At 27.9% G+C, this 144,179-nt stretch overlaps 7 protein-coding genes across 10 annotated transcripts in view; 6 read left to right on the forward strand and 1 right to left on the reverse strand.

Moving 5' to 3' along the window:
- Nucleotides 1-2,088: 2,088 nt before the first annotated feature.
- On the reverse strand, nucleotides 2,089-40,623 carry LOC129980558 (sodium-coupled neutral amino acid transporter 7-like). Of its 3 annotated transcripts, none has more exons than XM_056090910.1 (11): nucleotides 40,441-40,623; nucleotides 29,611-29,860; nucleotides 22,176-22,352; nucleotides 20,461-20,582; nucleotides 18,955-19,153; nucleotides 12,747-12,882; nucleotides 11,352-11,444; nucleotides 11,164-11,221; nucleotides 9,060-9,322; nucleotides 5,014-5,213; nucleotides 2,089-2,765 (listed from the first exon to the last, which is right to left on the reverse strand). In XM_056090910.1, exons 2-11 carry the CDS (start codon nucleotides 29,822-29,824, stop codon nucleotides 2,584-2,586), a joined length of 1,644 nt encoding a protein of 547 aa, XP_055946885.1. In that variant the 5' UTR covers nucleotides 29,825-29,860; nucleotides 40,441-40,623; the 3' UTR covers nucleotides 2,089-2,583. The 3 variants fall into 3 exon arrangements, with proteins under 3 accessions (XP_055946885.1, XP_055946884.1, XP_055946886.1); XM_056090909.1 differs by lacking the exon at nucleotides 40,441-40,623 and adding an exon at nucleotides 36,464-36,722; XM_056090911.1 differs by lacking the exon at nucleotides 40,441-40,623 and adding an exon at nucleotides 36,339-36,359.
- Nucleotides 40,624-40,851: 228 nt separating this feature from the next.
- Nucleotides 40,852-62,178, forward strand: LOC129980559 (procathepsin L-like). The gene is made up of 11 exons (XM_056090912.1): nucleotides 40,852-40,998; nucleotides 48,576-48,755; nucleotides 52,795-52,901; nucleotides 53,945-54,048; nucleotides 54,996-55,145; nucleotides 56,419-56,571; nucleotides 58,138-58,261; nucleotides 58,955-59,055; nucleotides 60,586-60,746; nucleotides 61,355-61,465; nucleotides 61,938-62,178. Exons 4-11 carry the CDS (start codon nucleotides 53,953-53,955, stop codon nucleotides 62,035-62,037), a joined length of 996 nt encoding a protein of 331 aa, XP_055946887.1. The 5' UTR covers nucleotides 40,852-40,998; nucleotides 48,576-48,755; nucleotides 52,795-52,901; nucleotides 53,945-53,952; the 3' UTR covers nucleotides 62,038-62,178.
- Nucleotides 62,179-69,236: 7,058 nt separating this feature from the next.
- Nucleotides 69,237-77,941, forward strand: LOC129980560 (procathepsin L-like). The gene is made up of 9 exons (XM_056090913.1): nucleotides 69,237-69,384; nucleotides 70,797-70,893; nucleotides 72,493-72,642; nucleotides 73,455-73,607; nucleotides 74,030-74,153; nucleotides 75,371-75,471; nucleotides 76,400-76,560; nucleotides 77,043-77,153; nucleotides 77,699-77,941. Exons 2-9 carry the CDS (start codon nucleotides 70,804-70,806, stop codon nucleotides 77,796-77,798), a joined length of 990 nt encoding a protein of 329 aa, XP_055946888.1. The 5' UTR covers nucleotides 69,237-69,384; nucleotides 70,797-70,803; the 3' UTR covers nucleotides 77,799-77,941.
- A 7,650-nt stretch (nucleotides 77,942-85,591) lies between these two features.
- On the forward strand, nucleotides 85,592-95,405 carry LOC129980568 (procathepsin L-like). The gene is made up of 9 exons (XM_056090923.1): nucleotides 85,592-85,745; nucleotides 87,170-87,272; nucleotides 88,819-88,968; nucleotides 89,831-89,983; nucleotides 90,373-90,496; nucleotides 91,841-91,941; nucleotides 93,356-93,516; nucleotides 94,000-94,110; nucleotides 95,170-95,405. The coding sequence occupies exons 2-9, from the start codon at nucleotides 87,177-87,179 to the stop codon at nucleotides 95,267-95,269; spliced, it is 996 nt and encodes a 331-aa protein (XP_055946898.1). The 5' UTR covers nucleotides 85,592-85,745; nucleotides 87,170-87,176; the 3' UTR covers nucleotides 95,270-95,405.
- Nucleotides 95,406-104,280: 8,875 nt separating this feature from the next.
- LOC129980564 (procathepsin L-like) lies at nucleotides 104,281-115,952 on the forward strand. The gene is made up of 9 exons (XM_056090919.1): nucleotides 104,281-104,433; nucleotides 106,088-106,190; nucleotides 107,956-108,105; nucleotides 108,999-109,151; nucleotides 111,306-111,429; nucleotides 112,580-112,680; nucleotides 114,300-114,460; nucleotides 114,997-115,107; nucleotides 115,712-115,952. Exons 2-9 carry the CDS (start codon nucleotides 106,095-106,097, stop codon nucleotides 115,809-115,811), a joined length of 996 nt encoding a protein of 331 aa, XP_055946894.1. The 5' UTR covers nucleotides 104,281-104,433; nucleotides 106,088-106,094; the 3' UTR covers nucleotides 115,812-115,952.
- Nucleotides 115,953-124,222: 8,270 nt separating this feature from the next.
- On the forward strand, nucleotides 124,223-133,569 carry LOC129980565 (procathepsin L-like). Its single transcript, XM_056090920.1, has 9 exons — nucleotides 124,223-124,355; nucleotides 125,870-125,971; nucleotides 126,651-126,800; nucleotides 127,762-127,914; nucleotides 128,789-128,912; nucleotides 130,290-130,390; nucleotides 131,065-131,225; nucleotides 132,409-132,519; nucleotides 133,301-133,569. Exons 2-9 carry the CDS (start codon nucleotides 125,876-125,878, stop codon nucleotides 133,398-133,400), a joined length of 996 nt encoding a protein of 331 aa, XP_055946895.1. The 5' UTR covers nucleotides 124,223-124,355; nucleotides 125,870-125,875; the 3' UTR covers nucleotides 133,401-133,569.
- Nucleotides 133,570-142,321: 8,752 nt separating this feature from the next.
- The window catches only part of LOC129980562 (procathepsin L-like), an 8,574-nt gene continuing 6,716 nt past the window's right edge, over nucleotides 142,322-144,179 (forward strand). Inside the window, exon 1 of one of the 2 annotated variants that reach the window (XM_056090915.1) lies at nucleotides 142,322-142,469. The gene's annotated coding sequence lies outside the window, so the exon portion shown is untranslated. The remainder of the gene's footprint in view (nucleotides 142,470-144,179) is intronic. The other variant, XM_056090917.1, reaches the window with a different exon arrangement.

Genomic DNA, 144,179 nt, shown 5'->3' on the forward strand with positions numbered 1-144,179 from the left:
TGCTTATTTTCCCCTGCAAAAGATTCCAAAATTAAATTGGAGTGGTGCACTTTAAATATATCACAAGGACATGAATTGAAGTTATTATTTAAGGTGCATATTCATATTTTTTAAAAATATAGAATTTGTATTGAAAAGAATAGACATATTGAATATTTGCTAGTAATATACAACATCAAACACAATTACAAAAATAAATTTATTGACATAGAATAAACATGTAAAATTAATTTATGTGAATACAAGCCATAGAAAGCTCTCGTTTTGGAACAATTGAATTCGGAAGATAATATCAAGATAGTGAAAACAAATATATTTCTATTTATATAAACACAGATCAACTGATGCTCAAATGAGATATAAAAAAAAAATCTCATTTGAAATTGGAATGATGATACACAACATTGATAATAAAAACTTTAAAAGTGAATGAAAAATAGTACATCTGATAAAACAGTGAATGAAATCGTGTCAAATGATTTCTTATTACTTTAAATGGATTGCATTTATCGATTGATACTTCAGTTAAATGCATCACAGAAGACAATACATAAAATAAGATTAAAAAAATCAAATTAATTATTTATTTGTCCTTGACATGGCAGTAATATCTTTGAATACTACAGAAAATTCTAGAAATGCAGTAAGAATAATATAGTGATAAAACCTGTTGGTTGTAAACAAATCCTTGAGAAGTTTTATGTAATATAACACGTTCCTTTCAACTGCTATTCCATCTGTTGTGCGTTTTCCTTTGATATGTCACATGATCCATTACATCATTGAAACACCAAAAAGGAATAATCTAAGATATTTGTTTCCTTTTCTCATATTTTAACACATCGAATGCAGTCAGACACCAAGAAAGCCGTCACTTTCTTGAACTAATTGCGAACTTGATTTCTTGTATTGCGATGTCACACTTCTTTATCTAGACGCTTGTGAACTGTAACTTTATAAAACGAGATTACCATTTATTTTTATTTATAATTAAAGATTTCTTTCAATTTTATAATAAAGCCTTAGAACGAATATATTTAGTATGGTGCATAACAAAAAGTACAATAGAAAAACATTTCGTTTATTTTTGAAGACAATAACAATTATCAAACTTATCTTGTGTTAGTGAAATGTCCTATTTGATTACAGAGACTGGAATATCAAATAAGCAATGTAGTAATTGCCAAGGGGTCTCCAATTTCCTGGGTCGAGTCTTCAGCTTATTTGATCTTATTTATTCAATTTAATTATTTTTATTATTTGATCATCTTGAAACCAGAACAGCATTCCAAAGATAAACACAAGGAAATATAGAATGTTAAATTAATTTTATTAGCTAATGTCTAATTTTTGTGTTTCATTTTAATATGATCAGCATTGAATTTTAGTTTTATATGATGAAAACGAAAATAGTGAGCATAACAATAAGTTATTATAGTCAAAATGCAAAAAGTATCTGAGAATATTATTAAGAAATTAGATAGTTGCTATTTCAAAAGATTATTCTTAATTTGTATTTTCTGGATATTAATATCAGCGAATCTCCCCCCCCCCCTCCAATCAATCTATTTAATGGTGTACTGAACAGAATGCCAAATTTAATACATCAATCGTAACTTATTAATGTGCTATTTTCATCAGAGAAAAGTGAAAAAGAGCCATTTATCTTGGCATTAATCAGAAACGGCATTCTACTAAATTTAAAGCGATTTATTAAGGTTTACCCCCTCCCCTTAGAAATACATGTCAGAAAATAGCTGTTGACGTCTTATAATTTTAGATGAGTGTCCGCATATAGCTAGGCTGCCCGTGAGTATTTACTGGTTTTAAGCGATAAGACTTGTAAGCTCGTATTATATTAAGTACGTCCAGAATCGGTATCAGATTGTTGAAAGACGAGTCAGTGGAGTCTGGATGCCTATTTCTTATCCTTTTTTTATAAATAAAGTAGTGTTTTATATAAATACATGATAACGTGCGTCGTTTTTATCATTAGTGTATTAATGTACACAACGTTTAACTCGCCTAAGCATTTTATTCGTCGCTTATATAGTTTTTCTATCGTATGTATACGATGACCAAAAGATATAAAGATGACGCCAATGAAACGAATTTTATTTTTGGTCTGATGTAATACATGATATTGAAAAAAATTCAGTAAGCAATATATGCGTTTTTATGAAAAGTTCAACTTTTGCCTCTAAAGGTATTTTTAGTCTTTCAATTATGTCATTTAGTACGTTCATAAATTAGCAGTTAAATCTATTAGCAGACGATATTGTATAATATCTCCAGGATATTGTTCGTTTTTCTGAATGTCACACAGTATAATGATGATATTCTAAAGCATCTTATATTAATAGGGAAAACACATAAAAATGTCATGGAGTCTGATTTATTAATTCGAACACTTTTTATATCTCTCATGTTAAATTATTTGAATTATCATTTAAAAAAAAATCCTGTTTTCTCTCTCGTTCTATCTCGAAAAAGAAATTTGATCACACATTTGAAGTTCGTAAAATTCAGTCATTCAGGTCACAGAAAATGGAACTGAAACAACACCAGTTCCGCTGACAGCATTCAGGAACAAAGACTTTCGACTGCTTTAGTAGTTCCCCCATTGAAGAATGAATCGACAATGATAAGTCCAAAGAAGAAAGCTCCGAGAGCAGCCAAACAAACGGCTGCCACGATCAAAAAATAGCTCTTTCTTTCTTTCATACCCGGATCCGTCTGAAGCGTGACTTGCATTAAACAAATACCTGAAAAAGGAAGAAGATAATTGGTGTTATAGTGCGAGCACACTGCAGATGCTTATTCAAAAAACATTTTGATGCTATATACAATGAGAAATACACCAAAATACATATAATGAGATACAACTAGTTATGCAAAATCTAGAGAAAATATACTTTTTCTCCATTGTTCAGATATGAATTATGGCATTATAAATAATATATCGCCCAACGAATTGATTTGATCTTATGACGCAAAGGATAGGTTTAAGAACAGATTAAAGATAGACCGTAGATTAAGGAGCCAACGATAAAAAATAAGTTAATTAAATTCATCATATTCAAAATTTATATCAAGTTGCTTGAATAAATATCCTTTAAAAGTAAAATTTTGATTTCTTGAAATTTGTTTGCTAAATTGTTTTTAAACCACTCTATTGTGGGTTTATCGTAGAGTATTAAATTTTTAACATTTATTAAGAATATGTTTTGTAATTAAAATACAATCATAATTATTGCATCTATGTCAGGTTAGAACAGAAAAGATACAAAATATTTTTTTAAAAATTGACCTTTTCAAGTTATTGGATTTAATTTTTGATTCATATATGTAAATATATTTTAACAGTTGCGTGGCCGAATAGAAACTTTTGAATTTTAAAACTTCGATTTATTTTACAAATGGACGCATAATTTACGTGGAAAGAATAAGTGGTAAGAAATACGCCAGTCATCATCGCGACACAAGAGGAGAAGAGATAGAAATTTTTCCCTTCAGTGATTTTACTATGAGATTTTGATTAGGATTTCTTTGACACGTGTCGATTTAGGAAGGGAATCTTAGGTATCTTTAAAAGAATGTAGTAAGCATTAGAGATTTTTATCCCTTCACTTTGAGCGTGAGAAAATGGTAGTCATCAGTTTTCTAGAGCGCACGTTAAAAGTAATTAAATAAAAAGTGGGAATTGGATCACGGAATAAGATAACATTTTAGAGGGAAGTTAATATGGGCTAAATTAAAAGATAATATCCTAAATTATCCTAAAATAAAAGTTAGAAAATTAATTTGGAATTTAAATTCGATTGAGAAATATCATTACATAGATATTTTTTTTTTCGCGCTTCACAACAGTAAATCTGAAGTCCATAAATTGCTGGCAGATTTCTGATTATAAAGCTGACTTCAAATACTTAACATAAAATGAATATATAGTGCATATTACAAATTCAATGAAATTTTTAAAAACTACAGTATTAAAGTAATGTTTACTTGCAATTCAATTATTCATCAAGTATAAATTATTTTAAAATTTCTTCCAAAGTGGAATTACATTCGTTAAAATGATAAATTGCTAAATAAAGCGATTCTGATGCGATTTTTTTTGGATTATTTATGAAATATACGACGCTAGAAAACAAAGAATGATCATTTCTTTCTTTCATGATTTTGTCCTTAAATTTCGAATGAATGACACAATGAAATCAGTTTATAAATGCAACAGTCACAAGACAAACGTTATCGTTCATAATATCTAACTACAAGTTGGGTTATGACAATGTGCCACAAGCAATAGATCCGAGATGCACAATGGATTCCTGACCAGGGCTGGAGAGAGACTAACATTTGGGAAGGGGGTATGCTCATTGTTTGGGGACAATAAGAGCACTAGATCGACCGAGAATGAGGCATTTGGGATAAATTGTGTCATTATACGACGTATGACTTTTTAAAATTCCGAAATTAGAATTGGTATTTTCAAACTTTAGCTAATTATTTCGTGAAAAAAAAAAGTCTTAGTAAATCTGTAATCAAATGCTTAAAGTTTCCATGATCACAACATTAAATTGACTCCAAACTTCGACCATGTAATAATTTTCAAAAGTAATTTTTCAAGCATTTGCCTGACTTGTTCTGAGTAAACAATATACTTATTTTTGTAAATAAACATTTTTTTGTTATGAGGAAAAAATTGTTTATTGAAATCAAGAATAAAGGATGAAATAGAAGTACATTGGATAACATTCATTTTCTATTAAACAGATTCTCCTATTTTGGCTCTACAAGATTAACCAGTGTTTTAAATAATTTGATTCCACATAATACCATATTGAAAAAATTAATATTATAGTTATATGACATTAAAAAATTAATTCAAGAGAAAACACGAATTTTCGCCAGTAACTTCCTTTCGTATCATATTATTAATAAATGAACGGGCGTCCAGAATGAAACATGAAATTGATTTAAATAATATTCAATTAAAAAGAATATTACCAGGATAAATGAATACGTTGGCTGCAGAAATCGAGCCAAGTGCGTGTATCACAGTACCGATGCTGCTGGTATTTAGGGCTATGAGAAGTGAGGAGCTGAACCACAGGGTCGCGATGATGATTCTTCTCCTTCTTTCACCTTTCACGAAATCCGCAGCTGAGAGTCGGAATATTTCGGAATATAATCCATCGACAGCTCCTCTAATAGAAAATGAACAAGAAATGAAAACTAATTAACTTTTCTCATATAAATACACGTACACAGATAATTTTTATTCATAAACCTAGTAAATATAACCGGCGTTTCTCGGATTAATATTTATAATATGAAAATATTTTATAATGCATAATACTATTTTCAACTTAAAAATTGCTTTTATATAAAATATTACAATATACAATATTTACCATTATAAAATCTTTATCGTTAGGTTTTTATTAAAATTAGAGTATCAATTGAACCAAACGATTTTTAAAAAATACCTCTAACTAAATTTCTACATAAGATATTAAACCAGCCATATTAGTATTGATAATCTTATTCAGAAATGTTGAAATGTAAGAAAGTTTGAGCTTCGTTTGAGCGATTGACTGACACTTAGTTTTAAGCATGGTTAAATTGCCACTTAAAGATCAGTAAAAGCAATATCAGAAGACGTATTGTAAAATTAAAAAAAAATAATAGTGATAAATACAAAGAGTAAAACAGACAGATCTTTTATTAATTTCTAATTAATCGAATATTTTGTTCACTTTTGTATTTTGAAAAGTTAATAATATCCTTACTCGTGTTTTATATAATAAATGCACAAGTTGCTCAGTTGTTTAGCAGAACAGTGGAACATGCATGCATACGTAGCTATATTGATTTTTATTTATATTGAGATAAATATACGCAAATCCAATTTTGAAGATAAAATCACAATTGTGCAACTTGATTTTAGTTACCCCCCACCTTATTAAGATAATGATTTGCATTTTCCCCTATACAAATTAAAATAAAAAAATATATGTACCACTATAAATGCATTTTTTTGATTAAAAATCAATATATTCTATAAGCAGAGTTTATAATAAAAGATATTAAAATCATATGATGCAATTATATTCTTAAATGAAGCTTTTACATTACTATACTATATATAGTAATAAATAATCGTAATAATAATAATAAATAGCGGATACTTAGATTTATTAGTTACGAGGTTAGTTTATTATACGACGAATGAGTTTGCTTCGTTATAACTAATTTCAACATATCGAGTTTCTTCTTTATTTATTTCAAACTTAGGTTCAAGACACACTTGCACTCTATATTTATTTTTAATAGAAAGAATGGCTGAAAATCCAATTTCGCAAAGGTATGATATGATGAAAGGCATTAAAACTTAAATCGCTTTTTGGAATTATGGTTATGTTGATTTCCTTTTTTGAAACAAAATCTACATATCATTTTTGAACTCATTGATGAGACTTTATATGAAATATCTAAAAATTGATATCTTTTTAGAACTTCAATATTATCTATGAGAGTGTCCAAAATAGAAAATGCATCTGTCATTTAACTAGAATTTTCTATATTTCAGAAAGGAAGTTACCCCTGAACTATAAGTAATATAAGGCAAATGTGACTGTCGATATAAGCGCTGATTTAAGGATGAATGGGAGGATATATATTGTTACGAATTTTCCCAGGGTTCGTTTGGATAGTGGAAGTTATATGGTGTGAATAACGCTCAATCAGCAGGTGGCAGTAGAAAATAAAACAACGACGTTTATTTACACAAAGACACACAGGACAGCACAAAGACGACAACTATATACAGCACAGAAGACGATTATCTTCAGCCGAGACGTGCAGCAGCAACAGCATACACAGCAGCATATAACAAGACTCTACTGCAGACAGTAGCGCACAGCTTAGTTCAGCACTGGCTTCACTCCGTCGCTGCTCCGCTTACATCTGGAAGGCCAGTTCTTTAACGCCGATTCAGACTACTCTCCTCAATTCACGACCACCCTTCTCTGTCGCTTCCGACTACTCTTCGACTACTCAATTCACCACCACTCCCCGGCAGCTGCAGCTCCTTTTATAGGTCTTAGGAGGCGGGGCTAGGAGCCTCTCAACCAATCAGTAACGTTCGAGGCGTATCTCCGTTCCTACTGGACGGACCGGGAAAATTCTCGATGTTTTGGGTATAATCTATTTTGGCGCCAAAGTCGCCAAATTCGTCGTCAAGTCGCCAAATGGTCGCCAAGCTCTGGGACCTCCTATGGAACCAACTATGCTGGGAAGCCGCATCACAGATTCGTAACAATATATATATAAAAAAATGTTATGTGATGATAATATACACACATCAATTGGGCACAAAAATTCCTATTGATACTGCTCGTTGAGTTGTGGCGGGATGGTCGGCTGTACACAAGAAGTGTGCGTCAAATAACTTCAAACTTTTTTAAAAAGTAAATTATCGTCATTTGAGGGAAAAGACAAAATTGTTCCAAATAAGAGTTTTGTTGAATTCTATATTCGGCTTACTTCATTTATGCACTCTTTGCAAGCCAGACATAACCGGGTCGGATTATACGTAACAGGAGTGTTATTCAGAGCACATATCCAATTACTTGCCACAAAGAGGCAAAATTGGATTTTTTTTATCATTAAAGAGATTGCAAAACTTTTTAATTTTAAATACACCGGTTTAGAAAGTGTGAGGTATCATAGCAGAATTCCGGGAACTATGACGCGGGAAACTATCATTATCCTGTTATAATTATTTTTAGAGGTATAATTTGTACACAAAGATTCAAATGAATATAAATTGGCGCTTTCTAAGATTTTATTGTAATCTTCATTATTCAGACCTTTTATTTTTCTTTTCTTTTTTCATTTATGCTTTCTGTTTACTCTTAAATATTTGCTCATGTCGATGACCATCCTCTAACCATATACTAATTACGGTTCTAAAGTAACAAATTTTTTGAAAATTTAGAAAATGATCTGATTTTTATTTTAAACACTCTATTAGATAATATTTCAGTGCAAGAAAGGCATCAACTTTTAGATATTTCTCGCGAAATCTTACAAATGAATTTTTAAAAAAATTATAAGTTATGCAAATTTCAGTTTAAAAGAAGAAATAATTATAAGATAAATGTGTGGTGGTAACATCAAAAGCCAGATAACAACTTCCGGAAAAGAGTGTACACTTTTGTCTAGTGGCTTTGTTACTCGGCTATAAACCCTAACGTTGCGAGTTCGAACCACAAGCTGCACATTGGTGACCCTGGTTCTGAACAACCGCATCCTTCATTCAGCTGTCGGGGCTCCATCTACCGGCAGCAACCACTCACACACGCTCGCCGTCGCCCGCCATAACACTTGGCGCGATAACAACGTTCGTCGCTCGCCATAACGCTTGGCGCGATAATCACGTTCGTCTCTCGCCATAACTGGCGCGATAAACTCTACCGACTCACTGGTGGGGGACTATTGTGGTGGTAACATCAAAAGCCAGATAACAACTTCCGGAGCAGAGTGTACACTTTTGTCTAGTGGCTTTGTTACTCGGCTATGAACCCTAACGTTGCGAGTTCGAACCTCATCTTGCACAAATGGTTAAAGTTTTAATGCCATCATATATTTGCTAAACTGGAATTTCAGCCATGTTGTTATTTAAAATTAAACATAAAACACAGTCACAATTTGAATTTGATTTATCCTTGAAATAAATGATGATAAAACACAACATATCGACATTTGTTATAACGAAATAGGCTCATTCATTTCATTAATCCTCATCAATAAGAAATCTTCATTTATTTGAATATATTTTTAATTTTAAAAAACTTATTTTTATTTAAAATTTTTCTATTTTCTACGATGAAAATCTGCATTTTGTTAAGATATATCAACTTTAGTATCTGACTACATTCGTGCTTACTCTGTTTGCACTACCCTACTCCTCCTGACAAAGCTGGATCAGATAATACATGAGGTAATGTTATGCAATATACACACCCAATCGAAAAAGTAATATTTACCTGCCACAAAGTGCCAGAACTGGATATGTTACAACCATTTTGAGGATGAGGGCCCCGATTCCAATCATAACGACAGGATCCTCAGCGTTGTACATCTTCATGACATTGGGGGAAACCATGGCCCCGAATGTCAAGTACCCGAAGCATCCAATGATGGAATAAATCATGAACAAGAAGCACATGGTCGCGCAGCAAGACTTCGCGAAATTTCCCAGGGACCTCTTCCTCATGCAGGCGTATACAGGAACTACAACTTCTTGGCACTGAAAAATTATTAAAATTGATAGGTAAATTAACTTCTGTTTAGAAACCAAATAGGGATATTTCAATTGATAATTAAATTTTGCAGGTAAATTAACTTCTGTTAAGAAACCAAATAGGGGCAATTTCAATTAATAGTTAAAATTTACAGGTAAATGAACTTCTATTTAGAAGTTCATTTACCTGTATATCTAAATCTGCTACTGTGTGCATACTGAGCGCATACTGTGAGACTCCTCCTTCGGTTAATTGATCAAATAAATAAATAAATGATTTTCATAAATTATTATATTTAACATCTTGTTAATGATTTGTTAATTTTTTTTAAATTTTATAAACTTAATGAAAATGTAATTATTTTTATTCTTTTAAACAGTTGATGACTACCGACCATTCATGTTTGCAACATTATTATTTCAATTAGACGTTGGATCTTTATAAATATTGAAAGACTCAATGAAACGAGGAACTGATGAATCTTAGTTAAAAAAGTACTAATATTATTCTAATATTTTCTAATTTACAAACTTAATTATTTTGCATATAATTAATGACATCGTTTTAATGAACTTGCCAGCGGCTTTAAGCGTCTATTCCTCCGGTTGGAAATTCATCAATACTACAGACTTTGATGTCAAACGTTTGGAACCACAGTGACTAGGTTTTTGATAAAATTAAAAAGCTGAATTTTTTTAATGTAACTTTCGTTAAAATTTTTCATTATTAAATTATTAATTAAGATGATGATGTTGATAATAACGATAATGATACCTCTAATGTTGGTTTATAAATGAGCCCATATTCTTTTTAAAATTAGACTAAAGATGAAATATGCAAGGTGAAAAGTATGTTAAAGTAGTGTAAAATATTTTTATTGTCCCTTATACAAAATATTGTAAGCGTCAAAAAAAAAAAAAAAAAATCAAAATCGAGATTTTGACGAATTTCTACGTTTTAGACATTCCTGAGTTCAAACAATACATCTTTTGTATCATGTCTCAATAAATACAATAATCCACAAACTAGACGAATGAAAGTTAATATGTAGTCTTTAGATCAAATTTGTTAATTTCTATCAAATTTTGAGCGAAATTCCTTCTGAAGATTTCTTTTGTCCCATTATAAGTTACAAAACGAAGAGAGCTAAATGGATAAGATTTGGTACACAGATTTAACAACTAAAATGTAGGTACTTATGAAATTTGGAACCAAATCCATTTGGAGGTTGATCGTTTATTGGTCTACATTTTCACAAGCATGTAAACGTGACAACTCAAAAATGGAGTAATTAAAATATATGAAACTTGACATGTGATATTTTTTGACAATAGTTACAATTCTGTGTTACATTTTGGTTTTAATCGATTGATTTTTGAGTACTATTAACCGCGTTATGAGAGTTATTGAAAAATCGCCACGGATCATCGATTGATTTAGAAAAAAAAAAAATTAAATTCATGCGAAGATCAATATTGTGTAACTATTATCATTTTCTTATCTATTTCGTAACAAAGCATTCGTGGCCTTGTCCAAGATCAATTATGAGGAGGAAGGGGGATAACCATTTTATTTGAAGAGAAAGTTTTCAGAAGATAACTCACGCTGATAATTGTAATCTTTTGACATTGGAATATTTTAAATCAATGTTTGGACAAAATACTTACGAAAAAAAATCCATATACTTTTGTATTGAAACAAACTATTAATTATATGTAATATTATAATAAAATAATATAATACATTTAATAATTAAAACATTATAAAACATTAAACAATAATACATCCAACACATTCGCATAAAATTTTTCAGATGTCAAAAATAGCATCAGCGCAAATAAATTACCTGGTAAGCCAGACAAAAGACCGGAACAACGACGAGCAATTTAGAAATACTTTCAGGTCTTAAAAGAAAGAAAAAAAATAATAATTTAATCAGTGTTATATAACAGTCGAGATTATAATAAAATAATCTACGAAAAAATTTGAATGTAAACATCAAAATTTATTTTGGAGAAAATATTTCATACGTACTCATGCTTGATTTCTACATCTTTTATGTCGAGCTTAAAATATCCATAAACGGTTAGGAACACTGGATACAACATGGCAAAAATACCCAAAGACCTAGAAATTGTATTTCAGATTTTATTTTTTTTATTGGTGGAAATTTATTATTTTTTGCGTACTGAAGAAAATAAAAATAGCATCTTATCATTATTTCCAAATAATAATAAACAAAAAAATAACAAAAAAAAACCCCTTGAAATTTTTCTTTTAATTAAATTTAATAGCGACAATTGTTATGTTCTTTGAAAATAACGGAAAGACATCAACAATAACAAAGAGAATTAAATTTCATCTTAAATTTAATAAGATATTAAAGAAAAAATATTATTATTATCTGTATTATAATTACGTTATATAAAGTGCGCTTGTTATAATGGTGTGCAGATTAGAAAGGCTTTTAATCTGATATGCATTTAGACAATTTTTAAAACACTTACTCTAAGGATTTCAGATAAGATATTATATCATTTCATTAATTCGATTTTTTCTAATTCGATTTTTTTTATAAAATAATTGTCATCACATTTCTAACTGAATGTCTGGTTATATTTATAACCGACCATAAAATTTCAAACTGCATTTTTTTCTTTCTTGCGCGGTACCAGAACATTATTTTTTATTCTTCAAGTTGCACAGAAAATAAATAAAAATTTTTGACGAATTTTATTTTCTAATGAAAATGGTAATAATAATTTCTAATATTTTTTCTTTCAACTATGAAATTATTGAAATGTATGATTTTCTTTCATCATCGAAAGAAAATCACGAATTTAAGCAACTGTAGAAATCATGGAAATGCTTTAATTTTCATTTCAGTAACGGTAATTACTCTAAAAAATGTGCAAGAAATATTTTTGTAAAATGTATATAATTTTAAGAAAATGGACATAAAGTAATTTTGATATCATTGCAAAGATAAGTTTTTGAAATTGAAGATGGTGAAAAATCATTGACCGAGCAATAATCTTCACGGAAGTTATCAATAAGAAAAGCAAAAATTTTGCTTATACTTTTTAACTAAAATTCGTATTAAAAATATTTTTTTTAAAAAGTCTTTCCATGATTCACATTTCTTTGTTCCAAATAATATCTATTCCAAATTTTATAACTCTAAGACCAACACCCCTATAGTATCATGTAAAGTACCATCTAACACATGTTTGCCTTTATTATTTGTAAAATTGAGCTATTTTTTTTTTTTTCGCAAACAGTGTGTAAGCAAATAATACATCAATCCATTTAGTTTTTCTTAAGCAGACGGTAACGGTACATGATAGTTCTAAAACTTTTCAGAGCATTTTATATTAATTCTAATGCTTATTTTTAATTATCTAAACATTTAATATAGAAAGTATTTACCCTGCATATCTAAGGAAATCTACTCTTCTGCAATAGCAGATGGGTAAAACTAGCAGAAGAGAAGCTGCTGTTATAGTGAAATGTCGTTCCAGATACCAATGATGGCAGAACGTCGAACCAAAGGCAGCCAAGAAAACTAAAAAAACATAAATAATAGAAATAAAAAGTTTTTAAAAATATGCTTTTATTAATGCACTGAAAAGTAGAATGTAATTTTTTATATTTATAAATATGGAGACCAGAACAAAACTGTAAAAGCGTTAACGAAGATACAAAGAATTTAGAAAATTGGAGCTTTAATTACATTTATAATGCAACTTAGATTTTTAATTTATACTAGGATTTTGTTTCGTATCATTATGGAATAATTTTTTTACAGTATTGCTTTCAATAATTTACACTTTTATTATTTTGCTTTGAGTTCTATATTCTTTTTAAAAGAGATTTTCTTTTTACATTTTAATCTTTTAATATACTTTATAATTTTACATTTTAGTCTTTTAATTTACTTCTCAATTTTACATTTTAAACTTTTAATATACTTCACAATTTTACATTTTAGTCTTTTAATATACTTCACAATTAATTATTTTAAATATTATAGAATTTCAAATAATTTTTACAAGTTAAAAATAAATCAATTAATTAAATAATTACTTTTTTAATTAATTATTTTAATTAGTAAAGAATCTTGTAGTAATTTTTTTATAATTATCAGAATGCACTTTTCATATGGAATTAAAATATTCAATCACTTTTAATCAATGTTGGATCAGAAAAATCTGAAATATTATAATCATCTGGCGCATATAGCCATATAAGACGTCAGTTAACTTGTATATCAACGACAGAAGAGCAAATGAAGTAAAATTAAATTATATCAAGTAAAAGCAAAATCACATTGTTAAATTCATAATGCATGTATTCCATTTCAAAGTCATTAAAAGAGAAAGCAATAAGATTACCGCGTCGAAATTAAACCCAGAAAGCTATACGTGACTGGATTTCAAACGATAAGAATTAAAATAATTCATCAGTGGGAAAAAAAGACCGTGCTGAAACTAATTAATAAGCAACAAGGTCAAGATAAGGTTTTATTACTATTTAATCTTTCCGTTTATCTTTATTATATGCTGAAATATAAACCAGTTAATTTTCTCGCAGAATAACAAAATTGAAATTTGATTTTTGAGGTGAGTTAAGTAAATTATTGATAACATGTACTCTTTGATATGGATATAATAATGAATTCATTTATTATCCAAAATCGGTCATGTAGAGTCTCGGAACAGAAATTTTTATTAAAGTCTCAGAAATTGATTGTGAAAAGAATATACCTTTTTTTATAAGATGCTTTTAGAAGAAAATGAAAATAAAGGCATGATATTAATTTAAATAATAAAAGCAATAATTTTATATTCGTCTTTTTTCAGTTTTCCAAACGTTACCCTTTTCGTCTTCCGTAACACGTCTAGCTTGTTCACTTGAAACTTTTACAGGGTGGCCGTAAAGCGCTTTTGGCGCTCTTCTATATTTTAAAACTTTTAAACGTTTAAAACGGTTTGTAAATGTTTACTTGCTTGAGTTTTTATTTTTGTTTGTTCTAATGCGGTGAAAAGCAGAAATTTGGGAGACAGGACAGGACGGCGAAAGGGTTAAAGATATTACGAGAAAATGATAAAGCAGTTATGCAGTGATAAAGCGTAGACAAAAACTATGTAGCAGTAAAATGATAAAACAATAATGGCAGTATTAATTTTGAATAGCGTTAAGTCAGTCTTGTTGACTGTTCTGCAAGACAATTGATTTTTTTTATCCACTTGATATTAGAATATGATGGAAGCAATAATAAAAAGATGAATCTTAAAATACAATAGATTGCAAAAAGAAAAAAATATCAACTTCCATGCGAATCCAATTTTTTGGTATCTTATTCGAAACAATTGATTTTTCAAAAACGACTTCGTTTTAATTTTTCGGATACTATAAGAATTAGTACAATAGGCGTTTCTATTTATTCTATATGATTTTACTCAAATGATTTCATTTATTTTTTAAGATTAGATAGATGTGGTTAATTCTTTTAGGAGCAAAAAAAAAAAAAAAAAAAAAAAAAAAAAAAAATGTTCAATTTACTAAATTGGTCTGACGGATAACAAGCTTTAAAATCAAGCAAAAGCAATCACCAATAGAATTTCCTACTAATGAATGTGTATCAGTTTTAGAAAGTGCGTGGCGTTGCGAATGATCTTTTGCCATAATATCTTCACTAAAAAAGTATAATTAAAATATATAATAGAAGTTAAAATAAGACAACAAAAATTATTTCATATAAAAGCTATAATCACCCTCGAAAAAATTGATACAAATTATTGTTTTTAGGAAAATTTAATTGTTTTTTTACTTTTGAACTGTAAAATGTTTTTTTGCAACTTTTATCAAGTTATTACATGGATATTAATTCATTTTGAATAATCTATATAGAAAATAAAATTTTTTTGATGCCGCTATTGGGAAGACTGATTTTCTTTTTATTAAAGTTCCCCAATTTAAATATCATTCGTATGTTTCAAACCCAGAATAAACAAAAATACCAATAACAACATTTAAAAATTACAGAAACAAGAAGATTTCAAAAACCCATTTCAAATAACACTTTCTATTTAGCAAATAAAATTCTTTTTTAATTTTGAAGATCCCAAAAAACTATACTGACTGATAAATGAATTTGCAAAAAAGTAACGAAATCTTATTTTCGGTATCAGATATGATATCTCTCCACTTAATTCATAAAAGGCAAAAAAGAAGAAAACAAATTGCACCTTTCTATGAAATTCTTTGAATAACATATATCAGTTATAAACCGATAGGATGTATCAGGATCACTTCAAATGTGTTTTTGAAGAAAAATTAGATTTGCGAAGATAAAATTAAAATTTAAGTATTTTTTCCCCGAACTTTGCACTTTCTAATCTTTGCACTTTCTGTATATGATAAAGAGATATTTTCTCTCAGAAATGAAGCCAAAGTCAGCGATATGAAAATTAACTTTTGATATTTAAGGTAAGATATCTTACCTCTTCACACTTCTAGCTTATTAAAAATAAGAACTGATTGCACCTCTTTTTTGAAATTCTCAAATGATAGCTACTAGATGGTTATCAATAAGAAAGAATAGCTCTTCCGAAGCATTCTTGAATCGAAATCAAACATAGACAAATGATAAGTTGAAATGATAAGAAAGTAATCTTTGCAGAAAGAAATAAGAATAGTACTTCATAAAATCAAAGAAAGCATATCTGTCACTAATCAGATACATCAGAATGAAGTGTAAAGAATATCAACATTTTTATTACATAGAAACATATCAAATATAGATTACTTTGCAAAATATAGCATTTTTTTTTTCATTTGTCAAATAGTTATCAGAAGATTAAATAGATGAGATCAGATATTAGATCAAATATTTCTCTTAAAAATTAAATAAGTGGATTTCATAATTTCATCAACACATGAAATTAATTGAATTCCTCTTATTAAAGAGCAAAATATTTAAAATATGGATTTGATTTGAAAGTGATATGTTCTCCTATTCTACATTCTTCTATTCTTTCATAAATTTGTTTTTGGCATGTCGTATTCTTCTATTCTTTCATAAATGTGTTTTTGGCATGTCGTATTCTTCTATTTTTTCATAAATTTGTTTTTTGGCATGTCGTATTCTTCTATTCTTTCATAAATGTGTTTTTGGCATGTCGTATTCTTCTATTCTTTCATAAATGTGTTTTTGGCATGTCGTATTATTCTATTCTCTATTCTTCTATTCTGGCACAAATTTGTTTTTGGCGTGTCGTACAGTGAAATATATTGACTACGCATTCGAAAACTGTATTTTCATTTGACATTGATTTATGATTTTTGTGTAAATTCAAACACAAATAAAGCATTTCGCATTTTATTCATAATATATCCTTAAGCCTCCTCAAATACCTAACTTTTGTAATTACTTTTTTTTTTCACTCATACTGTACATTGTCAAGTTCATTCTCCAGTTTTATTGCACTCCATATATTTTTCATTCTAATTTTCATCATTTGTTGTTATGTTATATGCATTGTGTATTTTGCCATTTGTATGTTTCTTTTCAACTGATTGCAGTGTAATTTTTCTTTTTCTTTTCTTTTTTTTTTTAAATTAAGTCCACCAACATCTACACCAAAAAGGAAAAGGGCCACATGAGCTCAGGAAACTGAAGTATGGTGTTATATATGAGATGTGGTATATGAAAGTCATGACAGCTAGCAAATATAAGATAAAAAATGATAAATGAGGTGTTAAGGAAACATGAATATAGCTTGTTGGTTAAAAACACTTTTTTAGAGTTACCTTATTTTAAACAAACGAAGCAAAGACACATATACTGTAATTCAATTCGATTAGGGAATAGGTTTAACCTTTGAAGTATATCTACCATTCCGATAATTAAACTACATGCCAAATTTCATCCATTCAGTTTACGAATAATCATCTTCATATTTGCATATGAAGGCAGACTTCTCACAGGCGGGTTTTGCACATTATAAGATAAAAATTAGATTTTTTAAGGGGGGGGGGGGCTCATATGAAATTTCATCTGTCTGGCGTTTTTTGATTTGCCGTGTTCGGTATGAGACAGACAATTATCATCATGTTTGGAAAAACATAATTTTAAAATGATTTTTTAAGACTGAAGGAGGTCTATCGAAGGAGATTAATCAAAATGTCGAGTTCCAATTTTTTGATGATTACAATACTATCTCTTTATATATTCTTTTAGGAGAAAAGTAAAAATATAAGTAATGAGAGAAAGTTCTGGATTTTTGATTAGGAAACAAAATGTCGGAACAAGAAGTTCCATTTACCAACGAAAATAACTTTTATTTTATACTCTACCTTGTTATTATTCGTTAATATTTATTTCAATTAGTTAATTTATGGAATAACTAATTTATTATACGCGTTATATATATATATATATATATATATATATATATATATATAATCATATCTCTTAATCTAATTTAAATCCCAATTAATTTCCTAACTTTTATCTTTTTATATTAATTTCATTCTAAAATGGCCTCCTATTTCCTGATCCAATTCCACTTTTATTTGTTAAATAATTCCACACGCGCTTTATAAAACTGCTGAAATTAGCAGGTTCTCATGATCTGTGTGAACAAATCCTTAATGCTCGCAACATTGTTTTAAAGATATTTAAATTTCCCAATCAAAAATCGACAAGCATCAAAGAAATCCCTATCAAAATCTCAGTGTAAAAATTATTTAAGTGACAATTTCTTTCTGTTTTGCTCTTCTACTTTGATGTCGCGATGTAGACTGGCGTATCTCGTCGCTTCTTCCTTGAACATATGTCTCCCATAGTAAAATAAATAGGTTTGAAAATTTCTAAAGTTTCCTCTATTCGACCACGCAACTGCTAAAAGATGTTACACACACACACACACACGCAACGCATACACATGCACGCACGCACGCACGCACACACACACACACACACATGATTTTTATTAAATTATTCATTTCAAAATATTGAGAGGAGGATTGACTTTTTTTTTTCTCTTTAAGTCCTTATAAACCAAACTACCATAATTACAACTATCTTAAACTGCTGATTTAACAATTCTTCGGTTTTATTTACTATTAAAGAAGATCTTTTTAAAAAAGTTAGATAGCTTTGACTGCGTTGCCAATTGCACTTTTCTGCTTGAATATTGACTTTTGTAACACGTGCCTATGTTTTCCTTAAAGATAATCATGGATTTGAAAACTTAAATTATCATCTAAGAGAAATAAATCAAAGAATATATAAAGAGATAGTTTTCAAAATAAATGAATCCTGTATTTATTTCAAAACCATCTAGTATTCCAATAAATGAAATTTCTTTTGCAACTACAAAAAAAAAAAAAAAAAAAAATTGCAACTACATTTTCTTAAAAAAAATTCTATACTTTCAACACTACTCGTGTAGTGGCTATATACATATTTATATAAATTATTATTTAAATTTATTTATAAATGACATTGAAATTACTTTACAAGCGTCACTTTTATCAATATAATACTCAAAACACCGTAAAGAAACAAGCAAGAAATGTCATTTTTACTGCACTAGAAAAGGATAAAAAAAAGGTTTTGAGTGCTTACGTCTATCAAGTTGATCACCAATGATAATAAATATAGCAACGCATACTCCATAGCAAGTGCAAGTAATGGACACTGCAGCCAGTTTCTGCGCACTTCGGCCACACATGGACAAGAGGACGTCATGGTAGGTGACATCAAGATTAACATCAGAACAGTGGGCAAGGATGAGCATGGTTAAGATGATCAAAACTAGCATAAGCTGAAAATAAAATAGGAAAGTTAGAATATGTAAGAGTAAATTTTAATTTCAGAGATACAATTTTAAAAAAATTAATAATGTTAAAAGGCGTATATATTTTTCAAAAATAAAATACTAATTCGGTTGATTAACGTATTATGAAATTCTTTTTGATTCAATTTAAAAATATTCATATCCCATTTAGACGCAAAAGATGAGTTTTCTTGGGGTGCAACACTTAATTTTGAACTGTGATCAGATGAAGAGGCCACCTGGACCATAACCCTTTCTCAAAACATCTATGCCAAGCCAAGGGACAATTGATGTGCACTAGACCGGCGTACCAGCCGATTTTCAGGTGGAATCGTGTTTCGACCTCGGAACTCTGGTTCTGAAGCCGAGGCTTTACCATCAGGTTATCATGGCTCGATCGTTCTTTGATTATATTTGAATGGCAATGCATTGATGCGAAAGCGATTCTTTTGATACAAATAAATGAATAATACATGATTAAATAAATAATACTTTTAATACATGATTAAATTAATCTTATTAACAAGACCAATTAATTAACAAGGAATCAATTAATCTTATTAACCATAATAATATTAATTAATCTTATTATCCTCATTATGGCCATCATATTGATGATAGTGATATAATTAAGTCGACGAATTGAATGAAATACACCTTTTAAAATTAAAAGAAAGTACTATTTTAAAATACGACTGCATAGTGATGATAAAGCATTCTGATTGGTTAGATACACTAGCAAAATAGCGAAATCCATTAGTTATGAAAATTAAAGAAATCCGTCCAGTTATTACGTTTGGAGGCTCTATCTAAGCTTTATTTTGCAATATCTCTCAAAAATAGATATGAAAGGGGGAAATGACCCTTACTGATATATCAAGGATTCACGAGATTCTGTACGAAATTGAAATTAGCAAGATCGGTTGATTATATATTTGATTTAGTGATTGTGACTAGTAAATTCGATCAAGGATTTTTCAAACACACAATGAGCGGTGAAGTAAAGCTTTGCTTTTGAAATTTCTCTTAGAAATGAATGGTGGTTGAGAAAAAGATCTCCCTGATCTGATATGAAAATCATGAGACCATTGGTAGTATTAATTAAATATGAAATAAAAATTATCGAAATCAATATAGTGTTTGTGACTGGGGGGATGGTCCTTTGATTTTAACAATTATTTTTTTAAAAAATACTGATAGTGGGCGAATAATAAGTCGCGTAAAGCGGCTAATACTTATTTCAATATAATAATAAAACATTTTTTTTTATAAATAGAGGGTTAAATGGAACTTACTAACTGTACGCCAGTAGCCCATACGATTCCTCCAGCTAAATCATAAGCAGCTGGAAAGTTAAGTATTCCGATTCCAAGGGCTGCATTGCTGAGTAAGAAAGATGCAGTAATCCAACTGACACCTGAAATAAAAATATTTTTACAACTTCTGTCTTTTAAAAAGTGGTAAAATGTCTTGTTCAGTAAATGGGTCTATGCACTTGGAAAATATAGTGCAATTTCGTCATTATAAAACGAATTTTGTCAATTTGAGTAATATCCTACGTAATAATAATTTCAACTCTAGATAGAATGTGACTCTTTTTATTTATTTTTTACATAAAAATATTTGTTTTGATTAGCTGAACTTAATTTAGGAAAATTATAAAAAAAGTTTGTAATTTATTTTTTTCTTGAAATTTAAAAAAGAAATTAAAATATGCCAAATGGGTACATTATGAATTAAACAATCTAGGATATCTCAAAGACAATTCTAGGATATTACCAGAAAGGATTCTTATCCCTTATAATAATTCTGCAATAAAAATTAGTCGCTTTTCACTAATATATATTTTACAATTTAAAATAATAATTTGGTAGCATTTTTAATGATATAACTATTTATACAACAGCCATCTTGGTATATATTTCCGTTTTCAGTTTAAATCTAATTCTACTACCGCTATTACCATTCAATGATGTTTTTTACAGATTTTTATCAAAAAACATTCAAAAAAGATTTCCAGACTTATTGTTGGCATATGGGATAATCATGTGAAGATTTTAAATGGAAATAAAAACGTTTAGTCAAATGGTTACTCGATGCATGATAGGATTAAAGCTGAGAAAGAAGCAAGAAACGTATACGCAAGTAATATTTTGAAAAAAAAAGTTGTTAGAAAATGATGCATTCTATGGAGAAACTTATTTAAATTTCAAATATATATCAAATGACATTTTACATATGGGCTAAGATTGCAATGCAAAAATAAATCAAATGTTACATTATTTATTATCATAAAGTAGTCATTGGCTATATATTTTTGAATAGACGCATTAAAATTGTTAAGATATCGGTGATGAAATCTCAGATATGCTATCTGTTTTAATGTTTGAATATGGAGGATGTTGGTAATTGAAACCAAAGTTTCGGCTTTAGCTCAGGAGGGCCGTATGCTCAAGACTTGATAACAACAGTTCACCTTAGACATGAGCTTGATGAAGGCTAAATTTATTTTGAATTCAATTTGATATTTGCATGGAAGTTAAGAAAAGGTGTATTGATTCGGATGCGTGGTCTTTGCCACCAGATGGAATAGGAACACAAGGTTCTTTCCAGAGCAGCCGTTATGCTGCTTTAAAACAAAACATTAATGCACCAAAACTAGATATAATTTAATTTCTTATAGCTAAAGAAATTAAATAATTAAATAACATTTTTTTTTCTGAGAACAAAATGGTATTTTATGTTATCTCTCCTCATCATATTATTCAGAAAAAAAAATTACAACAATAAACGTAACAGTGCAAATACTGACATCATTAGCAGACCAAAACCATCTGAGAAAATAACAGTTAATTCTACTGAATTAGAAATCTTTTACAATGAATTATTTTCAATCAGCTTTCGTTTTCGTCTTCCGTAAATAACCTATCATTAATAACTTAACTTTCTAGCTATATTTCCAAAAGAACCATCTTGTATTAAACATAGGGTGAATATAAGAATATCTTACCCTCTTCATGTTCAGGTACCGGTGGAATGAGGGGTGTCGCAGATCTGCAGACATCTGATATAGTCACTGTATCGAGTGGGTTGAGATTCGATGGGAGGTTGTTATTTCGAGACGGCCACAGAGCTCTTCTAGCATTGACTTGATAACCTGGAAATACTGGAGTCTCTCTACCTTTCCCTAAAAATAAACAGAATAAAAATTAAAAATCAGCTGGTTAGAAATAAATTAGTCAGTTTTTATCTATTATATATGAACTTTTAGAATTCATAAATGAATTATGACTGAAAAGTCAAAGTTTATTATCATAAATTAATTATAAGACTGAAAGACCTTAAGGATTTTTTTATAATTAAAAATTTTGTTATTATGATAACGCTATATTATCTTATGATCGATCAATAAGTGTTATTTATTCATAAAATTGCATTTTAAACAGCTTTATGTTCCTGTTTAACATGTTGCTGCATGCGTTGCTCACAATTCATCATAAATATGATCAATATTTAACTATTAAATACTGCAAACGATTAAAAAAATGCTGATAATTGTTATTAAAATTAAATTACAAATGAGCGAATTTGCTTAGATAATTTTATAAAACTAGAAGATAAGCATTTTTTTTAACTTTATGTCATTTAAAAATAGGGCTGCACTTCTTTTCGATGATAGTCGTATTTCCGACTGTTGTTATTGACAGTCATCTTGGCCATGCAGATTTTCTGAGGACGATAAACCAGTATATATCTATTTCCCCAGCGAAATATTTTTCGAATTATGAAATGTAAGGAAAATTGTTTACTGCACTCCCATGCCAGTAGATAAATAAAAAAATATATATATAGCTGACTTTATTAAAAAATTCTCAGATATTATCAAAACAAATTTCAACATGAAAAATATTCCTACAATAAATGATGCTGAACCCACTGATTTTAATTATTTTTAATAAAATTTCTTGCTGGCGCAGAATGATTTAAAAAAAAGTTTAATGTAATAAACTATTTAAGATCTGCAAAAGCAAAAGAAAGATGATCAAACATAACGTTATATTCCATGATAAATAAATTGTTAAGAATTAAATTTAAATGAGATATTAGAATAAATTTTCTGCTGTTAAAGCAAGAAGAAAAAAGCCATTAAATTTATCTTTTTATGTTATAAGTTCAATATTAAGACTTAGATAAAACGAATGCTGTACAAGTATATTTCTTTTTTTAAAGATTCATTATTTTATTTAATTTTACCATTTCCTTTTTTAAAGGAAAATCTCACTCCATATTTTTTGCAGGAAACTTGAAATTCAACGAGAGGGGGATACTATACGGTAGAGAAATCAAATGATATATAGGTTGATTAGAGTTTCCGATTGATTAGTTCAACACGAGAAGAAAATCTTAATTCGTAATATATCATTTGTTCCAAACAAAACTGGATGCATGCCAACAGTTTATGAAAAATTATTGTTGTAGCATCTATGCCGTTTATAAAGAAAAATGATAAGTTTCATATATCATGCAAAAAAAAAAAAAAAGAATTATAAGATTCTTTTGGAAATAATTGTTTCAATAACGAATTAGGATCAATATCTAGCGAGAATCGCTAAATCCCTGACTTGCTAATCTCAGTAAATATAGATACTAGTATTCAGTTTTCGAAACCAGTTAAGTGGAATTCAGGAGATGTAGTTCAACATCAAAACAGGCCGCGGTGGCCTGGTGGTAAGGTCTCGGCTTCGGAACCGGAGGGTTTCAGGTTCGAGACCGATTCCACCGAAGAACCGTCGTGTAAGGGGGTCTGTTGCACGTTAAATCCGTCATGACCAAACGCCCTTCCGCTGGTGTGGTGCGGTGTGGAGAGGGGGGTGCCAGCTCAGGTGTCGTCCTCGTCATCTGACCGTGGTTCAAAATTACGAGGTCCGTCCCAAAATAGCCCTAGTGTTGCTTCAAAACGGGACGTTAATATAACTAAACCTAACCAAACCAATCAACATCAAAACGAGCGCTGAGATGGAAATATTTAAACTACATCATGGAAAAAATCAAATATATCTTGCTTATAAATATTCTTCATATATACTATATGAATAATATTTATAAGTAAGAATATATGGAATACGTTAAGTGGTTTTTACATTAAAACGAGGTTTTAAATAAATAATCGTGAACAAAATATTTAAGAATTTCAGTTATTTAGTACAAAAAAATTATAATTAGTTTTTTTTACTCTATTTTTATAAGAATGTATTTCAAAAATTCAAATTTCTTCAATATATCCGAGTTTCTCAAAATGATTCGATTCTAGATTGCAAAAAGTCTCAGAATCGAGATTATTTTGACACTTAAATATAATATTTAATACAGCATAATGTAGTGGACAAGATTAATTCTATTTAAAATTATTTTATCCCTGCAATATATTATATTATCCATGTAAATTCTATCAAAATTTATCTTACAAATGTCGTTTTGTCATTTTCTTAACATTCCAACTGAGATTTTTTGACAATTAAATATAATATTTAAACCAGCATTATGTGGTAAACAAGCTTTATGTAAAATTACTTTTATCTTTGTACATAAAGAAATGTATGAGAAATGAAAAGCATTTTCACGTAAATTCTATGAAAATTTATCTTCCAAATGTCATTTTGTCATTTTCTCAGTGTATGACCTAGTATATGGAAACGATAGCATCAAAGTTTAGTACTTCATAAAGGCAAAAAAAAAAAAAAAAATTAGCATTTTGATTAATTTATCAGACAAAAGGTGAAGGCCATTATGAAAAAGAATGATAAAAATTGTATGTTTTTCGAGACATAGTTATTTACTGTCGAACTTTAAATCTTGTCAATGTTCCTTTCCTTGAATAGTAATTTCTTTTTATTTTACATTCCTATACATTATATAAGAAATTTATGAATAAACATTTATTTTGTATTTCTTTTCTTGCATCATCTAAAAAAAAATAATAATTCCGAGAAATGTTTTTAAAATTCCTGTCCTCAGACAAAAATAAATAACGAAATGGTTCCAGACAACTTTGTTATTGCGTATCAGTGCAAGAAAAATCAAAAAAATTATGTTATTCCCAATTTTTAATGAAGAATATAAAAGCGAGTCTAGAAACTTGTTTCAAAAGTCAACAACAGGCAAGAGTAACAATTAAGTAAAAGAAATTTGTAGAAATATCAATCAAGAGGGAGGAAATAGTGACAAGCGAAGGGCAATTGTTCTTCCGAGATTTTATTTCTGGTTGTAACCGGATGGAAGCGGTTTTGCAATGTCAAAAGTCGAGTGAAAGTTTGTCAACAAACCCAAACATGGAGGCCTTGTACCAGATAAACCAGTAGAGATACTAAGTTCCGAAATCTGAATCATCCAAAAATGTTACACATTCTTCCTCGTTCATCGAAATCAACCAAGTCATTAATGACTATTGCAGACCTTTAGGTAAAGAACTAGTTTTTAAAGCAATTACAGTTTGTAAAGATAAGATTCCATTCATATTATTCGAAGTAATTAATTAATACAAAATACTTCCTTCGACATTTATATAGTAAGGAAGTAACTGAACAAAATGTTTTTCAATGAAATTTTTCAGGAAGTTGTATTTTTTATCTTTGAAATAACTATGCCGGTTTTTTTTATTCATTTTTTGCCGAAATATCTGGTTTTTAGAATTACATTATCTCTATCCACAACTCTAAGGAAAATATTATATAATCTAAAACTGTACAAAATTTCCTCGAAGAGAAATTTTGTTTATAAATGTAATAACTAAGTGAATGCGCTGAAATCTATCGGAGCTTAACCAATTATATATGATGGTCAAGCTATACTAATTAACTTAATATTAGTCTAATATTATACAATTTAATTTGTATATTTTATACACTAATCTATTTGTACTATCCAAAACTGTACAAAATTTCCTCGAAGAGAAATGTTGTTTATAAATGTTGTAATAACTAAGTGAATGCACTGAAATCTATCGGAGCTTAACCAATTATATATGATGGTCAAGCTAAACTAATTAACTTAATATTAGTCTAATATTATACAATTTAATTTGTATATTTTATACACTAATCTATTTGTACTATCCAAAACTGTACAAAATTTCCTCGAAGAGAAATGTTGTTTATAAATGTTGTAATATCTAAGTGAATGCACTGAAATCTATCGGAGCTTAACCAATTATATATGATGGTCAAGCTATACTAATTAACTTAATATTAGTCTAATATTATACAATTTAATTTGTATATTTTATACACTAATCTATTTGTACTATCCAAAACTGTACAAAATTTCCTCGAAGAGAAATGTTGTTTATAAATGTTGTAATAACTAAGTGAATGCACTGAAATCTATCGGAGCTTAACCAGTTATATATGATGGTCAAGCTACACTAATTAACTTAATATTAGTCTAATATTATACAATTTAATTTGTATATTTTATACACTAATATATTTGACAGCAGGTAAAATAAGTTTTTTATATGCCTTGCTTATGCCTCTTCTTAGCCTAGAAGCAGTTACTTTGTTTGCTTAATCGGAAATCCATTACTGTTCTCTTTTGTTACATTTGCATTTCTCTTTTGTTATATTTTGTTACATTTGCATACATGTAAAAGATTCCTAGATACTCCTAATAATATTAAAACACTAATAAATTGATTCACATTTTTACAAATCAAAGAAAAAAATGCATCAAAGTGAGCTTTCCTCAAAATAAATATAATTGATAATATATAATTGATTGGAACCCATTTCATGATATTTTAATTGAAGTCGCAAATATTTATATCAAAATCTTATTAATGCGAATTAGGAAAGGTAAGTAAAAGATATTTAAGGTAAAAATAACCCAAATGTTTTATAAGTGGTCATTATTTACACAAATGTGTTTTTTTCCTTTTTTAACTTCTAAGCATACAAAGAGAAATTATAGTAATTGTCATAAAATTCGAATTCGAAATTTATATAGAATCTCCACGTCTCAGATTTCCTTGAATCCGAAGAAACACGTTTTAAGAATGATGTTTGTCTGTCAACCCAATAACTTAAAAATTGTAGTTTGTGTACGATCTCGATTCCGAATTTGCTGAGTTCTTTCAAATTTTAAATGAAATCCATTCAAAGGGTGTTTGTCTGATTGGCTGTTCGAGTACAAAGTAACACGATACCTACAAAACAAAAAGGACTAGATGTATAAAATTTTGAAAAATTGGATACAAAGTAGCATGATAATTACAAAACGAAAATATCTAGATGGATTAAGTTTGGAATACAAAATGCTTATCAAATTTGAAATCAAATCCTTCAAGAGATTTACCATCTGTGCATCTGCCTTTTTACGAGCATGCAAACATGATAATTCAAAAACGAAATGTCTTAGTATGATATTTAGGGCGTTATTTTGTGATTTCAATTGTAGCTGTATGTCAGATATGGTATCAATCAGTGGCAAAAAAGATATCCAAAATACGCATTCGGTTTTATGGTTATTGTTTGCTAACCGCATCCAATCGGTTAATCGCCAAAAAGATAGCCACCAAACGCATACTAATAGGCTTTTTTTAGGTAACTATTAGGTCCGTCAATGGCATGTAATTAATAATGCATAGGTAAATTTATTAAAATATACGAGAAAATTTCGAGGAGACCATTCACATTGGTTACTTTCTAATCTTTTCAGCATTTGTGTGTTTTGAAATGAAATATATTCGGCACCTTAAGTTCTAATAATCACTTCAGTTTTTCTACAATGAACAAGAATTCTTTAATTCAAACTATTCTCAATTTAATTCAAAGTTTGTCAAGAGTTTCAGTTAATTCATATTATTCAAGTCATTAATTTGATGCCTTATACATCGTCCATTCTTAATTTGTTTAACATTTGAAAGAAACTCCTCGTGCCTATTTAATTCCGTTTCCTTTATTATTGAAGCATTATTGAATTTTATCACTTTCCCGTGAATTTTGGAATTTTAAATAAGTAATGTCAAAATATTTTCTATATTGGTTGTTTTTAATTTTAAATCAACTAATTCGATTTTTCTCGTTTTTGTTTCATTTAACTCGATTTAAATGGTTTTCATTGGTTTTCACTATGCTTCAGAGGACTGAAGACACTGTAACTGGAGACAAAGATATGTTTTTTTTAAAATTCAGCTTAATAAGAACAACCCTTTTTTGAGCTTACTAACTGTTATATAAATATTTTTCAGATATCGATAATAAATGCAAAATCAGCACACTTAAAGATTTGAGATTGTAAATTCTAATTTACTTAGGCTTTCCTGCAAATATCGTGCCGATATTAATGACAAAGGAGTTCACGAAAGCTTTATAAACCGCCATAGCCGATTTTTCACAATATTTAATCTTTCTGCCATTATAATTGCGGCATACTAAGAAAGGAGAAACTTGACAAATTGAAAGTCATTGCTTCAATTTTATTTGTAGAAAATAGAGGTTTTTTTTAAAGTAACAGTCGTAGAAAAATGCACTCAGAATGCAGAAATTAGAGAAAAAAAATATTGTTTTCGAAAATATAATACAAGATATTTTATTCGGGATATGCATTTCTCAGAAGAAATATAACTAGAATCAAATCAAATATTTTATCTTTACCGTTATCAAATATTTAATCACATGACTCTCTTCCAACTATTGAAAACTGATGAGAGATAATACTGTTTAATATATGTGTGTGTGTATTTTACAAAATAAAAATGCAAGATTACAATACCACAAAATTTAGAAGAAGGATGAACATTCACTTTTTTAGCAACACTATGATGTTGCGTGTTGTTTTCAAATATAATTTTTAATTTCCCATAAGTAACGTAACAAAAAGAATTTAATTTTTATTAAAAGGGCATCACCTGATAAAAAAAAGTTTTGCTAAAGGAATAAAAATGAATTAAAATTATTAAGCAAAGCTATGATGAAACATTGAAAGTATAAATATTAAACCTTACCAAGAGGTTTTAATGATTTAACTTATTTAACTATCTTTTAAATATTAAGCTTTAGAATACAAATAGACTCTAATGAACGAAACCGTTTATATAGTAACGACGAACTTTGCATGTATTTGCACTTTACTGCGTAAGAATGAAAGTCGGCAGTTTTTAAAAGCCTGACGATCAAAGCCATAGATATGAATTGATGATGCCTTACGTGTTAGTCCAATAGAGAGCAAATGTTTTCGAACAAAATTATTTGCATCAGAGAGCATGCCAGAAATTATATAAGATGATTTACTGATAGGGGTGAGGCTATTATAATAGTCTCTCCCCAACAGGCACAATTTCATTCCATACTACATTATTAAAAAACGCACGTTTTGATTTTTAAATCTTTAAAATCGAAGCAAAATAAGGGCGCATTTAAATGCTTTATAATGTAGGAAATAGAACGTACCTTGATAAATTTCGTTACAGGAATAATTCCTATTTATTGTGTGCACCAGTGGTTGATGCTCCCCGAACTGCCCATTCTGCACTTGGACTGATTTTGATAGCCAAGTTGCGCCAGATAATACTTTTTGGAATACATCTTTTGACAGCGTCCACGTCAAATGTCCTGGAAGACTCTCACTGCTTTCATTCAATTTGCTTCCAATTTTGAGAGGCATGGTTTACAGAGATTTCAAGCTCAGCAACTCTTTCACCTGGTAAAAAAAGAGATACATTTTAACATCATGGTTTTCAAATAAAGACAGTATGATAAAATTCCGTTAAATAAATAAATTGATTACACATTTTATATCAAGTTTTCCTTTTTCTCATTTTTTTCAAAAGTTAAAGTTTATTTAAGTTGCATAGCTTAAATTCAATTATCTTTTTATTTTCACCTGAATTTGGAGACACTAAAAAATTGCATTTTAAATTATTGACACATATTTCATCAGTGTACTTAATTTAAATGTTACTATCTTTAATATATAAATTCTTTTATGTAAAAAGTTAGGAATTTTGTATCCCTTTTTCTGGCCCCATCAAGCCAGACTTTATGGCAACATTATTCGTTAAGATTAACAATTTAAGTCTGTATCATCATCTAGAACAAGCTAATCAGTAGCGAATTTTATTATTTTCCGACCTTTGGTTCTACACAACATGAGAATTTTTTTTAATAAGATAACTGTAGTCTTAACGTGAGCTTTTACCTTTGAGTATTTTCTTTTTATAGTCACATTTATTCGTTCAATAAACTTATCCTTTTCAAATGAAAGATTATATGAAAGAAAAAACTTATCTCCATATCCTTTTTAATTAACAATGGAGAATGAGTGTGTTGCGAGTGTTGGCGCATTGGCACTCTACAGGTTTGTCTGCTTGACCTAAAGACAGCAAATTTGGCACACATACGATTTGAAGGGTAGAAATGCGCAACTAGTAGAGATTTTTTTTTTGAAAATTTAATAAGAATTTTAACTAATTCAAGATTAAGCAACATTTCATCCGCGATAACTCATGAAAATATTCTTTTACATGACTTCAAAATTCAAAAAGTATTATTTTTCATGATACCAATTTAATTGTAGTGTAAATTCTTTCTGAAATTTGAGAATTATTATTTTCTTTTATACATATTGTAGAGAAAGAAAAATTCGTAATCGTAAAAGAAAAATAATTAGAATTCGAAATTTTGATGAATCTTCCACGTTTACGAAACCTCCCTGTGTTCGAAAAACATATTTTTGAAAAATGTCCGTCTATCTGTTTGTGACAAAGATAACTCAAAATTGATTTGAGTTAGACTATTGAAATTTGATATACTGTCTTTGCACCAAATCTGCAGATTTCAAATAAATTTTGATCAAAATTTGTTCAAAGCAAGTTCGTCTGCCTGACTGTTGGAATATTAATTAACACGATAATTACAAAACGAAAAGAGCTAGATTGAAAAAAATCGGTACACAGATTTAAAATCTATAGTGTAGATATTTCACAAATTTTGAGCCAAATTCAACAAAGGGTTGACTATATGTCGGTCTGTACTTTCAGAAAACATTAAACGCGATACTCAAAAACACAGGGACTTAAATATATCAAATTTGGTATGTGATTTTATGAATACATGTACAGGTTTTGTATCAATTTTTTGTTTCAATCGATTGATAAAAACGTGTCTAAAACACAAATTCGATTTCTGGATACTATTAACCTTATTCCAGAGATTAATCGCCAAAACACGCGCCAATAATTCCACGCCAGTTTCAGTAAAAATGCTAAATTCACGCCAAAAATTAACATTTCGTAACTATTGTAAGCCAATGCCATGTAAGCCGTCCTATGGCATGGCAAGTTTATTACAGAGTAGGCGAGAAAGTTTTAGGAAGACCACTCCCTCTGGTTACAAACATTATTTTACTATTGAACTGAATATTATTATTGAACTGAAGCTCAAACCTAGTTTCCTAAAATTTAATTCTTCAAATATTTAATCTCACGATTTTATTCCATTTTCAAAAACTAAAGGAAAAGAATTTTGATTAATATCTGTGTAGTTTACAAGATGAGTAGGAAAATGAAGTTCAGAAAAGAGTTTACAGAAGTCTGAAAAGAGATTTCCCTGGCACTTCTGTTTTTAATAGCACTATCATGGGACTTTATTCTATTAAGATGATTCATATACACAGTTAGAATTCATGCGCAAACAGAATCGACATGAGGCTGTAAGTTTAATACGATTTCGATACCTATCACAATGTGATGTTTACAAATCTTTTCTTGGAGGAATCATAAACTTTATGCATAGAAAATTAAAAGTAACCATGATTCTCGACGAATCAGCTGGTCGCAAGGGAAATTAATCTAATATAAAGCTCAATGTGTGTGTGTGTGTGTGTTGGCGCTCTACAGGCCAGATCGTTTGACCTACAACTACCAAATTTGGCACATTCATACCTTGGAGGTCGGTAATGTGCACCTGGGGTCCCTTTTTTGAATTTTTATTTAGAATTTTAATTATTAATTAAATTCTAAATAAAAACAACTTCGACAAAAACTCTTTTCATTTCCCCTCCGCCAAATGAGTAAGGCTTCAGTTTTTTCCCCCACGCTAATGAGGATAGGCTTAACATATTTTCAGCCGATTATTTCAAACTATTCTGTTTATTTTCTTAGTGTTTGAGGCATTTAAAACTAAACATTGTAAATTAATCGATCTTTCAGATTCATTCTGAAGTAGTTTTGAATTAAAATAAAACAAAATAAAGGAAATTAAAAATTTCTAATCTGCGTAGCGTTACCCCAACTGGCGTAGAAAATCCACGCATTTGCGTTACCATAATTGGCGTTGAAAATTCATGCATGCGCATTGTGTTCTGATTGTTGACAACTCTATTTCCAACGAATACGGACTTGGTTTTGAAGGCTTAATATGTTTCCGAACGATTATTTCAAACGATTCTATTTATTTTCTTAGAGTCTCATGCATTTAAACATTGTTAATTAATTGATCTGTTCATGATGAATCTGAGAAAATTTTGTAGAAAACTTCTTGAGATATTACATAAATTAAGAAAGATATTCTTTAGTGCCCATAAGGTTTAAATACTCATCGACTCTGTTTTCAGTACTCATATTAAAAAAAAATGCTTCGTTTCAGTAAAAAAATGTTCTTATATTAAGTGCAATTTAATCCTTTCCACTTTAATTTAAAGCATAAATTCTACGGGAGCTAATGAGAGATTCTTGAGAAATACATATTACGTTATGGCTGAAGGCCTTTATATTATTATGAATGAATTATATGACTATCAAAATTTGAAGCAGTAAAATATTGTGATGAAGAATCTATTAAAATAGGAGTTACATAAAATATTTAATTATTAATTACAGTTACATAAAATTTTAATAAAATTTTAACGAGCATTAAGATTGGCGAACTGGCTGGTCGCCAAAGGCGGCTAGTATTAAATAATTCTAATATTGAAATAGCCACAGAACCAAACAATATCAAGTACAAAGTAAAAAAAAAAACTTTTTAAGAGATATAATCTCGAAAGTTTAATATAGAAACAAAACGAGTCATAGAATTTATGTACCAATTCAAGTTTTCGTTGGCTATGAGCATTTCTAAAGCCAAGTTTATGTTATTTTCTTCACTTATATGAATATTTCTCATCAGAACGTAAAAACAGTATCGATGCAATTTTTTAAAAATATATTCATGTGTTTTCTGCAATCAGAGAATCAATTATAGCAAATATGAAACAAATTATCTAGAAAATTGAATAATACTTCCAAAATAAATAAAAATTGAAATATATCTTCCAGGAACAGAAAACACTAATGAAATCATGCAAGGATAGAAACTGTTTCACCAATATTTTTTCTGCCACGGGAATTCTTAGAAATCCGCATTTCATTTTTAAAAATTAAAAAGTCCTAAATCCTCAATCGTGAGTAAGCACAATTGTTTAAATATTGAAAAATTCAGTCTTTCCACTACGATAATTCTTTTTTATTAATGATGATTTTATAGAAGAAAGACAAGGACGATAGTGAGGTGAGATCGTATAGATACGTCCACATGTATATATGCACAGTGCCCTCGTTTCATCAGGGCAAATAAATGACGACACTGAATTCGAACAATTTTTACAAGAAAATGAAAATTTTACTACGGCGAATTATCTCTTCACCGATCAGAATATAAAGGTCGACTGCTTTGATAAAAATGAATCCAAAGTGGGTGATGACAACAACGATGAATTAATCGAAAGCAAATAATGGAAACATTCTATACTGTTTAACACGGCTTATGGTTTTGTATTAACATTCCTAGAGGAGTTGTTTACTTCCCGGAATAAAATTGAATATTATTTTTAAGTTTCGAATAAGTTTTCGATTAAGAGTTTCGAATAAAGATTGTGCCCCCAAAAGATTTTACAAATTAGTTGGTCAAAAATAAATTAGAATTTAATTTTGATTTTTTTAAATGAACATACAATTTTTAGTACATTCTAAGCGCACTTGTAAATTCAAAAATATTTTAGTTTTAGGACGAATTTCATTAATTTCATTCTTCTCACACAGTAAATAAGATATAATTTTAAAACATGAAAACAATAATAATAATAATAAATTGAAATATATGCTTCGGATACGAAAATTCTAAATATCAATTTCTTTAATTATGAATCTTCAAATTCTACCGCAATTTTTATCTAATCTTTGAAACTTCTTTTGCTTATAATGTTTTATTCGAACTCAAAATAAACGAAAACAATTAAGTAATTCCAATTAATAATAAAGTTAGAAACTATAAACAAGTCACTTATATATTGTTGTTGTTGTTATTTATGGCACTTTACAAGCCCGCTGACAGATCTGGCAGCAATATAAGCCGAGTGGGCGCCTCTTTTTTTTTTCAGCAGCGCCAACTAGAGCCGAAAGTTCGACTTAGCTACGTCATGCGTCACATTCGCTTGCACAACCCCTTTTTACAGGGTGACACAATCACACACCTCGCAGATAGAACATAGAAGAACAATCATGCCCAAATCAGGACTCGAACACGGTAAGCCCAGATCACGGAAAAGACGTACTACCCCTATGCCAGGACGCCGTCAAGTACTTATATGATAACTGGATTGAAATATAACATTTAATTGCTTCTAGATATAACATTATAAAGTAAAAAGATTGATATTAGATAATAATATGAAAAATTGTTACTGTTAATATAAATAATAATATAAAATATTATTTATCTATTTATAAAATATATGATAAATCATCATATTTTAACTGATAATTTTTTTAAATTCTGCAAATGTTTTTTTATGAAAATTATTATTCCATACAAAATTCAAAAAATCGAAATACATACAAAATTCAATAAATTGAATATATACTTCGTGTTATGAGAATTATCAATTTAATTTTATTTCTATTTAATACTTTTTATTTTTTTAATGAATACAAATTAAAAATCATTAATTTTTGATGCAAAAATATCTAGGAAAAAACATAATATAAATAATTCAAACTGTGATGTTTTTCTGAAAAAAAAATATTAACAATTGAACTGAAACAATTTTGATAATAAGATTTCCTTTTGGAGAAATGCCCTGAACTGGAAATTCTTTATCTTAACAAATACGTTGAGAATTTAAAGACTGCCTTTTACGGCAAACGAAAACATCTCCACTAAAATCATGGAATCATTCACTGAATATTATATGCATTGAATACAATAATAATGATGAATCAAATTCAAAGAAAAACGCTGTTATAAAACTATTCATAGTATGAATAAATCGAATTATAGAAAAGGTCTCCTAAAATATATCCTTATTTACCTGAAATTTACTACTGCAAGACTTCTTTTTTTCAATTCAAAATTTTAAAATTTAATTCGCCCTGATAAAAAAAATTACACATTGTTTGCTCTGCATTCTATAGATAACATAAAGACATGTCTTTGATTTTACTCCTTTTTTAAATAACGATACTCTCCCGTGCGTTAATGAGAAATTGTAAATTATAAATATAAACATATCTTTAAATTGCAAAATTTGCTCAATGAGTTGTAAAAATGATAGAAAAATTATAAACAATTAAATTAGTATCGTTATTAAACCGTTTTTATTTTCTGGATAATATTGAATAACGGGAACTGAATTCTGCCGATTCCATACGAAACGATGTTATAAATTAAATGTTTACTTAAACACGCAAATCGTTAAAAGAAATCCCATGTTCTTTGTTGTTATTCTAATGTCTCAGTTTTTAGTGCGGAAATGTTAAACAGGTTTCATTAAAATTAATCAATCAAATAAAGAAAATATTTATATTGAACGTACTAGTCATAATATCTGAAAACTATAAAATATTATTAAATAATTAAATATTAAAAAATCAGAAAAAGAGAGCAATGATGGACAGTTTATTTCGGTGAGACCTTTGAAAAAAATTAATTTATAGTGTTTTATTCACTGCAATTTTACCACCACATCAACTCGAGGCATAAATTTTTTTTAAAAATTAGTAGCATTCTATTTAAGAACAATTAAATTCAGTGAAATAAATTAATAATAAACATAAAAATGTCTGAAAATTACTGGATACTAAATGAATCAAAATGCAATAAATAAATAAATAAATAATAAAATATATATATATAAATCTTACAATAAATACAGAACGCATTTACAATTAAATTTATATAAAACTGCATTATAATATTTAATTTTTCAGACGTTGTTTGGAACTAAATTTTTTTTCTAAAAAAACAAATGAATCATAGAAAATCTTGCCTGCTCTTTCACTGGAATCCAACCATCTCCACTAAGAGTTGGCACCGGCACGTGTTTACCCGAGGTTCTAGAAAACGATTTCACATCAGTATGTCATACCAGTTTTCGTAAACTCTGAAGAAAGAATACACCTTCTTGATGTTTCGCACATGGATTTAAGGGCCCAATACCCTATTTCGCATCCATCTGACGTTCGATTCTTTCCGAATCAGGGCGGATGAAACTGGTTGCAGGTCCACTTTTTCGGCCCAGCTGTTATAATAGGAACTTCAATGAAGTACCCTTCAACCTTGATCACGTGACGGTTTTTCAGTGACGTCACAGCGTCTCCGGTCATTTCCAGGGTGAGAAGCAAATAAGCAATTCCAGTGTTGGCGGACTGATGCACTCGGGTGTGCTTTGCCAGTGAAATTTGATTCTATTCTCTTGTTCCAAATTTTGTTCTTTTCTAAAAGGATTTGGTTCACCAATATCTTTGTATCGAAATGGGTCGCAGAAATCAGAACAGATTTAAATAGAATGCTGTACTCTCATATAACATTTCTCGAATAGCTCAGCACGTTCTTTTGATTTTATTTATTAAAAAATACCTGTAGATTTCCAGTTTTGGTAAATGCCATTTGGTTGTTAAAATAAGTTTATCATGTATTGCAATTTATGAAAACTTAACCTTCTAATTATACACTATTCAACAATTTCAGCTAAACAAGACAGACTAAATGCCTGAAACATTCCACTTGTTTGGTATTTGCTCTTTTTTATCACAGTCCGCAAACACTCTCTGGGAAATCAGTGACAAAATAGACATTTTGTGATCCTAGTTAGTGTACAATATAGAGTCCTTCCTTTATTAAATTGGTCAATTTAGTTTCATGTTCCAATACATTTTTAATTAAGCTGTTAATAAATTACTTTTGGGTCGTTTCATGTTCCAATACATTTTTAATTAAGCTGTTAATAAATTACTTTTGGGTCGTTTCTTGTTCCAATACATTTTTAATTAAGCTGTTAATAAATTACTTTTGGGTCGTTTCATGTTCCAATACATTTTTAAGTAAGCTGTTAATAAATTATTTTTGGGTTGTTTCATGTTCCAATACATTTTTAATTAAGCTGTTAATAAATTACTTTGGGGTCATTATTTTATTTTATTTTAGTAGTTTTGTGAAAAAATATATATTCTTATTTATTTTATTATGACTACATGACTACATTCATGTTTATATACAATTATATTTAACTAGATTCTTAGTATTTTATAAAATAAATGCTCTAATAAAATAGTGGATATAATGAAACATGAAGGAAGATGTTCATTTACTCTTGATAATATTAATATTATCCTAATATTTTATAATTCAAAGAATTGACCTTTTTTTTCACAAATTAATATATTTAGCAACAAAGCCAATACTATTTTTAATCGATCTGCCTACCCCCCCCCCGCCAAATCCTAGCGGCCTATTCTGAAATTCTTATCGATTAAAATGCCACACAAATTCGAAATTTTTCTTATTAGGTAAATTTATTTTCATGTAAATGAATTTCAGTGTGCTTTTTATATTTCAGAATATCACTCTCTTTTAAAAATTTGATTAATGAAAGTGATGTAAAAAAATGATGAATGGACTAATGATTTTTTTGAAATATTTGACGACAAATTTCTTTAAAACAATTATAAGAAACTTTTATTAAAATAGATAATGTAATATGTTTGGAAAATGAGTTGGATAAAGAAACTCTAATGTTCAATATCTTTACCTGGGAAAAATAAATAAATAAATGTAGATAATTTGATTTTATTCTCTGTCATTTTTTCTCTTGTTTCTGGAAATAATTGTAATCACAATTTATTTAATTTAACTCGTAATATTTAAATCTTCAGTAATTTGTCAGTTTCATACTTAAGTGTTAACACAAGGGAACAAACATCCTATGTTTATATTCGCAAAAGTAGAAAATTTTTAAAAGCACCGATATTTGCTTCTACGCGTAAGAATTTAAAATTTGAAAATAAGCAAAAGAGTAAGAATAATTAAACATAATTAAAAATGAATTAAAAATATTGTTCAATAATTTTTTTTTCCTGCATAATTTTTTTAAAAAAATATAGAAAGGATTGTAGACTATATAATTAAGCAAAGTGATTTTGAACTTCATTTTTTACTACAAACTAATTAAAAATGAGGAATTGTTGTCAAAATTGATCGATAACGAGTAAAAGATATCAATATTGTTTTTATAAGCTAATAAATATTTTTTTATAATTTAGACTGCAGAGTTTAAATTATGGCAACAGGTTTCATTGCACAATGCAATATAAATTACAATACTTCCATTTCCATAATGCATGAAGAGCCATAGCTCGAGGCATTCCTGGTTGTGATTTTTTAGTCCCACTCTAAAGCATTACCTCTCGCATCCAGTATTAGAAGCGTCTCAGGTTGATGTTTATAACATCTGATGGCTTTAATAGTAACCCATACAAATTCGCTTATTTTCCATTGCATTCAAGTACCCTTCATTCAAAAAGGAAGATGGCCACAAAAAATTAGAAAATAGTTTTCATTTTTATATTCATTCAGACCACACAAATCGCATTCAATTATAAACAATTCAGAGACTAAAAGTAAAGTTGTTAGTTGAATTATACATTATTATTATTATTAAAAGGGGAAAAGTATTCAACTTTATAAACCTTTATAATTTCAAAATAAATCCATCTCTTCCTCCCATTGAAAAAAGAAAGAATCTATTGAAAAATTTAATCATTTTCGGGTATTTAACTTTTGTTCTTGATATATTTTATCGCTCTTATATTGATTAGTTTTGCAGTTCAAAGTGTTTCAATCAAGTAATGATATAAACCAGGAAAAGGCGAATGACCTTTTTTTCTTTTTCAAGAGTAAGCTCAATGTAATTTGAACTTTGAGCTGTTAAGCCTCTTTCATATGATTAATATCTCTAAGTATGCGCTGTTATTATTACAAGGCCATTTTTAGCACTTGGAAAGCTTTTAAATTAAGACAGGTAATAAAATAAAAGCAGCTAAAACGTCAATTTAAAAGCAAGTTGGGTGTTACTTGATGAAAAATGATTTATTTATTAAAGGAATTGAGCGGTAAAATGAATATATTTAACTAAAGTCAATTTATTCAAAATTATTATTATTAAAGTCACACACTTTTTTAATTTTTCTTTTCTTTTACATTTTAACAGGTTGCATCGTTTTCTTGCTCTTATTTTAATTTACTGTAAGTGGTTCAGAGATGTTTATTTAAATGGACTTCTTCATCTACATTTCCCAGAATTCATTCCGGTTTTAGTATCATGTACAGTAAAAAAGGGGGAAAAAACTTGCAGAATAATTAGACTCTTAGTAAAATTATTTGTGGTGGATTTCTGACAAGGTACCTATTTACAGCTGCTAGGCAGAGGTATTAGGGTAAACAGACCAATAAAAGATGTTATTAGCTTACTTGCCAAATCAATAAATTTATAAAAAATACAAATTTCAAGAATTACAAAATATTAGGATAATATAAACATTTTTCCATGTATAATTAGTCAGGTTTTAATCTGTTTTATTACTTTCACTAGATTACTACTCTACCGTAGGGACCAGGTAAAAAAAAACTCACTATTATTATAGCAGAGGGCTTAAATTTGAATTATGTCCCAATAGCTAATTCTTTAACCGTTTGGGAGAGCATATATTTCCAGATGCAAAAAAAATCTCTAAATGATATTTAAAAAAAAAAAAATTATCGTTTGAGTTAATAAACCCACTTTCAAAAAAAAATTCCGATGTTTTTTTGTTTTTTTTTCAGTTCTTAAACCCTAACTATATAATCCTATCCTATAACTCGACAATAAGCGTTTTTTGGCTGTGAAATTCTTCTAACTATATGTATTTCTGGATTTATAGAGCAACATGAGAAGAATAATGTAGTTTATATATTTGATAAAAAACTTACTTCTTAATGAATATAATTTGGCGGAATTCCCCTCCTAAAATAGATAACAATCATATGCGGTTATATTGCTCATTAATCACAGGATGGTGTTATAAGAACTTTAGACATAGAACGTATTTCTGTAAAGCACTTTCCCTTCAGCAAATATTTGAAGGTAAACAACAACGATTAGTTATATGAATATAAATTTTAACGTTGAGAAAAAGTAAAATGGATAGAGCTACTTTATATATTTTCTTCTGTTCAACTATTTCGAAATAATATACGTAGAAAAGCAACATTTTTGATTAGATAGTATGTTAAGAAATATTATGGTTAGGAAATGATTTGAAATAGAAAGAAGTTGGGCAACAGAAAGGAAAACATGCACGATTTTCAAAACAGACTATTATTTTTCTGGTAAAGGAGAGTATTGTTCCTTTGACCGATTGTGCTTTTGACCACTCCAATTTTTTAATTGATGACTAAATTTGGAGTCTCGTGTTTTAAGTACAAAGATTATTCACCAATTACTTAGTTGCTGTTTAAAAGAAATTTACCTGATTTCACAATTAAGGAGTAAGTATTGAAAAAATTACTTTTTTACTAGGAAACATTTATTGATTTAATCAAGAAACTAGATTAGTTCTTACATGTTGCAGAAGACTGTAGTAGAAGACTGTCCGTAGTCATAAATTAGCAGAATAATGAATATATTTTGAAAGAAAAAATCCTTTAAAAACTATCGAACCTTGAAAATAACTTGTTTTTATGTATGAAAATATGTTTAATCAAAAATAATAATTTTATTAGTTCATGTGATTAAAATTCGTTTTCACTTTTATGTTTATTTTCATAATAAGTCCAAGTCAAAGACCCAACACTGCATCGTGATCGGTACAACAATAAGTTTTACCATTGATCACATTGTTAGAATTAAAAAAAGTAATTAAAATATTAAAACTGAAAATTTTGGTCTTTTAAAATACGTAATGCTAAAATCAGTATTTACAATAGAATTGTGAAATTATAAACCACGCCAATAAAAAAATTAATATCGAAAATCGGATAAAGGTACAACAGCTTCTCCTATTTATTTTTCATTAAATCATAGAATCAAGCAGTATAAAAAAAATTTTCTAATCTGCAAGAAAATATTTTTAAAATAATTCTGACACATAATTAAGAAGAATTAGAAATAAAGTAAATAAAAATCTTTACAAGAATATTTATAAAAATCAGAGAGCATTTATATATTTTAGAACGATTTTGGAGATCTTAATTATGTTTAAAATGTAAAGGTCATTTTTATATGTTTGATCTGGACAATATATTTGAACTTTTTTCCTGACAATAAATCTGCACCGTGATTTTTATTATAAAATTCCTTTTTGTAAAATTTTCAGGCGTTGATTTTCCATTCTGTTCTTTTACTTTCATGAGTTTATCAATCATGGTAGGTTTTGAAAAAGTTCTTTTTAACAGATTAAATTCATGATAGTCCGTTTTTGAATTGTCACAGAAATATACAAAAAAAATATATATGTAATAAATATATATATTATTAAGTATATAAAATTTGGATATCTACCATCCGGCTTTCCATTAGTCGAGGTTGTTTCTGTTCAACCAGTTAGTACCAAGAAAGGAAACTGCGTTATTCAGTTGTTTTCTTTCCTTTTTTTTTTTTTTTTTTTTTTTTTTTTATTGGAATCAATGAATTTTTCAAAAAATAATGGTGATAAAAAAATGGCGTAAGCTTGCAAGAGGCTGAATTTGTGAGGGGATCTTTCATAATCTAAAAAGAAAATGAACAATAAGAAAAAACACCGTTTTGTTTGTAAATGCTTCAGTAACCATAGGAACCATGCGGGCAAATTTCTTGTATTTTCATGAAAAAAAAAAATGTCACTGTAAATGTTTAAAAAAAGGTTTCGCATCACTCTTCAGATCACTTCTCAAATTTCTCCAGCAGGAATGAATGAGGAAATACAAATGAGAGAGAAAATCAGTTAAATCAATCACGAATCCTCTTATCAGTGATTGATCTCTTGACGTTTCTTATCAAGAATGATTCTTTTAATTGTTTTTCTAATGGATAATAAGTATTTTGTTTTTTGTTCTTTTCCTAATTCCAAGAAACAATTACAAGAAAAATGCATCGGCTAATAGGACGTAGTATTTGCGGATTGACTATAACTTCATAAACAGTTCCGAAAAACCTTTCCGTAAAAATAAATTAAAAAGAAATTAGGAATATCCTTGAAGAATTATTTTTTGAGAATATCTTTAAAAAATATTTTTGGTAAAAGAAAATGAAGTAATGAAAATCGATAATATTCGAGAATTTTATTAGAAGCTTTTGATTTTTTTTTAAATATTTTTAGGGATGAATCTTTTAATGGTAATTCTAATGTGCCTTGATTGCTTTTGTTTTCGTTTCCAAGAAACTCCAAGAAAGAATTGCCCGGACAATATGTCAGCTAAAATGAATTAGTATTTTTATAAGTTCTTATAAACAGTTTTGAAAACCACTTCAAATGAAAAGAAGTTATAATTTAAAGTTTACTTGCAATTAAGCGAGTTTTGGATTGTTGGAATTAATTATGATCCAAATCAGTTTGATAATCGAGATTTTATTGTACTGTTATATATCAAATACGAAATGCATTAGTATTTTACAGTTTCTGTATTGCAAACTACTTTTAATCACTTCAGAACAATTCTGTATAAGTAAAAGCATTCTGATTTATTGCGGAGGTTTAAAATATTTTAAAGCCATTAAAATTCATGAACTTAAATTAATATAAAATTAAATTAATATAACATAGCTATAAATACGTATCTATACTTATAAATATATATCTTTGATGCAGAAATTATCGTCTATCGACCGTCGGGATTAGAACATTAAATTTTGATTATATCCATTGTAATAAGCTTTTACATATATTTAATATAATTTTTAAATCACACTTTTATAATATTAATGTATTAAAAAATTAATTTTCTATTTAAAACTTTTCATATATTTTTCATTTCCTTTCATTTGCATTTCAATTCATTATAAGTATTGTGGAATTCAAAAATTAATTTTTTTTCTCTAAATTTGATAGAAAAGAATCTTTACCTGATAAATTTTCATTTCAGTAAACAATGTTTCGGCGATCACATAATTATACAAATATTCTGACCTAAATCCATTAGGAAGCGGATCAGATATTGACTATGAAATTCCATCTTTACAAAAATAAAACGAAGAAATGAATACGCTGAGTACAATTTAAGAAATATTATATAATGCTCTGTTTTAGAATATAAAACCTTGATAATTTTATGTAATAAAAGTTAAAAATTTATACATTCATCAGCTTTTCAATTCATAAAACCAAATTCTTAACGATATTTTGAATCAAAAGATAATTCAGGTTTAAGACATTGTTATTTATCAGAAATTTTAAGAAAGAAATTTTGTAAAACAATTTCGAAATTTCTTTTATACTTTGAAGGAAAATATAATAGTATGAAATTTCTCTTCTAATCAAATTAATTGCAACCAACTTTCGGAAATACGTAAAGAACCGTTGAGAAAACTAATGAAAACCCTGTTCAGTTGACTTCCTCAAATACGTACTTACCATAATGATTTTTATATTTAGCACCGTGCTAAAATAAAAGCAATCGAATATGCAATTTTTTGATCAATTGGATTCAAAATTTGATAAATATCCACAATTTGGATACATATGTACTAAAATTTGCCTTCTAGATTGTTGCATTTTTGTATTATAACATTCAGTCTATTCGTCTGCATTCGTGCAGACGAACAGACTTTCGATCCATTGACAGATTTGACTCGATACTTGATACAAATGTACATTTTAAATACTATAAACCTTATGCCAAATTTTACAAATAATTTTCACCTGCAGCAAATGGAAAAGTAAGCAAACTTCATGTAATCATACTTCGTTCATAGTTTAATAGACAGACTTCCTGAACAATTTGATAATATTTTTTTTTTTCGTTCACCATTTCGCAGAAATTATAATTTTGGTGTAAATATCATTTACAAAAATTCAACAGTTTAAATCGTTGCGTCTTTGATTATTTCTGTTTTCAGACATATTAATATAAGGAAATAAGGATATGCAAGCGATATTCCGACATAGCCGGAGGCCATGCGGGAAACTTGATGGGGCCACCGAAGAGCAACCCCACCAAACTAGAAGGAACAAACGACACTTGATGGTATCAGACACCTTCAATCGACAAAGAACGTTCTAGAGAGAATGCATATTGGTCCAGGGAAAAACATTACATTTTAACATTACATATTAAATTGTGAAACATTAAAAATGCGTTAAATGCATTAAATATATATTAACTTTTTGCGTATTAGAAGAAAACAAACATGAGGATGTAATAAAAAAAAAAAAGATTTTTCAAATTCATTGAGGTTTGGAACAATGAGATTATCAAAATCCAACGATCACATTTTTCGACGATTATTATTATATTAGAAAATTAAAATAAAAAAATATAGATGATAAAAATCTCCCTGTATGTATCGTATTACGCCGAATTCTGTGGGAAGAAATGGTAATCTCTATCTGTCATGACAGATTCAAAGTCACTTCAACTCAATCACGAATTCTCTTTTTTATCGAGAATAAAATAATTCTTGTTATCTGCTTTGTTATGTAGTTTATTTTTCTTCCTTGGAAATACGGCTGCTGATTTAAGTAATGATGATAATAAAGAAATTAAATGTTACATTTTTTTGGACAATGATTCCAAGAAAATAATTTATCTTTCACGTCAATTCCACAGAATTTAAATTCTTTTCTGGAAATATATTTTGACTTTTTCAGAAATGTAAATAGTTTGTTTTAAATAATAACGCCCAAATGAAGAACTCGGTGAATTCTTAGACCACAGTTTTAGGCATATTTTTAAGAATATCGGTATTGCAATTTAAATTGGCAATATGTAAAAATTTTGCTGAATGTAGTCCTAAAAATGATTACAATTATAAAATATTAAAAAAACTATAAATATGTTATAATGAAAAATATACAGAATATGCAGATCATATTTATAAATCATTTTTAATTTCATAATTGTTTAAGAATATTTTTATGAAATTTATTATGGCTTAACTAATTTATAGCATTCCTTTATGATTTGATGACGATCTTTATTTTCTTGATTAATACTTATTTTCTGCTTTATGGTCTCAATTATAATAAGATGAATATTTGTGCTTTTGTTGATACTGAACAGATCAGATGGTTTCATCTACAGCGTTTGAACTTCATATATTTATATTTTGGAGCAATTTATTGAAATTTTATTTTGAATTTCAATGAATCAGAAAGTGAAGCGATTTTTTACCCCACGACAACATTTGAAAATATTACAGCACAAAAATGATTTTTATATCATTCTTAGAATTAAAAAAAAAGTCTTATCAATGTTAACAACTGTTACTGGATAATTATTTTTATATTTTTAATTAGGTTTTTTTAAAAATATTTCAAGCGCATTTTACAAAATTTATTTCATTGCTGAAATGGATCTCAAGTCGTTTTCATTGTTGCTACTTATATTTCATCTTGGCGTTTTTCTCAAAATTATTAAGACATAAAATTTGGCTATTTTTCCTTGTGGCGTAGATTTGAATATAAGGGGCTTTTTTAATAAAAAATAAGAAATTTTCTTGTACATAATGTTAAGAAATTTCCGGGGTTCGTTTGGATAGTGGGAGTTATATGGTGTGGAAAACACTCAATCACCAGGCGGCAGTAGAAAATAAAACAACGACGTTTATTTACACGAAAACACACAGGACAGCACAAAGACGACAACTATATACAGCACAGAAGACGATTATCTTCAATCGAGACGTGCAGCAACAACAGCATACACAGTAGCATACAAAACAGCAGCATACAACAGTCTCTACTGCAGACAGTAGCACACAGCTGAGTTCAGCACTAGCTTCACTCCGTCGCTGCTCCGCTTATCACTGGAAGGCCAGTTCTTTACCGTCGGTTCCGACTACAACGACGACTCCACTGGTCCCTGACTACGACTCCGATCTGGTTCACCACGACGACTACTCTTTCGCTTCCGACTACTCTTCGACTCCAGTGGTTCGCAACTCAATTCACCACACCCCGGCAGCTGCAGGTGCTTCCTTTTATAGGTCTCAGGAGGCGGGGCTAGAAGCCTCTCAACCAATCAGGAACTTTCGAGGCGTATCTCCGTTCCTACTGGACGGATCGGGAAAATTCTCGATGTTTCGGGTATAATCTATTTATCGCCAAAGTCACCAAATTCGTCGCCAAGTCGCCAAATGGTCGCCAAGTTTGTCGCCAAGCTCGGGGACCTCCCATGGAACCAACTATGCTGGAAAGCCACAACACAGATTCGTAACAATAAATTACGATTTAACATAGGAATCAAGTAATGGTGTAAGTGTTTAAAGTGCCTCATTTATTAAATATTGTTACTTTTTCCTGCGATGTAATTGGACGCATAGAGACAGAATTAGGAAAATGCAAACTGCAATGAACTGAATGGTGTAAGATATATTTCCATAATACGGGATATATGTCTATCAAAATTTGAAATTTAAAAATGTTTCGTTCAGAAAGCTATATGTTACAAGAAATATTTAGTCGAAAGTTTTAGCAAATATAAATCCCGGAGAACCAATTGATTAATAAATAAAATATTAGAAAATGAGTTCGTTTAAGATTTCATAAACTTCAAGAAAAATATAATGTGTTTCTCTACATTAATTTCCAACAGATAACAATTAATCCTTTAAAGATAATTGATCTTGAAATCGGAGGATTGATTGCTGATTGATTTTTGAATTGAAAGATGAGACGCTCTTGAGATGGCCGGATTGCGAAAACTTTAAAGCAAAATAAGTGTATTCATCTTTTGTTTGAAACCTTCCCTAATTGAATTTAACAGAGTCATATAATTGTATTTCACCCATTTTTTAAGGTAAATTAAACTAATATGGAAGGTCTATTTTTAATGTTAATAATGAATACGTTTTTGTTGAATATTCTAAATTTTTGAACTGTTTTCTTTATCATTTGAAATTTGTGTAAAAGTCCATTCTATGAAGATTTATCTTCATTTTGTTTTACAATTTTAAAAATGGCATTTTAATAATATCCTACTTTTTAAAACGATTTTTTCCAATATTCTAAAGTTTGCTAAATCTTCTGACATAAAACTTCGCAAATAAAAATATAATGTTTTTTTTTTCAGATTTTCTCACAATTTTTCAATATGTTCGGCCAATCCTAAACATTAAAATAGGCAATCTATCCATTAAAGAAGATTTTGTGATTATTTTAATTTTTCACAATGATGAAAAAAAATCATGCAATTTATCAGACGAATCTTAGTATTTAAAGACTAGAATAAAATACAGATTATTTTTAGTTCAAAACCCATATAAATATATTTCTTAAATTATCACCCAAAATTTTAAATCGGAAGACTACTTTTTATACTTCTTGTTTGTTTTCTTATGGCACTTGCCACTGACAAGCACGCTGTTACGAAGACAGCGATTTAAGCTTGAGGGGGACGTCTCTTATTTTTTATAGCAGCGCCAACTAGGGCCAAGAGTACGACTTTGCCACTCACGCATCACTCATTCGCTTGCACCACCCCTTTTCACAGGAGGGCACATTCACACATCTCACAGATAGAACAACAGAAGAACAACCATGCCCAAACCGGGACTCGAACCCGGGACTCCCAGATCACGGGGAAGACGCGCTACCCCTATGCCAGGACGCCGGCTTTATACTTCTTAAAACCATAATAAACAAATTCCATATTTTTATGAATTTTCAAATTATTTACAGCTTTTAATTGGTATATTTTTGTTTTACATGTTCATTTCCAATATAATTTAATACAACAACTCAAAAATTTAAGTTTCTTTTTATGTTTTTTTTTCAAATAAATTCTTTCCGAAATAAAGTTTAAACATAAATTAATACTAAATTTTATGCTAAAATTTATGAAGCAGAATTTTTGATTCAAAATAGTGTGAAACTTTTCTACTGAGAAACAAATACAGCAACATAAGTGTCATTAATTGTATTTGTCTTTAGGTGAACCATGAAGTTTTTCGCCTTGTTTGCTCTTTTTGCTGTTGTTGCTGCAGGAGACTCTAGCTGTGTAACCTACAGCTGGATGAACACTGGGAAGCATTCAAGGTAATCTTCTCCACGTGTTCCTTGATGCAATAAAAAATAAAACAAATCCTAAGGTAGACTTGCAGGAAACTTCAGGTATTTTATTTACATATCTCTCCTTGAGTATTGTAATGTCTGAGAAATCATTTCCAAACTAAAAAAAAGTAGTTTCCAGTCTAGCTCCAGGAAATATATTATATTTATTCTATTATACTATAATCAAATTGCTACTCAGAGCCTTTATAAATTATTGATAAATGCATGTTTAATATTTATAAGAGTTGTAAAGGATATCTTAAGTTCGAGGTATTGAAGCAATACTGCGTTAAATGTTTGTGTTCGACGGAAATTAAGATCAACAAATAAAAAAAATGGGTTTAGATTCCTTATATAATATACGTACAAGGACACAACATTCAACTAGCAATGCTGTTATTTTGGAAATGATGGATAAAAAAAAAATCGATTTATATAAATCGATCTTATGACGTATATTTGCTACTAATGTAATGCAGAATAATTCTAACTACGTCAGATGCATTTAATTATATCTTGATAGGAGGGGGGAGGGCTTTGATTTCCTGTTTCAGGAAAGGTAATTTTTAATATTTGGGCGTTAAAGAATTAAGAATTTTATTTGAATTATATAAAATAGACTTTTTTTCTAGAAATTGTTGTTTCTAAAGTTACTTTATAAAACACTTTCATTTCAAAATATAAAAAAAGAACTCAACTATAATATCTGAATATTTTTACAGAAATTCAACTATATTTGTAAGGTAAATTCAGTCCAGAAAGTTGGTTAATAGAAAACGACGCTTTATTTCATGAATACAAAAAAGAAAGGGGTAAAAATGCAAGAAACGCAGATTATAAAAACATTTAAAATAATGACTACAAAGTTATCCCTTGTTAAAAACTATCAACATAAGTAAACACTAATTTACTACAAAATATCAGTAAAAGTACTAAGTGTCAACATAAGTAGACACTAATTTACTACAAAATATCAGTAAAAGTACTAAGTGTCAACATAAGTAGACACTAATTTACTACAAAATATCAGTAAAAGTACTAAGTGTCAACATAAGTAGACACTAATTTACTACAAAATATCAGTAAAAGTACTAAGCGTCAACATAAGTAGACACTAATTTACTACAAAATATCAGTAAAAGTACTAAGTGTCAACATAAGTAGACACTAATTTACTACAAAATATCAGTAAAAGTACTAAGTGTCAACATAAGTAGACACTAATTTACTACAAAATATCAGTAAAAGTACTAAGTGTCAACATAAGTAGACACTAATTTACTACAAAATATCAGTAAAAGTACTAAGTGTCAACATAAGTAGACACTAATTTACTACAAAATATCAGTAAAAGTACTAAGTGTCAACATAAGTAGACACTAATTTACTACAAAATATCAGTAAAAGTACTAAGTGTCAACATAAGTAGACACTAATTTACTACAAAATATCAGTAAAAGTACTAACAAATGAGCATGGCACCTATGGCACTTTGAATGGAGTTCCAGACAGAGAATGATGAACTTATAAAAGAAAGTATTTAAATTGTCAAAAAAATTCGAACTCGAGATATTGAAAAATATTCACATTTCAAACCTCATTGTGTCCTCAAAAAAATTTTTTTTATTTAATTTTTCTATCTATCAATAATTTCAAAACGCGTTGAGCTAGGCGGGTGAAACTCTGTATATGGTTTTTACACTCAATTTATAAATTTTTATCAAATTTTGAACGAAATCTATTGAGAAAAATTCTACCTCTTCACCTATTTAAATGCAAGTGACTACAATAACTTTAAAACATAAAGAACTATATTGAAATTTGGTATTTAGATTTAACATCTAAATGCAAAAATTTAGTGCCAAGGAGTAGACCATCTGTTAATTTGTATGTTCACATAATTATAACGCGATAATGCAAAAATATAGTGATTAAACATATAAAATTTGGTTCGTGATCTTGCGACAATGATTGTGATTTAAAGTCAATTTTACCATGACCGAAGTTCTATATCAAATTTTGATTTTAATCAGTTGGAAAAAATGCATTAAAAAAGCGCATTCGGTTTTCTGACAACTTCGTATGGGAAATATAGCTTCAAATAGTTCGTTAAATCTAGGCATTTTTTTTGTTTGTTCTGTTTTGTTGAAAATTCAATAAGTGAAACTTTTTTTGTCAAAGATGTTTGAGTTTCTCAAGATCATTATATTTTTAAAATATTCAGATATATAATTAATTAAGGTAATTTCAATTTTAACTCCTGAATTTATCACGAATAGATATTTTAAACTAAATTCGTGGTTAATGAAACAAAGTAAAATTCATCAAAATTGCATGTAAAAATTATGCATGTAAAGTTATAATGTTTTATTAATATTGGAAATAGAATCAAAAATATATATAAAACCTTTTAGACATCAAACTAAATTTAAAAGAAGATTATATATTTTATTCCTCTGGAATTCTAGCTTTCTTTAGCTTCTTGATAAACATTAATACATAATCACATAGCAAAATAAATAATATAAATGCAATAAGATTTCAGTATATTAAGACAGATTAATCGAAATTTGGAGGACTGAATAATTAACAACCATTTTTATAAATATCCAAAAATATCCCATATATAAAAAAACACCTTTTTCTTTTCGATTTGAACAATTATTCGTCGATATATATGGGATTATGTTTTCTGAATCGCTTATGTTTAATTTGGATCAGTTTTTCAAGCACAGTTGTCAACAGTATTATTCCCGAAAAAGAAAAACAGAGGGAAAATTTAGAATCTCTTTGTATTATGCACTTTTATTTAACTCGATTTATTTCATACTTGTAAAGATGATATTTTGTGATAAATTTTTGGCTTTTTCCAAATGTGAGGGAATTTTGAAATTTTGCACATATGAGTGTTTTTATGAATGTAAAACAATAATGCTAACACTATTTCAACCTATTCTACGTTTAATTATTAGTTAATTGATTTATTTGACAAAATTTTAAGTTTATGTGAGTGACGCTATCTGGTATTAAATTTGAGTATTTTAAATTACCATAATATTTACAATAATTACAAAATGCTATAGTGTTATTTTTTCGTTTTCGCGGGCCTTAATTAGACTTTGCTGCCCAAGTCTTAATGAGACTGCATATATCTTCCTATTTTGTTACAACAATGCCTCGGAATTATTTCAAACAAATACTTCAAATCATATCAAATTTTGCGGTATTAAATTTGACGAAAATTATTCTACACCAGCAGCGCATTTTTATATAAATAATATATTTTTAATGTATATAATTTATTTAAATCGAATGTTTTCAAAATTTATATATAACAACCATAGACAATATCTAAAATTTTGTGCTCTTCATAAAAATTATATAAAATTATATTATCTAAATAAAACATATAAAATGCTGCATATTTGTATACCTTCTTCTAATTTTTAAAAATAATTAAATATTATAAATTAAAGTTTAAAAAAGTTCCATTATTGTCACAATTATGTGAAGCTTTTTAGTATATTTTCAATATCTCAATTGTTAAATAGAAAAATGATTATTATTAATATTTTGAAATAATTGAGAATAATTTGAATAATTAATAATAAGAATAATTAATAATTGAGAATAATTTGAAATAATTAATAATTGAGAATAATTTGAAATAATTAATAATTGAGAATAATTTGAAATAATTAATAATTGCGAATAATTTGAAATAATTAATAATTGAAATAATTAATAATTGAGAATAATTTGAAATAATTAATAATTGAGAAAAATTAAATTCATTTTTATTTGAGATATTTGTATAGGCCATAACAGATATTATATCTACTATCTTTATCAGACCACCGACATACATAGTTATATATTTAAAAAGGATAAATAACTCAGAAAAACGTGATATTGTTCCTATTTTGAAATGACTGATGTCGCCTGACTTAGATAACCTGAAGTCACACAAGTAAAATGATTATGAATAAAACGAAAGTGACTTTTCAACCCTAGGACTCTGATTGTCTCATTTTATTACAAAAATGAATTGAATTATCGGTTTGTTGATAAATCATCGAATATCAAATGACTCTTTTAGATGGATTATCAGTGGAAGACAACATTTATATACCCGGCATTTTATGAAGGATTCATCATCTTTTACAGGTTTTGCTCTTGAAGAATACATTGTATTTTCCCGATACTGGGTAAGATTGTTTTTTGTGAAATGCAAGATTTTTCTCTTTTGTCGTGTCTATAATTTTTATTATTTTGCATGTTAAATAAGGGTATGTAGATTAAAAACTTTTGTACTGATATAAAAATTTAGAATGTCGAATTCTTGCTTATTTATCATTGCTTTTCTGTGATCAAGAATTAAGAAACCAAACGATATTCATCTCATATATTTTCAAACGAAGGTTTGTATAAAAGCCGAACTTTATATCCCTCCAATTTTATTTGGTATGAAATAAAAATAAAAAAAATTCAGAAAATTTAAGAAATTTCCATTAAGCCAAATTGTAATGTAATTAAATTTTTAAAAAAGATAAAATTAAAGTAGCATAATTAATAAATAGCAATAAGTATAATTTTACTTCCGAGAAAACAGCGTTAAAAACCGTATCAAAACTCTTCTCTTAAGTTAAATTGTCAGTAAAAGTCAATTTAATTTTTATATATAATTAATATATATAATTTGTATATAATTAATATATATAATATGTAATTTTTATATATAATATTTTCATTACTATAGTAAGGCACTACAAAAGAAGACTTTTACATAATTTAAGAAGCTTTTTCCTTTGAATAAAAATTAATTCATTTTATAAAGAAATAAATGGAGTATAATTTTCTAGCCTTGCAGAATTTTATTTTATTTCAATTTTTTATGCATGTTTTATTACTTAATTTTTATGCCCATATTTTTATGGTGAATTTGTTTTTTACTATCCATAGATGATCATATTGTTTTAAGATGTCGATTGCTTTTTTTCCACTTTTCACAAAATTATTTTTTAAATAAATTTACATTTGAATTTCAAGTTCCATCATCTTTCCAAAATCAGATGAGATTAGGAATTTTGTCACAGAATTAAGCATTCTGCTTAAATAGAATTTACTCCATTAAGAATAATGAATTGCTGAATTGTTTTGCATTTTGATAAAAAAAAATGAAAAATCATAATTGCCGATATTAACTATGGATAATAAATTCGAATAGAAATCTTACTTTACGTTTTGTAGTTGAACCATGAAGTTCCTTGCCTTGTTTGCTCTTTTTGCTGTTTCGGCATCCAGACACGTGTTTTTCGATCCAGAACTCAACGAACATTGGGAAAATTTCAAGGTAAGTCCTACTACAATTTCAGTATTCATGCAAATTATACAAGATCCCTATAAAGTACATGTGTTCAGTTTTAAGTAGTAGAAGCATAGGAATAATAATAAATTTTCACTGAAACAAAGTATCAATAAAAATGATTATAAAGAAATGCTTATACTTTTATCTTTTATTTTAAAATTGATATTCTGTTTGAATCAATTAAATTTTATTCTTTAACATGTAATTTTAAAGATTAAGCATAAAATCCAGTCACAATAATCCCTGCTTATACGGCTTAGTTCTGTAGTCACTGGATGATTGGCTATAATTTAAAAAAGATTCTAACAGACGATCAAATAATCCTTAACAGAATTTGTTCCTTCAAAATTTTCAACCACCTAGTTATTATCAAAATCAATTTATCGCGAATTTCTAATGATAAATTCTGATCTTTCTATAACAACAACTGTTATTAATTTTTGACCAATTAATCAAAGAAAATAATTTATTTTCTGTGTAAGTAAATAATTGAAAATTTATTAAGTTAAGTAAGTAAATCATTGAAAAATCATTAAAGTGAAATCATTGAAAATTTATTTTTTAAAGTCGAAAAAGAAAACTTTTAAAATTGCTTTCTCTCATAAGTTCCAACTATTTTACAATGCATAAGACTTTATGCTTATTCTCTTATTACTTCAACACTGCATTATGTGTATAAAAAAACAAAATAAATAAATTTTTAATGCATTTCTGATTAAAATGGATGTATTTTATATAAAATTTTTAATTTAAGCAAAACATATGAAAATATAAGAATTTCATTAAAGCAAGGAAATTATTTTAAATTTTTAAATACTATAATTAAAAAGCAAAACCTTATTCAGTTCTTAACAACTATAATTAAAAGACAAAATCTAATTAAAGTTTTGATAAACAAATAGCAGCGAATGATATTCTGTATTTATTTCTAGAGAGTATTTGGAAAGAGTTACAATGGCAAAGAGGAAGTAGCAAGACGCATGATCTGGGAACGTCGTGTAGCTGACGTCATGCGACACAACCTTCGTTATGATCTTGGATTTCACTCCTTCAGAAAAGGCATCAATGAATTTTCAGATATGGTGAGCAGTTAGCTGCTATTTTTCTCCCTTCAAATAATTTTATATTTCTGTGTCATGAAAGTTTTTTTTCTTTTTCTAATTTAGAATTTAAAAATGGATCAGGTTATCCGATTTTGCTGCCTAAAGAAACATTTCATCATTAGACTTGCAGGAACATATTAATAAAATAAATAAAAAAATATTACTAAGAGCAATTTGTAATTGTTTTGTTTTGAGATTCTGCGAAATCACTAAACTTACATAAAATATAATTTGGCAAATGCAAGGAAAAAAGAATTATTCATAGGACATTTTAGGCATTGAATATTGGAAACATAGAGCTTCGGCAGGAACTAAATGATGAATATAGTAATCATATCCTCAATGTTTATTCTAAAAATAGAAAAAAAAAAACATTATTTAAAATTTTAGCTTTGATTTTTCTTCCGAAATGCGCAGCCAACAGTGAGTCATTTGGTAACGAAGTCAAGACTTCATTTCTAGGAAACACCAGTTGTACTTGTATAGGGGTAGGGTACACGCTAGAATCGTCAGAATGGAGCTTTGCCCCACCTGGCGTGATTTATTTGGAGAGATCTCAGCCAACTGCCATTTTTGTCCTTTGATCGTGGTTTAAATTTATTCGCCCCCACAATAACCTTTAAAACAGTATATTAATTTATTGAACAAATTTTAAGTTTGAAGATGCGTTGTATTAGCTTTATAATTTGACATTATATATTTTTTTTTCAGCTACGAATCATTTTAATTGGGAAATTTACATGCAAGGCAGAACTAAGGAAAATAAATTATAAAATGAAAAATGAATCAAGGAAATGAACCATCAAATTTTTAATACAATTCAAAAATATTAAAAGAGTAATAATGTGAAGAGAAGGCATCAATGGAATAAAATTAAAGATATGCGGCATTCGGATTTCTTTTACTAAACATGCAGAAATCTCTAAATTTTGCTTTTTATTCGGTAAATTTTTTCTGTAGTCCGAGTATATCTCTATTATATCACTTGCTCAATTAAAAAAAGTAATGATCTCAGAAAAAACATATTTCTTATTATTAACATGTCAATAAAATAATCAAGCCTTCAATGTATTGAATATAGTCTTTATAAAACATATTAGTCTTTGTAAAGCTGTTTTTGTAATATTAAGCTTCAAAAAAATGACACAATTTTGCTACGCATCTATTAAAATTTTTTGTAAAAACAAAACCAACAAATATTATTTTACATAATAGAAATTAGGCTATACTTATAGTTTACTTTTTTTTTCAGGAACATGAGGAATTTGTCAGAACTTTCAATGGTTTCCGTCGTCAAGTCGACAAGCAGAACAACGCTAGTTCATGGATTTCTCCTTTTAATGTAGCAATTCCCGATACAGTTGATTGGAGGGACCAGGGACTCGTAACACCCGTTAAAAATCAGGTAAAGATGAAGAATACATATTTTTATATTTTTAAAATGTAATTTGTACCAATGCGATTAAAAAAAGTGTGTAATTGGCGAACAAGATGTTATATAAAAAGAACTTTTCCCCATATCGTCTCACACTTCAGTGCTAATCTTACAATCAATCAGTCAAGCGAAATTATATGTCACCATTTTATCACACCAGAAATGTGTGACTTTTAGATGTTAATATGTCGGATAGTTTTAAAATGACGGTTCAATTTGTTTAAATATAAAATGTCGCTTACGTATTTTAATTTTAAGTAATGCACTTGATTTAATATATATTTAGTTTCAATTGATATATTAAAATATTTTATTGATGCAATTAATTTGTTGTTATTACAATAAATGGTATTAAAAGTTCAGCATATTAATTATAAAGACATTTATTCAATTTTTAGGAAAATCTTATTTTCTTTCATCGACATGGTATACCATAGCTTGAAATAAAAAGAGATTCTACTGTATTAAGAAATATTTAGGAGGCTACTTTTTACAATGATTCAAGAACAAATGCTTACTTTAACCCTTAACTGGAGATGTGAAATTTTAGGACTTAACCAGTTAGTGCCGAAACCGGTTTGAAAAAGTGCATGAGTTCTGCAGGTACGAAACAGGAAGCTACATCGTCAATCCATTCAATTGAGCTAAAAATAGAATAGGGGTGACTGAAAATCCATCATTAGTGGTCTGACAGACATACCTCCCCAGTTAAGGATTAAATTATTAATTATGGCACTGATAGTTAAAGGAATGAAGAGCTTCCAATTCATTATAGTTGGGTTTTGCTTATTGGTTTGCATAGTTCGATCGAGCTACCTCCATTCCAATGAAGGAATATAGCGGCAATGGAAAGGATAGTACAGTGATAATACAATCATTAGGACTCAATCTGCTATGATGGTCATTAGGAATCAATCTACGATAACAGTCATTAGAATTCGACCATACTTCTTTCCTCCATCGTGTCGGGACGTCACGCATTCAATTATCTCGGATCCTTAAACAGGTCGGGAATAATTCCGATATGATTTTTTCCCGTACGCGTCTGTTCAAAAATGAAACGAATGAATTTTCTTCTTGGACAGAAACTTTTTCTCTTTGACATTTTGAGAGTAAAAATTATATCCGAATAGTATGTCTGAGTAAAATATTTTCTCCTTGTCTCATATGTCGAAATAAACAAGGGAAACGCTTAATACACTGATTTATTATTAACTAAAAGAAACTCAAATAAATATGTCTCTTTGTAGATTTTAATGAAATGTTTTGTATGGAGTTGGCTTTAGAAATAAAATTTACTTTGATGAAGGAATTGGCGAAGGCCTTTATTTATATTTTTATATTTTTCGCAGCCACATTTGATTTTCGAATTCATAATTTAGGAAGTCATATCTTAAACCTTCAAGAAATTGACATTTTAGCGAGTATTCAGACATTATTTGGCGACTCTTTGAAATTGTCGTTTCACTTTGAATTTCCATATTAAATTTACCAGACATATCAGGAAATATCAAATATTTTCTATTTCATTTTCAGCAACAATGCGGTTCTTGCTGGGCTTTCTCAACCACTGGCTCTCTGGAAGGTCAGCATAAGAAGAAGACCGGCCAATTAGTTTCACTCAGCGAGCAGAACCTTGTCGATTGCTCTGGACCGGAAGGTGAACTATTTGATTATTTTACTGTCAATAAAAGAATTGTTTGAAAAATAATGATTATAGAAAAGTGAAAAATAAAATTATTTCAGATATTATTGGAAATTATTCTATAACATTATTCAGAAGCTTTAAAATAGGATTAATCTGATTTATTCAAATCGTTATTCTAAAAACATAAAAAAAGCTTGTATTGTTACAAAAAACGCATGTGCATTACAAACAAAAAGCTGGATATATTTAATATTCTTTTTATAAATTAACACCAAGTCTGAAAAAAAGCAATGAGTTTGTAGAATACATTTTGCTGAGAATGTTTGAGTTCGCAGCACAATAAAAATTGTAAGCAATAACAAAAGTATGAGCACAAAATAAATTCGAAATGAAACATTCTTTCTAATAATTGATTATTTTGATTTTTATTATCTTGTTACTCTTTCAATTTCCTTCTTCTAAGAATAACAAGAAATGCTTTATCACATTTGCACTTTCTATAAGTTTTTCATAAGAGTAAAATAATCAGTTTTATAAGCTTGGCATATTTTGATTTCTTATATATTTTATCGAAAAAAAGGAGTGTTTTTTACTCAAGTTTAAAAATGCATCGCAATAACTTTAATTATTAGATACTGCTGCAAATCAATTTGTGTTATGAAATTTTAACTATGCAAATTTATTTTACTTATCAAAACATTCCAGGCAACCAAGGATGTGAAGGAGGTTTGATGGACCAGGCTTTCCAATACATCAAGGACAACAAGGGCATTGACACTGAAGACTCCTACCCATACACCGCTGAAGTAACTGCAGTTTTTTTTTCCCTTAAATTTTTTCCTATGTCTAAGTAAAATGTAATTTAAAAAAATTTGCTTAAAATAAAAAAAATTGCCTTTGTTTTTATACAATTTTTATAACATATATAAGCAGAAAAAATAATGTATTAATGAATTGCTGCTTTCAAATCAACGAGGAAATAAACTTTTAATTAATTAGAATTAAGAAGCTTAATATTTATTTTCGATAAGTCATATGAGATGTTTAAATATTCATATGATTCTTGTAATTGCTCTTTCTCCGAGAAATATTGTTTTCTGAAACCTAAGCGTAAGAAATTGAAATGATTTCTTAATAGATACTCAGAATTTAACTGAATTCGTTCTCTCTTCATATATTCAGATTGTATGAAAATAATATCCATGAGAAGAACAGGATATTTTAAATATAAAGTTTTTTTAAATTTAGTTTTATTGGCCAAGAATCATTTGTTGGCTATGCTATAAAGACTACAGAGTATGTTCTTTTTTTAATATATAGAAACAAGAGCTGTAAATAGAAATTCATTGATATTTAAATAGAATTATTCATGTGACTTTCTTTAAACGGAAATAATTGGAGAATCAAGATTTATTGGAAACATTAAAATTTTTTAATGCTGGTCTCTTTACTATTATCAGCACAGCGCTGGTCTCTCTACTATTGCTATTATCGGCACAGCGCTGATCTCTCTACTATTGCTATTATCGGCACAGTGCTGGTCTCTCTACTATTGCTATTATCGGCACAGTGCTGATCTCTACTATTGATATTATCGGCACAGCGCTAATCTCTCTACTATTGCTATTATTGGCACAGTGTTGGTCTCTCTACTATTGCTATTATCGGCACAGCGCTGGTCTCACTACTATTGCTATTATCGGCACAATGCTGGTCTCTCTACTATTGCTATTATCGGCACAGTGCTGGTCTCTACTATTGATATTATCGGCACAGCGCTAATCTCTCTACTATTGCTATTATCGGCACAGTGTTGGTCTCTCTACTATTGCTATTATCGGCACAGCGCTGGTCTCACTACTATTGCTATTATCGGCACAATGCTGGTCTCTCTACTATTGCTATTATCAGTCCTTTTTTATTTAGTACTCTAATAATTGGAACTTTATGATCAAAGTAATTTAAATTTAATGGCTAAATTATTAACGTGGTTTATTTAAGCATCTTTTTTCGTAAACAATTGGCATAAAATCCATTTTTTAATATGATATATCAAATGAAGAAAATAAGAATAATGATAAGAATGAAAAAACTTAATGCCAAAATCTCACGATAAACAAACAATAATATGGGAACATCAATTTTTAAATCTATTGTTAATTGTCACATTTTATATTGATAAGTATTTAGCAAACTCCATAAAATATTTAGATTTGATTTTAAAAATATATATATTCACCAAAAATATTCAATTAAGAATCAAAGAACATTTTACAAATAGAATAAATACCACTGAAGCTAATTTTTAAAGTTAATTAGAAAACTGTAAATTTTAGGACGGGACTTGTCGCTTCAAAAAATCTGCCGTCGGTGCAACCGTCACTGGATACGTTGACATTCCAACTGGAGATGAGGAAGCTTTGAAGAAAGCTGTTGCCACAGTTGGACCCATCTCAGTAGCCATTGATGCTAGCCACGACAGTTTTCAAACCTACCAGTAAGCAATTATTATTAGTAGTATCAGTAATGCTTAAATTGTTTTAGTTATGATTATTAAAATGATAGAAAAGAACAATAGGAAGAATTTCCTATTAATAAATTTTCTACAGCAACAAAAACTAGCCGATTATTTAGAGTAATAAGTGATTTCAAAGTATTTTATTTTATTGAAGATAATATAAAATTTCCATGAATTGTTTCTTTATATTTTGAAAATTTTAAGTGAAAGTATTTTGCATATGCACTTATTGTTGTGAAAATAACTTAATTTAATTAATGACTAATAAATAAATAATAATAATTACTTAATTTAATAAATGATTTTATATTGAGAGATTTGAAAAAAATATTTTGTTCAAATAATATGAAACTTTTAGATGGTTTATGAACTGTTGTAATGGTTTTCGTTATCTAAAAACTTGGGTTGATATGCGTTAATCATGGGTGATATAATATTTTTTTTATCTTTCGTTAATAAAAATAAATTACAGATTATTTAAAATAGTGATAAATCCAATGGCATCAACTCGGAATTTATTGTACGTATGTACATTTATAAAACATTGGAAAGTAACTGATCATATTTTTTTCTTATTATTATTGTAGGGATGGTATCTATGACGAGCCTGAATGCAGCTCTGACGCCCTCGATCACGGCGTACTAGTTGTCGGTTACGGTACTGAAGATGGATCTGATTACTGGTTGGTTAAAAACAGGTAAGAATACGCACAATTAATTAATCTGAGTATAATACAGAATGAATCATTTGATTATTAACATAACAGTGATTGCCCATCTAGTCATGATTAAGCGAATTTTAGTTCTCGGTTAAACATTTTGCTTGACACTTATTTCTATCATCATGATCTCTGTTTACGTCTTCCTTCCATTGGCTGAACGGAGATATATTTTTATACACGTGCCCTGAACCCAAAAGGTTTATTAATATTTTTCTTCTTTAATTAATAAGTGAAACATTGAATTAAAGTACAGGCAATAAAAGCTGTATGAAGCAATTTGTAATATTCGTATGGCTTTTTGTTCACATTTGGCTGTTGTCATTCGAAAATAATTTTTAACAATTTCCTTGTCATGTGCATTAGGGTCATATATACATAGATTAATTAAAGATTTTTGATAAAAGGTTTTATTATCAATTAATTAATTATGTTAATATTTTTTTTTCAGCTGGGGAACAACCTGGGGTATCAAGGGATACATCAAGATGTCCCGAAACAAGAACAACCAATGTGGCATTGCCACCCAAGCCAGCTATCCACTCGTTTAATGCATTAATGACACCTGGGATTTTAAAGTTATATATTTTGGACATTTACTGTTGTGTGTACAATTAAAAAGAAAATTGTGCTTGTTTTTGTACATAATATTTATTTCGATAAATGCTTTTAATAAAATATTTTTAAATGAACATCATTTTCATTTTAGTTTATTTTCACTTACCATCACTTAAAAAAGTGTTAATTCTCTTCATATCAAATAATGTTTTATATTCTATTAAAATTTTTTATCATTATACATATAATGGAACATCTTCTATGCATTTTTTTGTCAATAGCATTTGTTGTAAGGAATGTTTTTGAGAAATATTAAACTAGCAACTTTTGTTCTACTTTTTAATAGAAAAATGAATTTTTATGATGATTTTGTATAATTATTACGATGAAAAATTTAGAAAATTATTAGGACAGAAATTCAATAAACAGGATAAGCAGGATTTTAATTTATATTTGCAAAAATGTTATCACAATTTCAATTACTAATATCACAAGGAATTAAAATTTTCAAATTAATTGAGAAATTACTGGAATTTTGTGATACTTTTTTATTTAAATATTTATCTAAATGATATTTAGCGAGACTTATATTTTTTTTTTATCAAACTGTATGTATAAGCTTAGCGTAACTCTCTTTGCACTAAATGCTGCGAAATGCACTTTAAAATTATTAGAAATTTTTTTAATCAGAATAATTTCTTTTTATTAAACAATAAAACACTGTTGTGCCTTTTAGGCTTTTGCTTCAAAGAATACTTCAGTTTGACAAGAGCAATGTCGTGTTTTATTATTTATTTCATCTTTATGATGGAGTAGCAGAATCGTAAATTCGATGGCTGACATACACCTTTTAAAAATACAATTCAGTTTCAACTAAATGATTTTTTGATTGTAGGACGAACTTTTATATTGCAATATTCTTAGATTAAAGAAATTAATTTCGAAGAAAATTACAAATATTACGAAAGAAAATTAAACATTTCAAAAGATTATGTATTGTTAAAAGGTTTCAGAACAAATTTAAAAAAATATTCCAATTTTACTATAATACATAGTAAAATTGTTATATAATGAAAGTAACTCTACAGTAGAGATCACACAGAAAATTGAATTAAAAAGAAAGGAATTAAATTTTGTTAATAACCAGGAATGCATTGTTTGACTGAAACAAGCTCCCATTGTTTTTCATGTTTAAAAAACAAAATCTTTTATCTAGCATTTGTCACCTTATATATGACTAAAACTTTTTTTAATATAATTTTCTTTCTATCGTGCACATGATTTTTATTCTACATGCATATATTAACAAATTTATTAGCACATTTTAGGGATTTTTCCTGTTGTAGTATGTAAATATACAAAAGAAATTGTTTTCATGCTGCCTTAAAGATAGCTATAACATAGCACGGAAATTTCAGCAATCGGCAGAATTGCGCTCAAATTTTTATAATATATGACAAAAGCTTATTGGATGATATAGAATAAAAGGAAACAACAGTTTATCAAATAAAAATATATAGCCTTTTTAATCATCAAGCCATTTTTAATCATTCAAATATACTTATTCATGTTGAGAATAACTATGATGTTTAAGATTCAAATAAATAATTCTTAATTTAAGGACCAAATTAGAAATTATATTTAAGAATCAATAAAAATTCCTTAAGTCAGAATTAAAACAATAATTCTTAAATTAAAAAATTCCTACCAAAATGTAAATAGAGAATTAGCAGTTAAAATAAAATTCTCAAGAGGCAGATAAGAAATTTCAACCCCAGGTCCCTTCTCAAATTTTTATTATTAAATTTTATGTATCTTGTATTTCAAAATTCTGTGATCTGACAAAAAATTGGTTAAAACATTGATAAAAGAATCCGCTAATCTTTGCTAAAACTCAGTTGTCCATCCAAGAAATTCAAACCCTTTCTTAATCAACAAAATTTACATTCTAAAACGTTTTAATATGCAAATTGCTTCCAAGCAATTCGTAACAATTTTTTTAACTAAGCTTTCTAGAAAACAAAATAGCTCAGATAGGCCACAAGATGCCTTTGTATCAAACAAATATTCCCTTTTTTACTATTTATCCGAAACATTCTATAAAGTTTTTATATCATACTAGTTAGTACCCAGCGCGTTGCTGCCGCAGAAGAAATAATTTTAAATATATCGTTTGAAATTTCAAATAACTATCTTGTTCAATTAAGAATGATAGAAAGAATGATATTTATTTTCATATTGACAATAAATATATTCAATGAAATTGAATAATATATAAAGAAGAAATATAAATGATATTTATTCTATTTTTTGACTTCATTATTCAAGTATACTTTAAGGTAGACAATACTTTTCATTTTTCCATATTCAGCAAAAACAAATAAATTTCATGGCTATCGTCCAACATACAACCGGTCATGTGAAAAACATGGATTTTCTGGGTTCAAAGCAATATGATGGCAAAGTTTCACAGCAATCGGATGAGCGGTACGGAGGAGCATAAAATACGAACAAACAAAAACTTATTTCTATATATTAGATATTAAACCTTTCCTTCTTCAAAATTCAAGCAGAAATCATGTTTTATTTAAAAGAAATATTCAATGCAATCTTAAAAATTAGGCAGTTAAAACTGACATTAACATCAATACACGTTTTACAGACTTTCTTTCCAACAATTAAAATAATATAAGCACATAGAAACTTACAGTTTTTATAGGTTTTTCAAAGCTTTTAAATCATCTTCATGAATTCCTGAATTACGGCACTATCATTATAAAATGATAAATTGAATGCTTCTTTCGGGTTCTGAGATACATATTAAAATGGCTTATTGTTTTATTTTGAGAAATTTCAATATAAAATTTTCTTCTAATAAAATTTTTGAATATTGTCGTACTTACAATTAAATTTTAAATTTCAAAATCATTATATGTTAAAAAAATTACCCTAGTTTTTAACAATGTTACTCTTTCCTGTGAAATAATAGAATGTTTTAAGATATAGACAGAGAATAAAGGAAATACATAGCAGTATTAATAAAATGATGTAAGGTTTCAAAAATAATATGAGCTATGCGCATCTAATTTTAAAATGTAAAAGTATTTTGCTAAAGAGGCAATTAAGATATAATTACACTAAATACTTAAGTGAAAATTTCAGGAACCATCAATCTAGGAGGATTAATTGATCATCAAATGTGGTTAGTAAATAAAGAAAATAATGACATAATTTTTTTAATAATGTAGTGTAAACTTCCAAAGTATCATAAGTAAAAGAAATTTACATGGGAAAGGAAAATAAATGTATCTTATTCTCGAAACTTCTACTGCGATACTTCATTCATTCAAAAATGAAATAATATACATCTTGCTTAGCAGATAAAGTTTTAAAATTATTAGTGAATATACAATTCATAATAACTTATTTATGATTTTTATTCTGAAAAAATACGAGCAGTTTTTTAAAGTTTCTTAATTATCTCATCGTTCCTATTATTAGAATGAAATACTTATGAGTTCGGAAAACTTGATTGAAAGTATATATATTTATATAATGTAAACATAATTTTTTAAGCAGAGTCGTGGCTGAAGAGAGAGAAAGGACTTTGAATTTTCAAGTTCGTTTTATTCCCTCCTGGGAGGCATGACAAGGCACGTCTGCTCAATGCGTGGCACAAGAGCAGAAGAAACACAAAAAAGGGAAAAATTAATTATTCCTGGTCTTAAATACCATGAGTTTCGGATAGGGATTTTCCCACACGCACGGAAATCAAAACTTAGTTTAGTTTAGTTATATTAACGTCCCGTTGTAAAGCAACTCTAAGGTTATTTTGGGACAGACCTCGTAATTTTGATTCTTAGTCAGATGACGAGGATGACACGAGAGCTGGCACTCCCCTTTACACACCACACCAGCTGGAGGACGTTGGACGCTGACGGACTTAACGTGCAACAGACCCTCTTACATAACGGCTCTTCGATTGAATCCGGTCGGCTGAATCCGGTCGATTGAATCCGGTCCTACGGCTCACGAGCTGACACTTTACCACCAGGCCACCGCGACCGCTAGGCAAACATAAGGATCTTTTAAAAAAATTTGTTTTGGTCAGCAACTTTGTATCCCTCCACTCGGAGCATGGGAACCCCCGAAGAAAGCATTTTTACAAAGCTTCAATTGAATTAATTAAGTAGAAAAAGTGGAATGAGATCAGGAAATAAGAGAATATTTTAGAATGAAGTTGATATCGGCTAAATTGTTATAAAAATTAGGAAATTAATTAAGTTTAAATTAGATTTTTAAAATATCATCACACACACACACACACTAGGCTAGAATATTTCATTATAAAATGGCAGTCAGTTATTGATCTGAATAATAAAACACTGGAAATTGCTCTTGATAGAACATTTACAATAGATTGGGCGAAGCTAACTTAAAGATCCCTGTTACAGATTTAGTGGACACATCACATAAAGTGCACACAAAATTTTGCAATACAAAAACTCATTAAAATATAAAATTTCATTTTTTTATTGAGCCAAAAAATTCTGCTTACCGCTTAATTAATCAATTCTTGTATTCAAATGTGTAGGTTATAATTTCTCGCAGATCTTTCAAGAAAACAGAAATTTAGATGTCATATTTTCATACCTATCACAAAATGACGTGTCTTGATTTGTTATTTAGTTATTAACTATCAAATTAGTAAATAAATTGAATTCAAATGATCTAATATGCTAAATGAATCCCTTTTGTTAGGTCAATCTCATTCCTAGAAACATTTTCATATACCATTACTGGCAAAAAAATGGCTTATAAAGCATTAAACTACACATAATTGCTTATTGACAGAACTGAAACTTTGGGTTTAGAGTAAAGCGTGGCCAAGGACAATGTTAGGAAATTCCCTACAATTTAAGGATATTAATACGATATATGCATTAAGGACATTTATGCTGCGAAGTTTAAATTTGCCTTCCAAAAGGAAAAAATGACTTCTTCTTTCTGAATGATTATATTCAAAAGCATAAAAATCATGATTTCCCCCTTCTTAATTTTTTTTATATAGAACGCAACAGAAGACTTTTTTAAAGTTCTATATCGTTTTTTATTCAAATTCAGCTGTCTCAGCTTTTTTTACTCTCTCGCATACGAGATATAACGGAGGGATATTGTTATAATATTAAAAAAAAGTCGAACTCGAGATTTTGATGAACATCCACGCTTCAGGTTGTGTCTACCTATCTGTCTATGAGACAAAAGCTCGAAAACACGTTAAACTAAAAAGACCGAAATTTGGAACGTGGAATTTATACCAAATTCGTAGAGTGGTAATTTTTTTCTTCAATCTTTTTTAGAAAATAAACTTGCAATAAGCCTTTTTCTCAGACTGTCGTAGTAAAATTAAATACAAATGTTTAGCATTAAAATTGTAAATCCAGATCACATTTTGAACTATCAAACTAAACTAAATCCGTCAAATTTGGAAGAAAAAAAAATGAAACAAACTAAATCCATCAAACAATGAACCGCCTGTCTGTGTGTACTTCTGCAAGCATTTAAACGCGATAACACGGACAAAAGAAAAATCCGGAATGAATTAAATAAATGGAATTTATTATGTGATCTTGTAACTAAAATTATAGTTTGGTTGACATTTTTGCTTCAATCAATTGAAAAAAAAAAGTGACCAAAATTTATATTCGACTTTTTTTTTCTGTACTACAAAGCTCAGAAATGTCATATGGGAGATTTCTAAAATATAAGTATTGTTTGCTTACTCAGTAAATATTCATACAGAGTTCTCATACCATTCACGGTTTTGTCCGTGGTCCACAGTTTCATGCAGAGGGGGAGAATAATAACACTTTCATTAGAGAGTGGGTGACAAAGTTTCAAGGGGACCACTACCGATGATTTTTATAATATGTTTTAAGCATTTCTCGATTGTACTCCCTAATTTGAATGCTGATGTACTATAGTGAGATTGATTACATTAACAAGTTCCACAAGCAATAAGAAGGTAGTCAGAACTGGAGAAAATTGAAGACTGCATTCGAGATAAAACATCCGATTATAACCTTCACAATTCGAATAGTCGTGAAAAGAGAATAACTTTAAAATAGATTTAAATCATTTGGTGCGAGGATTTGAAATTTATTAGTGGCAACCATATAATTACAACCGACAAGATTGTAATACGTTTAGTCTTTAGATGCAATCACCTGCTTTGTGCTGTTTCTAGCAATGCAGAAGTTACAGAATTCTTAAAGCAATTCAGGTTGTATTAACGACTCGGACGGAACTATTATCGCTTTACGAATCACTTAGTAAGGAAGGCAATGAATGAATTTTCCCCTTTTAAGAATACTTGGCAATTGTGTTTGGAATCAAGTCATGATCACAGTGGCTTAAATCAGATGACTATGGAAAATAATAGAGAAACTCCTAGATTCTAAGCATAAAAAATTCAAACATAATTTGCGGCAAAACTGTTCCAGAGGTGCCATAAGGTGCTTTGAACCATTGGCGGAATTTGTTCAACTTCAAACTTCCTAAGGCCTTCTCATCGTTGAAAATGAGTTACAGAGAACACTTAGGATGAAGTATGGATATTTTAAACTAATAATATTGTTTTATCTATCACAATAACTTGGTTAATATTAATAATTTCTTGTCATTTTAAATTAAAATATGATGATAGTAGCAAAAAGTTTAAGCATAATTAAATTTTAAGATAATTAGTGGGAATGATAATTTTCTTGGCAGATAATGATCAATGAGATTAATAGATTGATATATATTATGTCATATGCATGCGATGCCTAATTGACTGGTACGAAAATTATTTGTTATTTCAGTTTAAAGTGGTAGGCTACTTTAAAATTTTTTCTAATATTTCATGTAACATTTTTTTTTGAATTAAAATTATTTTTAATTGTTATCTAGCATACTAAATAAATCTACTGTTTCAAAGCAGATAAGCAAATAAGTAAGAAAAATGTGACATTAGTTTAGATATTTGAAAAAATAAGTGTCGGTTGATTCTGATTATCTGAAATCAAGAGGATTCTTTTGTTCTCTTTTATCTCTTTTTTTAGTAACTTATGCAAGATTAACAACCATGAAAGTGAGTGTGTGAAACCATGTGACTCATTCATAAAAATTTGTTTTCGTGACAAACTGGTGATTTATTGATATACGTTAATATCAGATGACTTTTCAGACTTGATAATCGGAAATCTAAACCCTTTATAAACCGAATTCCATGTACATACATCACCATCCAGTTTTGGAAAGATTTTCTGTTTGCAGTTTGATCTAGTATTCCTTGATTGGTAAGAATTTTTGATGTGCATTGTTCTTTTTTTTTCATTTTTTAACGATTTTCATATTAATTCTTCCCATTGTGCTTATAAAATTTATTTTGATGAGAGGTTTATTTTAGATGTAAGTAATACAATGCAGTTTTTAATTTTTTCTTCAAAGCATGAAATTAATTTTGAGAGTTTAATTTTGAACCAAAGAAATATTGATGAATGACATATTAACCCTTCACGTAATTTATAGCCTTTGATGTGTCTATTAAAATACAGTAATTTTTATTTAATTATTATCCCTTTTAACATGATATTTACAGACTGAAGCAAAATAGGCTACCAATTGGGAGATATAAATATCGCTCAAAATATTCTACAGAGCAGTCACTTAGATATAGAGCTCTCGAATTGACATAGTTCTTTTGCTTTAAGCTCATTAAGAAGGATTTTTTCAAAATTTTAATTTGACTTTTAATAAAAAATCATTTTAAATTTTAATGCTTTACCTTAATTAATTCGGTGAATAGAAAATCATAAAAACTATTCTTACGGCATTTTAAAATTAAAAAAATTAGGTTTTAAATTATATATAATTTATTTAAAATACAATTTTTTCTTTAGTTTTAGTAAATTTTAAAAATTATTTTTAATGACGGTTTATAAAAATATTTTTTAATTTGATTTTGCATATTTTAACGATATATAGAAGAAATTTTATGCTCTCTCTATCATTGCTGCTATTAAGATTAAATTTTTAAATAACAATAATTGATCGAATGTACATATTAGCATGCTACGATTTTTAAACTAGAGATTAGATTTTGCTTTAATTTTTTATAATTAGCTCAATACAAAATTATCTGCTTGTCCTGCTTGTTCTGATGTTGCAATTCCTATCAATAGAATATAAAATAAAAATCATCAAAATATGTTTAAACTCTTTACTTCCATATAGAGATTAAAAAATAAGAGTTGTATATTTTATAAAAAAACATTCAAACTAAGTTATAGATTTACATTCTTCGTATGTTTGTGTTATTATGTTTTTAAGAATTTACTGTTTGTGATTTAACAATAAATTCATTAAATGTAACCAGTATTAAAACTGTTTTATTTATAGTAGTAATTTTATTTTAGATGTTAATATTTCGAAGCAAGACAAGATAAAGCACGACTAAATATATCACTGAGCTAACTGTTTGTTTATAAAAATAGACATTTTTTTATAACATTTGAACACTTAATAATCTTAATTGCTAACTGAATTTATCTCGAGTTAAATGTACTTATTTAAAATATATGTTAGAACATTTTTTTTTAAAAAAAATCTAATGATCTACAAAAGAAAAACAGATAAGATAAATAATGCTTCAACATTTTTTTTTTCAAAACATATAAATTCACCTTTGTTAATATGATTTACTTACCAGGTGAATCATGAAGTACCTGTTCGCTCTTTTTGCTGTTGCTGCAGCCAGGCATTCACTGTTTGACCCAGAACTGAATGAACACTGGGAAAACTTCAAGGTAAGCCTTTTCATGATGTTTCTTTAATATTTGAAAAGCAAATTTAATAAAAATATTTTTAAGTAAAGCTTATAAGTGTATTTAATAATATATTAAAAATTAGTTTTTTTTTTGCTCTTTAGTCTTTAATTTATAGATTATTATTATGATTATTAAGAATCTAGAATTCATTTCTTTATCAAAATCAAAAGATCAGTTAACTAATACTTAAGTCGGAGAAAAGTAAGTACTACCATCAATATGATACAAATATATAAAATTTCAAAACTATGGTACCTTTTGAAATAAGGGAAAAATCGATCTCAAAATTTATTACTATAACTTTGGAAAAATTCTGATTAAAAAAATGTACAAAGATTTTGTAAGGTTGACAAATATAAAACAAATGCTATATTTATTTTAATAAAACTCATCCTAAGGCTTGCTATAGCTATATTTCCTAGCTCAAGAATTTGCCATCAAGTCCACCAGCAATAAGATTTAAATTCTGTGATCATCTTAGAATTCTTTCATAAACATGTATAGATAATATATTGTTAATATTCATAAAAATGTTTAGAAAAATCGGAACTTTCTAGATGAAATAATACATTATTAAAAACTCGGATTTATTCAATTAAAAAATATGATTTGTATATAAATATGAGATAATTTAAATCATTAACTACAAACTATAAATGTGGATGTTATTGATCTATAGATTACTTATAAGTTATTAAATATTTTTATTTATAAGTTGTTTATTGTTCTCCCTTTAAAAATGGAAGATAGTAAACATATTTTGTGCCAAAGGAATGCCGTGCCATTTTCTTTTAACCCTAAACGTTTTTTTTAAAAATTATTTTTGTATATTTTGTTATTGAACTGAAGACAGCATTTCAAATTTAAATCGGAAATCTCGATAAATAAAAATTATCAATTAGATAAAATATCAATTATTCTTGATTCAAACTTTTGACTGTATATATAACAAATATGTAACATAATAATAAATGTAACAAAAATATTCTTATAAAAATGTCCGTTAGAATTTGAATTACATTCCTTTTTTAAAATAAATTGTTAAATTCGTGGAATTAATTTCAAATTGTAAAACAGACCTTTTGGTGATTTTAAGAATAATAAATAAATAAAATCTATTAAAATTGGTAAAAAAGTTAATTACTATATAGTAAATAATATGAAAAATACTTTTCATATTCATTGCTCATGTAGCAGACATTCTATTTAATAAAATAAATTTGTTTACGAATTATAACAATTCCGTCCAAAGAAACGTATAGATAAGCCAAGGTTTCTAGTTTATTCTTTTTCTCAAACAATATTCATTGTTTCTTATTTTCGGTGTATACATCATTATGAAATCCAGTTTACTCATTTCTACATTGTGGCCTTTTATGCTTTATTTATTTTTCAAAAATGACTCATTCGGTGATATTATATATTATTTACCTGAAATAGATTTTAATGTATATAGCATACCTTCAATTGCAAATAACAATAAAATGTTTTAGATTTGGACTATTCTTAAACTAATATTAAATGCCAGATAATTGTTAATTTAAATTTTCTAATAACAAATTTTTATTATCGTTGCAGAAAGTGTTTGGAAAAAACTACAATGAGAGAGAGGAAGTGACCAGGAGACAAATCTGGGAACGAAGGCTGGCCGACATTGTCCGCCACAACCTCCGCTACGATCTCGGACTTCACTCCTTCAGAAAAGGCATCAACGAATATTCTGATCTGGTAAGATTTTTGATAAATATAATTATTTTACATAGAAAGGAACTTTGATATAAGAAATTCTGAATATATCAGATACATTTTTCTGACCACAAATTGGTTTGTGCGTATCATCTTAGGGTTATAGAAACACACGTATTACATCTTTAACAAGAATTCTTCAATAATTGAGAATATGCTTGCAAATCATCTAAATGTAGAAGCAATTCCAAAATTTATAGACTATTGTTTTTAACTTTGTAATCACCAGTTTTCATCTTTTTTAAAGAGTTGGGAGATCATGAATTAAATAAAAAGTTAACTGTTATTTTAGGTGCAATAAATATAAATTATGCATTTTATATTTAAACAGTCTCTACGGGTGACAAAATAAATTTAGATAAGATTTCTATATTATTTTTGATTCTCTGTTATTATTTATGAAAATTATTTTTCTACCACAAATTTGACTTTAAGTAATCTAACTTCATTTTGTTTTGATCAGAATTTTTATACTTCTGAATTTGCATAATGGCTTCACTGCAATATAATTTCAATGAGGAATATTTTTATATTTAAGCATAAAAAGATGTTTTTTTGATTTAGTATTAAATTATATATATAAAATTTGAATTAACGGGAAACAGCCTTCTTTAAGGGAAGTAACAGCATCTACGTAATCGAGACAATTTTTGCTTTGGCATATAAAAAAAAACCTATTCATATTTTCAGGATATAATTCTGAACTTTCAAAATATTATTAAGTAGACAAAATATACTCTTTTTTTGTCTCTTAATATGATTCATAATAAGAAATTAATTCTTCACACTTTCAGGATCACGATGAATTTGTGAAAACCTTCAATGGCTACCGTCGTGAACCTGGTCACAAATCCAATGGAACCACCTGGGTGCCTATTTTCAATGCCTACATTCCTGATAAGGTGGACTGGAGGGACAAGGGATTGGTAACACCTGTTAAAAACCAAGTAAGTGAAACAAAGTTTTTTTTTTTTTTTTTGGCATGTAAAATTTACAAGCATTTTTTTTTTTTTTTTTGCTTTTGCCCGAGAAATATTTAACATATTTCTCAGAAGAATATGACTTATAAGTTTATCATTTCTTTAAATGATGAAGTACTGAATATTTTCATTTAATTGTCAAGAATTATTTAATGTAAAACATAAAACAAAAAATTACTCAAAATTTGCTGTTTACAAGAGAATATCTCATTACAGTATAGTGTGCAATTACATGTTACATGACATGTGCAACTGCCACGTAAATACGAATTCATGAGAATTCATTCCATTGATAACTTTCTTATCTTTCTATTTTCAGACTTAAGATATATTAAATGATGTAGAGATGATAAGACCTGAAATATAATGGTTTCTATTTCTATTCACAGCAACAATGCGGTTCCTGCTGGGCCTTCTCTACCACTGGTTCTCTGGAAGGTCAACACAAGAAGAAAACCGGCCAATTGGTTTCACTCAGTGAACAAAACCTGGTAGACTGTTCCGGACCAGAAGGTAAATAATATTTACCTAAATTTTTCAATAAACAAAAATTTACCTATATGTATTTCCTTTATTTTACACATTTTTACATATATATAATATTCAATAAAACAGAAAACTATGGTGGACAGCAATTTCCCTAAACAGGATGTAGCATATGTAATAAATTTTGGCGCTAGGTGATACTTATGCCCCCCGCCACTCACAGTAAGTGATTTTCAGATCACGTCAAGATCGTTTTGCATAAGGTGCCAACATTTCGCCAAGATGGTTGCATTATGGTTTCATTTGATGATGATTTATCTCTGCCAACTTTGATTGACCTTTTAAATTTTTTGATAATTTATCCTGGGAATCGTAAATATCAATAAGTGCCCAAATTTAGTATGATAAAGATTGAAATTATATCGCGTAAGGTAGGTTACAGAATGCCAGCTTGAGAATGAAAAGGTCATGGAGATAATCTGTATTCCTCCGATGACCACGTGCTTATATGGGTCTGGTTATCGTTGATTACACCATTGCGATCCAAGCATTCTGGCGATTATGTAGGTCGGCATTTGGAAAATGTTTTGCAGTACATATGATTATGATTCAAAATTACACTGGTAATTTCAAACAACGCTTATGTAATATCGATTTAACAAATCAACAAGCTCGAGGAATAAATTTTACAATTTTTGAAAAAGGATCCATTATTTCTTTTGCATTAATTTTAGAAATACGTTGCATAAGTAAATGAACAGAACCTGTATATAAATATATAATTAAAATTATGAAATAAATATTTAACATAAAAATAAATTTTTCTACCTGCAGCATAAATCTCAATTAAGTATAGTTTTTTTCGAACTAACGCTTTTCAGTATAATAATAAAATATCAATTTCTGCAAATTAAAACAATTTTGACTAATAAGCATTCAAACATAAAATAATAATATGAAATTAATAATTCATAATTTTGAATATTTTACACGTATAAATTTCTTAATTTAGAAAATACTAAATACTAAATTTATCTTAATTTAGAAAATACTAAAGAATTTATAAATTTTAAAATCTGTTCTTTCAAATAAAAAAAAGACTATGTATAATGAAAAAATATATTTTAACAAATTAAATGAAACAATACATATTATGAATTGTATTTTTTAAAAACTTAATTACGTTTAAGATTGTTGATAGAATGGAAGGTCATTAACACACAGCTGCGGCAATATTCTTCCAGGAAACCAGGGATGTGAAGGAGGTTTGATGGACCAGGCTTTCCAATACATCAAGGACAACAAGGGCATTGACACTGAAGACTCATATCCATACACAGCTGAAGTAAATATTATTTTTCTTCCAGATTTAGGTCCCCTATTTACAGTTTTTGTATAGTGATTTGGATATCAAAGATAAACTGAAAAAAAATCAGCTGAATTTAGATAGTTATCATAAATGTCTCAATTAATGATAAAATAAGATTTGATTTTTAATTTAAAATGTAATTATTTTAAAATATATGATAACTGTTGATTTCAATGATTTTGAGTGTCCAATAACAAAGAGTGTCTTATAAAGAATAGCCATTAGCTAAAGGGCATTTTGGGACATATAGGGAATAAGGCCTTTAGAAAGAAAGGAAATTTCATTGGGATTAACACAAAACTTAGCAGAAATCACATGGTCGCAAAATTGCTATTTTTTGAGGAAAAAATTAACCGAACTATTAGTTTATTTACATAACAACGATTAGTATCATGATAAATGATCATGTTACTTACAATATCATGTAACTACAGATTGTTAGTAAAATGATCTATCACAGTATTCTTGATTCCACTACATGTGACATATTCTAAATTATCATGGTTATCATTAAACATTAAATTAATTCTAATGTGTTCAAATTTTTCTTATTTAATTAATATGCAAGCAATTAACTTAATGGATTGTACAAATGAAATTTTGTGATTCGTTTCAGATTACATTGTGTTAATTGCTTAAAGGCGCGTTACAATATATAGCACTCAACGACCCCGATAATTATTTACATAACATATAAATTAATTTTAATATAATTTAATATATAAGATGCTAAATTATTAGAACGGCCACACAGAAATCTGAATGACCGCTATCTCAATAGCATGGATGTGGGAAAGTGACATTAAATATTAATACCGTAATCGGCATCATTAAACTCTTCTGTGGTTTCAAGTAAGTAAAATTTGTTAGTTTGAAATTGCGGTTAATAAACCGTTAATTGCAGGACGGAACTTGTCACTTCAAAAAATCTGCCGTCGGTGCAACTGTCACTGGCTATGTTGATATTCCAACCGGAGATGAAGAAGCTTTAAAGAAAGCAGTTGCCACTGTTGGACCCATTTCCGTTGCCATTGATGCCAGTCACGACAGTTTCCAAACCTACCAGTAAGTGATTATTCTTGCTACATTATTAAAAAATTATACAGTATCATTTATGACAGCTTTCCTGTGTAAAATTATGACACTGATTATTGAATAGTTAGAAATGTTTTCTTAAAAACTGGCAGTTATTAAAATTCTAACAAAGGGATCAAATACCTCTAACTTACCAGTAAACAATCATAACTACATTTATATAAATGTTTGTCTTTTATTTTTTTGGCATCAGTTTTCCCAATAAGCAATCCTTATAGTAAAATGAAATTTCAGTTTAAATTTCCTATAATATGACACAACTTGAATAAAATAGTAGAAAGTTTTCTGAAATCTTTCGCTTATTGAAATAGTACAAAATTTTCATCTCTTTTTTTATTATAAGTGATGGCTTAATAAGTATAAAATATTTTTTACATGGTTAATCACACGTGAGTTCTAAATGGTTTGCACAATTTGCTTTCAAAGAGTACACATATTTTCTTATTTTACAGGGATGGTGTCTATGACGAATCCGAATGCAGTTCTGACCAACTCGACCATGGTGTTCTGGTTGTAGGATATGGCACTGAAGACGGGTCTGATTATTGGTTGGTTAAGAACAGGTGAGATTATTCTAAATGGAAGCATCTAATGTAGTTAAATTAAAATTGATCAACATAAATTGGGTCTTTTGTATGAATTTTTATTTTTGCCTAGATCTATTCGAGCTACTTAAATACATTGTTAAAGAATTTTAAAAGAATTATGGCTAAGTAATGGGACTTTTTCGGAGCATATGGATTCCGAATGTCAAAATAAGGCATTTTAAATTACAATAAACTCGTAAAAAACTCACAAGAAACAGACTTATTTTAAAATAGTCATATTTTGTATCATTAGTAGCGAAACTTAACTCCTTTCAAGTAGTTTAAACGGATTTTCAAACATTATCAGTAAAAATTTTATTTGAAGAATTCTTTCGAATATGAATATTAAGATATTATTAGTTTTTTAAAAACAATCTAAGAAAATCTTTGTTTAAATTATTATATCTTCATTATGTAGTTAATTCCTGATTTATGCTATAAAAATTGATAAAACTTTTTGCATCAATTATTATTTGAACGCAAATTAATTTTTTTACTAAATGTATTAAATATTTTTTCAGCTGGGGAACCACCTGGGGCATCAAGGGATACATTAAGATGGCAAGGAACAAGAACAATCAGTGTGGTATTGCAACCCAAGCCAGCTATCCACTCGTTTAATGCATTAAAGAGAAGACCTGTGATTTTACGTTATATATTCAGGACATTTTCTTGTTATGTGTACAATTGAAATGAAAATTGTGCATACTTTTGTACATAATATTATTTTTGATAAAAGATTTTAATAAAAATTTTATTCATGATTTTTGGTTTTCTATTTGTTAAAAAACTGATTCGTATCATCAAAGGTTAACATTTGACGAAAGCTTATAAATCCATAATACATCTTTATTTCAGTTTGAGTAAATAGATATTTATTATGTGAGACATACAGAAAATTTATTTTGGCAGCTAAAAAATTTTACATTTACATGTAAATTACAGTAGTTTTGAAAGTGTTTTATAATCTGTATTCACAGCGTATGTGCTTGAATTATTTAGACAATAATACAAGCACAAACAATACAGTATAATTAATGCATCCTTAATTTATTTATAATTCGATTAAAACAAGTGTCTATATATTCTAGTTACTGTCCTATTAAAAATATCTAGAATATGATTGGCACAAATTAACTAATGAAAGTTATAGTAGAATATTTCATACGCATTAGTAAAGTGATTAAAAAATTTTAAAAAAATCTGTGATGCACTTAAGATTTAAATATATAAGAATTGTCAAAGAATGAAATTTCATTTCCTTGCAGTGATGTTCGTGAACACTAAAAAAAAAACTATTTACAAAATACGATTCGAAAGGAAAAATAATCCACTAACAGGAAAAAAAATGCGATTCCAAATATGAAATAACAATAATAATAATATTTAAAGAAACATTAGCAATAATCTCCAAATGAAGTGAGAATATTTTGCCACAACAGTATTTTTCAGTATCCTAATGGTAACATAGGCAGTATTTTTCAGTATCAGAAGGGTAACATAGGCAGTATTTTTCAGTATCCTAACGGTAACATAGGCATAGGATTTTAGCGAAGGATAAAATCAATTTATATTTCAATACAAGTAGAAAGAGTATTAATGCAATTAATTATTTAAAAAAAAATATTAACGTTAAAAATTATTAACGTAGGCAGTATTTTTCAGTATCAGTGTGGAAACATAGGCAGTATTTTTCAGTATCCTAATGGTAACAAGGACAGTATTTTTCAGTATACTAAAGTAACATAGGCATAGGATTTTAGCGAAGGATAAAATAATTTTATATTTCAATACAAGTAGAAAGATTATTAATGCAATTACTTATTTTTAAAAAAACTATTAACGTTAAAAAATGTGTGTAATTAAAAGTTAATTTTAAAATTTTTGAATTGGTGTCAAAATGTTTTTAATGCAATCGTATACTAGGTTAGTGAGGAATAAGATTAAAATTTGTATTAAATTTTAATTATAAATCTAGTACAAATTTTGGAAAACCCATTTTTAGGAACTATTTACCAGTAAAAAGTAATAACAAGCCAAATATAGTAGATCTAGGTCAATCGTTCTTTATGTAGTATTGCAAGATGGAATTAACAAAAAATATGTTAGCCTACATTTAATATCATGTTAACTTTTCTGAAATATTTCCCCAATATCCTTTCGAATCTGAAAGATTTCACATGTTATTCATATATATATTTTAAGATATTTCAATTTATAAAACTCTTTTTTTTATTTAATCAATTTGCTTCATTTTCTATTAAGGGTGAAATCACAAACATGTAATTAGGAAGTGGCAATGCACAGATTTCTAAAAGGTAAATTAATTACAATTTATTAATTAAAAATAATAATGGATAAATCATGCGCACTTTGCAAATAATAAGAGATTTAATTGATACTAAGCTCAACATCTTTTATTATTGAGTAAGCTGGTTAGGTTACAAAACGTGGCTAGCGTATAAAGGAATAAAAGTATGATATCATTTTAAATATGGTATTTGAAATTGTCACTTAAAGTCACGAATATGCTGGGTTTTTTAATATTAATATATCCCAATGTGAAGAATTGCAGAAAATATCTATTTACAATAATAGTTTCAAAACTCAATGTGCCGGCTCAATGTCCTGGCATAGGGGTAGCGCGTCTTCCCCATGATCTGGGCGTTCTGGGTTCGAGTCCCGGTTTGGGCATGGTTGTTCTTCCGTTGTTCTATCTGTGAGATGTGTGAATGTTTCCTCCTGTAAAAAGGGGTTATGCAAGCGAATGAGTGATGCGTGAGTAGCAAAGTCGTACTCTTGGCTCTAGTTGGCGCCACTAAAAGCACAAGAGAAGCTCCCCCTCCGGCTTAAAATCGCTGTCTTCGTAACAGCGGGCTTGTCCGTGGCAAGTGCCATAAGAAACAACAAAACTCAATGTTTTTATCGCAATCTCAAAACAAATTGAGATATATGAACAAAATTATACTTTTATATATTAAAAAAAACATTTAGTTCTGAAGTAAACAAGATAAAGAAAAACCTCTGAAGAAAGGTTTTTGGAACCTTTGAAAAAAAAGCTGCTTTTCCGCTTATTTCAATTTTTGACAACTTCTCCAATATTGTAATGCAATGCAATACAATTTTTTCTATGTTTTTTAAGTATACGTCTCTTCTAAAACATATTATTAATAAATGACAAAGGTGAAAATAATTTTCGTGTTTGAAATGTTTTTGAATTAAAAACAAAAAAGAATTAGATTCTGACAATTCAATGAGAATGTGCTGAACATTTAAGAATTGCAGAATTCTGAAGAATTTTCTCTCCATCCCTTTTATTTTCATCATCTGGTTTTGATTGTTACTTCCTACTGAAAAAGGATTAAACTTTAAGCTTTGGAAAGCTTTAAAGATATAATACCAGATGCATCGATACAAGCAGGATATTGATGTTACATTGAATAAAACTGCTGCTGCTATGATATTTAGGAAATTAACCTTCTCACGATTTCAACTACAAGAGTTAAAGTATTATTCAACAATTACGATTAGTATGAGTATTATAGTAATAATAGTAATAATTAAGTATATAGTAATAAGTAAATTACTAGTATTACTGAAATTGAAATTTCCAAATTGCTTGAAAAATTTTTAGGATTTTGTAATATTTTTAAAAAAAATATTTATCTAAAAAGTTATGAAGCCATTAGTTTTATAATATTTAGAATGGTTAATTAATTTTACCAAAATATATGTATGAATTTATTATAACTCTCGTTGCACTTAATGTTATGAAATGCATCTTTAATTTATTGTAATGTAATAATTGTAATACGAATAATTTCTTTTTATTCAACAATAAAATACTTTTGTACCTTGGCCTCTATTTCAAAAAAAAAAAAATCAATTTGACAATAGCAATGACATTTTTTTTATTTATTTCATCTTGAGTGTCATGAGCCTGTAAATCCTGTGACTAACATAAATTTTGTAAAAATGCTATTCTTTTTCAACTAAATGATTTTCTTGACTACAGGATGACTCTTTAATTTCATTGCAATAATTTGAGATTAAAGAAATAAATTTCCAAGAAGATTGCAAATATTGAGATTGAAAATTGAACATTTCCCCAAAATTATGCATTGTTCAAATATTTCACATCAAATACTCAGCATTGTTCAAATATTTCACATCAAATACTCAAAAAAAAATAAAAAATCTAAATACTTTGATTATAATACGGAGAAAAATTATTAGAATGAAAAAAAAATCTAAAATAGAGAGTATGTATAAAATTGAAAGAAAGGAATAAAAATTTGTTAATCGTGAGGAATCTATTGCTTGACCGAAACAACCTCACATTGTTTATTTCATGTTTTCAAAATAAAATCTTTCACATAGTATTTCAGATCTTATAACTGAACTTAATCTTTTTTATATAATTTTTATTGACTATCGTGACGTAATTTTGATTCAACATGTATATTAACAATAAATTTATTAACATGTTAGGGATTTTTTTCTGTTGTAGAGTGTAGATATGCAAAAGTAATTGTTTTCATGCTTGCATAAACATAGCTATAATTCACCTCAGTTAATTCACATTCAATGGCACCTCGTGTTTTTGCAATCAGCTACATTGCGAGCGAATTTTTATAACGCATAACAAAAATCTATGAAAATTAGATGTAAAAGAAAACATCAAAATATCCAATAAAATATATATGCTTTCCTAATTGATCTAAAAACATTCAAATGGTCATATGAATGGATGTCTGTGGAATATGAACTAAAAATTACGTTTAAGATTCAAGTAAGAACAAAGGATCAAATTAAGAATCAGGATTAAGAATCAAATAAAACAATCCTAAACTCAAGAATTCAATCAATAATTCTTTAAAAAATTTAATCTTAGAATTCAAATCAAAAATTCAATCCTTTAATTGTCTAAAAGTATTTAAATATATATACTCATGTTGGAAATCGACTATAAATGATTAAAATTGAAATAAAATATTTCTAACCCAAGGGTCGAATTAAGAATTATGTTTAAAACTCAAATAAAAAATCAAGTTAGGAATTAAATCAATAAATCTTAAATTAAAAAAATCATCTCAAAATTCAAATCGAGAATTCACCGTTAAAATAAAATTCTTTAGAAGAGCCAGATAAGAAATTTTTAATCCGAAGTTTTTTCTAAACTTTTAATTATAAAGTCATATATATCTTGTATTTCAAAATCCATATCTGTGATATGAAAATACAATGGTTAAAACACTGATAGCAGAATGAACTAATGTTTGCTGAAATTCAATTGCCCATCCAAAAGATAAAGAAATTCAAATCTTTCCCCAATTAACACAAAATTTACATCCTAAAATGTTTTAATATGCAAATAGTTTACACAAAATTTGCTATAATATATTTTTTTATTTCAACTAAGCTTTCTAGATAACGAAACGGTTCAGATGAGTGGTACGGTTCCTTTTTATCAAAGAAATATTCCCTCTTTTATTATTTATCAGAAAAATTCTGTAAAATCGTTATATTGAACTTTTTGTTTCATTATCAACCAAAAATCATGCTTAATTTAAAAGAAATATTAAATGATATCTTAAAAATAAGACAACTAAAACTGACATTAACAGCAAGACACGTTTTGCAGACTTTCTTCTCAACAATTTAAACAGTATAAACACAAAACAATATATTATGTTTTTAAAGGTCTTTCAAAGCTTTTAAATCGTCTTAGTGAAGTCCTAAAAATGAACTATGGTTATAAAATGATAAATTGAATGTTCCTTCTGTGAAAAATATTAAAAATCATAATTTAATGCTTGATTAGACATTATTAAAATTCTGACACAGGTTTGATTAAGCATGTAGAAAAACCATCCATCACAAAAGATAAAAGCCATTGAAATTTCTATCTTAACATAGATGGGTTTTGCATTTATCGGTGAATATTTTGAATATATATTATTGCAATCATTATCATGTAATAAATAACCAAGAGAATTATTTTATTTTTCTTCTCTGTAGTATCCTACAATTGCGTAACTTTCTAACCTAAATTAATAGCTATATTTTTCTTGTAAGCACCCGGCTTCATTTAAATTCGGTTTTTGACATAGATATAACGATGCTCATTGAATTTAATTTTTCCAGACCTTTAATGAAAATATTTAATTTTATTGAATGTAAATAGTCATTTAATACTTAATTAATGAAAATATATACTTCTCATCTAAGCATTTTAGAGATAAATCCTGTCTCTCTCGTGATTCGAAGGTTTGAAGAAGACAGACCAGCTCAGGTGTCCTTCCTGCTATCTGATCGCAGCTCAAAGTTATGAATTCTGCCCTAAAATAGCTTTTATGTTATTTCAAAACGACATACTAATGTAAATAAATCGAATCATATGGAGTTAAAATCCTTCAATTCCACAGCTTGTCATTAAATGCATTGTGATCATATAATTTCAGCTGACAGAAAATGTTTGGAACTAATTTCACTGCATTAGAATGCAACTTTATTTTAAGTATTTTTAAGTAATCTAAGTTTGCCAAAAGATTAATTACTTTTTGAGAGTGCCCATTAGATCTTTAGTAATAATAAACATGAAGGTGTATGAATATATCGATATTTTTTGCCTTCTACAGGACAAACCATCAGAATTAGAGCTGTCAAATTTGGCACAGACATACTTTGGAGACAGAAACTGTGCACCTGGGAGCAATTATTATGAAATTTTGAATTGAATTTTAATTGATTTAGGTGAAATTTTGACGTTTTTTACAATAACTTTTGAAAATATCACAGAAAAATAACGATTTTTGAATCAATTTCAAGAAATTGTCTTTTTAGCGATACCGCTTTTCCTTCCTGTAACTTTTCCTATTCTTAATTAGTTCTTAAATATGTTTTAAGAACTAATAAGCACTGCATAATTGAAACATATTAAAGCAATTTATTTAAATCTTGAAATGAAACCTAAATCTTTAATTTTTATTGTTATAGAAGATTTTTATTGTTAATGAATAAGATATGAATAATTGGGTTATTGCTCTATTTTAGAAATTTTGATATAAAATTTGTCTTCTACTGAAATTTTTGAAATTTTTTATACTGGCAATTAAAGTTTAAATTTTCATCCCCTTTTTTAACAATGTTACTCTTTTCTGTGGTATAATTAAATATTTTAAGGTATATTCAGATAATTTGGGAAATGCATAGCAGAATTAACAAAATGGTGTAAGTCTTCCAAAATAAAATAAGTTATGTGATTTTCAAAATTTTGAAACTTAAAAATATTTTGCAGAGGAGGCCATTAAGAGACACTTATACAAAATACTTAAATGAAATTTTTTGCAACCATTAATTCCAGGGACCAATTGATCTCCAAATGCAACTAGTAAATAAAAGAATAATGGCATAATTTCATTAATAATGTTGGTTAAACTTCCAAGAAATCATTACTAAAATAAATTTACTAATAAAAAGAAAATGAAAGAATCTTATTTTCGAAAATTCTGCTATCATAGCTTTATTCATTTTAAAATGAAATAATGTACACCTTGCTTAGTAGATAATATTTGAAAATTCTTCGTGAACATAAAATTAATAATGACTTATTGATCGATTTTCTGCTTTAAAAATGTGAGCAATTTTACAATTTCTTAATTACCTCTAGATTAAACTTTCATTTATATTACTGGACTCAATCTGGAAAGCTTGATTGCAAATATTTGGAATTAAAATGGGATAAATAATATTTTTTTTAAATACTCGTCTGTATACATTATATATATATATATGAAAAGAAAGCAATATACTCTTGCCATGTAGATTTTGAAGCATTATCCCGTGTTACTCTAGAATATTTTATGACAAGCGTTCTCTGGCATGACAAGTTTGTTAGAGAGCACGTGAGAAAGTATTCAGGAGAACACTCATGCTGGTTAGTCTTTCGATGCATACTTTTGATATGGTTGGAATATTAAGAATCGTCAAGAGTAATATTATATTAGACAAACATAAAAGTTTGCGAAAGGCAATGAAAATGAACATTGAAAACATTTCAAGCGATTTGAATGAAATATAAAGTTTTTTTCAGAAATTTAAAAATATTAGGATTACTTTAAGACTTATTCTGATATAACATAAAATGCCTTTTTGAGTTAAAGTCATTTTCACTTGTTATTTACCATATTAAAATCTACTATTCAATACAGATAAACAAATAAATAAGAGCAGTGGGGTATTCGTTAAGATATTTGTAAAAAAGTGTCAGCTGATTCGGATAATCTAAAATCAAGAAGATTCTTTTGTTCTCTTTTATCTCTCTTTTGCAATTTTCGCAAGATTAAATAAGCATGAAAGTGAATTTGTGAGATCATGTGACTCATTCATAAAATTTGTTTTAGTAACAAATGGGTGATTTTTTGATATACGGTAATATCAGATGACTTTCCAAACTTGATAATCCGAAATCTGAACCCTTTATAAACCGAGATTCATCCACAGACACCATCATTCAGATATTTTGGAGATACTCGCTTTACAATTGGATCTGACATTCCTTTATTGGTAAGAATTTTACATTTGTATTGTTTCTTTTTATATTTTAACTATATTCTTATTAATTCTTTCCATTGTGCTTATAATCTTCCATTTGGTAAAATTTTTATTTTGGATTTATGCAATATAATAGAGTCTTTAAAATTTTGTTGAAAAACATGAAATTAATTTTAATAATTTTACCTTAAAACAAGGAAATATTGGCGAATAACATGCTACTCTTTCATGTAATTTATAACTTACGAAGTGCATGTTAACATAATTTTTATTCCTTTAACATGCATTTTAGCATGATGTTTATAGATAGTAACAAAATAGGCTACGAATTATGAGACACAAAATTCATGCAAAGCACTGTACAGAGTAGCCTCTTAGATCTAGAGCTCCCGAATTGACATATAACTATTTAATTGGTAAATGGGCTTATTAAAAAATAATTTTTCAGAATTTTAATTAAAAATTATTTTTAATTTCGGTGTTTTACTTAATTATTTTGGCGAATATGATAACACAAAAACTATCCTTACACCATTTTAAAATTTAAAAAATAAGGTTTTAAATTATATCTAATTTATATGCATAAAATGTTTTTCTCTGGCTTTAATAAACTTCATAAAATATTTTTAATGACAGTTTGAAATAATATTTTTGTTTTTTCTTCTTCTGGATTTTATAAGCAGGCATATTGTAACAATATAAAATAAGAAAAATTTTGAATAATTTTTTTAGAATAATTTTTTAATTTAAAAAATTGGTCGAATCAAATTATTAGCAAGTCACGATGGTCGAATCAAATTATTAGCAACTAGAATTTAGATTTTGTTTTAATTTTTTTAAATTAATTCAATGTAAAATAATCAGTTTCTTCTTGTCCTTAAATTGCGATTCTTATATTTAGAACACAAAACCAAAATATCCAAAACTCTTTTCAAACTATTTTATTCCATGTAAAGAGATTAAAAAATAAAAGACGATTATTTAAAAAAACATTTGAACTAAATTATAGGTTTGCATTCTTCGTTTGTATATGTATCTTGTGTTTATAAGAATTTTCCATTTGGGATTCAATAATAAACTTATTTAAAGTAACCAGTATTACATCTGTTTTATTTGAAGTATTATTTTTATTTAAAGTGTTAATATTTCAAAGCAAAAAAAGATAAAACATGACAAAATATATCACTGAACTAATTGCGTCATTATACAAATAGACATTAATTTTTTAATATTTGAATTTATAAGAATTTTTATCTTAATTGCTAACTGATTTTATCCCGCGTAAAATGTACTTATTTAAAATACAAGCTCAAAAAATTTTAAATTAAAAATTTTTCTAATGATTTACGAAGGGGAAGCAGATCAAATAAATAATGCTTCAGCATTTTTCTTCTAAACATATAAATTCAATGTTATTAATATGATGTATTTACCAGGTGAATCATGAAGTGCCTCGCCCTGTTTGCTCTTTTTGCTGTTGCCGCAGCTAGGCATTCGCTATTCGATCCAGAACTGAATGAACACTGGGAAAACTTCAAGGTAAGACTTTTCATAAAGTTCTTTAATAAAACCAGCTTTGAAATGCATTTTATAAGTGTACTTAATAGTGGAATTTAAAAAAAATGTTTTTTTCTTTTTAGTTTTTAATTTATAGATCATTATAATGATTATTAAGGAATCCTAAATTCATTTCTTTCTCAAAATCAAAAGATCAGTTAACTAATACTTAAATCCGGAAAAATCGGTATAACCATCAATACAACACAAGTTTTAAAAACTATAGTACCTTCTAAAATAAGAAAAACATCGATTTCGATTTTTTCTTTACACATTCGAAAACTTTTTGTTTAAATTAAAATGTATAAAAATCTTAAAGCAACTCCTATATTATTTTATTATTATTTATTAAGTTCAGCCTAAGGCTTGCTGTAGCTACTTGTATATTCCTTGTCTAAAGAATTTGTCATTCAATCCAACAGCAACAAGTTTTAAATTCTGTGATAATTATAGAATTCTTTCATAAAGGATGAGTTGATACTATTTTGTTAATAATCATAAAATAATTTATTAAAAGTCGGAAATTTCTATTTGAAATAATACATCATTAAAAATTCCGATGTACTCGATTTAAAAATCAAATATTATTTGTATATAAATATGATACAATTTAAAATCAATAACTATAAACTATAATTGCATATGTCGTTGGCGTATAAATTATTTGTATATCATTAAATATTTTTATTTAGAAGTTGTTTTTATTATTTCTTCTATAAAAATGAAAGATAGTAAGCATATTTTTTGCACAAGAAATGTAGTGCCGTTTGCTTTTAATTATTACCATTTTCATTAACATTTTTGCATATTTTGTTATAAAACTGAACAGCAGCATTTTAAATTTCAATCGGCAATCTCAATAAATTAAAAATATAAATGGGTGAAACTTCAATTATTTTTGGTTTCAACTCATGGCTGTACTTAAATCATCGTCGGCGAAACAAAAATATGAAGTGTCTATCAAAATTTTAATGAAATTCAATTTTTTTTATAAAATCTTTGCTAAATTCCTTGAATTCTTGGAATTTAAAATTAGAAAATGTACTTTTTGGTGGATTAAGGAATAAAAAATAGATAAAATCTCTTAAAATTAGTTAACAAAGAAACTACTATAAATTAGATAATATTAAAAATAATTTCAATATTTATTGCTCATGAAGCAGATATTCTATCTAATTAAAAAATTATAAATTATAACAACAATTCCGAATGCTTAAATAAGCAAAGATTTCCATTTGTTTTTTATCAAACTATAATCATTGTTTCCTATTTTCTGTGTATACATTATTATGAAATCTAATTTTCTCATTTCCACAATGTGGCATTTTATCCTTTATTTATTTTTGAAATCTAACTTATCCGGTGATATTACATTATTTACCTGAAATACATTTCAGTGTATCTTATACTTTCAATTACAATCACAATGAAAAATTTTAGATTTGCCCTTTTTCTTAAACTAACGTTAAAATACCAGAATATTGTTAATTTAAATTTTAAAATAATAAATTTTTGATTATATTTTTAGAAAGTATTTGGAAAGAACTACAATGAGAGAGAAGAAGTGACCAGGAGACAAATCTGGGAACGAAGGCTGGCCGACATTGTCCGACACAACCTTCGCTACGATCTCGGACTTCACTCCTTCAGAAAGGGCCTCAATGAATACTCTGATCTGGTACGATTCATAATGGATGCCATTATTTTATTTAGAGATATTCATAACAACGAATACTCAAATAAGAAATTCTGAATATGTCAGATACAGGTTTTTTTTTTTAATTTTGACCTCAAATTTGGTTATGTACCTCACTTTGGGGTTATAGAATTGAATTGGGGTCATAGAATCACATATTTTTTTTCGTGAATTTATCAAAAATAGAGAGTATGCATTAAGAATCGTCTCTATACAGAAAAATAATTCTAAAATTTCGTGACGATTTTATTTAATTTTGTGTTTACCAATTTTCATCATTTTTTTAAGTTGGAAAGAGGTTATAAATTTAATTAAAAATTGTGCTGTTTTAGATTTAATAAGTATAAATTATATGTTTTTTATACTGAAGTAAACTAAATTTTTTATACCTTAGTTATGGGCGACAAAATCAATTTAGATTACGATTTCTGTATTATTTCTGATTATTTATGTAAATTACAGTTGTGCCACAAATTTGGTTTTAAAAGTAATACAAGTTTCTTTTGTTTTGATCAGAATTTTCATTCTTCTCGTTTAGAATAATGGCTTCACTGCAATATAATTTCAATGATAAATATTTTTATATTTAGGCATGAAAAGATTTTTTTTGATATAGTATTAAATTATATATATAAAATTTGAATTAAAGGGAAACAGCCTTTTTTAAGGGAAGTAACATCATCTACGTAATCGAGACAATTTTTGCTTTGGCATATAAAAAAAAACATATTCATATTTTCAGGATATAATTCTGAACTTTCAAAATATTATTAAGTAGACAAAATATACTTTTTTGTTTCTTAATATCATTCATAATAAGAAATTAATCCTTTCACACTTTTAGGAACACGATGAGTTCGTGAAAACCTTCAATGGCTACCGTCGTCAACCTGGTCATAAATCCAACGGAACCACATGGGTGCCGGCTTTCAATGCCAACATTCCTGATCAGGTAGACTGGAGGGACAAGGGATTGGTAACACCTGTTAAGAACCAGGTACGTGAAACAAAGTTATTTTATTGGCGCATAAAATTGACAAGCAATTTCATTAGTAAGCAATCTTGCCGGAGAAATATTTTAACATATTTCTAAGAGGAATGTGTTGAATATTGAATATTTTCATTAAATGGAATGAATTATTCACTGAAGCACATAAAACAAATTTATAATATGAAGCAGAAAATTTTACAGTTTAAAAGAGAATATCTAATTACAGTATAATGTGCAGTTAGATGTTAAATGACATGTGCAAACTGTCACGTGACTGTTGCACATGAGAATTTCCACTGATAGATTTCTTATCTTTTGTGTTTAGTCGTAAGACATATCAAATAACACAGAGATGATAACACCTGAAATATAATGGTTTCTGTTTCTATTCACAGCAACAATGCGGTTCCTGCTGGGCCTTCTCTACCACTGGTTCTCTGGAAGGTCAACACAAAAAGAAGACAGGCCAATTGGTTTCACTCAGTGAACAGAACCTGGTAGATTGTTCTGAACCAGAAGGTAAATAATATTTACTTTAATTTTTTTTTATAAATAAGCATTTACTTATATGTACTTCCTTCCCTTTACACAAAATATTTTTTTATAAATAATATTAAATGAAACAGAAAACTATGGTGGATAGTAATTTCTCAAATTATGCGGCAGCATATCTGAAACCAATTTCTATGCTTAGTAATATTTACATTCCCCAATTTACTTGGCGAATTTTAGATTACGCCAAGCACCGTTTTGCACAAGATGTCAAGATTACGCCACGATGGTTGAATTGTGGTTTCATTTATCGATGATTTATTGCGGGCGATTTCAAATAGCGATGTTGTTAATTTTTTTGATGATTTATTCGCGGGAGTCATAAATACTAGCCAGTACCCAAATTTCATATGATGGAGAAGTATAGTATATTGTATATTGTAAGATGGGTTGCAGAACGCCGGCTTGAGAATGAAAAGGCCATGGGGATAGTCTGTAATCTACCGCAAACCATTTTTTATAGGATCTGGCTATCGTTGATTCCATCATGGTGATCCAAACCTTCCTGCGGTTATGTAGTGAGAAAATTTGGAAAATATTTTGCAATAGATGCCATCTGATTATGATTCAAAATTACACTGGCCATTTCAAACATGTAATATTAGATATGTAATATTGATTTTACAAATCAACAAGCCGGAGAAATAAATTTTGAAATTTTTGAAAAATGATCCATTATTTCCTTTTGCATTTATTTTAGAAATACGTTATAAAAACAAGTGAACTGTATTTGTGTTTAAATATATTATTAGAACAATGAAAAAAATTTTTAACATAAAAATAAATTTTTCTGCCTGCTGCCGAAATTTGAATTAAGTACAGTCCTTTTTGGACTAGGGCTTTTCAATGTAATAATTAAATAGCAACTTCAGCAAAATAATGTACTTTATAATATTAAACATTCAAACGCTAAAAATAATACGACCTTAATTTATTCATATTTTCAAAATAGAAATTTATCCAAAATCAAGAAATCTGATATTTTGTAACAGATGATTTTGTTCCTAACCCGTGCTTCCCATAATTTTGGGTATTTTATATGGAAAATTTTTTGAAGCGAGTGATGAATAATTTTTTGGAAAATAAAAATGGGCTATGAAATTAATTTTAATTATAAAAAATTTAAGTAATATGTCGATTTTGAATGCTGCACTTGTAAATAAAGTAATAAAGACTTGAATAATAATTAAATTTTTACAAAACAAATAAAACATTAGATGCTGTGCATTATATTTTTTTAAAAAATTAATTTCAATTAAGAATATTTTTAACGTGGAAGGTTCTCATATAATAGCGGCATTATTTTTCTAGGCAACCAAGGATGTGAAGGAGGTTTGATGGACCAGGCTTTCCAATACATCAAGGACAACAAGGGCATTGACACAGAAGACTCGTACCCATACACTGCTGAAGTAAGTATTCTTTTTCTCCCAGATATACGTCACTTTTTTAGAATTTTTGTATAATTGTTTATAATGGTTTCGATAACAAAGATAAACTTCAAAAAAAGAGAAGAAAAATTCAACTGAATTTGAATAATTATTACTAAAGTCTCAATTAATAAAACAATTAGATTTAACTTTTTATTAAAAATATTATTATTATTAATATATGTTAATTGTTGATTTCAATAAATTTACATGTCCATGTGAAGAGAAAATTTTAAAGAATAGCTATTAACTAAAGGACAGTTGGATTATATAGGAAGAAATGTCTTTGCATTTAACATAAAGCTTGCCAGAAATTTCTTAATAGCAGAGTTGCTATTTTTTGAGGAAGCAACTAACTAAACTACTAATTTATTCGAATGACAATTATTAGTAGCACGACAAAATTTCAGTAACAATATTCTTACTCTCAATATGCATGACACATTCTAAACTATCAAGGTTATCATTTGACTTTAAATTAGTTTTAATATATTCAAATTTATCTCATTTCATTAATATACAATTAACTTAATGGATCACTCAACTGAAGTTTTGGTGAATTCGTTCCAGTTTACATTCAGTTAGGTACTTAAAAGAGGTATTATGTAGCATGGATCGGCCCCGATAACATATAATTATTTTTAATATCATTTAATATATAAGATGTTAAATTATCTGTATCAGTTTAGGTCTTGCAAGAAACTGAGGTTCAAAAGTTTCAAATGAATTCGGTTTTGATCTATTACTTTGAGTATATCAACGATTTGTTATGAACATTCTATTGAGTTAAAATATAGTTAATTTTATAAAAGCAGCTTATTGTAAAAATGAGGAATATAGCTCCAGTAATATGTGTTTTGTACCAAAAAACTTTCGGCTCTGTAGAAAATTAACAAACAGATTTCATATGGCAAGATATTTTGCCACATTTAATTGCAGTCGTTGTTGGATAGTCGTTGGTTCTAAATAGATATCAGCAATATCAAACAGTTCTTATGGTAAAAATCTTCAATTCTCAATGTGCATATGTCCATCAAGTTTATTTTTCTTATTGACAAAAGTATTGCAATAAAGTTGTTTCCCAATCGAATCACTATTAAATAATGTGAAATGTTTTGCTACAGAAGTTAGTTCTTGAACCACTTTTCTGTCGAAATGAAATTTGTTCATGAGTAGCTATCAACCTGGTTATCTTGAAGTGTTGTACTTCCTTAAATTTAGCATACTATTTTTTGACACATCAAATATAATATCTATCAAACCCTATGGAATAATGAGTATGAGAAAGTGAGATTAATCTTGAGGTTATTGAAGACCTCGATATAAACACTCCTGCAGCTCACAGTAAGTAAAACGTATTAGTGTGAAATTGTAATGAGTAAACTGTTAATTGCAGGACGGAACTTGCCACTTCAAACGATCTGCCGTCGGTGCAACTGTCACTGGCTATGTTGACATTCCAACCGGAGATGAGGAAGCTTTAAAGAAAGAAGTTGCCACTGTTGGACCCATTTCAGTTGCCATTGATGCCAGTCACGACAGTTTCCAAACCTATCAGTAAGCGATTTTTTTTACTATATTATTAAGACATTGTGTAGTATCATCTATAATAGTTTTCTGGCATAAAATTATAACACTGATAATGGATAGTTAGAGCTGTTTTTTTTAAACTAGCACTTAGAATAAGTGCTTAAATAAGTATTTAATCTCTTTGTTAGAATACTTCCAACTTATCAATAAGCAATTGTTATTACATTTATATACAAATTTTCTTTTATTTTTTTAGTATCAATATTCCAATGACTAATCCTTAGTAAAAAGAATTTTCAGATTAGATTTCCTATAATATGATACAGCTTGAATTAAATAGGTTGAAAGTTTGTTGAAATTACTCACATACTGAAAATTTTATCTCTTCTTTTAAGTATAATCGGTTGCTTAATAAGTATAAAATATTTTTTACATGGTTAATCACATGCGAGTTCTAAATGATTTACACAATTTTCTTTCAAAGAGTGCACATGTTTTGTTCTTTTACAGGGATGGTGTCTATGACGAATCCGAATGCAGTTCTGAACAACTCGACCATGGTGTTCTGGTTGTAGGCTATGGCACTGAAGACGGATCTGATTATTGGTTGGTTAAGAACAGGTAAGAATATTCTATATGGAAACATCTAATGTAGTTAAAATTATTATTATATCAACATAAATTTGTATAAATTATATTTTTGACAATATCTATCCGAAATACTTAAATGAGTTTTTAAAGAATGTAAAAAAGAATTATGGCTAAGTAATTGGACTTTTTCGGAGCGTATGGATGATGAATGTCAAAACAATGCATTTTAAATTACAGTAAATCCAAAAAATATATCATCATTAATATTCATAAGAAACGTATTTTAAAATAATATTTGTTATCGTTAGTTGAAAGTTTAATTCAGTCAAAGAATTAGCTTAATTCATTAGCTGTCTCGATCCCCATTTTGGAATTTTACATATACCATGGTTCCAAACATGTATTTGATACTCCTGACAGTGTCGCTTCATTCCATATATCTCAGCCAACGTTTTGTGTAGCAGAAAGTGTGCATTCGGTTCTTCGCTATTTTTTACAATCGAACGAATATCAAATTCGTCAGTAAGTTGAATGGAACTGAATTGCCAAATTTGAAACATTATATTTTTGATTTGGTTTTTATATCATATTGAAATACCATATATAAATATATAATTTAGAAGTTATAGTAACGATCTACGTATTCAGTCTTTTGTTTTTTATTGAAATGTTTGTTTTTTTACCACTTTACGATACCCTTTTTTCAAAAATATCAAATATTTTCAAAACAAAATCTGATTTGATCATAATTATAACGTTATACAGCTTTTTGTACATATACGTAAGATATCAGGCTTGTATTAGTTATAAAAATTGACATTTAATGGTTTATTAGGATTTTCAAATGTTATCACTACTGATTTTACTTAGAAAATTTCTTTCGAATATGAAGATTTAGATACTATTAGTTATTTTTTATATTTTGCATTTTTTTAAACAGTTTTAAAGGCAATTTATTTTTTTAAATATTGTATCCTCATTTTACAGTCGCTTTCCAATTTTATTCTAAAAAATTAATAAAGCTTTTTTTATCAACTACTATTTGGATGTAAAATAATTCCTTTACTGATTGCATCAAATCTTTTTCAGCTGGGGAACCACCTGGGGCATCAAGGGATACATTAAGATGGCAAGGAACAAGGATAACCAGTGTGGTATTGCCACCCAAGCCAGTTACCCATTAGTTTAATGCATTCAAGACAAGGACTGTGGTTTTTTATGTCATAGATTTAGGACATTTTCTTGTTATATGTACGATTGAAATGAAAATTGTGCATACTTTGTTACATAATATTATTTTTGATAAAAGATTTTAATAAAAATTATATTAATAATCTTTGCTTTTCTATTTAAAAAAAACATTTTTATTCTTATCATTAAAAATTAACAGTTGAGGAAAACTTATAAATACATAATGTAGCTTTATTATTATTGGAGTAGATTTATATTTATGTTGTCTAACATGCAGAAAATTCATTTTGTAATTGACAAATTTATATTTGTTTGTAAATTACAATAGTTTATATAGGGTTCTTTAACCCGTATTCAATGCTTATGTACTTGAATAATTTCGACAATATTTGAAGATCTCAGGCTCATTATCAAAGTGATTAAGAAATTGTAACGCACTTACGATTTAAATATAGAGGGACTGTCAAAGTTTCATTTCATTGTTGTTATGTCAGCGAACACACAAATCAAAATTAATCATCAAAAACAATTTGAAACAAACAGTGATCCATTAGAATCCACAGAAAAAATTCAATGTCAAATTTGAAAAAAAATAATGTTTAAAGAAATAAATTAGCAATAATTTCCAATTGGAATGGAAATATTAAGCCACAATAGTATTTCGTATTATCATAATGCTAACATAGGCAAACGTTCCCGAGTTTTGAGAAAAGTATAACATCAATCTGAATTTCACTGCAAATATAAAAAGTTGTTGGTGCAAATAATTAATTTTTAAAAATTTATTAACGTTAAAAAATTTGTATAAATGAAAGCTAATTTTTAAAAGTTCGAATTGGTGTAAAGATGTTTTAAATGCAATAGTATACTGAAAGGTATTGAGGAAAGACATTAAAATTTGGATTACATTTTACTTAAAAATCTAACAAAAATTTTGGAAAAACTCCTTTTTAATGAGCTTTTTCAAGGAAAAAGTAATTGCAAACCAAATAATAGATCAAGATCAATCATTCTGATTGTAATGTTTTTAACGATTTTTGCACTATGAAATGAACAGACCATTAACATATAGTATACATATAATATCAAATTAACATTTCTAAAATATTTTCTCAATGCTCTTTCGATTTTGAATGATTTCTCAAAATAGTTATATTTTTTGAAGATATTTCTATTCATAAAATTTTCAATTCAAGTTTGTTTTTTTCAGCACTATACAACATTAAGTTTCACGTTACAGGTGAGATTACAAACCTATTATTAGAAAAGAACAATGCACAGAACTTAAAGAATAAGATTTTAGAAAGATAAATTAAATACAATCAGTCAATTAAAAATAAATTTATGGAGTAAATTTATTTAAATTTATCAATTAAAAATAAATTTTTTCCTCAATCTTTTCAGTGAATATGAGATTTAATTGAAATTAAGCACAATATATCTTTGTGCACACATATCTTTTCTCGATTTACAAGCTAAGTACAAAAGGCAACTAACATATAAAGAAATAAAAGTGTGATGTAATTTTAAATATGTGATTTGGAACTGTTAATTGTCTTTTATAACCTAATGTCACTTATATGCTGTATAGTTTATATTAATGTATCTCTATCTGAAGAATTGTAGAAAATATTTATTTGCAATAACAATGTCAAAATTCAATTTCTTTGTCACAATCTCAGAATAAAGTAAACGTATGAAAAAAAATTGATTAATATATTAATCCATTATATTAATTTAACGTATTAAAAATATTTTAATATTTATTAAGTAAGAAAACTTTTAGTTATTCAAAAAACCGGATCAGAAAAACTTTTGTTTTTAACATAGCTGCCTTTTCGCTTATTTCAATTTTTGACTTGAATTTTACAGCATATTGTAATATAATGTAACGCAATTTTTGCTCAGCTTTTTGAGTTGTACTCACTTCTAAAATATATCATCAATAAACGGAAAAGATGAAAATAATTTTAATATTTGAAATGTTTTCGAAATGCAAGAAAAAAGATCATTTTCTGACAGTTCAGTGAGAATTTTGCAGAACATTCAAGCAATGTAGAATTCTGACAGTTATCATATTTCTTTTTCTTTCTTCTCTTTTATTATCATTAGTCATTTTTTATGATAACTACTTCTCACTGAAAAAAGATTTACGATATGAAAAGCTTTAAAAATATATCACCAGATGTATCGATGCAAGCAGGGAATTGATGTTGCATTGAATACCATTGGTGTTGCTACAGTTTGTCAGGGAAAATAGGAATTCCATGCTTGAGCGTTTTTAAAGGAAATAAAGAAATTGAAATTTCTATTCGTAAAACATAGCGACTTACTTGATTGAAGCAAATTCACTTTGCTTACTTCATTTCTCATAACAAATTTTATGAATAAAATTGGCTAATTTATACATTTAATTTATATAGAATGTTTGTTTGTTACCTTACATTTAATTTATATAGAATGTTTGCTTGTTACCGTACATTTAATTTATATAGAATGTTTGTTTGTTACCTTACATTTAATTTATATAGAATGTTTGCTTGTTATCGTCTTTAATCGTCCTTGTTTCTATTCGAATTTTTTTTTAAATCACTCTGTATATATTACATTTTTTAGAGTTTTGGAGAACTTTCATGATGAAGAAAGTGCACATCTCAGTCTTGTGTCCTTGGCTTCTTTTCTTCTTATTCTTTTGAAGTCTTGTAAAGAAAATATTTTTCGATCTTCCATAAAAATGGCTATAATCCCAAACAAACTAACTTATTCAGTAGCATTAACTTTTTGTTTTACTTACAAATTTTTATAACACATGACAAAGACTACAAAAAGATATAAAAAGAAAAGAAAAAAAATCATATAATCAAATAAAATATACCCGATTTCTTTGATGATCCAAAAATGCTCGAATGTACATACTCCTAAATATCTGTTGTAAATCATCTAAGAATGATGTTTGAAATTCAAATAAGAAAACTCGAGATTCAAATCAAGATACGAATTCTTAAATGAAAATTTCATCTTAAATATCAAATTAATAATAATTAGTAAAAAAAATTTCTCAAGAATTAGATAAAAAATAATTTTAATTTTTAAAATACTTTCTTTTATTATTGTAACATACATATCCTGTAATTCAAAATATTTATTTGTTCTGATCATATCACCTGATCAAAAACATATGATTTGATGAAACAATTATTGTCGAAACTGCAACAGTAGAATAATTTAATATTTGGTAAAAATGAATTCTTCATTTGATAAAAGAAGTTCAAATGCGTTACAATCAATAACATTTACATGCAAAATCTTTTTAATATAATATATAAATGGTTTTCATGCAATTTACGAGAAAGATTTTTTCCTTACAACTAAGCTTCCTAAGAAATAATACAGCTCAAACTGCCAAATCTGATCAAAATACCTTTGACTTAATGAAAGATTATCCTCATATTTTTATACTACTCGCCATGGTAATCAGCTTAATTCGACTTCATGAGATTAATAATCACTAAATTTTAAATTAAGCGTATTATGTAATGGATTCTTCAACAAAATACTTTTAAGCTTAAAACTCTGATAATAATAGAGAATTTTAGAAAACTATTCTATTCCTTGTACTATTCATTTCTTTACTATTCTGTCATTTCGCTAAAATGTTGAAATTTAATTTAAAACGGAAATGATTAATGCGCAGCAAATATAAAATATTTCTTGCTAAATCAACTATATATTTTTTTAAAAATTGAATACAGAAAATAGAATTGCTCAGCTTTGAAATTTTATGGGCACTACATAATAGTTTAAAATTTATGCAATTTTTCAGAAGATAATTTAATAAAATGAGATTTCATTAATTCATCATAAAATTTAGTATCGTTTTCACTGAAAAAAAGATTTAAATTATATAAATGTATATAATAATATTTTATATTGCTTCAATCAAAAAATGTATTTCTGAACAAAAAAATATGAAATCTAAATTATATACAGTCCATCGATCCTATGAAGCGTATTAATTGAAATATATTTGACATTCTGACTTTAAAAAAAAAAAAAAAAAAAAAAAAAAAAAAAAAAACGTTTTAGCCTTTTGTGACTACACTTCAGAGAGCTATAAAACTTTGAACATCACTATTTTTATTCAGCTTTGAGAGAACTCCGGCGATGATTGGAGTATTTTCTTCGATAAAATCAACGGAGTAATCTAAAATGCATGTTTGATTTTTTTAACTAAGACAGTTTTAAAATATACTAAGACAGTTTAAAAATATTTTTTTATTTATAATGTTAATGTCTCAAAAATATTTGTTTAATATGACACGTGAGATGGAGAGTTTGTAAAAAATTTAAAATTCGTAATTCATCAGAACATCTATTGGCTCAAACTAGGTATATAAAATATAATTCTTTAATTCCTTAAAACCATTTTTCCTATTAGATGTGTACGCCAGTTATTAACAATTTAGAAATTAGCTGTTGGACTCTAATCAGAATGAATAATCGTCATAAATAAATTTGTCTGATATAAATGATACAGAATTATTGTACTCATAATACAGGGTGTTTATAAAGTCCTGGACCCATTTTGATGTTTAATAACTCAAAAAATAATAAAGATAGATTTAAATTCATAACATAAATGGTTAAATAGACTCAAAAAGTTTCATGACCCTTGTCAATGAGCTTCCACGTGTGCCCACTTCGTCGCACGGAGAATATCAAGTCGATAGTCAATTTCACGCCAGGTAGCGACAAGCATGTCGGCATCCACAGAGCCATTTGAGCACATTATGGCGATTAACAATGCCAGAAACATGAAAGGATGCTTCATCGGAGAACATTATGCTCTTCAGAAAATCAGCAGCATCTTTTATCCTTCTTAGCATATCTGTTGCAAAGGCCATCCTCCTAGGCCTATCGTTCGGTTCCAAAACTTGAACAATTTGAACTTTGTATGCATGCAGTCTTAATTTTTTCTTAATAACCTTGTACACCGTCGAAATTGGCATATCCAATTCTGTTGCCGCTGATCTCACAGATATTCTAGGATTGTGTAAAAATGTCTCTCTGACACGCTCAACATCAAAATCACTTGTACAAGGACGTCCGGAACGTTTCTTATCTGCGATACTTCCAATTTCTAGAAAATTCTTTTTCCACCGCAAGATGCTGTTTTTGGATGGAGGATCTTTTTGGTAAATTCTTCTGAAATTTCTCTGTGCTTGCACTATCGATTTCGTTTCTATGAACCACCATAAAATCTGTGCTTTCTCTTCTGGTGTATGCATTCTCCTTAATATCCGCTCGAATAAAACATCACATACAAAAGTACTACATATAACAAACACATCAAAAGTAAACATAGCATTGCAATAGTTGCCAAAAACAAAAGAGAGAAAAATGCAATTAATAAGCAGACGATATTTAGAAAAGTAAAGATATTTAGACTGGAAAATGAAATTATCTGAAATTAACCACACGCGCAGACGATATTTACAAAAGTAAAAATATTCAAACCTGAAAAGGAAAATATATGAGTTATTCCATCAATAAATGCCATAAGTTTGTTTATATCTTTATTATTTTATGAGTTATTAAACATCAAAATGGGTCCGGGACTTTATAAACACCATGTATAGAAATTTTAAAAGGAACATAGAATTTTTTCTTGCCTTTATTTTTCTAGAAAATATCATGCTACATATTTATTTCATTTCATACGGATAAAAGGACTGAAAATTAGTTTTCTAGATGTAGTTTGTAGTGAGAGTTAAGTTAATCTTTTAATTTGAGGTTTTGTCAATGTGATGGCAACATGTTGCTAAAAAGCTCATTTTTCTTATGCACGCGTCCAGCGCCCTTTATTTTTATTTTCTATGAAATATATTATAAGAAAATATGCTTACAACATTTTTTGTAAGTTAATTAAAAGCAAAAAAAAAATTATAGAAAACGCAATTATCCAAAATTTTAAAATGATGTAAAAATTTATTTTGTTCTGTAATATTTTTGGAATTATCGCAAAAAAAATCTGTAAAAATTCATTTTTTTTTATTAATTAACTTTTTTTTAAATCACTCCTAGGAGCTCATTTTTATTTTCCAAAATATATATGTGCTACATTTGCTGACTTTAGGGCAACGGTGACTTAGAGCACCAACACATAAACACATTAGCACATACACATTCATCTTTATTATAAGTAGAGATGAAACAGAAGCTGGAAAGAGATTCAAAGATAAATGCAATCTTTTAAATTTAGTGGCATTTTATTTGTGGCATTCGTATATATATAACTTGGGGTGAAGTAAAATCATTAGAAGATATTTTAACTAAGTCCAAATTAAGCTTATTTATCAGATATTATGCTTAGAGCGGATCACGAAGTTTCCTAAAGTAGAAATAGAGGAAAATTTCGCTCAGACGGCTTTTAAAAGGGAGAATATCATGATTTCGTTAATGTAAAAACTTAATGAGTTTTGTTGTTTTGATGGCGACAGCATTCTTCCTCAAGACAGTAAGAATTACTGATAATTACTGATATTAGAGCTTGGAGAGTATGGAGGGGGATAAAAGATATGCGCATAGAACTGGCTATAATTAAAGTAGAAATGTCTAAGTTGAGTAGAATTCGTTTTATTTTAAAACACTGCAGCAACGTTCGAAAGAATATGTTTTAAAGTCACGGATAAATTAAATTTACCACATATACAATAAAAAAATAATTGATTATGGACACTGAAATCATAGAAAATGAAGAATAAAACAGTAATTATTCAAAAATTCTGAAATTAAGACCGATTATCAAATGATCATCTCTTAGTAAAAATTATTTTACCGGATGCAAAATATAGATAAATTCTGTTGCAAAATATGGATTAATTCTGTCTGGATATATCAATTCTTTCATCTTTAGAATATTTCACTGATTGGAAGTAGATTCTATATTACAAGTCAAAAAGTTTCAGGCAATGGTAGTTATACAAAATTTAAACTAGAGAAACTATAACATCTCAGACATGAAAAATTCCATTCAATAAGTCAAATTTACAATGCTACATTAATATCAATAATTACCATATAATAAAATCGCTCCAAAAGTCGACATTCCTACAGTCATTGCTTCAATAACATTATCAACGAGATTTAAAGAATATTATTTATTACATTATGATTATGAAAAACTTGTTATAAAGACTGTTATTTATTACATTATACGTAAATCTTTTATATATTAAATTAGTTAATTAATTTACACGAGAACAGTTAAAATACGATTTAAACTTCTTTAACATAAAATTCCAGTCTTAAACAAATTTTACTTTTATCAGTTTCCATTTTTATTTATTTATTCAAATTTTATTTATTTTTATTTATTTCAATTTTTAAATCTAGTAAAAATTAGATATCTTACTATTGCAACAAATGTGAAGTTCTTTATTAAATGAATAAATTCGAAATCATCCTTCATTTTGCAAAAATAAATGACTGCTATCTTAAATCTTAACAGCAAGACATCTATCATATATTTCTTTACAACAATAAAATAATATTCAGTACCTAGTATCTTATGTTTTTGAAGATTATTCACTCTCTTTGAATAGTAATAAGTGGTTGGAAGATGGCCAAAACAGGGAGGAATTGATCGATTCTAGCTGCCAAAAAAGCTATAAACTTTGCTTTTCATCAGCAAAATAGTGTAGATGTTATAAAACATCCTGAAAACAATTTTTTAACACATCTAATAGGGGAGTTAGAAATTAATGCAACAAAGACATAATGTTAGTCGATAAAGCATAAGCAATTGTTCGGAATATTTTTAATCATTTGGTGTAATTAACAAATTTGTGCTGCTTCCAGCGAAGTGCAATTCGTAGAATACTTAAAGCATTGTGACATCGATTATTCAGACGGAGAGGTTTATCACTTTACGAATTATTAAATTCGGTAATCAAGGCAATAAAATATTCTTCCAAATGTATACTTGGGAATTATATTTGGAATCAAATGACGAACACATGGGTTTAAATCAGGAGACTGTAGCGAATGGAAGAGTAACTCTGAGCCTCAAAGATCAAATAATTCAACTAGTCAACCGAACTATCCCAGAAATCCTGAAACAATAGACCGCTCCATCTGAACAATCAAAGGAATTTGTGCTATTTAAGTAATTCATGTCCTGCACATCATTGAAAATAAGTTGCGTACAACATCGGGGAAGGAATATGGACATTTCAAATTAATTTTATGATGATTTTCATCATTAATATTCTTATCCTTTTATTATAAAATATGCTGATATTTTCAAATATATATGGTAACAAGAGGAAACACTCTTTGGGAAATTTGTTGGGAATAATAGACTTCTTTGTAAATTAATAATTAGCAATACTAATAATCAGGCATTTAATAATGTTTAAGCCATCATACTATAGGCATATTGTACTTAGTTGACAGATACGAAAAAATTGTGTTAAATATTGAGATGCTGTAAGATACATTTTGACAATTTACGAAACAAGATTTTTATTCAATATAAGTTGAGGAATGAAAATTATTTTCTCTTGTTATTGAACTTACTGAACAAAATTCCTGCTCAATATAAAAAGCAAATAAATGAGAACAAGGTGACATTATTATAGATAATCGAATAAATAAAAAAAATATTTTCTATTCCAAATCAAATGATTTAGAATAAATTTTCTTTTGAAAAATTTCTCTGATTTTCCAAACCATTTTTTTCTCTTCTAGAATTATCTTTATCTTTCTCTTATCTTAAATATTGTCACCATCTTTAAGTGTTTAGATAAATAAATAAATATGAACAGTGTGACACTTCAGATACTGAATGAAAGGTGTACTGCTGATTTTGATAACCAGAAGTCACGAAGGCACTTTTGTCCTTTTTTATCACTTATTTTTAAAGTTTACTGAAGATTAAAAAGCATGAAAGCGAATGTGTTGGACCTTGTGACTTTCATCGTGATAATTTGTTTTCATAATAATTTGGCGGCTTATTGATAATGTGTTAATATCAGATGACTTCCCAGATTTGATTATCAGAAAGTTCTACCCTTTATAAATCGAGTTACTTTCACAGATTTCATCATCCAGTGTTTGGAAGTTACTCGCTCCGTAATTAGGTCTGATATTCCTCTATTGGTAAGAAATTTTATTCTCTTTTTTTTTCTCCGCCAGTTTTCATATCAGTGTTTTTGTATTCTATTTCTAATTTTATTTGGAGTGAAGCATTTATTTTTGATATATGTAGCATAATACAGTCTTTGAATAATTTTTGTGTAATAATACTAATTTTTACTATTATTGAGTTGATTTAAATTAAGTATCTTTAAAAAACACCCATATTGAGAAAATCATTATTTAACATAGTGAGAAAATCATTAATTCTTAGTTGCTTTGCTAACTTTCCTCATGAATATTTTAACATTGACAAAAAAGGAATGTGCTTAGAAACTTTATTTTTTTTATAAATTCTGAAATTCCTTTCATTTAGAATATAGTAAGTTCCACCCACTTACCTTTCATCTTAATGTGATGATACATATAGGCTGGATAATATCTATGAATGTTTGATGTAAAAAACCTTCAAAATACTCAAACAGAGCAGAATGTAAACCTAGAGTTATTGAATTGTTACCTATTTATTTATTTTGTAGAATAAACTCACTAAAAAAAGAGAGTTTTTTAAAAAAAAAACTTTATTTAGAATTTAATCAAAAATTAATTAAAATTTACACTTTTCTCCTATAACTTCGGTGCGATAATATCACAAAAAATCTTTATTTTTTCATCACTTTGCAATAAAAAACAACATTTTAATGAATACAAATTTTGTTCCCATAAATATCTTTCTGTAACTTAAATAAATTTTGTAAAATACTTTCAGTTATGTTTTACAATCTTACCTTTGATTGTTTATTTAATGGTTTTATAGTTAAATTCATTATGCAGAGCTTAAATAAGATTTTTTGAGTGCACGTTATCGCTTTTATATAATTAAAAGTAAATTTGAAAATTCAATTAAAATCAGATGAATCAAAGCTCAAACATTATTATTCTACAGTGCTACGAACTAAAGATTATACTTTTTATAATTTGATTTATAATTATGAACATTGCGACGACATAAATATGTTTTTTGTGTGAGAATCGTTGTTGCCATAATTAATAGTAATAGGATATAATGTTTCAATTTACTTTTGAATTTTCTACAATTTAAAAAAAATTAATATAATTCAAAATAATCTGGATCAACATACTCGTAAGCTGAAATTCTATCTACTACCAGTCTCTGAAACAAAAAAATTTCCGCTTGCAGAAAAGATACAAAAAACTAAAAATTGATATTTTTTCGAGATAATTTTGAAATTAAATATAGATTTAAATTATTGTATATGTATTAATTTTTAAAAATATATATTATTTGTGGTGCAACAATAATCTCTTTTTAATTAACTGTAATTAAATGAATGCATTTAATGTAATAAATTTGATTTAAATTCCAATATTTAAACTCAAAAACGAAAACAATGAGTACATTAATATATTATAAAGCTAACTATTTCATAATAAGACAATTATTTTTAATACTTGAATACAAAAAAATTGTTTTTTTAATAAAAATTAGTTAAAATTTAAAAATTTGTGTTCGATAAGAATTTGATAATTTTCGAAAATTTTAAACTAAAAATTTACTAAATGATCTATAAATGAGACGTTAATCGGACAAATAATTTATTGGCATTTTTCTTCTAAACATATAAATTCAACGCTATTGACACGATTGACTTATCAGGTGAATCATGAAGTGTCTCGTCCTGTTTGCTCTTTTTGCTGTTGCTGCTGCCAGACTTTCGATATTCGATCCAGAACTCAATGAACATTGGGAAAACTTCAAGGTAAGCCTTTTTATAATGTTTTTTTAACATATAAGATTTCAATTTAATAAAAAATTATTTTTTAAATACAATTTATTAATATACTTAAATGTTTAATTGATTTTTTTTTAAAATCTTTTCTACCTTTTATTATAATTATTTTTCGTGAATATCAAGGAATCTTTAATTGAATTTTTTCTCATATAAACTATTTTCTCATAACTGTCATAAATATCCTCTCTTGAATTTACTGAGAATTTATTTAAATATATCAATTAACTAATTTTTAAATTTAAAAAAAAATTGAAAACAGTTATATTGTCATCGAAAATATTCACATATGCAAAATTCAAAACTTGAAGCTCATCAATAAGAAAGTGAAAAATTGGTTACAAATTTCTCTCTTGACAAACGTGAAACAAGTTATGTAAAATTAAAGTTTATGGAATTCTTGTAGGAATGGGAAATAGGAAGCTACCGCTTTATTTCTTTTTCACAAAATTCTTTCCAACACTTGATAAAATATTTTCTATCTCAAGAAATTATCATTTGATCTAATAGCAGGAAATTAATTCTGCAATACAAAAAGAAAATCTTCATAGATTCCTTTGATAAAAAAAAGTCGTAAAAAATGTTTTGTTAAGGGGTTACAAGAGCTTAGACAGTGTCGAAAATTCTGATTTAAAATAAATTATAATCAAAAATTCGAATTTATTCCATTTAAAAAATAAATATGACTTGAATGTAGATATCAAAGAATTTAAGGCAGATTGTTACGCTATAAGCTAGAAATATGGAAGCCATTGAAAAATAGATATAGATAAACCTATAAAAAATTTGCTTAGAAGCTGTTTACAGTAGTTTTCTTCAAAAGCAGTAAACATATTTTATGTGAAAAAATTTCTTCTCAGTTTTAAATCATAAATCCTGTTTTATCATTTTTTTAAAATTTTGTGATTGAAATTGTTTTCTATTTTTTACTATGATTTTATTACAATTCTTTTCCAAAAAATTAAAAAGATTTATAAGAAAACAATAAGAATGTTATGAAAATAAAATTTCGATTTCTGATTTTAAAATAAAACAAGAAATCCAAATATATAAAATCATTTCGGTATGATCAGATTTTAGATATTTATGATTTCGATTCTTTACTTTCTTCTTAATTTACTTTCTTCTTTCTTCTAGAATTCTTTAGATTTCAAATGAAATTCTATTTTCTTTGAAAATTATTTTTTGTAAAGTTCCTTCAAAAATTTGATTTTAAAATGTGAAATAAGGTTTTGGTTTTTTTTGAGAAGCAAAGAATAATAATTAGATAAAAATCAATTGAAGATGGTAAAAACATGAGTTATTATTAAATATTTATGAAAAGTATTTTCTTATAATGCTAAATTCCCACTAACGAAACAAACACGCGAAGTAATTAGAAATTTTATTTACTGATTCTTTACTAACAACAAATATTTTAAGCAAATATTAATTATAAACCAAGATTTTTCAGTTTAATTTTTTTCCAAACGATATTGATTGTTTCCAGTTTTCATTTCATAGTGCATTAGAAAATTACTCGATTCATTTCTACAAAATGCCATTTTATTTGTGTTTATATATTTTTTTAATTGTGGAAAATGTGTTGATCATATTCAGTGAAATTATCAATATTTTATTGAAATAAATTTCTACGTATTTTACATGTAATTATTTGCAATAATAATTAAAATTCTTTAACTCTGATATTTTTGAAAATCAATATTAAAACAATAGTTTTTAATTATATTTTTAGAAAGTATTTGGAAAAAACTACAATGAAAGAGAAGAAGTGACCAGGAGACTAATCTGGGAGCGAAGGCTGGCCGATATTGTCCGTCACAACCTTCGCTATGATCTCGGACTTCACTCCTTCAGAAAGGGCCTCAATGAATACTCTGATATGGTAAGGTTCTCGATAAATGTATCTATTTTTAATAGAAATATCCATACCAATGAATTTTCAAATTAAAAATTCTTAATACTTCAGATCAATTGTTTCTGATGTTGAATTTCGACTTCAAATTCTGTTTTAAATTTCATGTAATATATTATTAAATTCCATTTTTTTTAAAAACTAATTAATTGATGGTTAATTTTAAAAACAAAGAATTGAATATAATATTTAAAAATAAGTAGATGTTCTATTTTATTTTCTTAAGTGCATATTCTTATAACAATGGACTCCGAAAAAAAATTACAAATAAACAAATAAATGCTTTCACCACTTTCCTTTCATTTTTTTAATTGAAAAGGTGCAGATTGAAAATTAGTAGAAAAATTTAAGGCATCATTTTTGATGACATAAGTGTAAATCATTTGCTTTTGCATTCAAATAAGCTCCATGTTTGACGAAATATATTTATATATCATTTTTATATTTCAGATTTGATGATATTATTTATACGAATTTCTTTTATATCACAAACTTGACTATAAAAGAAGTTAAAGATACTTTATATGATATTTTCCAATCTGACTTTTCTAAATCAAATTATTCTGCTGCACTTACTAAACTGATTATTTTATATTTGCATATAAAAATATTTTCTGTTATCATAAAAAAATAATATATTTAATTATGTTAAAGATTAGATAAGTTTTATCAGATAAGAAAGCAATATTTATTTATGATTGAAATTATTTTCCCTACTGAAATTCCCTCAAACACAATTCATATTTTCAGGATATATTTTTGAAATTTTAGTCGTATTATTAAGCTGTTCAGTTAATTAAGATGATTATTTTTGCTTCTTAATGTATTTTATAATAAAAAAATTCACCTAATCGCAATTTTAGCCCCACGAAGAGTTTGTGAAAACCTTCAACGGTTACCGTGGTAAACCTGGTCACAAATCCAACGGAACCACATGGGTGCCTGTTTCTAATGCCTACATTCCTGACCAGGTGGACTGGAGAGACAAGGGATTGGTAACACCTGTTAAGAATCAAGTGAGTATAACAAAATTATTTTATGGAAATGCAATATGTGCTTTTGCCTTAAAAATATACTATGTAATACATATTTCAAAAGAATGCGACATTTAAATCTTTTCTTTGAAATTCTGAAATATTGTGTTAAATGATCACTGAATTACACTGAATTGCATGAAATGATAAAGGAATTGCATTTAATTGCATGAAATAATCACTGAATTACATTTAATTGCATAAAAGGATCACTGAATTACATTTAATTATATTAAAGGATCACTGAATTACATTTAATTGCATAAAAGGATCACTGAATTACATTTAATTATATTAAAGAATCACTGAATTACATTAAATTGTCACATATTTGACACCCGAAAATAACTAGATAACTCATGGAAGTTATCAAGTAATCAATGTTTGTAATGAAATGCACTAATATAATCCCCTTCACATCAAACCTATCGCTCCAAATTAATTTACAAACCAATAGAAACTTGAGAGAAGTAAAAGGGTTTGGCGCCAAGACACAGTTTAAGACAATGCGATGTTAGATGTCAAATGCACTGACGGAAAAAATCCCAACACCAAGAAAAAATTATTGTATAGTAATGAAATTTTGACATTGTATTTGTCTAGTTAACATGTTTAATTGATTAAATTTTCAAAATCACAGGTTAGTTTAAGCCCAAGAAAATGCATTTCAAATGTGAAATGTTGTTTCATTAATAACCGGTGTATCCTCCAGAATTTTGAATGCAAGCCTGCAATAATTCATGCATTGTGTCATACAGGTGGCGAATGTCACTTTGTGGTATGAAATTCTATGCTTATTGCACTTGTTCTGTCAATATTGGGACTGTCAGTTCTGGCTGTGGATGATGCTGGAGTTACCATCCAATGATATCGCATACATGCTCAATTGGGAGCAGATCTTGTGATCTTGTAGGCCAAGGTAACATTTAGACACTCTGTAGAGCATATTGCATTACAACAGCGGTATGGGGGGGAGAGTTATCCTGTTGGAAAACTCACCCTTGAATGCTGTTCATGAAGGGGAGCTCAACAGTTTGAATTACCAGACTGACGTACAAATTTGCAGTCAGTGTCTTTGGGGTAACCACGAGAGTGCTCCTGCTGTCAAGGGAAATTGCTCTCCAGACCATGACTCCAGGTTTAGGTCCAGTGTGTCTGGCTGCAGACAGTTTGATTTCAGTGTTCCCCTGACCTCCTCCTGACCAACACACGGCCATCACTGGCGCCAAGGCAGAACATGCTTTCATCCGAAAACACAACAGATCTCCACTCCGTCCTCCAATGAGCTCTGACTTGACACCACTGGCGTCGCAAACGGCAATGTCTTGAAGTCAATGGAATGCACGCTACAGGGCGCCTGACTCGGAGCTGTTTTTGAAGTAATCGATTTCTAACAGTTTGTAGTGTCATTGTGGTACTAACTGCAGCTCGAACTTTTGCCGCAGACGCAGTACGATGCGCCATAGCGGTACGCCGAATATGGCGGCCTTCCCTCACAGTAGGGCCACTTGGCAACCCAGAACCCAGTATTCTTGAAGCAGTACTATCCCTTGACCACTGCTCCCAACAATCATTCACAATGGATACGTTCCGGCCAAGTCTTTCTGCAATATCGCGGGAAGGAAATCCACCTTCTCGTAGTGACACGACTCGGAGAGTTGTTGATAATGGATTCTTCGCCTTCTTAAAGACATTCTTGGCTAACATCAACACAATATGTCAGATTTCAAAGATAAATAACACTCACGAACTTTACAGCACGCATTTAAAACAAACCTGATATGTAAATTCTGAGTGGCGATACTAGCGCCACACTTATGCGGGAAGCGCGAAATTTGAATCAATGTCATCTTTCAGATGTATAAACATGCCTACCAATTTTTTTTTTTTTATCTAGCACAAATCCTTCTCAGTGTTGGGATTTTTTTTCCCGCTACTGTATAGCGCGTAGCTATTTGAACAAGGAAATTTTACAAAATGATTTTATGCACAATTTTCCTATCTTTTGGTATTTTTCTTGCATTTTCTTATCATTTCATAATTTTTAATACATCTAATATGAATAATATTAGATCCATCAAATAATTTCGATATAAGAAGTTTTCACATATAAATATTTACTGTTTCTATCCGCAGCAACAATGCGGTTCTTGCTGGGCCTTCTCTACAACTGGCTCTCTGGAAGGTCAACATAAAAAGAAGACCGGTAAATTGGTTTCTCTCAGTGAACAAAACTTGGTCGACTGCTCTGGACCAGAAGGTAAATGCTCGTTCCTAGTTTTTTCTATAAATGAAAAATTATCTATATATATTTTTATTATCTTTTATCAGAATATTATATAATTAAACTGAAATTTGTGATAATGGAAAATAATTTCCCAAAGTGAACTGCAATATTAATAACAAACTTCCTTTGAAGAAAGTTTCAAGTTGAGGCTTGTAGGTCAATGATGCAGAATCAAAAATTCATTGATTCGAGAGGGAATTCCCCCTATGATCCATCATTTATAAGGGTCTGGTTATTTTTAATTTTGTTATTGAAGGCTGAACATTCTTATATTTGTAAGCGAGAAATTTTGAAAAATGATTTGTAACAGAAAATATACTTTATCTGCTCTTGATGAGAAATTGTTTTGACTGTTCTGAATAGTGTTCATTCAGCATTAATTTTACCAATAAAATCCATGAATCAAATGAACTTTTTATATTTTGAAAATTGTTCCCATAAATACTTTCACGTGGATTTTAGGAATAAACTAAATATATAGCTGAAGGGAAAAAATTGAATCTGTATTGTAAATAAGTTAGTAGAATAATCAAACAGATGATTAGAGTTAAAAAAGTCAATAATAATAAATCACTAAAAATCAATAAAATAAATGTTCAAAAACGTTTGTTGTTCTTTCTGTATTTTTTAATCTAATACTTAAATGCCAACTCCAACAAGTTAACATAATTTTAATTACTAAACACAAAAGAAAAGAGAAATTAGCTTCAATTATTCATGTTTTCGGTATGGAAATATACCAATATATATATATTTATATATATCACTTGGAAATATTTAGTTTTGAAGAATTTAAATATTTAGTTTGTTTTTAATCTGAAGTTTTTTAATTTTATTTCTTTATTTATGAATAATGGTGAATTATGAATGATAAATTGATGATATTTAATTTCCCTTAAAAATAAAAATTTCCGAGAAATTAATTTTATTTAAAGAAAATTAAGGAAATGACAGGTTTGAACTCCGCACTTAAAAGTAAATAATATATCATTTATAAAAAATAAGAATAAAATAATACATAACAGGTGAAAAAATTCAAAGAAAAACTCCTTTCTAAGAATGCTGAAAGAATGAAATATTATATTAAAAATCTTAAAGTTACGTTAATATTTTATTCTTCCAGGAAACATGGGATGTGAAGGAGGTTTGATGGACCAGGCTTTCCAATACATCAAGGACAACAAGGGCATTGACACTGAAGACTCCTACCCATACACCGCTGAAGTAATTATCATTACTCTTTTAGATTTGTGCCACTTCTTTTTTACAATTTTCTTACAAAAAGATACCAAAAGAAAACAGCAAAATAATTCTCAGATATAAAGTAATTCCAACATAATATAGATAATTATCCAGGAAAGAAAGACCCGCTTAGTAATAAAAAAAAAACAATTTTCAATTAAAAGTTTAATTACTTTCAAATACATGATGATTATAGGGTTCAATTAATTTTCTATGGCTATAAAAATAGCCATTTTCTAGGAAACGCTTTTATACAAGTGAGAAAGTGTGCCTTTATAACCGAGTGAAATTTATGTGTAATACACAAAGGAATTGACTCTTCATATCAGTACAGAAACATAACAAGCTGCAAAGGAAAAATTTCACACCTGCGCCTATTCTACGCGGTCAGAGTTATGATTCGGCTTTCTGTTAAATGTAATGCATCCTAGAGTATTACATTTAGTTAGTATATATATCCAATTTACTTACCAGTATCGAAAATTGAAAATTAGCTAAATTTGTCCCACTTTACATTGTGTTAACACAAGAACACCATAAGGGTCACACTATTATGATTATCACTCACATAATATATGGAAAAAGTTGAACACCATTTAAGCATATAATATATTTAAAACACAATGGCAGTTTAGGTATTTATAATAAGCGGATGATTAGGATATATATTTCCATCAAGTAAAGTGGCCAACTCAAGACAGGAGATATTTTTAAGACATAGCTTTGCTGAAGTTAATTGTTGGAATTAAATTCATTCTATAGTTACCTTATAGTTGATTATACAGAAAAAACAGTTCATTGCAGAAATGAAGAATAAGAAATTTATCCCAGCAAGGAAAAGTCTTATTGAGTGAAAATGGTCGGAAAAGCTTCTTTCGGTTTAGAGAAAGAACAACGACAAAAAAAAATGCTATTTAGCAGGATATTTGACTTTCTTTAATTGCATTAGTTATTAGACATGGTTCCACAAGCCCAGTACAAGTTTATATATCAATTATTATGGCAAATACGACCATTTCTTGACCAATCTTTGTCCTCCATATTTTGCACATTTCCAAATGCATCAAAAACCGTATTCAGAATACTTTCATATAATTTCATTATTCTTGTTGCCAAAATTTCTTTATGCACAGCCTCTTTTTCTATTGAAATGCTATTTGTTTCGCTAGTTGCAACCAGATACAGCTAATTGCTTACTGTGCATAAATTTGCAGTGCATTTCCACGAAAAAAAGAATTTTGCTTAGATCCTCCCCATGCTCTTGAAGATCATTATACCCTACCTTCAAGAAAGTCACATCTTGTCAGATTTTATAGTTGTAACTTAATAGTTGGTAATAACTTATAGTTAATAATAACTTTTTATAGTTGTAACTTTCTCTTAGAATCAGATTTATATAATCGAAATCGAATCAAAGCAGTTATTTCCGCCATGCCAAAACATTCCGATAATATAAGAAACCATCGTTAAAAAAGCATGGAGGTGGGCAACTGAGGCGAAACTTTAACGGCTGTCATTAGCCATGCCATAATCCATTCCATAGCTTCACATACATAAAATTTGCTTATTTGAAATTTGGGCTAATAAATCATTAATTGCAGGACGGAACTTGCCACTTCAAACGATCTGCTGTCGGTGCAACTGTTACTGGCTACGTTGACATTCCAACTGGAGATGAGGAGGCTTTGAAGAAAGCAGTTGCCACTGTTGGACCCATCTCAGTTGCCATTGATGCCAGTCATGACAGTTTCCAAACCTACCAGTAAGTGATTATTGTTATTGAAATTATTTTTTCTACAGCGCGAATGACTGTTGCTCTTTATAATAACAGTTTCTAAACGTGCTATCAATTCTTATAATAAGCGATTAGAATGATTTTCTTAAGAATTGGAAGATACCTTGAAATTTTAAGGAAGATGAATTTTAATATTTCTGACTTATAAATTAACAAACATTATTTTATTTATGTATGCAGAATATTTGTTTTCTGTTTCTTTTAATATAATTTTCTGTAAAGGCAGATATATTAAGATTTTTTTAAAAAAGGATTAATAAACCTTTTAATATAAATGATTAAACATTGTTATATTTATGTATATAACAAATCCCAAATATATCTCAGAATCAAGCTAAAGCCTGCATAATTTTTTAGAATTCATAATTTATTAAAAAATATTATAATTTCATTTATTTTTGATGTAATCAGTTTTTGATATACATGAAATTTTTTTACACGATTCTTGGATGATCAATGCAAAGTTTTTCCAAAATATTATACATATTGTTTTAACTTTACAGGGATGGTGTCTATGACGAATCCGAATGCAGTTCTGAACAACTCGACCATGGTGTATTGGTTGTAGGCTATGGCACTGAAGACGGATCTGATTATTGGTTGGTTAAGAACAGGTAAGATTATTTTAAATAATTTGAAAACACCGTATAAAGATAAAATAATATGATAAATTAAGCCAATGTTTATATTGTCAGCGTATTTTTACCGACATTCGATTCGGTCCATTTAAATTAAACTTTAAGGAAAGAAAAGAAGAATTATGGTTAGTATTTTTGTCTTTCAGTGCATATAACTTCACGATTTAAAAAGAAAAAAAAATTCTAGAATTCAAACCTTGATATTCATTATGACTGATATTCATAAAAGACAAAATTTTAAAATCATTCTATAGTAAATTAACTTTAGTATTTGTGATTATACCAATAACATTAACAGATATCTTAAAAGATATTAAAATCTTATCAATAATAAAATATTTGGACACACTCTTACAATTATAAATGCTCAAGATCATTTCAAGGTCATAAACTTCAAAATCATAAAAACTTTATATTATTTCGGGTTTTTTTTTTTTTTTTTTTTTGTATGTACTGTTTAATATCTTCATTAAACAATCACTTGAGGACTTATATATATTTTTTTAATTTATAAGATCTTTTAGATTAATCGCTATTTAGATACAAGAAATTTCTTTTACTAAAAATAAATTTCTTTCAGCTGGGGAACCACCTGGGGTATCAAGGGATACATTAAGATGGCAAGGAACAAGGACAACCAATGTGGTATTGCCACCCAAGCCAGTTATCCATTAGTTTAATGCATTCAAGACAAGGACTGCGATTTTTAAGTTATACATTTAAGACATTTACTGTTATGTGTACAATTAAAATGAAAATTGTGCATGTTGTTGTGTATATTTGTTTTGATAAAGGCTTTTAATAAAATATTTATAAATGAACACTGTTTTTATTTCAGTTTATGTTCAATAGCTTTCATGATTTTATTTTGAGAGGAGGGTAACTGAAAATTAAAGAAAATTGTAATTAAATTGTTTTTTATATTTGATTAGTTATGCTTTAAATTAAAAAAGTATAAAAATTTATATAATTGATTATATTTTAAAAATTAAATTCATACATCCTTTTGAAGCAATTGAGCTTTGAAAAGGTTGACACATCGAGAGATAAACTTATTTAGTTAACTGTCTATTTAATAAAGGAAATTTAGTTTATTAACTAGAAGCATGATGAGATCTAAAACACATTTTATTAGAAATAACTTATTTTTTAACTTCAAAACTTTGTACAATATTTGGCAATTGATGTAATTTTTATACCATTATCCAGGATTGGGAGATCTGCTTCATATTTATTTCTACTTAAGCGAAAGAAATTTAAGTTTTGATGGTTATGCCAAATGTTGAACTGACTGCTTTAAAGGTTTAAACAAAAACTCAATTAATTTTTCTTTAAAAAAATCAAATAAATTATAACTATGAATTTTTAAACAGTCTTTTTGTTTCAAAATTCCTTCGACATTTTTGTTGCGACATTAATGCAATTTGAAAAGGCGAAATAATAGACTTTTTAACTGTTTAAACTTTTAATTTAATAGTTCACAAAAATTTAACAAACACTTTTAACTTATAAATTTGAACTTTTATGACATTATAAATAATTGAATTATAATTAACATAATAAAATATTTAATAAAAATTCCTATATTATGATGTAAGAAATGTAATTGTATTTATTCTAATAATTTAAATGGAAGGACGAATAGCTTTTACTCATAAAATTTTGCCTTCGTTTTTAAAAATAATTAGAAAAATAAATTAATAATGAAGTAATTTTTGAAAGTAAAGACATATATTCTTGCAAAACTTTTTCATTATTCGGAATCATATTTTTAAATACCATCTTCAGATATTAGTCCCAAATCATGTTTTCAAGAATTGAAAAGAAAAAAATCTGAAAGTATGGAAATCTTAAAAGATTTTCATAAAACTCACTATATGATTGATCAAAAATATTTAGTTATTTTCTTATTTACCCGTTTTTAATTTTTAATGAACCTGGAACAACTACTTTAGAACTTAGACCGTGAAAAGAATGTGCTTAAATTCATATTGTAAGCAGGAGGTTTCCCCGGAAATTGAAAAAAGAAAGCAATTTGGTCTCATTAAGTTTCATAGAAAGTTGATGACGATTTGTTATTCTGGTCAGCAAATTGCAGTTCTTTTCATTTACTGTTCCCTAAACCTTTAGATATTTTTGTAAAGTTTCGTATTTTATCTTATAAAATATAAAGGTTATCTCCCGATTTTCACAAATTGAGAATTTTTAATCAAATTGCAAGAAATTCACAGAATACATCACGAGAAGCATTTTTAAGAAACATTGATTTAAATACTCCAAATAAATACTTTAAATATTCGAGGAAATATGAATATTTACTAGAAATGTTGTAAATATGCTTGCGGGAAAAATATAATTGTTTTTCTTTCATAATTTCAAGTCCAGATAATTATACAGGATAACTTATTTAAAAATTCCAGTTGGATGATATTAAGATATAGAATTATATTGTTACGAAACTGTGATGCGGCTTCCCAGCATAGTGGGTTCCATAGGAGATCCCAGAGCTTGGCGACAATCTTGGCGACCATTTGGCGACTTTGGCGATAAAATAGATTATACCCGAAACATCGAGAATTTTCCCGATCCGTCCAGTAGGAACCGAGTTAAGCCTCGAACGTTCCTGATTGGTTGAGAGGCTTCTAGCCCCGCCTCCTGAGACCTATAAAAGGAGCTGCAGCTGCCGGGGAGTCGACGGTGAATTGAGTCGTGGATCAGTGGAGTCGAAGAGTAGTCGGAAGCGACGGTGAAGAACTCGTCTTCCAGGGACTAGCGGAGCAGCGATGGAGTAGAGCTGCTGTGTGTACTGTTGTATGCTGTTCTATGCTGCACGTCTCGGCTGAAGATAATCGTCTTCTGTGCTGTATATACTTGTCGTCTTTGTGCTGTCCTGTGTGTCTTCGTGTAAATAAACGTCGTTGTTTTTATTTTCTACTGCCGCTTGTTGATTGAGCGTTCTCCACACCATATAACTCCCACTATCCAAACGAATCCCGGAAATTTCGTAACAATATCAACATTGTAGCTATAAATTTCTATAAGCTTTAAAGTCAAATGATGAAGGGTTTTCCAAAAATTAATATCTTCTAAACTTGAGTCTTCCAGTCGTTAATAATAAGATAAAATTTAAGGTTCAAAGTATGATATTACATCTGAATACTTAAAATTCAAATATATATTTTAAATTACAATAAAGTATGCATATTAATAATAATAAATATTATGTTATTCACATTATTTTCCCAAACACAATTATAACATTACGTAAGTTGATATATCAATATTCTATGGTGGTAACAACTTGTCCGAAAGAGAAAAGAAAGGAAAAGTCTTTTTATCTAATTTCAATGTGCTTCTGCCCACAAATTAAGCGCAGTATAGAGCTAGGTTGACTATGTAGATGTTGAGGAACTGGATTGGCCTATTCAGAGTCCAAACCTAAATATCATAGAAGATTTAAAACACTGAATTTGAGTTAGACCAAAATATCTCATACCGATAAAAGAACTTATCTGCTTTCTTTCACAAAAATGGTTCCAATAGTATTGAAAAAATTCCAATACATTTGAAAAATTAATTATCAGGTGATATATTATTCATTTCTAATATTTTCCCAAATAATTGCTTAATAGAATTTAATGTTATTTATCATGTCAAATTTACTGCAATTTAAAATAAGTATATAATTTAAAATAGTATTTAGAAACATTTAGTATATTTTTCAATTATTATATATTTCAAAATAATTATTCGAAATTTTAAATTAAAAAAAAGGGCAGTTAGTGTAAAATTCTCATCTTTTAATTTCTGTTAAAGATCAGCAGAAATTCAATTCTTCTAATAAAAGAAAAGAAAAAGAAAATTTCTCGTGAGGAATCTGAACTTTAAAACACTTTTTGTCTCTTATTTTATATATAAAATGAAATTTTTATCAAAATTATTTTTAAATTTTTTTTATTCCGAGTGATTTTTATTTTTAAAATATGAATTAACGGAATCAGAGAGAAAACATATTATTCATTTATAAATTTACGATAATTTATACGGCATGGAAATTTCCGGATGTAGATGTTGAGCAAGTTTTAGTCTTTATCATATAATTATTGTTCTCGATTAGAAACTCTGCCACGAGTTTTATTTGTCGTATTAACATAACGTTCAGTTTTAAATCGTTATGTTAATATAGCAATTTATCAAAATTGCTTTATGAGATTTAAGTAATTGCATACTAATAGTATTTAAGACATCAATGAGATTTAAGTAATTGCATTCTAATAGTATTTAAGAAATCATTAAATTCACTTCATTGTAGGTATTTCTTTCTACTTCATACTTGATTCAGGAATTTTTTTGGAGTTTCTTAACCGAGTGAATGCTGCTCTTGATCTTGCTATATTATCTTCAAATTGCAGAGAAAATAATATTATGTACTATTAGAGTGTGTTTCCTAAGACCGAGTCTATTCATTGCTTTGTAAAATTCAGTCATTCATTCAGTCTATACATTGTTTTGTAAAATTTTGTTTCCTCAAAACGTGAATTTTTACATTACCATATACAAAGTACATATAATCGAAAGTTCTGTCAAAAATTCGTTGCAAGATTTTGACAATCTCTTCGTTTCAGACCACCATGAGTGTAAAAAGAATTATTTTTTTTTGGGGGGGGGGGATTATCTGTCTGTTTAGGAAAATAATAACTGGAAAACACTTTCCGCGGAAGCTTAAAATTTAATATCCTGTCATTTATTTAAATGTGAAGACTTCTTTCAAATTTTAAACGAAATCCATTCAAAGGAATTTTGTCTGCCTGTCTGAATGTCCAAATACAAGCGAACCAGATAAGTATGAAACATAAAGAATTAGACAGACAAAATATTGTTCACAGCTTTAGAATCTTAAGTACAGATCCAAATTTTGAGCCCAATATGTCAAAAGATATATACAGTCGTCTGTCGGTATGTACAGACAATCATTCCTTTAGGTTTCACAACCAACGTACAAATAATCAACTGTTTTCTGTGAATTGCGTACAGGCAATCAACCCCCCCCCTCCCCAATCAATACGTTTGCAAGATGCACATTTGCATGCATGCAAACGCGATAATTCAAAAATGCAACGACTTAGATAAATTAAATTTAATATTTGATTTGATACAAAAATTCTTTTATGCCACAATTTGGATTTGTACAAAATGTACGTACTTTTCATCGCTATACTGCAAAACGCCAACTGCTCATATGTGGAGCTTTGAAAATAAATACTTGAGAACTTGCGGTGTTCACGATCTTGCCCAAAGTTTCAAAATGTTTATGTGTATGAAGGGTGGGTGGTAATACTTAATTAGGAAATATGCGAGGAAGTCTAGTGGGGGCCATTTCTGTTGGCAGATTTACTAATTCATATCAATGGTCTATACGATAATCACTTAAATGTACAGATATATACATAATTATAAATCTCTTCATAACGTTTCTGTCATCTTCAAAACCAATCTGAACAACTAAAATTCAAACCAAGCCTAAATATAGGAGTTGTCCAAAATAAGGAAAAACTCATGCAAAAAAGAAGCGTTTTGCATCTAATATGGTATGGTTGCACTTTTGTAAGTTAAAACCACTTGAATCCTCCTTGAAATGGACATGTGCAAGTTGACATATACAAGATCTGTATGATGGTAAGTAGGATATTGTACCATTTCACATACAGAAACTGCTCTAACTCCCCGAAAGACGCAGGAGGAGGATAACGGGATCTCATTCGTTCTTCCAAAATAGACTACAGGAGTTCTATGATGTTCAAATCCGGTGATTGGGAAAGTCACAGAAGGTGTGTAGCTGTGTCCTCATGTTCTCGAAACTATGACTGAACAGTTCGACTGCGGTGAATAGGGGAATTATCATCTTGACTGACACAATCTCCAAACGAAAACAATGCCTGCAGTTGGTCAGCGAAGAGAGTAACATAATCATTGCTAGTGACCTGTCCATGTAAGGCGACAAAGGACCTACTCCAAACCACTAGTTGATCCCCCAAATCATTATGGAACCACCATCTCATGCTTCATTATAGGAAAGTGGCAGTCTGGATTGTAGGCTTCTGTGGAGGTTCGCCACACGTAAACCCATCCCATGGTGGGGAAAAGGGGGAAACTGAAAGCATTGGAATACAATACGTTTCCACTGTTCTGCAGTCTAGGTTTTATGGTCCTTGCACCACAGTACTTACCGATTTCAATTTACATCTGTCACAAAGAGTTTTGCAATCGCAGCTCTGCCCAAAATATTTTGTTTATGCAATTTCCTTTGAATTGTATGGGCGGCATTGGGTTCTGTAGATGTTCATTCAGTTCAGCAGTCACTTTTGTTGCGGTGGTCTTCCTTCAGGCAATCACAATCTTCTTAAAGTCCGCCTGTCTCTCGTAGGGAATTCGGTTCTTCTTCCACAGTTCGCAGTTGTTTTGCCATGATCGTTGCAGGCTATCACGATCTTCGACACAGTGCTTATTGATACCCCCAACAGCTGTGCCAGTTTGTTTACCTATGCACTAACCAGACGGGTTCCCACTATCTGCCCTCTTTGCAACTATGACCGGTCTATCCTTTTAGCTTCACCCGAAATGAAATTAAAGAGACAATAAGGTACAATACATTCGCACATGCCCTTGAGATTATAAGTAACAATGTAGTATAAAAAAATTGGCGGTCACGTATTGAATTTGGTCCTATACTATCACATATGGAAGTCATTGTTTTCAGCGAGGCGTTTTCATTATTTTGGATAACCCTTGTAAGTCTGTTAAGTGTTATTTACTGGTAAAGGAAAATCTGGAAGAAAGCGAACAATTTCATATTATTCTTTTCCATTTATTTTTTCTTTTCTTTTTTTGTTAAGCCCATAGCATCAAAAAATATTTGGAAAATTTAATGAATCTCCGCTCGTTTTGGTCTTCCGTGAACCAGAAATAACTACATTTTGAATTCTATCTGCCAGCCCTTCAGTGAATAAGATGATTCCAAAATGAAAAAGAAAAAAAAAACTCATATGAATAAAGTTTGGATATGGTTTTATTAGTAAAATTTTAGAAAAAAACATCAAATTTTGGAAAAAAATCCTTCAAAGATTTCTTGTTAATCTAATTAGTGTGTGTTAATCTAATTAGTGTGTATGTAACTTCTAATCTAATATAAAGCCTGAGATCATTTCCTAGATATAAAGTCCTTCTAATATAATATAAAGTAATTTCAAGTCTATGTATAATTACACGCATATTATATATATATATAACACTATTTTGGTTGAAGCAGAGTGCAGGTTTGAAGACAGACGAGACGTTGTATTTTTAATTTCGTTTTATTCCCTTTGTAATATCATCTCGGGAAAGCAATTTATTTACAAGCAGACGCAGCTCGACACAAAAGCAGAAGTAAGAAAGAAGGGCTTAACAAATGACCACTAGTCCTGTATAACATCGGCCACGCGCCGATGGAATACATATTTTGACCTTTGACAAGTGCAACGGAAGTATCACTTCCATTCGATACGTAGTAGTGATGGCTCATTAGTTTTACAGAGGAATTAATTAAACCGGAAGTGGAATTGGATCATTAGAATGAAGTTAATATGGGCTAAATTAAGATAAAATCTTGGAAAATAATTAAATTAAAATTAGAATTAAAATATCATTATATATATATATATATCATTATATATATGTGCGCGTGTAATAAATATAATTTTCGAATCACTCGGACTCTGTCTTCACTGTACTTTTAACTTCCAAATTGTGTCGTTATTAGTTTCCATGCATAATCAAAGTGCCTGAGCAGACAATTTTCTTTTCCAAAAATATATAGGATCCAAATATTTTCACACAATCTCTTTTTCCTGCTTTTCTGCTTTCTATTCGGTATTCATGCTCTCGCCATGGCTTGAACAAAGAAATCTTGACAAAAGCTAAAAATTGGATTGTTTCATTCAAATTATAAAGAATAAAAATCAATAAAAAAAACTTATGATACTTCAATACTTTAAATCATGTTATATGAATATATATATATATATTAAAATCTAGGTTTACAAGTTTAAATTAAAAAGCAATAAAAGCATATTTCATAGCAGAATAATAAATTCAAAAGAAAAATTGTTCTCAGTTATTTAAACTTTGTAATTAGAATTTATTTTCGATTTAAAAAAAAAGGCTGGATTGAAATTGACTGGTTTGCTAAGAATATCTTAGAGTATCATGCATTCGATTTTTGTGAAATATTTTCCAATTATTGAAAAAATAAGTCTTGGAATTAGAAACTCGAAACTAAAATCCATATGAAGTGGAACATTTTTATAAGGATAAAGTAGGTAGTTTTTATTCTATTTCTTTACGTAACACCGGCTGAAACTCTCGATACTTTTCTAATTCAAAATATTGGTTAATTTTTCAATTATTACTTTAACATTTCTACATATCATTTCATTACTTTAACATTTCTGCATATCATTTCATTACTTTAACATTTCTACATATCATTTCATTACTTTAACATTTCTACATATCATTTCATTACTTTAACATTTCTGCATATCATTTCATTACTTTAACATTTCTACATATCATTTCATTACTTTAACATTTCTACATATCATTTCATTACTTTAACATTTCTGCATATCATTTCATTACTTTAACATTTCTACATATCATTTCATTACTTTAACATTTCTACATATCATTTCATTACTTTAACATTTCTGCATATCATTTCATTACTTTAACATTTCTACATATCATTTCATTACTTTAACATTTCTACATATCATTTTCTATTTTCAGTGTTATATCTTTAATTTAATTTCATAACATATCTATCAGGAAGAATTAATCTTAGATAAATAAATAAAAGTGTGATACTTGACAAAAAAATTATAGGCTGGTTTTGATAACCTGAAATCACAAGTGTTTTTTAACCTTTTTCATTGTTTATTCAAGTGTTTAATTTAACTGATGACAATTCTAAACTCTTTTCAAGTAAATGATTTCATCCTTGTGACACAAAACCTGACAAATGCTTTTTTTATCATTATGATTTGCCGATTTATAGATAAAACTTAGTATCAGATGACTTCCTTATTTCGCTATCAGAATTACTGAAATGTTTATAAGCTAAATTCCATGCATAAAAATCATTCCCCAGTGTTTTGATACAAGCATCAATTGTCCTTTTACAGGTATGATTTTTTATTATTTTTTACTGTCCTTTATTTTATTCTCTCTTATAATAATGTACATTTCTTTTCATTAGATAAAAGAAATTTTAAATTTATTATAGTTCATACTCATTTTTAATTTTTTAAGATACTTGTGGCATTATTAAATTCGTACAAAATACTAGGAAAATAAAATAATATATTTTTATATTTTATATTTTTCTTTCATTTTTATCATATTTGTTTGGTTTTAATGATACCATTTCATTTTTTAAATTCATTTTTATATATTTTTTTTATTTTAGTTGTTTCTATCTTTATATTGTAATGTATTTAATTTAAATCAGTACCTGAATCGTATAATAATTCATAAAAAAAATTAAATAATGCGTTTTAGGATAATTTTTTAGATATTAATTAATTAAAAAAATTCTTAAAATACTATATCAAAATATCTTTAAAATATTTTCCTAATTTCTCGCACTATTTTTCTTTAAACATCGATTCTTTATTTTTACATAATTACTGCATTCGTAACAACAAAGTGAAAATATTTCTTTAGAAATCGTTACATATTTGTTGTATTTAATTAGTTTTAAATTATGTAATAAGTGATTAATAACTTTTTTACTCATTACTTTATTTAAAATGTCAGAAATCTATTTCTTTTATTAATTAGCAGCTAAATTATAAAAGTAATTTTAAAAAGTAAAATCGATATGATTTAAACATGCATTACTGTTTTTTATACTTTTAAATAAAATTTATCTAATGAAATTATTGTTATATAGATTATTTTTGCCTGAAAATAATTATTTCATTTAATTCCTTTTTTAGTTTTTAAAGAAAATATATGTAAAATACTGTATATCGCTATCTTTTTTAATTATTTTTTCAATTAATTTAAATTATGAATTAATTACTTACTTCTTTTTTAGTAAAGAAATTTAATCGATTCCTTCAATAAAAACATTCAACTAAATAACTAATCCATTTAAATAAATAATTTAAATTTAAAATTAATTTCACTAATTATTTTTTTCATCATTATATTGTTCATATAATTTATTTGAAAATTCATCAAAAATTTAAAAAAACCAGCGTAAAGTATTAAAAATCTTGAAAATAAAATAATTGATTGATATTTAATTAAAATAATTGATTTGCATTTAGATAAGAATTCATGAAAAATAGTACTTATTTATTTATTTGTGTGCTCATCCTTATCTAATATATTCCTTTGATAAGATATAAAATTACTTTGACAATTGTTCTAAATATCTCATCATTAAATGGTCCAATAAAGTTTTTAAATAACATTTTAATAAGTGCTTTTGATTTTGAAATCTCTTTAAATGATTTAAAACAGACATTTTTCCTGTTGACATCATGAGCAAATGTTACAATCTGAAAAACTTGATAGTTTCTATTTAAAAAAAATCCTAAGAAATGTCACTAAACAAACTTTTGAGATGAAATAATCAGTCATCTTTTTCATAAATTCCTGATAAAAAGAGTTAATTTTGTTAATATAGGTAACCATGAAGTTCCTTGCTCTCTTCGCTCTTTTTGCTGTAGCAGCATCCCGGCACATTCAACTCGAGCCAAAGTTAAATGAGCACTGGGAAAATTTCAAGGTAAGAACATTTAAATTTTCAATAAAATATCTGAAGAGAAAACAATTAATTTAATTTTTAGAAGAATTTTGAATTTTGAAAAAAAATTGAATAATTGATTGATATTTGATTTGTTTGTTTATTCTCATATTCGAACAGGTTGCAAATAATAGTTAAACGCTTTTATGCTATGTGTATAACAAATACTAGATTGAAATCAGTAAAAACTGTGAGTTCACGAAATTGTTTTTATCATTTTTTCATCTTTTTCTTAATATTGCTTTATCATATTCCTTTTATATCTTTTGTAAACTTAATTTTGGAAACTTATCAATAGAAAACGAATCTTTCTCATATTTTAAATTTAAAAATAATTATCTGTATATTGTTAAAAGATTCATCGTATTGCTATTATTTCTTTTTTTTTCATTTATTTAAAAAATGATAATTTTTATTTAAATAATACGAATCGAAATAAATGTATTTTTTCACATGTGAAGAGTAAATTTCTACGTAAATAAGTGGAAGAGTTGAAAAGTATACAATTTCCTTGAGTAGCAAATTGCAATAAAAAATGCAAACATGTGAATTAACAATAATTAGATTAATTTCTAATCCTAAAAAGGGTAATAATAAAATTAATTGTTAATTAAAAGATACTGAATTTTTTAAAATCTAATATTAACATGATTATTTACAGAAAGTATTCGGCAAAGTCTATGATGAAAGAGAAGAAATACATAGACGTATGATCTGGGAGAAAAAGGTGTCTGACGTCATCCGACACAATCTATATTACGATCTTGGATTACACTCTTACAGGAAGGGCATCAACGAATATTCTGATCTGGTGAGTAATGGAAATTAATATTTGATATTAATGTAATGATTAAAACATTTTTTGTAAAATATTATCATTACGCATTGAATTTGTCTTATTAATTATAATTTTTCACTAATATATGATAGTCAAATTAAAATGATATATTTTGCACATAGTATTATTTTTTTTTAATATGACCAATTTTATATGACGATCAGTTAAAAGAATATATTATAAAAATTTTGGTCATATGCCAATGAAATCTCTATAGTCCTTTTAAAATAATGATTTTAAATGAAGAATTTGTGAGAACTGCTTTCCCATTGGTTACCTATGAGGTTGCCAATTCTTGTTATTAGCATAAATCTACTCATCTTTTAAGATAAAACAAGCGTTGGGTAAAGCTATTAATATAAAAATAAGAATTTTTTTTTTTTAGATTTTATATGAAACGAATCTGAAATTCTAAGAAATTTATGGTAAAACTGTTGTTTTGAAGACTGAGCGATTAAAAAAAGATTAAAAGCTTTATTTGTATGCAAAAGCATAAAACGACAGACTGTCAAGCTATCAAATTTAAATGATAAATTTATGTTCAGAATTCTACATCTACAAAATGTATACAAAATTACTTTTTGTTTTCCATTTATTATGTTCACTTGTACTCTAGGAGCTGGACAAAATTGGTCTGATTGGATTTTATTCAAAATTTCATCCATTTATCAGAAAGCATTTTTATGTTATCGTGTACACAGACAGACAGACATAATTCCGAAAATGTGTTTTTTGAACTCAGGGCGATTCAAGCTAGAGTTCATATTTATTTATTATTATTATTATTTTTTTTTGATAATTGCAATACTTTCTCTTTGTACAACTGGCATACTTGAAAGTAAAAACTAAATATACATTTGATATACCAACTAATAAAATTAAAGCAGCACAATTCTTAAATATTTCCTTTAACAAATTGAATGTAATTTCTTAGGAGCACGATGAATTTGTAAGAACATTCAATGGCTTCCGCCGTCATCTTGGTCAGAAAAGCAACGCATCCTCTTGGGTTCCTGCATTCAACGTCCAGATTCCAGACCAGGTCGACTGGAGAACCAAAGGACTCGTGACTCCCGTTAAGAATCAAGTAAGTAGTAAAAATTTTGTTGCTAAGCTTTTTTTTCAGCTGCGAAAAAAACCCCACATAATTGTTTATTAAAAAGATTGAAAGTGTTTATGTCTTTTGCATTCTCTTAGCTCAAAATATCCTGAAGTTTGATCAAAACCTTTAAAATAATATTCAAACTAGTTATTTATTACTGACTAAATAGAGATGCAAACTTTCCTTTTTATTGTTAATTACAAATAAAATAATTTTATTATTTAAAAAATAATTTTTTTAAGTACAATACGTATTGTTTTATAAATATATAAAATTCAGGAAGATGGAAAAACCTCATTTCAATGTTGAATTCCTTTAAAAAAATGCAATAAACTATTGTTCAAGGCAAAAAAAATCTTCCATTAATTTACTATTTTTAGAAGATCAGGAAAAAGAATAAAACATTTTTCTAATAAGTTTTAACATCACACAAAAACATTTTAAATAAGTTTTAACATTACACAAAAAGCAATAATGGACTTAATTTTGATAAATAGTCCATATAAGATATAAAATATAAGAAATAGATATTTACCAATGAAGTTCAATAATATGAACCTTTTACCCATGAGACAATTAAATGGAACTTCATACAAGAGAAGTCACATGAAAAGCGTGATAACACATGTCCCTAATATCAAACCATATATTATTATCAAATGAAACTCTCCATCTTTCCTTCCAAGATGGTCAGTGGATTTCCAAATTTCAGGGCCATGATCGATTTAACATGTGATATATAAAGATGATTAGATTTCAGAGTGAAATTTCATAATTATTTTAAGCTTCATGAAAAAAGAATTTCACAAAACAATTCATTATAAAAATATTAAAATTAATTTTTTTTTCTTCTTTTCAGCAACAATGCGGTTCGTGCTGGGCTTTCTCAACCACTGGCTCTCTGGAAGGTCAGCACAAGAAAAAGACTGGCCAATTGGTTTCCCTCAGCGAACAGAATCTGGTTGACTGCTCCGGACCAGAAGGTAAATTTATGCGATTTTTGTGCTAATAAAGGCAATTATTTTAATTTTAAAAAAGTATAGAATAAATAAATCAAATAAAATTAGAGAATACAGCAAGTATTTTGTATGTTTTAAAAATAAATTTATAGTACCTCTAATACCATACATTTTTGGATGTATATAGTCATGCAATTTATTCAGTTTTTTTAAACCTAACCATGGTGCTACTAGCTACTAATAATCAGTTTTAATAAAAATTCAGATTCATAGTTTAATTAATACGTAGTTAAACACCTAGTAGATTTAATACAAACAAAATGAAAGATTCTACAAATATTTTCAAAAGATCTTCTATGTTTCATTTCATGCAATTTTTAGAATTTCTGTAAATATAAATTTATTTTAGAAGGATGCATATTGGACAATTTCATTATAAAAGGATTATTAGAAATTTTCGACTAAAGCAATACAAATTGCCTTCTACTTTAAGATTTGTATTTTAATATTCTATATAAACAAAAATATATGTTGTTATATATTCTATATAACAAAAATGTATACTTTTGGTTACAAAAGTATACAAAGGCAAAAGATTTTCTGTTTGCATAATCAAAGGCATTAACATATCCCATTTAGACATTCACTTAAATATGCGAGATTGGCGAGATAATAAAATTGGTTTTACTCTTTAATTTGCAAGCTATGGCTTCATGTCAACAGAAAAATAACCCATTCCATCTTATTTAATGCTGTTACGTAAGCACGTTGCCCCGCCTCTCACTTGTAACCCCCTCAAGCGGTATATGTAAAAAAAAACTATCAGTCTTGTAACATCATCGATGTAGCAGCAACGCCGAAAGGCAAAGCTCAAAGGAACTCCCGAAAGCGGAGAAACGATAAAATATTAAAAATTCTAAAAGGGTCCGTCATTATTGTTGAACCTCTCCTTTCTGGTCCGTCGAGCCGGAGACGGATTAGAGAAAATATGGATAAAAATAAAACTCAAAAAGCCAAAGAGTTAAATAGAATCCGTGGAAGAATAAAAGCGAAAATAACAAGTATTAAAAAGTTTGTAGAAAGTAGTTCAACGGTTGAAGAAGAAAATTAATTTATATTCAGCTGTCAACAAAAGCTGTCAAGTGTGGGAGAAATAAAAAGTGTGACGAATTCTTCTATACTGAAATATAGTTTTATCACAGTATTATCAGATGAGGTCAATACTAAGCAATCAATGTTCATTTATTATTTTTTTAAATATTTATTACCTTCAATTACAAGGTTTAAATTATCTTCTTTTACTCATTGGACTGATTTGTGAAAACACGGAATATTAAATATGCCTTAGACTGAAAACAGAAATTATCATACACTCTAATTAAAAATCATATCAATTTCCAGGAAATCAAGGATGTGAAGGAGGTCTGATGGACCAGGCTTTCCAATACATCAAGGACAACAAGGGCATTGACACAGAAGACTCGTACCCATACACTGCTGAAGTAAGTATTCTTTATTTTTTTAAACTTTTTTTTTAGTCTTTAAACAAATATTGTTTACAGGTTGGAAACTATTTATGAATTTTAATAATAAATAGCACTAAATACGAAAAAAAATTCGTTCAAAAGTTTGCAAGGCAGACCAGTGGGCTTAGAACTACTAAATTTAATACTTAGTAACTTAGCAATAAATACTGTTTAAGAAAAGGTTTCTCAAATTTTTGAAGTTTTTTTTATTTAAAATTAATTAAACATTTTCCTTTCGGTTGTTTTAGAGCATATTATTGTACAACTTATTTCATTTAATGATACTAAATTTATAAATAAATTTTAACTAAAATTTAAAACAATGCTTTGTACAGTTTTAGCTTTTTCGTATATGCACATGCGATTTAAAACGATGTTAAATATAATGTTTGTATATTTAATATCACAATATAATCGTTGCTAAAATTCAGAGTAGATTTTAAAAGAATAGAATAGACGATTTCAGCCTACAACAATATCATGCTTCAAAGTTTCGAATTTGATGTTATCATATTTTAGTTTTAATTCTAAACAAAATGAAACATTTTTTTTAATTTAAAAAATGTGAAGTATCTAATGTATGCAAAATAATTTAAATAAAAATAAATTATATTTAATGTTCTTTAATTGCAAGAAATCGATATTTGCAGGATGGAACTTGTCACTTCAAAAAATCCTCCGTCGGAGCAACCGTCACTGGATACGTAGACATTCCAACCGGAGATGAGGAAGCTCTTAAGCAAGCAGTTGCCACCGTTGGACCCATTTCAGTTGCCATCGATGCCAGTCAGGACAGTTTCCAAACCTACCAGTAAGCAATTTAACACTGACACTTATTCTTCCTTTTTCTTAACTTGATATCTAAGCTGTCTTAGAAGCTAAATTTCATGATTTTCCAATAATTTTTAGTGTGAATACTCTATTATTATCGAATAAATAAAATGCTATGAAGTAACAAACCTTTGGGTTGAATTTTGCTCTAGCGCGTTACGATATAAATTTCCATATACTATTCCATTCAGCATGCGTAGACGACATTTTACTAATCAAAAACATATCAAGAAGTTAACCTATCACAGAGGATCTTTTAACTGATTTAAACTAAAATAAATATCATATTTTTCTAGGTATTATTATTTTATTTGTCATAGTCTTATTTGGCATGATTAGACAATTTTTTCAAATATTATATTAAATTTTTGATAAGGGCATTTCCTTATTTCTTCTTAATTTTGGATTAATATGTATGTTAAAACAACCCTTTTTAAAATAAGTTTCTATTTGGAGTATTCTGAAGGTAACAGGAGTCAGTATCTTTTAATGTAACTCTGAAATAACTCGGACAGAAGAAGGTTAATTAAAAATTAGTAATAAATAGTTGTAAATATATCTACAAATGCTTGCATATTTTTAATACAATGTATCTCAGTTTCTGTTCACTTTAATTGTGAAAAGTGAATAAGAAAATTAAAATTTAGAAAAGTGAATAAGAAAAATAATGCCTAAATATCAAAATACAAGTTTGTTGGTAATATCAAATGGGACATTTTTAACGATAATGATTATTTTCTACTGGTAGAATTTTAGTCTCATCTCCAAATGAATAATTATTCTTTCTAGACTTCTTCTTTCTATAAAAACTTCTGCCTTTTAGAGTGAAAATAATCTGTTTTATAATATTAATCAATCAGTTGAAAATTATGATATTAATGCAATCGATTAAAGCACATTATATTTTCGTTTATTAAAAATATAATAAATTGCTACATTGAAATGACAGCTATGGAATTGAATATTTCATAGCTCTGTTCAAAATATACAAAAAGTAATTGTGTAAATTACTTTTTAAAATGGCAGTTATGGTTTTAAAATTTTTTTAATGGTATTACAGTTTCTTTAGTGTGTTCATAGAATTTTTTTAATATTAATCCGCAAAACATTTAATATAAATGCTATTTTTTTAACCACAACTAACATGTTTTTGTATCTCACAGAGATGGTATCTACGACGAACCCGAATGCAGCTCTGACCTTTTAGACCACGGCGTTTTGGCTGTAGGTTACGGCACCGAAGATGGATCTGATTATTGGCTTGTTAAGAACAGGTAAAAATTAATTAATTAAATTTTATAAATTTCAAATGATTAATTAAAGAACATAATGATCATTAATAAATGATTTGATGGGAAGAAAGGATGAATGTATAATTTCAATGTGTCTCATATATTTGCACCAAATATGTCAGAAACAAGTAAAAATATTATTTAGTGCTATTCTTAAAGATAAAATAATACTAATGTGCGAATTAAATACCATATGTTGCAAATTTTAATTTTTTAACTTAGCATTTATAAGTTTTTATGCCCTTTGTGTTCGTATATGCTCATGCAAATTTATGAAAAAGTGGCAGTAAAAACAGTTTCATATTGAAAGGATATTGCATATAAATGATATTTTCTAAAATTATAATTACATCTCATTAGTTTATCTAATTTATTATATAAAATTAATATTCCAAGCATTTTTAAATATATGACATCATAGCAGTCAAATCTAATATTGTGACTGATTGATTTCAGAATGACATAAGCCGTCTAGCTCAAACAAAATAATATTTAAGATCGAATGAGATACAGTCACAAACAATTAGATACAATAGAATTAACACATAAAACAATTTAGGCAAGTCCTAACGAAGTTACACTTCTGGCGGCTAAAGGTTGACTCTTTTTATATCCGCTTGAGGGCTGTTCTTATATTTGTTAGGACATTAATAAATCTGGAAAGTAGGTTCAACTGATGTCAAAAGGTTTTCTTATTTCCATATGCTATTATATTTTTTCTGAGTACAGATGCTTATACAAAATTCACTCTATTTCCTTTCAGTTGGGGAACAAGCTGGGGTATCAATGGTTACATCAAGATGTCCAGGAACAAGAACAACCAATGCGGTATTGCAACCCAAGCCAGCTATCCACTCGTTTAAAAAACAATATATTTCTTGATTTATTCAAAAATATAATGCAAATGTTTTTTATCACTATCACATAGAAAAAAACTGTGCATATATTTTTGTAAAGATTATCTTGTCGCAATTTTGTAAATGCGAATAATCTTGAATTTTGTTATTTTAATAAAAATGATTTTTAACTATAGCATCTTTCTTTTGTAAATCGACCTTCTCTATTTTATTTCATGGGATTTTTATGATTTGAAAACTAGAAAAAAAAAACCTACGTTGTGAAAAAATATGATGAAAAAAATTATCTTTTCTTTATCATTAAAAGATTCGTTGAGAACTAGATATCTAAAAATGTTTTTGTTGAGGGCGTAATCAGTCAATCTAAATTAAAGTTCAACTTTTAGCATGAAAGATTTGTACAAGAAATCTTATAACTTTTGGTTGGCAATTTTTTTTCCATTGATTACGAAATAGATATACGTTTTGATTGAAGAGCTAATTAATTTTTGAGATATATTAAGAAAAGAATTTCTCAGTTAATGTAAATAGCTGAGAATAATATACAAATATACTCTCATAAATTCAATAAGAATAATAATACTCACATAATACTTACATAATACTCACATAAATTCAATAAGAATAATAATTCATATTATTGCTTTGTAAAGTGTGGTGCTTTAGGGGCAATTTAATTAAAGGTGAATTTTTTTTATACTATAAGGACAAAAATCACTTCACCATATTCTTGAAGATAGAATGTCAAAAATATCGTTAATGTTGCCCTGAAAAAGTTTTCCTTTGTTGAGTGCAACTGTTATTTTTACTTTTATATAAAATTTATTGTAAAATTTTATAAATCTGATAAAATAGATTGTGCACCTTTACCCATCACTGTGCTTACAACCATTAAACTTTTTAAGCCATTGAATGGAACAAAAACGGGAAAAGTAAAATTTATTGAGTGTAATACTCAATAAATTTTAACATTCTAACATCAGGTGTATCAGTCTCTTGGATTTCGTTATCTTCGATAAAATTTTACATCGCCAGAACAATAAGCTATTTATAAGAAAATTTAAAATTTTCATTTCTCAATAAATACTATTCAGGCATTATATAATCGTTGTGGAACTTCGAAATATAACATTTACAAACATAAAGTTTTCCGAAATAAGTTGAAATGTCTTATATACCAGTGTATTAGTTGACTCTCTTAATCACTCAGTGTGAATTTAGAAAATAATCACTTATTTTTATATATACCGAATCAACTGCTTGAAACGGTGTTAAAAAATTCTTTAAAAGAAAAGAAACGTTGAAAGTAAGAAAATTTGCTTATTTTCACGTGCTTTTAATGCAAGATGATTTCTGAATTGAAAACTTTAAAAAATTGACATAGTAATCATAGTGGAGTGAGTGAATGAATCATGAGATCCAAATAGAGGAGAAATGGTATAAAAGAATATTAACAAATACAGTTTTAATAACTTTATAGAGGGAATAAAAGATTTATTTCTTTTGTTCAGTTCAGTCGACGAATATGGACAGTGATTCTGAACCCAAATATGTGTGTAGTACAGAAGTGAAAGTAATGTCGGATTATCAATCGCATTAACTTTTTTAAAAAAAATCGTGTTCTAAATAAGGGCAATCATTTTGTTGAATTTTCTTCAGGTGTAAATAATATTTTTTTTACTAGAATTGTTCCTTGTGATATAGTTTTAATTACCTTTAAAAATATTTTATATATTATATTAAAAAATATATTACTTGTGATTATGTCGTGACCGCGTTACTACGGAAAGGGGGTGCAGTAGCTTCTGAGGGTAAAGACCCCTGAGTACCCGAGAGAAGAAGGCCTGACTTCTAACTCATATGAAGATGAAACTCACACATTCGCTTGTACAACCCCTTTTTTATAGGTAGGGCACATTCACACACCTCACAGATAGAACACAGATGAAGAATAACCATGCCAGAACCGGGATTTGAACCCGAGACGCCCAGATCATGGGGAAGATGCCCTACCCCTATGCCAGGACGCCGGCATATATTATTTGTGATATAATTTTTATTAATTTTGAGGAATTAGTAAATTGATTTAACTTCACCAATTCAATTATAGTTTACATTAATTCTATTTACAAATCTTTAAGAAGCAATACAAAGAAGTATTTTGTGAAGGACAACATAAATTTGAATCGCAGTTGGAAGATAAGAATGACATCTGAGCTGGCAGTTTTTCAATAAACATCCATGCCGTACTAGCGAGATGACATTGGCCCCAAGGTTTTTAACAAATACTAGACCCGTATATAAGGCGAAGCTTTGATGGTATCGGATAACGAATTTGGGTTACCCTCGATTTCGTAGGCGATACCTTACCATACCATAGGGCCATTTAGGTGCAACCATGTACAGAGTTGATGCTGGATTTTTCAGCTTAATTTTTCCGACTTATTCAAAAATACATATTGCATATTTTTAAATATTAAAATACAGCAAGAATCATTTTAATTGTCAAAAATAATATTGAGCGCTATAGAAAAGCTATTTTAGGATTCGCCGTTTAAACGTGCTTAAGAGTTATGTAAATAAAAAGATAATGAATTTCGCACCAATTCTCCCAACTTTCGCTTCTCACAAGTGAGAGCAATATTTTATCTTTGTCATATATAAGACGCAGCTAAACCAAGCATATTGCTTATCAACCATAGAATTGAGTCTCGAACTACTAGCCCTCAGATAATAAAGCACAGCGTTTGCCATAAGGCTATTAAGGACATAAGCCAAATATGAAAAGAAAATCATATATATTACCAAAGGAGCACACACACACACACACACACACACACACACACACATATATATATATATATATATATATATATATATATATATATATATATATATATATATATATATATATATATATATATATGCAGGGACAGAGAGAGATGAGAGTTGAGAGTTATATATATATATATATATTACTACAGGAATCATATAGATTAACGACATATTATCAAAAGTAATTATATTATCTAAACGAATTATATTATTCTTTTGGTTATAAATGGTGATACAAATTTTCAATAAAATATCAAAAGAATGATTATTAATAATGTTAAATATCAATTCAAAGAAAAAAAACTGCATCAGAATGCAATCAGAATAATTTGGCAAAATGTATTAAAAACATACCAAGAACAAAAGTGAATATCCTTAATATAAATTTTCCATTTATGCTATTTTGATGGAAAAATTACTTTAATTAATACTTAATAATTACTTGAATTTCTGTTTTTAGTTTACGTCACGAGATGTTTTGGTCTTATCCAGTCTTTATTTTGTTGATAAATAAAATTAAATTTATAAAAGAGTTCGTGAAAGCACATTTTCATAAATAAAAGTAATTTTCACACGCTTTAGCAGTGAATTTTATAATAAAAATAGGAATAATTTTTAAAAAAATTCTTGTTATCAGCACAAAACAAGAATATAATTTGAATATTCTCTAATGCAGATTTACAGCAATCGGGTAAAGATCACATACTAGATTCCATTCATATCTATTCTTCATTTAATAGGATGGTGCATAGTAATTGTTCACATAATTATGAATAAGATTTTTTTCAGATTTAGTGCGTTTGAATTATGAATATTTTACATAATGACAATGCTCAATTTTTTAACGATTACAGTACTTTCTCGTCACGTACTTGGAAGGAAAAGGCGTGAAAAAAAAAGAATATTTATCATGATCATTAAGATCAAAAAATATATTTTGTCTCTACTTTCATGCACCAGATACGAAGATACTGAATTTATAAATAGATTTTTTAAATACAGATTCACTACCTATTCACCTACCTCATTACCCTGTTCATATATTAACCCTTTCTAGAGCCGTGGGAAGTATGCTTCGCACCCAAATTTATCAATCTTTGTATGAAATTATGTAGGTTGGCATAAGTTCTGACAAATTTATTTTAGAAAGACAGAAAGACAGCTTCAGTTCTTTATCTGACGCAAAATGATGTGTCTTGATTTGTTACTTAATTATTAATTAACCAAATTAATTAATTACTCAAATTAAATTTGTCTAATAAGCTAAATGACTCCCTTTTCTTATTCTAATTTCAAGCCTAAAAATATTTTAACATAATATGACTAGAAAAAAATCGCCCTTTAAAGGGTTAGTTAATGTATGAACATTATAGTAAGCAGGAAAAGAAAAATTGCTTTTCAAATATCATTTCTCAATAGTTGATATGATATAATACTTTCATTATTTTTTTATAGATGCTTTTCTAAAATTAAAAATTAAAATCAATTAATCGGAAATACTTTTGAATTAGCTTAGTTATATGAAAATTCCATTTTGAATACTAGGGCTATTTTGGAACGGACTTCGCAGATTTGTACTAAAATTAGATAACGAGGATTACATTTGAGCTCGCGGTCAGAAATCGCTTAGAAGAAGTAAATACATTATCAAATGAATGTCTTTTAATTTAATTATTATGCGACTAAATTTTAAAATCAGTTTAAAGAAAACCTCATTCGTCTCATTCTGGATAAATGTTCGGTGTAGTAATTGCCAAAATTCCACGGAGATATTTCATGAGGTTCTAGACTATTATTATGCTGTTGTTCCTAATGGCTCTTGTCTAGACAAGCCCACTGACTTTAAGAAGTCATTTGTGGCCGGTATAGCCAAGGGTACATCTCTTGTTTTGATAGTAGCGCCATCTAGGGCCAAGAGAACGACTTAGCTACACACACGTCACAACCCTTTATACGGGGCGGACTTCATTCACAGATCGTAATTTAGACCTGAATTAGAGAACTGATCACCCCTGATCCAGTACCCCCAGTGGTATTACTATCGACTTGGAGGACTTTGCGACCACGACAGATTTATACGCGTGTCAGCAACCACACACGCGGGGAATCTCCGGCCAGCGAGGATCGAACTCGCAACCAAAGGGATGCGAATCCAACGCCCTACCAACCAGACTATACTGGCCTATTATTATGCTAATTTATGCTAATGTACTTCAACAACTTTAGTTTTTTACAAGACCATATAAGCAGAAAAATATTGAAGGCAGAAAAGGGCATGGAGTTGAATGAGGAGATTTAGACTATATATTGACTCTTTGACTCCCACGTGGTAAATAAATATTGTCCTGTACAATGTTCACAAAATAAGCATTATTTTCCCCGATTTCTCAATTATACTTAATCACTAGATTAATTACATTATATTATATATATATATATATATATATATATATATATATATATATATATATATATATATATATATATATATATATATATTTGTGTGTGTTACGGTAAATGTGATTAATCTGGTGATTATGTATGATTATTTATAATTATAAATAATCACTGGTAATTTTGCATAATCACCAGCTTATTGCATTTACCATAACATATATACATGTATACATATTTTTAGTCGCCTATTTAATTAGTGTGCTCCCAAATATATTTATCATCTAATGTCGAAGTTTGTAGATTATGATTCTGGGCTAATTAAAATTGTCGTCATCAGACAACTGTCCACAATTATGAGGTTCGTCAAAAATTTGACATTTCTTAGCTTTAAACAGGTTGTTAATGTAAAAGATCAAACCAAAATATTTTTGCTGAATATATATAATTGCATACTAATAATATTTAATCAACAGAAACTTGCATTTCACTACTACGTGCAAGATCCTTGACATGCTTTTGAATTTTCAAATAATAATACAACGGAACTTGGTCTATCGATATCCTGTGTATTTTATACAAATAAAACACTACTTTTTTCTGCCGTAAATAGGAACTGCTAGTTTTTCTTTGTCAGTTGAATGGATATGCGTGGTTAGATATATTGAAAAACATTTCTTTCTGGGAGCGGTTATTCAAATTATTTATTGTTCTATAAAATTTCCCCTCTTTATTTTTCTCTATTTTTGATTATTTTTGCATATCATTAGTCTAGATAGAATATACTTCAATATATCAGTGCAAGGTATTTCAATAAGCATTTTGATGCTTATTTCTTTCTTCTCCCCTGTAAATAATGCGAAATATAAAATCAAACCGGAAACAAGGCTGTTTATATGTACCTAAAAAGAACGTCTAGGGAACTGGATATTCGAACAAAGAAATACATTCACTTTAAAGGAAACTAATTTAGAAAGGTTCTACGAACGACTAAATTAGTGGAAGAGAAATAGTGACCTCTGTTTCGGAACATTTCCTTTTCTTATTTCTCTTTTACGAAGTGTACAAATAGAAAGAATTGTAACTGTCAAAACATATGATTTCAAAATTTTAATGAATTCCATGTTTCAGAGCTCTTTGAGTCTTGCAAAACAAATGATTTTTGAAATTATCAGTGTATCTCTGTTCATCTACGAACTCGATAACTCATAATCTCATCTCGATCATTTGGATGAAAGATATTCATGTTACAATTTTATCACTAAAATGGTTGATCAGCTTCAAATGTTGGTTAAAATCCATTTAAATGCTAATTGTCTAAGATAAAATCAATTATATATATATGAACACAATGTTCAAAAACAAAACATGGATATTATATGGCTAAATTTTAATATATATGATCAATAAATCACAATTACAGAACTTTGTAAAATTTTCTACCAAATCGTCAGCGCAAAAACTGTCAGTTTGTTTGAATGTTCGAATGTATAGTGAAAACCAAATAACGGAAATTTGGTATGGGTTCTTATGTTTAAAATTGTAAATCATCGCATATTAGTCCCAACACGTGACTTGGAAAAAATTTGAAATATACATTGAGCTGGGACAGGACTGTCGGATTTTTTAAGGAAGAAATGTGAACTCATACTTTAGAATATGGAAATTTCTTCTCCGATTTATTAAATAAATAGACATGAATTACGTTTTATTGCTTGAAAGGGAAATGTTTGTTTATTAGGGATCATTTAAATTAATGACATTTTAATGTTATTAGAAAAATTGATACAAGTAAATTGTGATCCAATTGAAGACAGAGAGCTTAATAGATGTGCTTAAAAACAATATGAATAAATCAGCTCGACTGAAAAGAAGTTTAAACAATTAATTTTTTGGGTAATATTATGCACATTTTTCATGAAATTCATCTCAATATCATCTCATACAAATTATTACGTTTTTTTAGATTTATATAATCTTTTGGTGGTATCATTATTTCATTAAAAAAATACCTAAATTCATTATACTATTAAAACGATTTAAGATTTTGTTATTTTTGATTTAATTTTAATATTTAATTTCCAGGTTCATTTATTTCCTGTAGTCAACCTGCGACAGCATAATTTTAAAAAGAGGGGTTCTTTCTTCTTTTTTTTTTACCGTTATTAAGCGTGGCTGTCATCATTATAAGCTATACGAAACTATTGAAAATTTTCAACTTTGTATTCGAGTATTACTAGGAATAATAAGTGTTTTTCAGAAGTGTTCTAGGAATAAGTGTTTTTTATGTTTTTTTTTTTTATTTATGATTTTGTTAGAAATTCGCGTATCAACTTTAGTTTCCGCAGTACTTTTAGAAAAAATGATAGAACCCTCTCTGTAATTTTCCTATTTGAAATTATGTATTAAAAGCAGAAAAGTTTACAATAAAAAAGTATATAAAACTAAATTATCAATAAAAAAATACATGAAAATTTATAATTTATATGTTTGCATGTACATTATTCAATGGAATCATTATACAACAACGCCGGCGTCCTGACTTAGGGGTAGCGCGTCTTCCCCATAATCTAGGTGTCCCGGGTTCGAGCCCTGGCTTGAGCATGTTTACTCTTCTCCTGTGCTCTCTCTGTGAGGTCTGTCGAAAGAGCCCCCTGTAAAAACAGGTTGTGCAAGCGAATGAAATGCATGAATGAAGTCCACCCCGCAAAAAGGGCTGTGACGCATGAGTAGCTAAGACGCACTCTTGGCTTTAGATGGCGCTACCGAAAACAAGAGACACTCTCTCAGCTTAAAATCGTTAGTGGGTTTGTCTATGAAAAGTGCCATAAGAAATAACAACAACGTTATATAATAGCTATTCCTGAAATCACTAGATTCCTGATAAAGTCTAAATTATAGTTTTGTAACTAAAACAGTTTTTGTGAAAACACAAAATAGTCTGCCAATTATTAACAATATTTCATATGCCTATCTATTTTTTTAATTAGAATTATGTTTTTAAAAAAATCTATATCGCTGTGTTTCCTTAAAAGCAATGTAATTAGAATATGAATTAAGAAATTAAAATAAGAATTTAAAACAAAGAATATTGCTTTTAATTATTATGAATAAATTAGTACCTATTTTCAATTAAAAAATGCTAAACGCTTTATTTAGCTCACTATGCTTTTCTAGCTTGTTTTAAAATATTTCATATGCAATCATTTTACTGAATTTTTTTAAAAAGAATTCTTTAAATTTGTAAAATAAGGTTTTAGAATAAATGTCCAACAATGATAAATAGTTAAAAACGAACCTTCTTTGATTAAAGTAAAATAAATAATTACTATTATCAATCTTCAACTTGACGGTGGCTGAAAATTACATTCTTCTTCTTGTTCGAAACTGAAATTATTTAAATTTTATTTCATAGTCTTAACACTTTTGCATATCATTTCTATTTTGAGAATTTTATCATCAGCATAGTTATCTAAGTCATCTATTGCAAAACAATTAATTTTAGACAAACAATTACAAACGTGATATGTGACCAAAAATTGTTGGCTGATTTTGATAACATGAAGTCACGGACCCATCTTTATCTATTTTATTTATTTGTTTATATTAAGTGATGACAATTATGAATTCTTTAAAAGTGAATGCTTTGAACCTTGTGATATTAATCGTGACAATTTATTTTCATCTCAATGATTGGTCGATTTGATTATAATACTTAATATCAGATGACTTTCCAAGCTTCGCTATCAAAATTACGAAAAAGTATATAAACTAAGTTACATGCACAAACTTCACCCTACAGTTTTTTGAGAGACCTTTTGACAAGCATCAGGAGTAATTTGATAGGTATGATTTTTATATTTACTTTCTAATTGTCCTTTAAACTGTTACTATTATCTTCAATCTATATAATTTTCTTCATTCTATAAGAAAATTCGTTATTTTATATAATAAATATTTGATTTTCTGTTTTTAAAGTAGTTATTGAATAACTAAATAATAAGGAGATAATATATAATATTGTACTAACGTAATAATATTGCATAACATATAAGGGGAGGGATATATTTCTTTAGCTAATTTTATTTTTATTTTTATCATACTTTCTTAACTTTCATATTACTAATTTATTAAAAGTTTAAGCTAGGCAATTCTTATCCAAATCTACCCCTTTGATTTCTATATTATATGTTTTGTTGCAACCGCTGTTTGATTCGATTCCTATAAATGTGTATAGAAAATATGAACAAATAATTTAATAATGAAAAACAAAGCTTTTTCAGAATAACTAAATAAATATATATATCTTTAATCATTAAATTGAAATATTATTATTGAAAATCTTTGATACATGGTTTACTGCTCTTATCTATTTTAATATTCTACTCATTTAATTAAAAAATATCAACAGTAAAAAATCGTAGTGGTTTAAGTATGCTTCATTATCATCTATTTTTCAATCAATGTTGAATAACGTAATGGTTAAATGCTATCATTATTTACTTATTATATTATTAAGAATGTAAAGATTACATTTTTTTTAATCACGTAGTATTCAAATTATTTAAAACTGTGATTAAAATCGGAACATTATAAATATACTTCACTGGTTAGAGTTTGATTATTATTATTCTGGTATTATAAAAATAAATAAAATAGATAAAGATTTACCTATGACTTCATGTTATTAAAATTAATCGATAATTCGTTATTTATTATTCAATCTACTGATTATTATTCAAGATACTTTTTTTATCATTTTAAATTGATTTCAATTATTGTTAATTGTTTTATTTAAAAAAGAAAAATCAAATTATATCGTATTATGCCACAAATAAATCACTGCTATTTTTACTTTTCCGATGAATTATGAATTATATAATAATTAACCATCAACAATATGTACTTAAAAAATAAAAAAAATCAGACAAGTTTTTTTAATGAAAGATTTTATTTTATTTTAATATTTATTTTTTAAAAATAATTTTCACTAGGCAAGCTCAAAATCTTATTATTATTATTTTCTCGTTTTTCTTAAACTAATTCATCTAATTTTACAGAATATTTTAAACAAAAAAAAAATATCGCAATGAAAGATTAAATTACGAGCAATTAAATATCAGGTAAATAAAAATGGTTCCATAAAAAAATTAAAATTTCTTTAATCATCAAAATGTTTTTTCAAAAAATATTCAATCTAAATGCATTTAGATTAATAAAATTATAAAAGCAGAAATTTACTATTTATTTTTAGACTAAAGAATCCTACAGATACTCGATTTTCAGTAAAACAATAAAAACAGTAATATTTAAATAATACTGTAACATGTGAAAAAGAAAAATTACTAAACGATCACATATTATTTTTATGTGCTTACTTTTTTCCAAATATTATATTAATAAATTATATATTAATATAATTTAAAAAATAATTAACAAATATTATATTAATATAATTATATTAAATATTATATTATATTAAGATATGATAAGATTATAGAATTCCCAAACTAATCGTTATGAGTAATTTCTTAGTAACTGCTTGGTAATTATTAA

This window comes from Argiope bruennichi, chromosome 8, assembly GCF_947563725.1.
Source record: "Argiope bruennichi chromosome 8, qqArgBrue1.1, whole genome shotgun sequence".
NCBI classification, from domain to species: Eukaryota; Metazoa; Arthropoda; class Arachnida; order Araneae; family Araneidae; genus Argiope; species Argiope bruennichi.

Excerpts from the sequence above, each read along its gene's own strand:
- LOC129980565 (XM_056090920.1), top strand. The coding sequence starts at position 125,876 with ATGAAGTTCCTTGCTCTCTTCGCTCTTTTTGCTGTAGCAGCATCCCGG. Across the intron at positions 126,801-127,761 it reads TCAACGAATATTCTGATCTG|GAGCACGATGAATTTGTAAG; the intron begins GTGAGTAATGGA and ends GTAATTTCTTAG. Across the intron at positions 128,913-130,289 it reads TGACTGCTCCGGACCAGAAG|GAAATCAAGGATGTGAAGGA; the intron begins GTAAATTTATGC and ends ATCAATTTCCAG.
- LOC129980559 (XM_056090912.1), top strand. The coding sequence starts at position 53,953 with ATGAAGTTCCTTGCCTTGTTTGCTCTTTTTGCTGTTTCGGCATCCAGA. Across the intron at positions 56,572-58,137 it reads TAACACCCGTTAAAAATCAG|CAACAATGCGGTTCTTGCTG; the intron begins GTAAAGATGAAG and ends TTTCATTTTCAG. Across the intron at positions 58,262-58,954 it reads CGATTGCTCTGGACCGGAAG|GCAACCAAGGATGTGAAGGA; the intron begins GTGAACTATTTG and ends AAAACATTCCAG.
- LOC129980558 (XM_056090910.1), bottom strand. The coding sequence starts at position 29,824 with ATGCCTCTCAAAATTGGAAGCAAATTGAATGAAAGCAGTGAGAGTCTT. Across the intron at positions 12,883-18,954 it reads TGGTGATCAACTTGATAGAC|TTTTCTTGGCTGCCTTTGGT; the intron begins GTAAGCACTCAA and ends ATGTTTTTTTAG. Across the intron at positions 11,222-11,351 it reads GATGTAGAAATCAAGCATGA|ACCTGAAAGTATTTCTAAAT; the intron begins GTACGTATGAAA and ends CTTTCTTTTAAG.
- LOC129980560 (XM_056090913.1), top strand. The coding sequence starts at position 70,804 with ATGAAGTACCTGTTCGCTCTTTTTGCTGTTGCTGCAGCCAGGCATTCA. Across the intron at positions 72,643-73,454 it reads TCAACGAATATTCTGATCTG|GATCACGATGAATTTGTGAA; the intron begins GTAAGATTTTTG and ends TCACACTTTCAG. Across the intron at positions 75,472-76,399 it reads CATATCCATACACAGCTGAA|GACGGAACTTGTCACTTCAA; the intron begins GTAAATATTATT and ends CGTTAATTGCAG.
- LOC129980564 (XM_056090919.1), top strand. The coding sequence starts at position 106,095 with ATGAAGTGTCTCGTCCTGTTTGCTCTTTTTGCTGTTGCTGCTGCCAGA. Across the intron at positions 109,152-111,305 it reads TAACACCTGTTAAGAATCAA|CAACAATGCGGTTCTTGCTG; the intron begins GTGAGTATAACA and ends TTCTATCCGCAG. Across the intron at positions 115,108-115,711 it reads TATTGGTTGGTTAAGAACAG|CTGGGGAACCACCTGGGGTA; the intron begins GTAAGATTATTT and ends AATTTCTTTCAG.
- LOC129980568 (XM_056090923.1), top strand. The coding sequence starts at position 87,177 with ATGAAGTGCCTCGCCCTGTTTGCTCTTTTTGCTGTTGCCGCAGCTAGG. Across the intron at positions 89,984-90,372 it reads TAACACCTGTTAAGAACCAG|CAACAATGCGGTTCCTGCTG; the intron begins GTACGTGAAACA and ends TTCTATTCACAG. Across the intron at positions 90,497-91,840 it reads AGATTGTTCTGAACCAGAAG|GCAACCAAGGATGTGAAGGA; the intron begins GTAAATAATATT and ends TTATTTTTCTAG.